This window comes from Falco peregrinus, chromosome 9 (assembly GCF_023634155.1).
Source record: "Falco peregrinus isolate bFalPer1 chromosome 9, bFalPer1.pri, whole genome shotgun sequence".
In the NCBI taxonomy this organism is placed as follows: Eukaryota; Metazoa; Chordata; class Aves; order Falconiformes; family Falconidae; genus Falco; species Falco peregrinus.
The window spans coordinates 20,429,371-20,532,523 of record NC_073729.1 but is presented as its reverse complement, the minus strand read 5'-3'; the positions used below and the strand labels follow the sequence as shown (position 1 = coordinate 20,532,523).

General features: G+C 47.3%; 3 protein-coding genes across 5 annotated transcripts; 2 read left to right on the top strand and 1 right to left on the bottom strand.

Moving 5' to 3' along the window:
* The first annotated feature begins 1,317 nt into the window (after positions 1-1,317).
* Positions 1,318-68,184, top strand: EPS8L2 (EPS8 like 2). 2 transcript variants are annotated; one of them, XM_027795251.2, is made up of 22 exons: positions 1,318-1,666; positions 9,834-10,047; positions 23,618-23,682; positions 24,892-24,947; positions 39,264-39,328; positions 45,306-45,467; positions 46,400-46,549; positions 46,693-46,772; positions 47,190-47,329; positions 49,496-49,575; positions 50,060-50,186; positions 50,546-50,634; positions 53,076-53,150; positions 54,186-54,334; positions 54,517-54,643; positions 55,027-55,142; positions 58,875-58,986; positions 60,061-60,168; positions 61,582-61,723; positions 64,246-64,429; positions 65,330-65,462; positions 65,806-68,184. In XM_027795251.2, exons 3-22 carry the CDS (start codon positions 23,639-23,641, stop codon positions 65,875-65,877), a joined length of 2,211 nt encoding a protein of 736 aa, XP_027651052.1. In that variant the 5' UTR covers positions 1,318-1,666; positions 9,834-10,047; positions 23,618-23,638; the 3' UTR covers positions 65,878-68,184. The 2 variants fall into 2 exon arrangements, with proteins under 2 accessions (XP_027651052.1, XP_013159483.1); XM_013304029.3 differs by lacking the exon at positions 9,834-10,047 and having other exon boundaries at positions 1,319-1,666.
* Positions 68,185-69,629: 1,445 nt separating this feature from the next.
* TALDO1 (transaldolase 1) lies at positions 69,630-77,250 on the top strand. Its single transcript, XM_055813924.1, has 8 exons — positions 69,630-69,821; positions 72,697-72,820; positions 73,259-73,366; positions 74,034-74,165; positions 74,623-74,798; positions 74,966-75,163; positions 76,215-76,360; positions 77,015-77,250. Exons 1-8 carry the CDS (start codon positions 69,725-69,727, stop codon positions 77,045-77,047), a joined length of 1,014 nt encoding a protein of 337 aa, XP_055669899.1. The 5' UTR covers positions 69,630-69,724; the 3' UTR covers positions 77,048-77,250.
* Positions 77,251-89,091: 11,841 nt separating this feature from the next.
* GATD1 (glutamine amidotransferase class 1 domain containing 1) lies at positions 89,092-96,081 on the bottom strand. Of its 2 annotated transcripts, none has more exons than XM_055813925.1 (8): positions 95,976-96,081; positions 95,078-95,154; positions 94,610-94,715; positions 93,981-94,088; positions 93,316-93,410; positions 92,209-92,302; positions 90,295-90,406; positions 89,092-89,770 (listed from the first exon to the last, which is right to left on the bottom strand). In XM_055813925.1, the coding sequence occupies exons 1-8, from the start codon at positions 96,031-96,033 to the stop codon at positions 89,761-89,763; spliced, it is 660 nt and encodes a 219-aa protein (XP_055669900.1). In that variant the 5' UTR covers positions 96,034-96,081; the 3' UTR covers positions 89,092-89,760. The 2 variants fall into 2 exon arrangements, with proteins under 2 accessions (XP_055669900.1, XP_055669901.1); XM_055813926.1 differs by having other exon boundaries at positions 89,092-89,767.
* Positions 96,082-103,153: the final 7,072 nt, after the last annotated feature.

Below are 103,153 nucleotides of genomic sequence, written 5' to 3'. Positions count from 1 at the left end.
CATCTGCAGGGCTGAGCTGGCAGCAGGACCGACCCTGAGCAGAACTTGACCAACCTCTCTACAGTCTCACAGAAGTGGCCTGGACATCTTTTAAAATTTCCCTCTGGCTTTTGAAGAGCAAGAGAGGAGTAACAAGAGATTATGTGACAAAACTGGAGCCTCTAAAGATATCCTTCCCAGAGAGCACAGGAGCAACATTCACCACAAGTCAAGGGCTGAAGCTCAAGTCCGACCTCTCCTACCCCAGCAAGAAGTGGTTCTTGCTTTCTCTGTGCCCCACCTGAGGCCCTGGTAAAAAGGGGACGGTGGTCCCACTCCTGACACCACCGATGACATCACACTCACTCAGACATCTGCAGGGGAGGGCTCACACAACCCTGCCGTGGCACGGGAACGCTCCCTGCAATGGCCAAAAGGGTCATGTGCAGCTTCTCTCCAGCACATGGGCACACATGTGTGAATAACAGGGTCCTGCGTATGGTGGTCACCCCAGCAGAGCCAACAAGGAGCATCTCCTGCTGAAGAGCAAGCCCCACTCAGGCTGCACTGTGCCGATGTCAAAGCCTTCGCCTGCCTTCTCACCCAAGGCCAGTGAGCCCCTCACCCACTCCTATGCCACTGCAACTGCTTCACCTTGGTTCCCCCAAAGGTGGGTTTAACAATTACTTCCCTCTCCCCGCCGTAACCATGGCACAGCTCCACCAAAGCTACCTTACACCTTTGCCTATGCCAGGAGCTGAAGTGTGGGGCAAGACGAGGGGCTTTATGGCCATGTGACACTAAGAAGCAAAGTTCCACGCTGTGGGGTACCCCAAAAGGGGTTCTGCTCCTCACCTCACTGCTTCGGGGACCCGGAGAGAGAGGACGTTTTGCCCTCTCCACCTCACACCACCTTTCCCCGCTGCAGACGTCAGGGCAGGGAAAGCAGGCAGAGGGAAGCTGGAGGAAAACAACCCGCAAGCTAGTGCGGAGCCACGGAGGAGAGCACTGGGCTGCACAAAAGGTGCCTTGTTCCCCCCATGAGGTGCTCAGGCAGCGAGTCCCCTCCCTCACTGGCAATGGAAAACCGAGCTCCAAGCGCTCCTTTGCCACCCCTCGCTGCCTTCAGCCTCCCCCTTGGGTACGAAATGTTCTCAGGCAAAAGAAAACTGAACTTTAACACGTCCCTCTCAGTCAGCACCTCGGCTCAGCTTTGGGTCCCCTTGCTGCAGGAGTGGGCGAGGGCCCCAGGTGCCCCTGGCACCTTGGGGGGACGCAGCCGGCTCGCCAGGGCCACCGGCTCCTAGTTATACAGTAACCTGTTGCTCCGGGTCCCAGCTCCACCTCTCGCTGCCTCCACATCCCTCCCCTCCCCTCTCCTCTGCCAAGAAACCTCTGTCACCTGCTCTCAGACAACCGGGGCGAGCGGCACCAGGACGAAAGGGCAGAGGAAAGCCAGCAGCAAGGGGACCCCCAGGCTGGTGCTTTGGGTGGGCTCTGCCTTGCTCTCGCTTCCACCGTTTGGGCTGGGGCACAGGCTCGCAGGCAAAGCGCTGCGCAGGGAGGCAGAGGGAGCTTGGCTGCCAGGGAATGGCAGCAGGATTGAACTAGGAGGGCACGGCTAACTGGGAGAGGACGCACAGGAGACGAGGGAACTGCGGGAGACGAAAGCGGCTTCTCAGCATTGGTAAGTCCCTAAAACTTCACATCCCCCCCTCCCCCCACCCCAGCACTTATCTACTTCAAAAGTCTGGTTGATTCAGCTGCGGAGGGAGCGTGACTGCAGAGGGGGGTGCGGCTGCGATAACTGTCAGTGTGTAGTTTTAGGTTGCTTTTCTGTTAAAAGGGTGAAAAACCATAATTTTTCCAGCATTACTTTTTCTGCATTTGTTTCCCGTTCTTGCATATCCCCACCGGAACAGACCCAGTAGGTGGCACTTTCTTGGCAGCAAAATATCTGTCTGGCACAGAGCGGGGTTTGTTTTTTGGTGGGTTTTTTGTTGTTGTTGTTGTTCCTAACGAAGTCTGAAATCGGTAGTTTTGAGCAGCTGTTTGTTTGCAAACCTCGGGGTTTCCTCCTTTCAGGATGCATGTGGAGAGAATTTTTGCAGTTCCTCACCGGGCACCTCAGTGAGCTGCTGCTCTTGGTGGGTGAGCTCTGCCTGCCTGTGACCTTGGCAAGATTCATCACCCTACTTCAGAATGGAGGGGAGACTCACTCAAAGCTGCCCCGCTTGCTTGGGTGGCAGCTCTGGTCCCTGTGAGCTTTCGCCAGCATTAACGAACTGGAGCGCAGCTCTCCTGTCCCCTTTCACTTATTTGTTGGGAAATGACAGTGCAAACTCCACCGAGGACAAGGCTCAGGGACAAATGATTTGACTGACATTATTTTTAAATGCTGGAAATAATTGTGAGACAGTAGTAAAATATGGTGATTGCCCTACTGTAATTAGGGCAACGGGGAGTAACGCTTTCATCGCTGGGCTGCTCTGAAATGCTGCATGAAGCGAATGCCATAACAGGGATCAGATCCTTCAGTGGTTGCTTCTCTGGGAGCATCAGCACTGGGCTGCTTTGGTGGGATCTGCCCCTGTGAAGGACTTTTTCTGAGTTAAAAGACATGACAGCAACAGGCTCAGCCTGCAGCTGACACACAACAGCCCGGCTGGCTGAAGCAGAGACCTGAGCGGGGTTTCACCTGCAAATGCCGCATGCGGTAGCACATTCCTGGCTCTGGTCAGTTAAGCGATTGAGTTTTCAGTTTATCAGGAAGAAAAAATAGTTTTTCACCCACAGAAAGGGCAGGCAGCGGTATTGAATCAAGGTGTCCTTTAAAACAGGACTGTGAGAAGGACTTGGGATCCACTGTGGGAACGTGTCGGTAAGTGGCAAAGGTCATTGCTTCGCCCTGTTTAAAACCAAGGCTTTAATTGGTATTTGGGATAACGCTAACAGCTCAGTCCCTGATGCAGTTAGGCCTGGGTCATGCCTGCTGCTGGTTTCCACCACTGAAGTGTTAGGAAGCCAGGCTGGCCAGGGATCTGCTGCTCTTTCAGCTGGATCCCAGCCCTCCAGCATATGCAGGTGGTCCAGTGCAGGATTTGCTTTGCTGTACTCTGCAGGGCAGAGGGAGTCTGTTGTATATAGAGCTTAGAGGGACCGGGGGGCGTTTTGGGCACCTGAGAAAAATTTGAGTGCTGGCATCACTGAAGTGGATGTTGGTGAAGTCCCGGGAAGGAAACAGCTGTGAAAGATGGTGAAGCCCAGCTGCTGTGTGTGCACGCACGCACGCACGACTGTTTGCTTGGTGTGATAGAGCAGTTTGCCAAGACAAGCTTCCAGTCCTTGGCTTTCTGCCCCTCTGCCGGTCAGCACCCAGTGTCAGAGTGGGCAAAGACACCCGGAGAGGTGAACAGCCCAGCCGCTGCACAGCACAAGGAGGAAATTTCTTCTGGGCCACGGGCTCTGTGTCACAGAGGCAGACAGGCTCTCTCCTTCAGTGCCCACCTTTGCTGATGGCAAACAGCTCCCCATCAGTCAGAGCGGCAAAGCCTGGTCCTGAGCCTGGTGAAACGGGTCCTACAGATTGTTGCTTCTGGGGCTTCACCTGCCCAGCTCTCATGGATGCAGGCACCTGGTCTGTACAGACCAGCTTGCCAACTTGGGTGGCAGCTCGCTTGTGTGCGCGCAGGTGAATAGCGGAGAAGACGCTGTCTGCGGTAACATTAACAGTGGCTACCCTTTTGTTGGGCTGTCCTGCTGTGGCTGCCTGCCCAGAGTCAGCCAAGGGCGTGAAGAGCCAGGCACGGGTTGCACAGAGGAACCCAGGCCTGCTAGCTCCGCTTTGGCTGTATGTCCAGAGCAGGAGACACTGCTGGGAGATGGCCTTGGGGCCAAATCTGCCAGATGTTTGTTAGCATCTGACCCTTGACAAGGTGGCTTTGAATGTGCTGGAAAACAGAATGCTTTTCATAGGGTCACAGGATAATTCAGGCTAGAAGTGAAAGAGATTCAGAAGAGAACCTACTGCGCTAAAGGACTCCGGAGGTTTCAGTCCTTGTGGCAGACAAAGAAAGGAGTGAAACAGGGAGAACATACGCGTTGGCTTGCATGGGCTTGAGAAACATCCATATAAAATAGCCTTTGCACCCGGAGTTGAGTGCGTTGGGGATCCTCAGAGTATTATTCCCAGAGGGCTGGATCCTGGGGTGCTATTTTGTCTCCGTCACACACTCTACTTGCGTCCTGTCTTCTGTGCCATGGTCTCCCTGGAAGTGCTAGGTCAGAGCAGGCCTGTGGTTTTGATGAAGACTCAGCAGTCTTCTCCTTGTGTGGGGCTGAAGTCTGGCCTCACATCCACTTTACCTAACAGTGGTCAGCAGCACTGCCCTTAACTCCAGGGCAGATGTTAGTGCACAGCCTTTAGCCTATGAGTTTGATGTGACTGGCAATGAAATAAGCACCCTTTAAAAATCCTCAGGCCTTACAAGCCACCCAAGCAGAAATGCCATGGAAGGTCCACAGACTTCCATAGTGACAGATGGTTTCCCACACTGTGGTAAGGTTTTATCAGCAGCAGGGTGACTGCCTGGATCAGCAGCAGCCATGCAGCACCAGGCAGATCTAGCAACACTTAACTGTGCCAGCACGGCCTCCTGAACCACCTTGCTTTGGCCAAGGTTCAGCAGGTGCCCAGGGAAATACCCACCTGCCTGCCCAAGAGGTATTCAAGCCTCCCACTCGAAGGGAGGGGAAGGATGGTACCTTCAAAAACCCTCCCCACTCACCCAGCCATGTTATAGATGAGTCCTTGCACCATCAGAAATGGTGCCAGGCACTGCACAATGCCTGAGTGACGCAGGAGACGAGATCCAAGGGGGCCCAAGAGGCCCCAGATCACAACAGGACTCCCAGATCTCCACCTGCCCACAAGACCACACAGCTTTTCATCTGTCAGCATTACAGCAGAGAGGCGCGTTCAGGATTTTCATGTAGTGGAGAAGCTGTGAACAGCAACTCCATTTGCAGAGGTTTTGAAATGGCAAGCTCAGGGAATAAGCATGCTGTCACCCATCCCTAAAATATTTAGTTCCCCTGCATCAGATCCTTGCCAAGAGGAGTCCAAGGGCTTCCCGGAGAGAGCTGATCCCACACATTGATGCTGCCCCCCACACACTAGTGATGTTGCGCTGCTCCCACATGAACAAAGCCAACTCTGTGCACAAGGCGAGAGTTCATCCTTTCCCAAGGGAGCGAGAGGCTTCCCTTCTCCTGGGCTGGGGATGGTGCCGCCAGCAAACTTGAAATGCATGATGCCAGGGAGGGCAGGTTAATCAAAAAAGCCCTGGTATTTTTATTTCCTGGTGATCCAGCTATATCAGGAGGAATTGCAATTAAGAAGGGAGGGAAGGGTGTGTAGCTGAGCGCTGGACCGGTTTGGAGATCTTCCCCATTCACCTGCACTGCAATTGCCCAGGAGAGCCCAGCCCTTGTTCCCATTCCCCAAATGCTCCCAAGGGCATGACTGCAACGTGCTCACTGCCACTAAAGTTCTGCTGAGGGAGAAGACCAAAAGCTTCCCAACCCATGGGAAAAGGAAGCCAGAGGTGGGGAGTCACAGGCTCTGCCTGTTCAGCTGCCCTGGAACTGCAACTGAAGTAGCCAGACAAGCTGCTTTGGCTCCAGTTTGTTTTGAAGCACCAAGTGCATCCCAGAGGTGGCTGTCCCTGCAGTCATGGTTGGATCAGGGGGACCCTTGCATCTGCACAAGGCAAGAGGCCAAGGCTGGGCTGCTCTGTGTCAGAGCAGGCGGCAAGGTGCAGCCCCAGCTGACACAGCAGCAAGGGCCTGCTCAGGATGCTCCGTGCCTTTTCATCCATCGCTGCCTACAGAGAAGGGTCACAAATCATCCTCGCTCACAAGCATCTCCCACCAAGATTCTCCTTACCCTGCTGAGATGGGCCAACACATCTCACGTACCAGAAACCCTCATCTCAGGTGCCAGGGGCACATTCCCACATCCAGACCGCAGCTGGGTCTTCACACCCTGAGGCATTAGCCCACCTATTCATCTCTCCTCTCCCACACCCCAAGATGCTGCCCTGGCTTCTCTTAGGCATTTCAGCTGGGATGGAGGAGCTGAGCACCTCCAGGGCAATAGGCATCAAGACCCAGGTCAGAAAGGGGCAGCAGATAACATTTTGCAACAGCCCTGGCTGTCATGATGGGCAGCTGTGGCACAAACAAGCCCTCATGGCTCACAGGCCTCCAGCCCAGGCTTGCCCTAGTTGATGGCAGCTCTTCCGATGGCCAGTAGAGCAGTAACTCTCCACATCTGGTGGGCTGTGGACTTCAAACACCACCTTGGAAAGGGCCAGCTTTCCCTTTTTTGGTTTCCCGTTGGGGTACTGGCCCCAAAAAGCTTTTCATAATTTGAACTTGTTCAAATTTTGTTCTTCATGCTTCCTTCTTCTTTTTCCCCTTCTGCCTTATCAGTCTCAATCTGTCCAGATTTACATCCTACAAAGGTAAAGTGCGGACCATCTGAATGGCAATAAATCAAAGTTCAGCCACCCAGCTGTAATGCTCACCATTGCTGAGTAATTCAAAAAGTGAAATAACTGCTGCTGGTGGGACGGCAATTAAGATCAAGCGCACAGGCACAGTCCAAGTCAACATCACCCTCTCCCGGACTGTTTACATGTAACTTTCCCCTTGCTGAAGATGACCAGAAGCAGGAACTATCTGGGAGCCAAGACAGTCCTAACCTCTTCATGCATTAGAGATATTGGCTGCCAGGAGAACGAGCTGCCACCCAAAACCAGGGGCTCTTCCAGATCGCAGCACCAGCAAACACAAAGCAAAACCCAAACCCTGACCCATCTCACTGCTGTGGACTATGCAAAGTGGCTTGTCCTGGTCTGCCGTTCACTCCTGATTACCGCCAACAGGACTCCTTGGGGGTCCCCCCTCACCCTACCACTGCCGACAGGAGAAGGTTGGCAATAAGGAGGGTGCGAGTAGGTGCTGCCCTTGGTCAAGGCGTTGCTCACAGGGGGTTGGGGCTTAGGCCAGAACTGAACCTTGTGGACACTAAATCCTCCAAGTCAGGTTTGAGGCTTTCACTGGTCACTTTATGGAGAAAGAAGCAGTGACTCTGCCTTTGCTCTGTCTGTGCTGTGGATAAACACAGAGGTGTCCATTTGCCTGAGCCTGAGACACTGCTTTCATCACTAATCCACTTTACAAAAACACTGGAGAGAGGAGAAGCGAGAAAGGTAATTGCACCCATGACATCCCGTAATAAATCACAGGCTGGAGCCTGCTCTTATTCCTGACACTGTTGCCTCTTAATTATAGCTGCGTTCATCTGAGGAGACAGAGTAGGAGAGCCAGGCTTTATGCAGAAGGGAGCACTAATTAAAACCGCTCTGTTCCCTAGAAAGATATTAATGCTTTCCTCTGGGGAAGAAGTGAATGGACTCGTCCCTGGCCATTCCCGCAGGTTAATCTGTAGCACTGACTTCCACACAGCAAGGCAGTTAGTCTTGTTTTCAGTATGGGATGCTCCTGGCATTGCTTCTAGGATGAGATATGGAACTTCCAAAATTCTCTGAAGAAGGAAGAGGAATAACATGTACTCAGGTAGCCTGCAGGTGTGAGCGTTGCTTGCCTGGTGTAAGGTTAGGTGGTAGGGGATGGCTCTTCAGTCAATGTACGCTGACCACAGTAGAGTTTGGCAAATTGTCCCTTGCTGAGACTCCAGCCTTTAATATCTGACCCAGGCAGGACTTCTGTGATGGACAGTGCATCCCAGGCTGCACCCAAGTAAATCCTCTGACTGGAATTAGATAGACTTCAACAGGCTTGAGCCATGCTTAGCTCCACGTGGGAGGACAGTCAGGTCCCTTGGGCTGGCAGGGGAAGGAGTCTGGTACCACCAGGCACATGCGCCAGCATCTCTAGATGATCTCCAGATGGGCTTGGTACCTGACCACGCAGGCAGGTGCACTGCTGATTCACCTCTATTTTTCCAACATCTGCAAACACAAACCCTTCTAAATTGCAGGAGGACAGTAGTACACCCAAGAGATGGAAACAGCAGTTTGCCCCACTTGAAGTCAAAAGGTGTAAGTCAGCATTCTCCAGCTGGCCCTGGGGAGTTTTGATAGCAGAGAACCCAAGCTGGTGAAGGGAGGGTCCAGCCCAGCACCCAGGCACATGCTCACTCCAACCAGGCACTCAAAGCCAGAGCGGGTTGGATGTGAATAACATAGGGAAAACCTTGGGTTGGATTTTCCCCTTGATTTTTGCAACAGAAGAGTCAGGGCAGGAGAGTAAATGTGATATGAAAGGCTCTCAGGGTTAACTGTAGATCCATAGGACTGTCAGGTTCATTGCTGTGAGTTGCTACTCCTTGGAGAAAAAAAAAAAATTGACAAAATTTCACCAGCTGAAAAAAAAAAATTGCCAGAAAAGCTGCAGCTCAGTCAGAGCAGCTGCTGCACTAAACTAGACAGGAGCAGGTTCAACAGGATAAATTGAGAGTAAACGTACGAGAGCTGCTTATTGCTGGCCTTTGCCAGTATGAGCAGGTAACACCCTAGGTGTGGTCAGGCCATCAGCAGTCTGAGCAATCCTCCTGACATGGAAGCGCCCTTTACGCACCGCTCCTCTGCACTGCTGCGTCTGCTCCGAGCTTAAAAATAAAGAAGGAAGGGCTCCACGGATATGTGACTTGTTACGAAACTTCCAATACTCTTCAACTTGGAAGAGAGACAGCTGAGGTGCTGTTTGCCTCGACACCTGCAACACTGCCCGTGGCATGGAGACACAGAATAAGGGAACAGTTGTTTACTGATAACAGGGCTAGGGGGCATCCCATGAAACTGGCAGCTGGCAAGTGCGGCACAAACAAAAGGAGACAGCTGAGCGCACCATGCAGAGCCAAGCTGCAGAGCATCTTGCCACAGGCCATTCAGGATGTCAAAAGTTTATGCGGATTGGCCAAAAGCAGTTGGACAAATTCAGGGATGAAAAAGGGTACCGAGAGTTCTTAAATCCCACTGCTGGAGGCTGGGAAACTTTGCAGAGAGGCTCCCCGTGTACCTGTCCTGTTCTTGTCCTCTCCTCTGGGCATCCACATGTGCTACAGCCATGCATGCACTCCCAGCCTGCCACCCAAGCAGGAACCGAGCACGGGTGATGGGAGAGGTGATGGATCGCCCCATGTCCAGGCAGCTGTCTAGCTCCTCTGAGCCAAAAGGGAGGCTGGAAGGGAGGAGAGACGCTCCAGCCCTAGCAACTGCTCAATTGTAGGAAATGTCGTGCGAGTTTAATCACAGCCTCGGAAGTGAGGACCGAGGGTGGCTGAAAGAAACAAGCTGAGCGGTCAAAGCCCGCCTGCTGTAGTCACATGCAAACTAGACCAGACAGGTCCCCAGAACATCTGCTCCACAGCTGGCACAAGCCCTGAGACACTCCTGCTTTCTGGTCCCTGCCTGCCAAGACCTTACGAGCAAATGGTCAAAGGTTAGAAGGCTCTAAAGCAGTGGAGAAGGCTGTGGGAGAGCGCTGGGCTGTCACCACCCTCGGCAGTCCCTGGTATTTTCCCTAGAGCACAGTGTGTGACGCTGGTTCCAACATGATCGGTCCTTGCCAAGACAAGTGCATGTGGCTGCCAAGATGCTGCTTGCAGGGGCCGTGCTCCGCTCCAGTGCCGCGTGGGTGCCTGGCACACAGGTCCTCTTGTCTCGGAATCCTGTCCCCCAACAACTCAAGCTAAAGGAGGACTTGAAAAGCTCATGACACCCAGTTCAGCAGTAGGCCCACACTAATCTCTTGCTGATATTCAGTCCCACAGGGAAGGACTGAGGAGAACCAGGAACAGCACCTTGTTCCAGCCCAAGTGAGCACCACCAGCCAAGATGCACCATGGCTGCACAGGCTGGAAGAGCATCTCCATGAAAGGTTGGCAATAGCCTCTTGTAGACTGCTGTGGGCAGGAGGGCTGTGACCCGCCACAGCCAGGCCATGAAGAGAAATCAATGGAAGGGCTAAAAATGACAAGTACGTATATTCGTCTACAGTTGAAGAAGAACTGCACAGGGGGGCTGGCTAACAGGGCTGCACCTCTGCTGTCAGGAAAGCTGGTATTTGCTGACACGAAGGATAAATTACTTTGGTTTCTCTGTTCAGCCAGAGGCTTCCTTGTTCCTCTCAAAGCCCTGTGCTCCAGGGCCACCTGCCCCTTCCTTCAAAATGTCCTTCCCAGAATACCCCAGGTTCTACAATGTGCGTGTTTAGGCAAAACCCTGCTTCTGCAAACCTTTCCTTGCTCCAGAGGTGACCCATAAACCTGTAGCTCATGTAAGGATCAAGGTACCCTAAAGACCGCTCAAGCACAGTGAGGAGAGCTACACAGGTTGTGGTAAACACCACCCCTGCTGCCTCCTTTGGCTGCAGGAGAATCCACGTGGCCTGTGTTGGCGTAACCGCATGCCACTCTCCAATAGCCCCAACCCTTGCAAACACAGCTTGTCCACCTGGCATAAAAGGGCTTTCTTCTCCCTCCTCTCCTTTTTGAAGATCACAGGGTGTTTCAGGCCAGAAGGGACCTCAGAAGCTCTCTCATCCAACCCGAAGCATGGTCAGCTCTGAAATCAGTACAGGTTACACAGGGTTTTACTCAGCCTGTTCTTGAAAAATCTCTAAGAACAGAGACGGCACAACTTCTCTGGGCAACCTGCTCCATAGGGCTGATGTTCCCACAGCAGAAAACATCACCTCCATGTCTGTGCACAGCTTTAGTTTTTTGGGACTGGAAATCCCTGGGGCATGCAGAAGCAACTAGTGAAACCTTTCCTCAAGACATTGCAGGAAACTCCTCTCTCCCCTTCCCAGCCTTGCAATCACTCCTGGTTTCTCCCAGCCCAGCCCCCACAGGCTCTCATCCCAGGCCTCTGCTGCAGGAACCAATTATGCTTTTTCCTCCTTGCCCTTGCAGGAGATTAATTTTTTTGTGGCAAGATTGTTAAAACATTTCTGCACTGTTAGATTAGAAACTGCCATTTAAATTCTTTTGATAAAGCCAGCCTCACACATCCTTCTATTCTAAATGAAACAAAGGGAACTTTTTGTTTGTTTGTTTGTTTTTGGAATGCTCTCTCACGGGACCATTCTGGTTACTGTGTAACTGGCTGCTCATGCCGCAAAAAAACCCTCCTGCCAGCCTCATCCACAGAGCTTAGTAGCTTTACTGAAAGCCCAAACATGGGAAATCAACCCAGGTGAGAGATGATGACCCTGTAAAAGCCCAGGGTTCACCTGCAGGCATGCAGGGGTTCCCAGCTGCTTGCACCCCCATGGTGCTCCTTCATGTGCCGGCACAAGGGCTTGTAGGGCTGGGCTGCAGGTCAGATTCTGGAGCTGATCAGGCTGGAAAATAAACCAGCGAGTTAAAAAAAATGCACATGTGGGGGGAGCGAGGTTCAAGCCCCATTGGTTCCTGCTCTAGGTTGGAGTGCTCTGGCATGCAGTTGCTGAGGATGATCAATGAGGTGGTGGCCAGGGACAGCGGGAGGCTGGGAAGTGCTGAAGCTGCTCCTGGAACCAAGACTGTAATTCATCACGGTATGGTGCAAGTTGCTAAGGCAGAGTCAGGACCATTTGCTCATCTTTAGCCCCAGGTTTGGGAGTAAAAATCAAGCAGGAGTTTAAAAGCAGGATCTAGCAGAGTAACGCTGCTGTATCTAGTGGCGTGCCCAAGGGTTAATACAAGGAACACAAGCAGATTTGCTGGTGGAAGGCTCCAAACACTACAGCTCAGTCAAGACCCACACACACGACAGAGAGATGAGTTGCTTAAAAAGAGGTTAGAGCGAGCAGGCAATGAGGGAGCCCAGTTGGATCAGCTGCACTTGTGTCCATCCCCCACGGGAATGCCAGGCACTGACTGCAGCTCTTCCCCTGGCAGACAGTCTGTGGCTCTTTCCAGCTCCGGCTCCTGCACTGCACTTCTCCTGCAGCCGTGGTAGCTCCTCCCCTTGTAGTCATTCATGTGTTCCTCTTTGCAAGGTGGTAAATTTTTCTAGTGCCCTTTCCTTGATGGGAGCAGAGCCCTGCAGAGTCTAAAAGACACAGTGAAGGAGATGCAGGAGACATCTGTCAGACCGGTGAGCTGGAATGTCACCTCTGAGGTGCAGTTTGTATCCTAAGAAAAGAGCAGGGCTCCTGCATAGGGTTTTTGGGAATAACACCTGGTTCTTTTCTCCATTTTCTGTGACTGTGCATCTTGTCTTCTGAATCCAGTACCAAAGCAGGGCTATCCTCAGTTGGGCATGAACATTTGGTTAAATGTTTTGCAACAGTACATGTTTTGCATCAGCAATGAACATTACGGTTCCTATGGGGACTCTGTGGGAACCCAAAAACCTCAGCATTTTGCAGGTAAAACAAATAAATCACTGACAGCAGAAGCACATTTTGATGAACTCGCATTTCTGCCTTTCAGAGATGACTGGAAACTGATAAATCACAATTTTCCATATAGAATCTACCATGACATACATATGAAAATACCAACAGAAAGAAAGAAAAAAAAAAGCTAGATTAGACTGCTACTAAAAACTGCCCAAATGCTGCCACATGGCCATTTTTTCCTTATTCCCACTCTCAGCAGCACAGCCCGCTCCCCTGCGCCAGGTGGTTGATGAATCCTTGTTGATGCCAGCTGCTAGCACCCTGAGACAGGAGCTCAGTGATATACCAGCAGCGAGCTGCAGTCTGCCAGCTTGGGCATTTATTTCTGTTACATGGGCTGGGCCCTGTTCTGGCTGCCTGTGCTCCTGCTGCGGATCCCAGCATGTGAGCCGGCATCTCAGGGCAGCCCAGGATGGGAGGATTGAGGGAACCAGCAGCAGCCCCTGAACAAGACCCCGCTCACCCTCTGTGCTCGCAGCGTTTGGGAGATGTGTCTGTTGCCTGCATCAAAGGAAAGATAACAGGTCAGAGCCCCAGGTGTGTTCCAAGGGGCTGAATACACCTCCCATCCCCTGCCACACCAAAAACTGATCCGAACCCTGCCACGTCTCTGAAAGCCCAGTTGCCACCAGGTCATTGAGCTGGTGAAACTGATGTCCGCTTGTTCTCCTGCAGTGACACTCAGAGCCGAGCTCCCACGTGCCAAGTTTTAGCTCAAATGAATTGTTAGCAAGTAGCCAAAAATACACAGACAGGATATGAGTAGGAAGCACAAAATGGGGTGGGAAGAGATGGCATTGTCGTAATTAGCCTAAGAAAGCTGGAAAAGCCTTAAACATCAAATGTGATTTTCAAGAGATGAATCTCCTCCCTCAAATCTTCTGCCCCACGCTCCCAGCAAAAACCCCAGGGTGAATTTTACAGCAGGAAATGAAAATTATTGATGCATTAGCTTCCCTAAGCCCCAGCTGCTGTAGGCGGACATTTAGGAGTAGGAAGCAGAGTGAATATACTCTGTATTGCTATATATACATATGCCTAATACACTCTCCATATGCCTGTACTCACTGGTATAGACAGAGGGGGATAGGCTGCAGCCGTCTCCCTTTCTTTGGGGAAAGATAGGATGGTGTGACCTTCCTGCGCAGGGAAATAAGTATTTCTTGGTTCAGGATTTACCATTCATGTTCTACATCTTGCTGCAACCCCAGAGACTTCAAGGGGACCATGCTGGAGACAAACTGAAGCTAAACATGGCCCCCAAAGTGGCTCTCAGCCTAATAACAAGCTTTTCTCCAACGGAGAAAAAGCTCTTGGCACACTGACCGTCAGGCGACATGCCTGAATTTCTGCCAGGCAAGTGAATCAGCGTTTCAGGGAGTGACCAAAAATGCCCTTCCTTTAGGAGGTGGTGGTGGAAACGTCCCGCTGATATCAACACCCCTGTCTTGCTCATGAACCAGTCGGCATGGAGGAGTTCATTTACAAACCAAAGTCCTTCCACCCTTCCTGAGGGTCGGTGAGGGAGCAGCCACACCACCCTGTCACCTTTCCTTGAAGCATTTCAGCCCTGTTTGGGCTGGCACTAGCCAGGCAAGTGATGTCCAGGTTTAAGTAACACAGGGCCTCCTGGGGCTAAAGGCTTTTGCTGGGAAGTAATGTGGAAAATGAATTGGCTTCCCAAAATTATCTGTTAGGCTTTACAGGTCTCCTGTAAAAGCAGTAACAAACCAGGACTGCTAAGGCTAGCTTGTAAGCATTGCACAGTATTAATACAAGGTGGGGTCACAGCGTACTTACACATTAAAGCAATCATTTAATGAACAATTAAGGCACTTGAGTGATTAGCTCACCTACCTATACATCCACAGCTGGCAATAAATGACTGACACCCACCGGGAGCTAGCAAGGAGCACCCCGGTATTATCAGTGTGTTGTCAGTGTGGACGTGGCAGCTGACACTGGACCAGATAGTTTTAAAGCTTCTGGAAGAAGCAGTTTTGCTGCAGGTGCTTTGCATAAACACACCACCACCTTTCAAGTATGGATGTGACAGCCCTGAGCAAATCCGCTTTTTTCCCTTGAAGTCCCACCATGAAGAATACCACTTTGCTGTGTCCTCAGCCTTAACATCACTACGTGAAGCAGCAGGGACACAGCAGGAACCCTCACACCTTCTCCACCCCTGGCCACCAGCCCACGTTGCCCCTCTGGTGCCAGCCTTTTGCCAAGTCTCCCAGCTGTTTCACAAATGCCTTTGAGCCTGGAAAAGCTGTAAGAGAAATAAGAGATATTCTCACTATACAGCGAGGTGCACGTGAGGAACAGCTCTGGGGGTCGGCACTTGCAGTCAGGAGACATGAGCACACTGCCAGTTGCGCACAGGATTTGGTGCTTTGGAGGCGATTCAACGCCCTCCTTCAGGCTGGGCTGGAGCAGAACAGGGTAGTGCCTTGGGCCATTATCCGTCCTGCTCTAGAATGACACACACGTGGAGAGTCACTCCCTATTTTTACTGGCCTGATGTCCGAGTCCTGATTGCTACACAGAGAAAACAGAAAGGATCCCATTCATCGACACAGTCACAGCGCCAAACCCTTCCCCCCTTCTAAAAATCACAGCTACACCCCCCTCGCCAGCAGTGATCCAGTGCCTGGAGTCTAGCACAGGCTAGGAAAAGGGGATCTTTTTTTTTTTTTTTTGGGGGGGGGGGGGGGCGGGTGTTGAGGAGTGTTGGATAAAGATGCAAGACAGAGATACCTTCAGCATGACAACAACCAGCACATCTCTTCAGCAAACTTTCTGGGTACCAGGCGCGCTACGCCCACAGGTCCTGCCAGCACCACCGCATGATGGCTGAAGCCCTCCAGCCTTCCCAGGCAGCTCCACAGCCAGCACCAGCCTCCCACAGCTCCCATCTGCTGGGTGCTGCTGGGCACAGGGCAAGGGAACAGGCTTTGCTCAGAGAAGAAGTGGGCACAAATAAAAACAGGACAGAGGAAAAAACTACAAAAATACCCCACAACACTCTTCTTTTCCTGGGAAGCCTAGGGAACACGTCATATTTTTTTCTTTCTGGGGAGTGCAGTGACTCACATTACACTTTCTCCCACTGGGGTAGTTTTGAACTAGGGTCTTTTAGTTTAAACCATTTAACTTTTATACAAAGTACACTTATCTGCCTCCTTCCATCCTTCCAAAAGCATCTATTAATATTTGGCTCATTATTTCTGGGCCTGGTTCTCAAGCTTGCTGAACTGCGGCCCAAGCATAGGTAATGCTCAGCTTGGTACCCCCGGCAGGAAACAGGCTCAGCAGACACACAGCAAGCTCAAACCTGCTCCGTGTTTTTCCTCCACCCAGCTTCTGCGGGATTCCTCCAACAGAGAGGAAAAGTGTAAATTCAGGAGCTGTGACTCAGCACAGGGACTCTGCAAACAAGTCTTTCAGAGGAGGGTAGTGGAGTGAGTTTCCAGTTTTTTCCCAAGATCCAAGATCTTGGAGACTGGCCATTTGTGCATTTTCCCTGGGTATTTATAAAGCAAGGCACTGTCTAGACTTGCTTTTGTATTTCTTGAAAGAAGGTTTTACCTTCTGGCAGGAATACAGAAACTTCTAGTTTGGTTCAACGAGCCTGCAGAGCCTTCCTCTCCCGTGCTGAGAGCCTCTAGTGCTGCCTGGACTCCTCACCTGGACCAAAATTAAGGTCTGTTTGCGTATCACCTACAGACTGGAAAGAGCCATGCACAAGCTGTATGTGTGTGCTTAGCAGGACATGGGGGGGTAACTTCCCACAGTCTCTCTAGGCGGTTTGTGAATCTCCCATCAGGAATTTGTAAGGATGGGCACTTCTGCTCCGTGGTATCAGCTTGTTTCTGGGCATTGCCTCCCAACCTCTAGTGCAATCTAGCAGGGTTGTGTGGTCGCCCAGGGACTGCTCATGCCAAGGCCAGCTGCTGGACAAGCCTGTGGGCGTTCCCCTCTCAGCACTGGGAAGTCCACCTAAACATTTTCTCAGGAAATACTTTTTAAGCACAAATTGTTGCTTCTGAGGAGGCAAGTGAACAAGGCACAGGCTACTTGGGTGTGAACCTCAGCAATGGGTATGAATCTTATCCTGATGCTCTGCAATATCTGGGCACAGCATGGAAGGGCACCACGCATAAGGAGCGGAGACTCAAACAAAAAGTGGTAATCGGGGTCCATCAGACCTGGGAGAGGGGTGGCTGTAGATCTAAGGTGCCTCAGTCTAGAAAAGCTGCTACTGCTTCCCCCATGGAGGCTAAAGAACACTTGGTTCTTCTCTGCTCAGACCTGCGCTGACCTGTTGGGTTGGGTTACATTTATCCAGGTGCTTGTCCCCTGGAGAATCCCCACAATGTGAAAAATCGCATGTACAGAACAGGGAGTGTTTCTTCCAGACACCCAGCACGTTGTACCCGTTGCCTGTGACTAACTGCTGTAACATGGTACGTGCTATGCACACCCTAAAACTACACATGCATTCATGCTCACCTCTTCCACAGGGGCTAGCATCTTCCCAAAGTGACCTGTGATCTCGAGTGCCTCCATCACCACAAAGATAACTTGAAAAGCTGCCATGGGTGGGAGGGAGGAAGGAAAGAAGAGCAGGACTCACCACTTCCCAAAACTTGGGGCACTGTAAAAACATTTCAAACAACACAGACAAGAATGGGGACTCCGAGGGTCACCAGAGAAATACCGGTTCCCCTCTCCAGGAATCCCCAGCGACAGGTTAAATCGATAAAAGAGTCATGAAGTTCTGACTTGGTCCCACTGAACCACCATGATTTGCAAGGCCTGATTTGCAAAGACAGGGTTTGGAAATTCAGATGGGACAAGATCCTTGCTTCCTTGCTTTTATTAAGGAGCAGCAACAACAACAACCTGTTCATTTGTTTGGCTGGCAGCTTCTTTGCTCTGGATTTGGGTTTCCCCTGATGCTTTCTGACTAACCCAAAGATGGTTTTCTTTATGAGTACATGTTCTTGGTAGACATCCTACTGAGCAGGTCTGAATTTCTTTTGGTGAGCCCTGACAGGCATCCTTACTAGCAGGTTCAGAAAAGCAACCAAATCAGGAGAAGGGTGGTTTCATCATCCGGAGGCTGGGCCAGGACACAAGACACCCAGGTTAAGTTCTCAGGTCTGCCACAGGTTTCCAGGGTCCATCTCACAAGCACTTTTAGGGATCTTTAGATTGTGTGAATTTAGCTCTCTTGGTGCCACCTGAGGAGCACTGAGCACCCAGATCCCAGTGCCTCACCAACATCTGAAGGGCGTTCTGTTAGTGGACTGATATGGGATTGTAGTCTTCCTATCTGCCAGGTCCTTCAATACGATGGCAGTGGGCAGGACAGATGACGGGAGTCAGCGGGATGCTCTCAGGGGCTGGGGACGCTGCCTGGAGCACAGACAGCGCAGGGCACTTCTATTGCGGTGCCTGTGCTCCCTTTGCTCGTGTGGGTACAAGCAGACTTAGCTTTGCAGGACAGTCTGTCAAACAGCTTTCACTAGCGTGACATTCCCTTATGAAAACACTCAGCAACCCTAACAGACGGCGCTTTGTTGTCCTGGGAAGTTTAGATAACATCATGTGGTCGCCAGCTAATGTTTCTAACCAATGCTTTATGTTACTCGCCGAGCCTTTTGCTAATTTAGCATTTCTGCCTGACCCATCCAGTTAGCACAGGCTACACACAGAGACAGCAGCACCCTCATAATACCTGCCCCCTCCTATCCCAGGCAGGACCCCCAGGCAGTGTTTCCATTGCATTTATTTCACCAGTGCCCAAGTCCCATAAACTACTTAGTGCAAAGACTTCCCTCACCACGTCCTTAAGCACTTCACACGTGCTCCAGAACAGAGCCACTGTTGACGCAGAAGGCTCAGACACAACTTATACGACCAATGTGATCAAGTTAGTGCCACTTTATTAAAAGACTTACAGCAATTTATACTCTCAGCAAAAGATACACACGCTACGTAGGCTTTGTTATGTAAAAAGTGGTAGGTTAAAACTACTCATTCACACGCTTCCACCTCCCTTATGATTGGTCCCAGTGTGGTACCCACACGCTGCTCCCCCCTTGTGCAGGCATCCTGTTTTTTCTCATCTTTCTGTCCAATTCTCTTATCTCTCTGTGAATACAGAGCCTCCTTATCTCCCCTGGCCTTGCACATGTCCTTCACAACACCTGCAGCTTGTTAGGGCTGCAGCCTGTTATTACAACCAAGTTATTCAGTCTGGATTGCTCATAATATGCCCGTTTTCTTCCAGCCACTCCACAAGCCATTCCCTACCACCACCTTTGGGCTGACTTGATGGGGCATAAGGGACATTGGCATCATTCCAGGTGATCCAGCCTGGTCAAGGAACACTTTAGCCTACAGATATCAAACCTTATGTGACCCCTTTTTGTGACACAGCAGTTAAGCCATCAGTATGGGTACCATGGCTCCAGGTAGGAAAACGTTTCAAATACTAGCTCATGGGCATTTCAAAAGTCCTGTCACACAGGGCACACCAGAAACAAAGACAAGGTCTGCTGGAAATGAGTTAGAGCATGCAAAAAAAACCCATACTCCTAGGTGACTGGGCAGTTTTTAAGGTTTTGAGGTTTTTGCCATATCTTTCTACTGTTGTTCCAGCAAAAGCTGTTGTGTTTTGATCAGCATTTCCCCACTGCTACAATCATATATCATAATGGCCTCTGGCACCAACAAACCTTCCCCAGCATGCTCTACTTGATCACAGTCTTAAGGGTACTCTTAGACCCATGATGAAAAACACTCACATACTGCTATTGTTATTCAAAGTGACAATAATAACAATAGCCCTAAAAAAGACACTAGTATTCCATAATTTCAGGTTGTCCAATCTTCACCCAAAATCCAGAATTTTTCACAATCCCTTTCCATGTGCTACAAAAACAAAAATGTATGACCCACAGCAAACAAGGACAAAGTGTACCTAATAAAAATAATGTAAAGCAATAGCAGTGACCGGCCCAAAGAGAAGAGAGCACTGTTATTCTTTCCCCCCTCCCACTGCACTTCTCCACCCTTGCAACATTGCAGCTCGCTCTTCAAAGAAAGTCAAAACAATGCATGGCCCGCTTCCATTTGATATAAAAGTACCGAAATGTAGCACAGACAACAATGCCAGGCTCCTATCATGACTGTGTGTCTTCAGAAGGATATTTGACCTCCAAGGATAAGATTGTCCAGAAAGTCAGGGAGTAAGATTTCCTTTGTTTTAAAGTACAATAAGACATCACCCACCTCAACAGCCCTGTCCGCTGGCCTCCCTAAGGCACATGAGATCTTCTGGCCTGGGATAGGTCATGGAGCCAGGCTTTAGACAGGCAATTAAGCTTCTCCTGTAAGTCCCCCCAGCCCAAATGTAGTACTGCCATCTGCCCCCACAGCCACTATTTGAGCCCGGCGTAGCTGCTAGAGCCCCTGTCCCATTAAACACTATGCTCATGGCTTAGCCAGCTTGCTTGGTGACCCATGGAGAAACGCTGCCCTGCACCATCAACAGAGCAGGTGATGGTCTCAAAATTGGATTTGATAAGGGTGAGCCAAAGGCAACCCCTGCACAGACACACATCGCAGGCTAAATCTGCCTCTCACTTCCCCTCCTGTGTAAGGAGGAGAAAGCAGCCACACCCTGCAAGGGGGATAAGAGGGAGATCAGGAACCCTCTAATCAGGGACACCTAAGCCACAGCTGAAATGACAGCAAGGAGAAGACAGTGTGTCTGTCAGCGGTTACAGGATGGTGGAAGCTCTTAGGGATGCCCCCATGGGGAGGGGGAAACTTGGGGAAAGCCAGCCACTCGGTTGCAGCCTCATCTCATCTTTCACATCACGTCTTTGGCTCTGCCTGCATTTAGAGGTGAAGTACTCTCAGCCCTTTCTTCACCTTACTCGATTCTAGTTGTCTTTCAATTTAGCAAAATTATAAAGTATCATCATAAAGTCTCCAACTCCTCAGAAATGTTGTCCATCCATCTGTCCCCCCATTTACCAGCTAGGAGTCAATTAATATCAGGCAATTTAAAGTGAATTAAGAGCTCTGGCATGAGGCTCTGTCCTGGTTTAACTTGGCCAGCATCACACCACACCCTCATTTTGATTAACACAAGTCTAAACACAGACATGGCCCTTAATGCAGCAGGGAGAGCCAGGCAAAGGTTAACTAACAAAAATAGCATGAATAAATAAAAAGAAGGGAGCCCAGCAGGATAAGGACCAGCTGACTTGGCAGGCGCACACACATCACTTCCAGTTGCATGTCCTCTTTCAGATACAAGCACCCTGGAAGGGAGGGCAACCTTCCAACGGCACTGGGAAAGGGAGGGAGGACACTGGGGTTTGCTGCATTACAAATGCCGAGACAGACCAAGGATCACTCAATTGGACATGTCAGAAGGAGCAATTTATAATCAGCCCCTTGCTGAAATGTCAGCAGCGCTAATGCATTACAGCTTCTGCTTGGCCAGGCAGAAGACTCTGGAGCATCAGGGTATAAATGAGACTGCAAGTGGCACAAAACCTTTCTGCTGTTTTGTGGGTGGTGGGTGTTCCCACCGCACACTTCAAGCAGCATGTGGGCAAGTCATTCTGACACCTGTGGGGTCCAGTGGTGTTTCCACCAGCCAAGGTACCTGGTAACTTATCCTGCCTTCCTCTAGGGATAAGCCCAGCTTATCCCATCAGTACTTACTTATTAACTACCATGAGATAAAGAATCGGCTCATTTTATGGCTGGACCCGCTTCACCCTCAAAGCTGAGCAGCAACCCCTGCCACTGCCATGGGGTCTGCTCCTCTGGCAGCCACAGAGGGCTTGACCAGATGGGTTCCTCTAAAAGCAGGGCCAGTCTTTTGGGCAGAGTTTGTCTTTTGGACAGAGCTCATGAAGGAGAAACAAAAACCAGGGTGACCTTGGCTGCACCCCTAGTTCCTCCTGTCGTTTCATGGCTGGGGCCTGGGCGCAAGCTTTGAACTCCACAGGCCAAACCGTGTGGCACTTACCTGCTGGAGTAACCTGGATTTCAGTCCATTAAGGACACAGCCCTGGGGCAGCAAGTGAAAGGCAGCCAGAAATATTACATTAATATGCAGAAACATTCCCAACTACAATCACCAGCCATGGGACTAAAGTGATTGGCTGCTATAAAGTAAACAGACCAGAGCTGGGTTTATTAGAACGCATTCCCTCTTCTAGGTATCTTATGCTAATGCACACGGAGATCTGGGAGATAGGAACAGTTTGAGGACTGTAAAAGGAAACCAGCAGACAGCTATTAACAGAGGAAAAATTCACAGGTACCCAAGCTTGGGCACAGGGATGGGTTTTATTACACTCAGGGGGTTGGCAGAACACCAAGTTTCTATTCTAATGTGTATATGAATTTGTATCTGTGCATGTGTGGATGCATGTGCACAGACTTTAGCATCAACTGCCAGAGACGAAAAGGAGAATTTAATATACTAGCTACAAAATGCACTTCACTGTAATTTCTAACAGCATCTCACTGCTGAGGAGTGTTACTGTGACACAAAGCAGGCTGACAGCCATAAGGCTGAGCCCAAAACATGCTGGGGTCCTCCATACAGCCTGTGTGTACACGTGTGGGTGTGTGGCTGCACAATGCTGCAGCAGCATGCAACTGTGCGGTGTGCACACAAGCCGTCTGCTTCACCTGGAGAGCTGGACCTCTGCAAGCCCTCTGACAGACACGCAGTTTTGTTAAGATCTGTGAGAAAACTCTGCATCTGTCCTCACCTCAGGCTGAAACACATTGAGCAAAATACCACAAATGAGTGTTTCAAACACAAGGAATAAAAACGTCAGCAGCTCTGCTGACGATACAACAAGCCCTGCAGCAGAGACAGTCAGCCTCCAGAGGGGAAATCCCAGGTGCCAGGGATGACACTGAAGTGTTCCCTGGAGATTACACACACTTTAGCCTAAACTCAGATAAAAAAAACCTTTGCAAGGTAGTTCCACGGCCTGCCAGGGATGGCTGTCACAGTGGCCCCACAGCACATGCCAAGCACGTTCAAAGGTCCCCTCACAGGAAATCCCACTGAAGACACTAATGAATTTCTTCCTTCTGGCCAACAATGAGTATTTTAAAGCCCTATCTTTGATTTCTGACAACTTTATAATGAGGTGAGCATGTGCTAACCCAGGCAAAGCACAAAAAAGGTGCTGAATGCCTAGCCCCCAGGCAGGTGGCCTGCTGAACTTTTAAAAAGTGAATAAAAAAACATGAAGACTTTGTTTTGGCTTTCTTTCAAGTCATGCACTGGAGCAGATGTTAATACTTTGGATGCCAATACAAAGCATCCCTTGAGGTTCTATTATACCTTGTTTTCCCTTCTTTTTTCCTCCTTGTAGTTCTGCTCTTAGACCAGTGACTGGATCTCCCTCACATCTTCTTTCACATTATTTATAATTTTCATCTGAAAGAGGAGGGGGGAAAAATAAATATCTGTGCACAAAGTCTGCCTGCCTCTCACCAAGCACTCAGCCAAGGCAGTAAACGTTTCTCAATCCTTATGTTGCCAGTGAAGCAGTAATCACAATTATCTCATTTTTCCCTGTGCGGGTAATACCCTGGTAAAGATACTTTACCAGCTGGTATAGAGCTTGAAATTGCCACATAACAAAAGATAATGGTACTGTAGGCCTGCAAAAAGACTCAGGACACTTGACAGTCATAAGCACATGGCCACAGAGATCCATATGTTTGTTAGTGGCCTCTGACAGACCATAAAGGCAAAGGCCACAGCAATGGTAGGCAGGGCTGCTTTGCTAGAAAAAGACATGCTGAAATACCACAAAGCTGGCATGTGCCTGGAAGGGACAGGCAAGAGGAGAGAGGTGGAAATAGGTTTCGGAAAGGCATCCCTGTACGTGTCATCTTCAGCCCAGGTCAGAGCTGTGAGAGGTGAGGAGGAGCAGCAAGGAAACCCTGTTGTGCTCACCTGACTGCTCTCATGTGCCCACACTGCTTGGAGACCCTAAATCAGAGGCAGGAAGGGCAGCACGTACATGGGTAAATCACACAATAGTGTGTTTTCTAATGACTAATCCTATCTTTTCTGCTTTTGCTGCAGTTGCCTGTCCTGCGAAGCGACATGAGTCTCAAGGGATCCCTCAGCAGCAACCCTGGCTCATCAAAGTAAGGATCTCTGTGGCAGGCTTCTCCATCTCACAGCTGGCACCACCACTCCTTCCTACCAGCCAGGGGGATGCTCTTTAGCAGTCCCACTTGCCCCCTAAGTCTCTGGTGTTTGAGTCACCCTTCCTGGGCACCTCACAAGCTGTGGTTACAGCCAGCATCACTGCTTCACCTTGGTAAAGCTGCATTAGGTGGAAAGAGGAGGGGGACACCAGGAGGACCTCCACCTGCAGCTTAAGGGCTGCAGCAGCTTTCTGATGGAGCCAGAGCCACCAGCTCTCTCCCTCCTTCCTGCACGCTCCTGGTCTCTGGGGAGCAGGGTGTAAGTGAATGAGCACCATGAAGCACTGCCTGCCCTCAGGGAGACATGGTGACAAAGCAGAAAGTAGCCACTGGCCACCCACTGGCTCACTGCACCGTGCAGGACAGCCCGACCACAGTGCCTGAAACCCTGAGGTCTGGCTTTGATCCTCCTCTGCCAGGCCTGAGCTGGAGAAAACCCCGTTATCTCCTGGCTGCACACTCCTAGGCACAACCCAGGCATCTGTGGTAGGAGCCCTACAGGGGATGCAACCCATGCTTAGAGACCCGACACCCCAAAACTCAAGTGTTCATACACAGTTATGTCCTTCCACATTTTTACATGGGACACATTCTATATCTGAGCACCTGCCTTCAAGGAGCACATCTCAAAGAGGTCCATTAATAAGACAGCTTAATCTTGGCACTTACACTGCCTCGGGTTCAGGTGGACTTGGGTACAATGTGGAGGGGCCTCCATTTACCTGTACGGCTCCCTGTGATGACCCCCCTTATCACACACTAGGAGCCACTGTCCTTAAAGCAGCCCCTCCGGAAGCGATGTCCTTCCAGGGGACACGGGGTGGGAAGGTAACTGTAGTGGGGACAGGCCTAGATGGGCTCCTCTGTCTCCTGTTTCCAGCTGCTGGGTTTAGTGACACGCGCCAGTGGTGTGGATAACAGCTAGGGTTGCAGAGAGAGCCGCTGGTGCGGTCATACAAGCAAGTGCTTTGCCTGGTACTATGGAGTTGTACCATGTCTGGTGGATGTGATGAGGAGGGCACCGCTGGTCCCTCTCAGGACAGCTGCAGAGCTGCTGTGCTGATTACTGCACAAGCTGCAGTGCAAAAGCAGATGTTAAAAAGATCTGAGAGCCGATTGTTTATTTGTGCCTTCTTTCTTTTACAGTGGCAGCATGGGCAGAGCAGATGGAGCCTCCAAGCTGAGTGCAAAGGACCTGTACGGTAAGTCATGCCCACAAACACATCTAAAGTTTGCTATAGCAAAAGCACCTCTGGAGATCTGAATGTGGCTGTTGGGGTTTTAGGCTGGAACTCAAAGCAGCGTGGATCCAGACCTCCAAATGCAACAGGCTGGCCTTGATGTGGCAGCAAAAATGCACCTCACCTCCGTGCCACCGACTCCCATGCTGGGGACAGCTGTGATTTTGCGAGACAAGCTCTGCAGAACATTGCTTTCCCTCACCCCCACCTGTCACCCAGATCCTCTCCAGTTATGTTAGCAAGATAACCTGATAAAGGGCCTAACAAAAGAAAGACTGTCCTAGCAGGTTAATGATTATCCTCTTGTAACTACACAGTGAACCATGAAAACTCCAGTGCCCTTTGGCTCTTTGCTAGTAGAGGGAATGCTTGTGCACAGCCTGACGCAGCTTGTTTATAAACCACCCCAGCTCCAGTGGAACCACTGAGTCACTGGATGAAGAGCCACAGGGAACATTTAGGTATCAGTAACAGTTATTCCCGATCCTAGCAGCTCTCTTAACACATCCTGGGTGAAGACTTGCCCTGTGGGGCAGGCAGAACAAGCAGAAAGTCATGTGTGAGAAGTCACCTCCCACAGTCACTCCCTGGATGAGATGGGGGTTTGTCTGGGAGACCACTGGGGGCTTTTGGGGAGTCCGAGCCTGCACACTTTCCCACCTGAGAGCTGTCGATTTGCCTGGTTGATGCTTAAATCGAATACGAACAGGCTGCATGCACCCCTCACTGGAGAGCTTATATTCGATCAGAAAACTTCCCTTTACATCTACGAGGTGAAGGTGGTTTATTTGTCCCTGGGAAGCAGCTTTGGTTGCTGAAGGGTTTGGGCTGGAGGTTTATCAGGGTGGAGTGACCCGGAGCAGTGTCCCACAAGTGACTTATCTTGCCTGGGAAGGAGGGGGCTGTACTCAGTGGATGAAGTGTTAAACAAAGTCATTGCTAACTTCAACTAGCTGCAAAGAAGTGCAATATGGGAATAATGGTAGAACAGAAATTTGGTGTTACTGACTGGTGCTGTCTGTGGCCTGGGTGCTGCATGATGGGCAGGTGCCAAGTAGGGGTTTGAACTGTGTCAGTCACCTGTCCCGAGATGAAAGCACACCAGATAAGCCTAGAAAGCAGCAAGAGGGTGAGGCATGGAAATGTTTAGGTGCTGCACCATTTTGCACACAGGACTGCTAGTTCAGACAGGCTCCTCCTACCGCTAACAGCATCACTTCTTTTCCATGCACTGAAAGCTCCTGCAGATCCAGTCAGGGGCAGAAAGATTATAGTTACAAGGTAAATAGAGCACTGTGTAAAAACAAAACCGAGAGCTGACAACTGCGTTGAAATACAGCACATGCGCAGGTTAGCACCCATGGGTGGAGGCAGCCCAGGGCTGTGGATGGCCAGGGTTTCAGGGGGCCGAACTGTGAGCTCAAGGCTGACCTGGTGCCCTGCAAGATGAGCAGGGAGCAGCCCGCAATGACTCCCACAAAAGCTAGTGAAGGGAAAGGCTGACAAACCGCCTCTAACACACACACAGTTTCTCAAGTAAGTAGTTTTCAACATTGAGTTACATCTTTTAAATTTTTTTGCATGGACACACCCTAAAAGCAAATTTCACCAGGGATGGGACCTCTCTGATCAAATTCCAGCAAACCTTAAATGACACTCATAAGTCCATGGGCCAGCTCCTCAAGAGGAGTAATCCAGCTGCCCATGGCTTCCCTGCCACCTCTGAAGCACAGTATGAGGTCTGCAGGCATTTACTGCATAAATCAGCGGCTGTTGGCGGGATCAGCCCAGCACTGCATGAGTATACATCCACAGGGTTTTTGCTTGACAGAACTTGAAAACCACCCTGCTAGTTCAGCACGCCTTTATCAAAGGACACTCAGCAGGTGTTAAAGCAATATTTAAATGTCTGGGTCCCTTTGCACTCAGACCCTCCCTCCCCCAACATTAATTTCTGCTGTGAGCTGGCACATTTGGGGGTGGACAGCAGGCAAGAACTAAAATTCCAGGGAGAATTAAGTTTCATAATGAAACAAATCACATCAGGCCAAGCTGGCCTTGATTATGTGATTATGATGCTGCTAAGGAACGTTCAGAACTTGCAAGACTTTGTATTTCCATTTTCCTCCAGTGTAATCAGGCTGGACCCTCAGCCTGCGTACATAGCCAGGCCTCCATAGAAATCAACTCCCAATTTCGCAGCGCACAGACTCCTGCTGCATTCTAAGCTTGCTGGGTAATGCACACAGGTTCTCCAATGCACACAGATGTCTAAATACTATTCCTAGGTGAACGAGGCCTTGGGTTTAGCTTTCTTAAGATGTTTTTTCTACAGTCAAGTGCCTCTGACCACAAAGAGGTATGGAAGGAAGGAGGGCATGTACCGAACCATCAGCTCAGGTACATAGGCTCTAAATGCTAACCCAGCCTGAGCCTTCACTACTGGCCTAACACGACAGGAGTGCCGACGGCAGGTACAAGACTGCTATCTGCGGGCCAAGGGATCCCCAGTATCCACAGGGACTCACTGGCAGTATTAAAGCCACCTCAGGTGAGAGCCTGGAGAGTGATATGCAAGAGCATCGTGGTGAAGCAGAGCAGCAGCTTCAGGCTGCGGACAGAAAGCCACCTCGAAGAGAAGGGCGGAGGATCTGCTCTGGGGGGTTTCAAGGATGTAGAGTGAAACCCACAGAGGCATCTAGGTCCACACAGGACACAGCCCCCAAAGAAACTGGTGTAAAGCCCTGAGAGATCTTCCCCTGGCTCTGTCCCTACCAGAGTTGGATACACTTTCTAGGTGCTCAGCTGTCCTTAGTGGAGTTTCCTGGCTGTCATGGTAGCAGGACACTCATCCTTTCCTCCCCCCTTAGCAAAACAGCATCACATTTGTTCAGCCCCACATTCTGGAAGATTCTGTGGGCTGCCTGCACAGAGCAAGCCCCAGCTCCGCTGGCAGCAGGGGGAATGGCTGGCACCTATCAAGTTGCCACCTTACTCAATGCACAGCAACCAGCTGAATAAATGTTAATGCATACCATAAATAAATTAAACTGCTTCTCCACTTACTGGCATCTGTTCTGAACCTAGATGAAAGCCTGTCAGGGGGAGACCAGTGTGGCTCCAGCAGAAGCCAAGGGAAGGGCTGGAAGGAAGCATTTCTGCATAGTGCTTCCCACAGCAGGCTTCTGCCACCTCTTTCTGTGGTGCCACCCAGGTGGACCTTCTGCAGGCATTCATCTAAGCTACTTATCAGATAGTGCTGTCTCTCCTGACAGATTAGGTAGGTAGTGTAACCATGACAAGCTACAGAGTTAAGGGCAGTTTAACGATTACAGTGGGTTTTTCATGGGGCTGTAGGAAGAAAGCAGCTCTGCAGCAGCGTTCAGAGCAGCCCATCTCTGTTTAGGTACCATGTCCATCCCTGTGGTGCTCAGACACTTTTCAGCACCCCTGGCCAACCCTTTGGGTGCCTTTGCTTCTCACTTCAAATGCTGGGGCACAGAAGTGCCTGGCAGATCCAAAACCAGGCTGGCCCCCCAGCAGGGCCACAGAGTGGAGAGGTAGGACATGGAGGGGCACCACAGAGATGCAAAATGCTGGCCTGGCAGGAGGCAGCACTCATTCACATCCAAACCTCTGAGACACAGCCGGCTAGCTCCAACCTGCCCACCCCATCCTCAATATACTAATTTCTGAGAAAGACCAAAACTTGTCAGGGTACAGGGCTGGAAAAGGGATTTTGGAGCAAGATAAACTACCTGTAGCACGAGTTAGGCTGGAGAAATGTGGTGCTCAACAGCAGCAGACTGCAAGGCGCTATCACTTGACACTGCACACCCCCCAGGTAACCCAAGACAGGCTTCAGCACTGTAACAGGACACGGGGACTAACACAAAGAGAAAAGCCATTCCCGCCTGCCCAGCGTGGCCCTGGACAGGTATCATCTGCCTGGGGAGCGAGACTCCACTGCTGCCGCCTGCACCCATAAGCCACCAGCAGCTGCTTGGCAGAGCTTGCTGGTCCTGGTGAGGCAGAATACACTGATGGTGAAGGCGCATATTACGTTTAACAGTCACGAACCAACTCCTGGAGGTCTCTGCAGACCTCCCTTGTCTCCCAATGGGGCCCCCAACCACACGGGGAGGTCTCAGAGATGAGACTTGCCAGCCCCCAGCATGGTCCCCAGACTAATTCTTTGCTGCTGGCTCTGCTGCACCCTGGGCCAGCATAGCGTGAAGCACGGCCTCAGGGTTGCTGCTGTGAGATACCCATCACAGATAAGAGTTGTGCCAACTCATAATCACCCCAAAAGCAGAAAGACAGAAACACTGACTCCAGACAATCTTGCTTTCCCTAAAGCCATGTTGTCTGAGGGCTCAACACAAAATGACCAACAAAAGGATCATTATTTGCCATTAATTATCCCTTGCCCAAACCATGAGGTTGTTAATTATTTTAGCTGGAGACCATGTTGCCGTCACACAGTTATCAGTGGGAGCACTGAGGTGCTGTTTCTTCCCCACAACCCTCTAGAAGAGGGTTTGTACATGAATTTAACACACGCTGGTATTGTCTGCAAGACACAACCCTGGCAGGAGTGGTGGCTAGAAACAGAGCTTGCTCAGCTACACGGCTGGGTCAGGAGGACTGTGCACATGTCTAAACCCAAGGGGATCTGGGCAGCATCTGAATGGTGCCACCTACCATCGTGTCCCTCGGATGCAGGTAGAGCCTCTGTGTCTTTTAACAAAAGCTAAAATTAGAAAACACTGGCATTCATTGAGACAATTTCTGAGGTTCAATATCTCGGCAGGAAGGCCAGGTGTTTGGTTTTAGGCATGTCTGACTGTTGAGATGTCAGCCCGTGCCCTGAAGCAGGCCCACGTTGCCATCAGCAAAGCAGTGAGGCTGCAATTCTGGATAAAGCAACTGCAGACCTGACTGACTGAGCGGCCATTCCCTTTAAGGCTATCCTCCCACAGGAGAGAAAGTCAGAGATCCAGCAAAGACCAAAACTCCTTGCTGCAGAGAGGAGGAACTGCTTCCCTCGGACTGCCCTGCAGATTTCCCTTTGGGAAATGATGAGGGACTAAGGGAACTGGTGCTGAGCACATCAGTACTGACCTAACAGGGACTTCCCAGCTCCATCGTTCCCTGGACATACTGCTGCTCCCAAGGGACCTGCTCTGCTTGCCCAAGACCTCCAGAGCACTGGACAGGGCAGATGGACACACAGCTGTGTCCATCCCCAACCAGCTGTACAATCATGGCCAACACATCTCCCCCTTGGGCATTGCTCTCCCCTGCTCCAGCCCTTTGCCAGGGCACACTGAAAGCTGCTTAGAGGGGGGAGCGTCCCTAGATGCATTTGCCCAGTGCACCAGGACAACAACAGGGAACCAACATGCTCCTGCAGCAGGTGGGGGGAAAGGCAGTGCCATTTTCCCATGTGTTGTTGCTGTTTACCTCCCCAGCCCACCACAAGAAAGCCCTGTGCAGTGCTGATTGCAGGTCCAAGTCAGAGCAGTGCCTGATTCCCCATCTCTTCCACTGCCAGCCTTGAAGATATTTTTATTATACTAAAATATTATAATAATATGGTAGCCACTGTTAGAAAACCACAATAGCTACTCTTAATGGAGACCCCAATAGGTCAGTGTATGACATCAAAAGTGTTATGGAGAAACTGGTCAGATTAATTTCTACCGATGGGTGTTTAAGCTTAAAAATATCAAAAATCCCCATGTCCTCCCCCACTGCCCCCTCAGTACCATTTCAGCTTCTTACTTCACATTCCCTCTCCCACCCCAGATTCCAGCTTCAGATTACCCCAGCTCCCCTCTGACACTGCCTTACAGGTGACCCTTTTACTCAAAGCCTCAGACATTTAATACTCCAACTGGAAAGAGGGCTGGAAGAAAAATAGGAAGCCAGCATTCCTGTTGGCTCCCACAGATCGAAACCCAGCGGTGGGTAAGACGGGAAACACACAGGCTCAGCTCAGCCCTGACTGGAGCTACTGGGAGGAGCAGGCTCTGTCCTGGGTGCTTCTGGGCTCAACCCTGGCCGCAGTGCTGCCTTGCAGCCACCCCGACCTGCTGCAGGCAGCCCTCATGTCCGCACCGCGGAGCCTTTGGGCCAGGGGTTAGTGATGGGGAGGCTGCAGGGAGGGACCCCTGATGCTGCAGTGCCTGCTCCGCATCTCCAGCAGCCCTTTTTCTTTGCCACTTCAAGACTGCCGAGCACAAGTTCTCTCCTTGCATGAAGTAACTGCTTAGTGCTTACTCAGAGGAATATTTTCTTAAATGGAAATGGGTTGTTGGATATGCCCAAGTACCTTGGGAACAAAAGCTGTGTTAGTAACAACAAAAAAAGGGGAAACTTTTCATTACGAGTTTTTTTAAAGTAAGGCAAATTCACTGGTTTAATTAAATCAAGGTTCCTCCCATCTTCCTAAATGTATTCTGACATTCAAAAAATGTCATTACCAGCTACAGGAAGTTCAGAAAACAACACTTTGGATTGTTTGGTGGAAAATAATTTGGCATACTTCTTCCAGCTCTGGTTGTAAAGGCTAAAAAGGAATACCTCTACCCATAAGCTTCCCCTGCAACTCCTCAATACCCTGATTATCTTCTGCGGAGAGGCCCCTGTGTGCCTGCCCAGCGGACAGTATGCTACTGTACATACCGCCTCACGATCCTGGGCAGGCCAGACACAAACACGCAGTGTTTCTCGATGTACTCAGTCCTTGCACAACCCAGGAGGTGGGTCAGGTTTTTATTTGCTCTTCTAGAGTGGGTTGTGTCTTCAGCTAATAAAACAGGAATGTGAGCACTTGGGTCTGAGCTAGTGGCAAATATTAAGCATGCCAAGGAGGAATTTGGCCTTGTGACACCTCCTAGCAGCTGCTGACACGCTATCAATAAAGCAGCTCCCTGCTGCCACAGACCATTCATACCTCTGCCTGCCCCCAACCTCAATGAGAGCCTTTTCATTCACTTCAAGAGCTTCCAGATCATGTACCAACATGCCAGCCATGAACGATAGCTGCCCCATGCAAAGATTCCCAGCATCACAGCCACAGATACTAACAAGCTCTGGCCATTCAGAAAATATCATGGTGCTAAAAGGAAAACCAGGGAGCTTGATGCTTCATAAGAAGCTGCAGAGATGCTTCCAAAATGGAGCTGTCCCTGTGCCAGCCAGCCATGGGGACCCCTGAGCAGGGAAGCCTCTGCAGCAGCAGAGGTACAGACCTGCAGATGCCTCCCTGTCAGGAGCTCAGACGCAGCAGGTCTGTGCAGTGCCTGAAACCAGATCCTTGACTAACCCTGCAGAACCTGGAGCATCCTCCCACTCTTTGAGGATGCAGGAACCTGTCAGATTGGCAGAGCTGTGCTACCGCAGATGGGTGGTCAGACTGCCAGATCAGATCTGGCCCCGCACTCAGATCCTGGGAATGGATGCTGTTTCATAAAGCTGCTTTATAATGCAGGCCCGGCAGATTTGCATCATTGCCATTAGCATACAGAGACATTTGCTGCTCTGTTTCTCCTCTGGAGGGCTGTGTCCTGACCTGTTGGTTTGGCACAAAGCTCACACTACAATAGCAGGTTACTATAAACAGCATATGCACTGCTAGATAATATATAGATAACAGAAATTATTGGCAGGCTCCAGAAGGCAACAGCTAGGACTTTCCTTAGGCTGTTCTAATGGACACAGAGGCCAGGGAAGTTGCTAGTGTGACACAGGGAATCAAGGAGAGGCCCTTGATCTGGTACTGCCAATGAAAACAAACCTGATCCCACACATCTTTGGTTCCTTACAGACTGCTTCATGTAGGACTTGTCCATCCTCCACATTTTCTGCTGTGCCTTCTGCTCAGCAATGGCTGAAGACAAATATGAGAAGTGGGGAGGATCAGGGAGGATCCTGTGTGATAAAGCTCACTAATTAAGCAGGGAAGGATGTTCACGGAGGGGAGGCTGAGGCCTTCGCAGCTCTGGTGCAACTGGCTGCATTTGTTACAGCAGCACCTGTTTACACCACAACTGACATTGGCTCTAGCGTACAGCAAGAGCACAGGCGAGTTTTTCTTTAGAGCAGTTTAGAGTGTAACTGGATGGAAAGAGATGGTAGCTTGGGATTGAGCTTTGGGATCCTGGCTGTAACAGCCTGTAACCCTCATGCAGCTCAGCAGAGCACCACAGGCACTCACCCCACCAGCAGCAGAAAAGAAGGGCTCAGATTCCCCCAAAACACCAGGAACACATGCATCATGGTAGTACCAAGGCTGTTCTGCCTATTCTCTTCAGAAAATGCAAAAAGAGCCAAAAAAACCAGCTATAACCCATTAACAATCTGGGGAAAGCAAAGCATGGTGGAAGCACACCCCATTCAGCCTGTTTACCCCATATGCAGAGGCACAAGACTCTTCTGCATGGAGATGTACGGTCATACAGCTGTACCCCAGAACAGTGAGCGACCACAGGTTCTTTTGTCATACGTCTCAGCTACCATCTTTTGGCTGCTTCAGGGTCAGATAAGCCAGACCCCAGAGTTTGTTTCCCTCCTCCCTAGGCTGATATTCTCCTCCTACTAATATTTACAGGCCATTTTGGAAGCTGGCAGCAGAGGCGGGGCTCAAGCCTAGGCACCCCGTTGGGTGTCTTACCGATACAACCACCCTTTCTCCCCTGGTACCACTGGTGCATTGTACTGGGAATGCTCTGCCTCACTGGCTTGGCAGAGGCCATACACAAAGAGAGATAAGCCCACTTCTGCTCTCCTTTGCACTGTTCTACATCCCTAGAGACTTTAGCTAATTATTTCAGCTCTAAGCTGGTCCCAGCGGGCAGTTTCTACGGCTAGCCAATCTCTTGTGCACACGATTGCCAGGCTGAAGGGAGTGTTCACAGCCACATCCTAACTCCCTGCAAAAAAAGGGTGTTGCATGGAAATGGGAAGGCGACTTGGCACAAAAGATGTGGTTTGGCTTCCTGGACCAAGCTGATAACCCCAGCCCTCCAGGATGTACATTGATCCTGCCTTTCCCCCCCCCCCCCCCCCCCTCATTTATTACTTACTTTCATCCCTTCCACTCCTTAACATAAAGCCAAACTGGAAAAATTCCAGCCAAGATTTTGGCGTCATCACTGAGATTTCAGCCCAGCACCTTTCTGAGCCCTCAGATAAAATCCACTTTGCTGCCTCTGCAGTGTCTGAGCTTTTTCCATTTCCTCGTGTGGCCAGTGGTACCAGTGGGAAACATCATTCCCACAGCACTGTTTATCCATAAGACACTGGCAGAAAATAACATACTCCAGAGAACAGCTTTGCCGTTTTCCCCACATCTCTGGGTACCAGGCAAGATTAGCTGGTTAGGAAAGGACTGAACAACTGAACTGAATTCAGTTAAAGAACAATTTACAGGGTTTATTTTTCCCTTGAAAGGGGTGTCTTAAGGCTCAATGGGCCAAATCCTTAGAGGCAAGGGATAAGACAATTTACCAAAGAGGGTGCATGTCCCAGGTGCTATCCACACTCAAGTCATTCAAAACTCTCTGGATCACCCATGCGTTCATACAGCAAGTGCTTGGGCTCAGCCACGACACAACTGTGAATTACCCATCCTTGCTCTTTAGGCCACAGCAGTGGATCACACCAGCTGCCTCCCTCCAGACAAGACAGGAACTCCACACTATGAGGGTTTTTTTCTCTTGCCAGACACCAAAAGCAACAAAGCTGTACTGCTTTCCCTTCTCTTTGTCTCTCTTGGCAGACAGAAGGGAAAGACAGACAGTGGTGGTCACTGTGGGCTCATGCCAGCTTTTATCACCTTTAGATGTTTGCTGTACTCATGCCACAGCCCCAGAGCTCTCCCTGCCCTTTGTAGCGCAGCCCATGTTATATCCAAAGAATCCTCCACCGCTACAGCCTCTAAAGGTCACAGCAGAAGAAAATTCATTTAAATAGAGGTGCAGATTGGTGTCTAAGCTTTGACAGCAACTGCCATCTAATTCATGGAAAAGCATTGCTATATTCCTATAATGCTTATTTATTGTGTGGGGATTATGCACATCCTTCACCTTGTGGGGCCAGGGTATGGGTTGGATAAACCTTATGGTGCTCAGGCCTTCTCCATTGCAAGATGCCATGAAAATGCAAAGTGTCCTAGTATGAGAGGTGTCAGATAAACCAGGAGGAAATTAGCTACTGCTGCTAACAAGCCAGCATTCATTCATACAAAACTCAGCAGGTAGAGGACAGGGCTGTGCAGAAGGGCACTGTGGGAGCCACCCAAGGACAAGCAACCTGCCTTCTGAAGTCTTTTCTGGCCAAGGGAGTTCACCTGTTCAACGTAAAGGCCCACCCTTGATCCATAGAGTCAAATGGCCATAGATCTCCCTGCAGGCTTCGTTCTGTGCATGGCATATTTGGATCAGCCCAGCACCACCAGAGCCAGATTTAAGCTAAGGCAAATAATGATGCATAACTAAGACAAGTAACGATGCATCCACGGAAAGGTCTGTAACCTTTCACCAGATTGCTTTGAAGTAAACAAAACAAAAAATCCTCTTCCTTTTTAAAGCACCCAAGCTTCTTGGGTAGATGTAGCCTAAGACTGATTATTTTGTGATCTGCAGGCTGGATCTCTAACTCTTCCTGTGTTTAAATCAAAACTGTGCACTAGGAAAGGAGATTTCAGTGTTTTGGCACCCTGCTGTCCCCGGAAAGCCTGGCTGCTTTCAAGCCTCATGGTTATATTTGCGGATGCCAGGAGGAAACACAAAAATAAAAGTTTCCATGGGTGTGGGGGCAGGTAGAAGCCAAGGAGACAGAAGGGATTTCAGAAGGAACAAGCAGATATCTTAAAGAAAGGAACAGGAAAGAGAATAAGCAGAAACACCCCTTTCCTCGTCCTGGCCAGCTTCTGGAACGTCACTTGAATGGCATCCTGAGGCAAAATAGAGGCACTTTGTTCTAGTTCTGCAACTCTCAAAGGTACCACAGAAATTCCCCCAGGAGAATCAACAGAGGAAGAGGAGGATACCTTCATTTTCTCCCTGCCCCAGGGCTTGCTTCTGTCTGGAAAAGGCTGCAAATGGCTAAAGCAGCCCTTGCCCTCTAGCTTACCCCCAAGTGCAGGCGATGGGAAGTTGGGCTATGCAGAGCCCTAGGGTTTCAACATGTCCCCAAGATTTCCAAGGGCTTCTCTAAACATTTCCTCAGAGGTACATGCTGAGAATCTCCCCCGACCATGACATGTGCAGCTTCTTTGAGCTTGGGTGATGCAGCAAAGGCATCAGAGGGGACTCCAGAAAGTCTGTAAGCAGCCAGCCACAGCCCTGACCATTGCTACAGCTCCATGGGCAGTTCTCCTACCAGACCAGACAGTCAGCCTGGTTCTCCTACCAGACCAGACAGCCTACAGACCAGTAGGCTGTTCTACCAGAAATACAGACCTATGCTAGCCTCCCTCTGGAAATCCTGTCCCTCTGGTACACCTTCCCTTCCTCAGGGACTGCCAGCTTCTGACACAGCTCTGCATTCTTCTTTCAGGGCTGAAGACATTTGCCTGTCCTAATGTAAAAACCTTCTGTTTCCAGACCAAGCACTTCAGCCCTTTCCATACCCTTTTAAAAAGGAGGGGATGGGATGTCTTAATGTCTGAATTTGTCTCCATCCCACACAGACGCAGTGTTCTCATTTCCATTAGTGTCATCTATTTACACGAGAAATGTTTGGTGAGGAAATTGAGGTTAGTGAGGAAAAAAAAAAAGTTACTCACATCAGACATGAATCCCTGCGGTGTGTGTTGCCGTGTGCCCTATTCCAGACCTTGCCCCACATTTGAAGTAGGGCAGACTGCAATTAAAACACACAGCAAACAGAAAATGCCATTGACCCTTCAATGCGAGCCTAAGGTGGGAGGTGGCTGTGCTGAAATATTAATTTACTCAAGGTCACTCTGGAAGCTAATGGCTGAGCAGGGAGTCTGAGGTCTTTGAGCTATCCTCACTCCATCTCCAAGCCCATGCTGGCGGTGTAAAAGGCACCGGCTCAGAGACCGGCAGTCTCCGTTAACACCTCTGCCAGCGTGCCCACCAAGAAATCATTTCTGCTTGTGAACAGCTGCCACTTTAGGGCTACCAGGAACTGGCTGCAGAGGCCAAGCACACTGCTGTCTTTTCAACCACAGGCACAGAGATACCAGGCATAAAGTCCTTGGGTGTCCTGCCAAGCGGATGGCACACCTCAGTCTTAAAGAGCATTACGGAAGTGTTTAAAAGCACTAGAAATCAGCTTGAAACCAGCTTCTATCAACCCTTGCCAGGCTCCAAATGAAAGTAGCAGCGTCTCTTCTTACGTTCATTGTCTCTGGGCTAACTTTGTATCTTTAACATGCTCCAGCGGCCATAGGCAAGTTTGCTACCAGTGCTCAGCCCTGTGTCTTGGGAGAAGTACCAAGCGGAGCTCAATTTAAAAGCTCTTCTCTGCTAGGTCGGTGCTTGTTCTGGAGAGACACCTGGTGGCAATGCCCGCAGAGCCCGAGCTGAGCTCAGGGACGCACTCATCCTCCTTCCGTGGAAGCCAAGGAGAAATAAAAGCATAACAGAGATGCAAGGGAAAAGATTCATACTACCAAGGTGGGAACCAAGGCAAAAGCACGGCACAAACCTGCACGTCTCCCAAGCCCCAAGCCCAACTCCACCACCCCTGTGCCTGAGCAGCATTTCACAGCCCCAAACCAGGGCAGGTGATGGGAGCAAGAGCACCCAACAGACACTTAGCAAAAAAACTGTGAAAGACCCGAAGTCTAATATACCTGAGAAGTTTGAGCTTGTTCAACCCTAACCAGTTTTTAACTACCCTCCCTGCCAGCACTCTGATTTTAGGACAACCAAAGAAATCCCAAATTCCCATGAGCTGGGAGCTAAATCAAAGTAAGTTGAAACAGGAGCTTTCCAGGGGCTAGATAGGCTGGCTAGAAATCCTATCCCATTCTGGGCAGGAAAAATCTAGGTGTGAAGCTGCATGTGACACGCAGGGGCACGCACACTCATGAGGAAGGATATTTACAGAAATCCTGGCAATTAAAAAAGGAGGCACAGGTCTATAGGATATTTTAATTCCTGTTAACTCTGTGGGAAAGCAGCAGATTCAGGCCAGCTTCTTCCTTTGCACAGGATCTACTGGCAGGAGGTTTAAATAACAGCTATCCAGGTGAGGAGTGAATACAAGGACACCCCCAGGACTAAGCTAAAGCTCCAAACTGGTGCTTTGGGGGTTGCTTTCTGTTCTTGTCACAGCAGGATGCTTTGCTTTCTACATTTACTCCTTGCTAGCGTTCTCCATGCAAGGCTTAAAGGAGGACACACATCAGAGCTGGCAAATTACTCCCCAGCCAACACTCAGGGTGTAGTTCAGTGTTGCACCTTCTCCATCACTATCACCAGCTTCAGGAGCTGCCATCCTTTCCAATCCTGACCCTCATTTCTCATCCCATCACTGCAGTCCACTGACTGCTATGCCCATGCAACTGTTTGCAGGACAAGTTCATGCAAGCAGGCTCAGGGAAAGGGACAGACAGGACGCATGGTCTGAACCAGCGTGGAGCAGCAACAGGAGCCGCAGCAGGCAGCTGCTGGAGATGTCTATTAGCAGGAGTCTCAGTAATTCCTGGTAGCTTTGGATAGCTTAATCCCTACAGTCCTTCCTGTCTTTAACTCCAACCCTTCACCATGGCTTGCCAGGAAACACAAGAAAGCAAACTAAAAGCATCACAGTAGTGCAGAGGGTTTCCTCTGGAGGGCGATTCAAAGGGCTGTTATGTCCAGACTGGGGGTTGTGGTTGGAATTTTTCTTCTTGCCATGTGCACATCACAGTCTTCCGCAGCCTTCTCAAGCCACTCCTCCACTCCTCAGCCCTCTGCCAAGAGCTTCCCTAATCATTTGTTGCTTGAGGCTTTCCTTTACCCTAGGTTTAATTTCCTCCACAAACGACGCTGACCCCAGGAATCAAATTAGCAGCAGTATTAAGAGATACAACTTGAACGTGCACTTTACATATCTGATTTACCAATCCTCATTACAAAAGTTAGTATTAGTAACATGTCTATTATTGCAAATACTCTGAAGATTGAAGACTCTGAACTCAGAGTGTGAGAAAGACTGTAGCACCCCATCATGACAGCTTTAACTCCCAGATCCTGATATAACAGCAAACACCTGCTACAATGAAGGCTTGTTTTCTTCTTTTTTTTGCAGAACAAAGGAAAAAATACTCCAACTCCAATGTCATTATGCACGAGACTTCACAGTACCATGTACAGGTGAGTATGCAATGGAATGTTAAGGGGCTGAAAGGCCAGCATCAGTGATAGATGCAGGTAATGCAACGAGCTTCATTTGTCCTTGACCTTCAACAGGCTAAAAAGGAGCCAGGAGCCTTCTGACAGTAAGCAAGCATCACTCTTCACACCCTGAGAGAGGCAAACATCAAAGCTGCTTGAAACTTCATATTTCTTTTCCACAGTTCCCGGCTCCCCGATGCCTGTAAATCAGGTTGTCTCCTGAGCTTCCCACCCAGCTAGACACACTCACTAGCTCCTGGGCTGTAGGACACACTTTCAGACTTAGCCATCTGCTGTAATTTCCCTCCTTGCGCTGTGGGTCACCGTGGTCCTGCCAGCCTGGACCCAGGGGCTGAGATCACATAAGCCCTCTCAATCACACGTAGCACCCTGCTGAAGCTGGAACCACCTGGGCTTCTCATCAAATTCCTTTGAGCACAAAAGGGTAGGGAAATAAAGAATAAAATAGGTAGGTGGAGCGCAGGGACTCTGAGGAGAGAAACTAAAGGGCTATAAGCGCAACACAATTCCCGAGACAATTCCTCTCCCAAGATTGACCCCCACTCCCTTCTACAAGTCAGAGGTTACAGGCTGGACTGGATCCCTCTCCTTTCTCTCCTCTCACTTATTGCCTGCTCTAAAAATCAACACCAGCTCTCCAGCCATCTTTTACTTCTCTGCTGCTCCTCTCCAACTCCATGTTTTGGAGAGCAGCAGTTGTTCCATTATGGTACAGTATTATTTGAAAATCCAAGCAAGCAGGCTCTGGTATAGCTCACAGACCCTCCTGCAAGGCTACAAACGGCTTTCCATGGAAAAACTCTGAATCATGCTCAAATCCTCTAACAAAGCCAGGTCCAGACTTCCATGGCTTTTCCCACATTACATGACACAGGTCATCCCTGACCACTTATTTCTCCCTCCCTTGGATCCCACACATTTCTTTGAATCGAGGAGTGGAAGAGATACCCACATTACAAAGACTGCTTTGGGATGGGGAGAGAAGCAGAGATCAGTCACTGCTTCTGCATGTCCAGTGCCTTGACCTGTACACTGAAGGCTCAGAAGTTACTGGCTTGTCCCTTTTCCCGTTCTGGGCTACATCCAGGACCAGTGCCTAGGGACATTCTGAGGTCAGCGACTCTGTCCTCTTGCTACGAAGCATGATGTGCTTGGGAGGTCACTGTCTGAGGGGCTTGCTGTAAAGCCAGCACTGATCAGTCATTCAGCCTGATATTTGCTGTCATTACAGCCTGCAGGTAGGAAATTGTTGACAAGAAGGGAGGACAAAAATGATCATTAAAGAATGTGAAGTTGGTTTAATTACATATGGACCTCTTTCCTACTTTAAATTTAAATGGAAAGTGGCATACAAATCCATCATTTATCAAAAATGTATTTCCTTTCCGAATAATCAAAATTCAACCAATTAAAATGTTGAGTAATTGGAGAGAGGAGAATGAGGGTTTTTTTAGTAATCTATAAAAAAAAAGCATTAAAAAGAGAAGGAAAATTCTGTACAAGGAAACAGGAAAGGGAGAAGCTGTTGTCCTCTCTCCCTCCTCTGCATTTGAAGGAGGGTAGTGGGAGCTGTTGTCCCTCTTGTCACCCCATGCTTCAAACCCTTCTCAGTCAGCACATACAGGTTAAAACCAGGGTTTCCATGGCGGTTACAGGAACTCATCTGCCCAAACAAGAGAGACCACATTGACTATCATCTTTCAGCTCCCCCTCAGCTACTGTGTCCTCCCAAGTAATTCAAAACTCTTCAACCATGACAGGCATTAAGCCAAATTCATCTCCCAGTGTCGCAGACATCCACGGGGGGGGGGGGGGGGGGGGCGTTTAAGAAGCCAGGCTGGCCATCCCCGTAATGCGGGACACCAGTGCGGGCCACTGTGGGAGTAGAGGTGCCTGTCTGAGTTCAGCTGGACCATTCATCACTGAAAAGTGGGCAGGGCAAGAAAGGAAAACACTTTACAAAGTTCATATTTAGTAGATGGGGCCCTCTCTTCTCTGGTTTAAAACCCCAGTCCAGCAGAGTGCTTCAAGCACACAGTTAGAAAGGAAAGAGCCTGTTCAGTTGCTTGAAATGAAATTTAGACACTTAAAAATACTTGTTTGGAAAGAGGGCCAGGTTTCCATCAGAGACCAACTTGATGGCCAGCTGCCCCATCGGTAGCCCTGCCAACCATCCCCATTATTGACTCCTGCCAAACAAAGTCACTCATGGAAGCAGAGAAGGGACTTTAAACAGTGACACATACATGAATTCTTCATTAATTATGCCATATGCCACCCATTTGTGAGTCTCTACCTTGAACTCTGACCAAGGCAAAGGGGATTTCAGTGACAGGCAGTGAGATGTGAGGAAACCTCTTCCTAAAGAGACATTTTACACCCTCTGAAGTAATCTATAAGCTGATCAAAGTTTAATAGTGAACGGAGCCATTGCCCATTCTTACAAAAACAACAATATTTGAATATCCATCTGGTTGAAAAGGGTTTTAATAAGATTAAAAAACAGTAGCAAGCTTCTCTCCCTCTCACTCCACTGATATCCAAAGAAAATGGAAAAGAAAAAAAATATTCTAATGAGTCTGAATTAGACAAGTAGATTTCCCCTCCCTGAAAATTAACTTACTTAACAGTAAACAACAGAGGAATTTATGAAGACTGTAAACTTGGCAGTTAAAACACTAGAACTGATAAGAATGCCCGTCATCAGGTATAAACCAATTCTCTTCCCTGCTCGGAAAGCAGAGGGTTTGTCACCTCTGCACAGATAATATTGACTTTGCGAATACCTTTTCGTGCACTATTTCACAATTACAGTAACATACACCTGAGCATGTTTTTCATATCTGATTGCATGGCTAATCTCAGCTTTCAGGTCAAATACCTGCTAGGAGTTTTATTTAGACAGTGCCTCACCCAATACCTTTCCTTTATGAACCCAGGATTGGGTCTCACCCTCTGCAGTGCTCTGCTCTTTCCAATCTTTGTGAATCATCTACCAGCCACCGTAACAACAAACTGGTCACTACAGATCCTATCCACCCCTAATTCCCACCGTCAAACATCAGTATTTAAAGAATCAGCCCTTTCTGGGCTACCAGTGCTTTAAATCTGAGTCTTTCCCCCTGCATTCATCTCATCTGGAGCCAAATGTGACAACAGTTCTTGCCTGTGCTTCAAACATGACCATCCAGGGCTCCATCTCTTGAGTACACACATCTATCTCGGGTCCATCTGGTCTGCTTCAGACCCCAATGTTCACAGCCTCTCCAAGGTCCCTTTGTAACCTATGTCCACTGCAGGACAGCGCTGGTTCCTTCCCCGACACTGCAGCAGAGTCAGCTTCTGCTGCCTCTTAAGTCTGCTTCCCACTTTGCATTTCCCTAGGCTTTTGCAGGTGGAAAGGACTTACTTCCCAATGAACTTATCCTCCTCCCTTGCCCACTGAGGCACGTGCCAGTGGTGGGCACTACCCGTTGGGTTATTTAATCAGCTCATGAGCTTAGACTGCTACTGGGAACAGATTTTCCACCAGCCCTTTCTCCTCGTGTTTTATAGCTCGCTCTTGCTAGTCTTCTGGGACAAAGACCACCTTTTTGTGCTACATGTGGACCCTGACCTCTGATACAGCATCACTATAGCAAAGAGTCAGCACCAGAAAGAAACTGCCTGACCCCTGAAAAGGTTATATCTGATCACTGGGAGAAGGCATAAAGACAAGGGATCAGAGGGAGAAAAGCTAGGCAAAAACTCATCCCTGTAACAGAGACAAAGAGCCGCTCCAAATTTCATATTAGTTTGTGGCTCACTTTAAAACACCCCCCTTTTCTGCAGCTCTTGCTTTGAAACCAGGCTGCAGGATTCGTGCAAAGAGAAGCAGGAGCTGCCACTGCTGCCATCCCCACAAACACTAAACACCCAGCAGGACTGTCCATGGGGTGGCCGCACTGTAGCCCCCAGCCCCACCAAGAACGCACACAATGCCATCTGCTCCAGGTGCGGTACTGGGCTCTCCCTGCCAGAAGGGTCAACGGGCCCCACGGCTCTTCAGCGCACCCACAGCTGATTCAGCAGCAGCCTGTCATGCACCCTAATGCTACCAAGTAGGGGAAGCAGGGTGAGAGGCTCAAGTTGGTGCTGATACCAGAAAACCAGAGACAAAACTCTCTAATACTCATTTTCAAGTGTTACAAAGCGGGCATTCTTGATTTTTGGTGCTGGATGCACAGGAAATAAGTTCTACCCAATGTGCACCCTGACTGTGTTCACTGTTTATATGGCCAATCTATACAGATGAATGACATTTCTGAGAAACCATTAGCATATTCATTACAGTTCCACGAACTACTTATCTACACTCTTACTACCCATGTGTGGCCTAATGGGTCAAGGGTCCTCTGGTGGTCATTTGGGACATCTTCATCCTCTTCCTCTTCTCGTCTTTTCATGACCTTCTCTTCTTCTGGCCCTGTTTCAGCACTCTTGGCTCAGATCTTGGTTTCAGATCAGTTCTTATCTACTTAGTAGCTAAACTACATAATACAGCGTTGTACAACTCATCTGTGCCATGGATGCATAATTGCAACGTTTACAGTTAAGCACACTGGTAAAATTCCTCTGGTATCAGTGGATGGGCCATCGATATTCCAGGGAAGAGAGAAGGAGCTGGGATCTGGCCTGACAAGCCTCCCAGCAGCAGACGCCTGGACTAGCTGCAGCGCAGACACATTGCTCAGGCCCTACAGCCCCAAAAGCCTCCTGCCTTTCTCTCCTGGAAAAAGTTTGTTATTACAGGGAAAAGCTTCAGCTGCTTTCCCAGATGGGCATGTTCTCCTTCCCCTCCCCTCCCCAGCACACAGCAGGGCAGCAAAGGGAACAAGGTAAAACAAGACCATTTCCTTTTCCTTCCCAATTCTTTTTTCCTTTTCCCCTGTTGTCACCTGAACACGTGGCCTGGCTGTGCTGTCACTTGCACAGGGACAACTGCACAGAAACCAGCCTGGCTGCTCTGAGCGGGCAAGGGTCCCCACATCTCCTGCCTGGCCGCCCCCCTCCTGACAGGGAGGCACATTCTCCCCATCCACAGAAAGCAGCACCTGCTCTCGCTGGCTGCTGATCACAGCGGGGAGAAATAAGTTACCTGGATTTCTGGAGCAGCCTTCTTTCACCCAGTGCTGGGGGAGGCACATGCACCATTTGGATTTGATGTGCTTCTGCAGCTGCCACCCTGCCCTGCCAGCGTTCCCCTTGCGCCAAGCCCCAGGAGCAATCCAAAGCCTGCAGCTGCAGCTCGATTACACAAACTCTTTGTACATAGAGGTGCCAAGTGCAAAGCTTGGATCACCACACACTTCAGGACACCAAGCAGGGATGGGAAAACACACGAGTGCAGCCATGTCTGGGATGTTCCCACCTTACCTGAGCTGCTCCCAGCCCAAGTGCACACCAAGGCAGCACAAGAGGACATGGCAGCATGGAAGCCAGGCTGGCAGTGGGAAGAGCCCTGGGTGGGTTTACAGGACAGGTGGAAGGAGAGAGGCAGGAAAACCAGGGTAATCTAGCAAAGCCACAGCGCAGGACAGAGGCAAGCAGCAAAAAAAAAGAAAAGCCAGGGGACTAAATCATGTGTACAAAACATTTGCACCACTGGACAATGGCCAGAGCTGCTAAAATTGACACATGATGAGATAAATATGCAAGTGGTGAAACTTGTTATGAAAAGTCTTGCGGCATTACAAAACCCTGATCTTTCACCGCTGTGGCCAGGCTGGTACTAACAACTAGAATGCACGCCTTCTGCAGCACTTTCACATCTGTGCTCCAAAGAACAGGCAAACAGCAGTTCAAGCCTTTAGAGCAGGTTTCACCACTGATTTATGGTACAGACACTATCAAAGGTTTTTTACCTGTTTTTCACTCCTTCCCCCCCCCACTTCAGCATTTGGCCACCTTCATTATGGATAAGAGCGAGTCCATTGTGACTGTGGATGACGCTATCCGAAAACTCATCTTGCTCAACTCCAAAGAGAAGATCTGGACACAGGAGATGCTGCTGCAAGTGAACGACAAGTCCATCCGCCTCCTGGACTGCGAGTCGCAGGTACCCAGAGCTCTGCGAGAGCTACCCCCAGGCTGCTGCATGGGGTGTGGTGCGCACCCTTCCCATCCTGCCTGGGAGGGCCATTTCTGAGGAACACAAGGGCGAATCACTACCAAAATCCACTCCCAGGTGTGTGGCAGCTGGCTGACTCTAATGCAAAGGGCAGGTAGGTGTGAGATGATTTATTCACAGCTCCAGAGCACAGCTACTCTTTCACTATGTGAAAGATACCTTGAGCTGTGCTCCAGGCCAATCCCATCAATGTGGGAGAGATGCAGACTTACAGGTCCACAAAGATCCATGTAAAGCATAAGCAGAGAGGCAAGGACATACTACTCGCAGTAAAGTAGCATACTACTCACAATAAAGTAGCACACAAGATATCTGCCCAAGAACAGTGCCCCATTTTGACGGGTGATCTATGTACATGCACAGAGGGCACCTAATCCAAGGGGAAAGAGCAGCCAGACAGTGGGAGAGGGATGGTGCTGCCCCAATTTGAACAATAAGAAACTAAACAACATTAGCCCAAGGTCATCCAAGGAAACAGTGGGAGGGTGAGCCCCTCACAGGAAGCATCATCCCTCCCAGTGCTCTGCTGGGATGCACAACAAGCATACTAGTACAGGGAGAGCACAGCATGATGGTAAGCAACAAAGCTCCTATTATTGAAGTCTCATGCTGGGCCCAGAGGAAAACAAGAGCTCACCTCTGCCACGCACCTCTCTCCTCTTCCGCAGTCCCAAGCCACTGCCCCTCTGCAAACCTGGACACATGTCTCTGAAGAGCCCAGCAAACCGCCACTGTGCTGTGAAGCACAAGCTCTGCCAGGTCTCACTCCTCAAACAGGGATCCCAGAGGTCCACGCACAGGACCATTCCCCACTGGTTCCAAGCTCCCCATTGCCTGACCCCTTCCTCTTTCTCTTCCAGGAGGAGCTGGAAGACTTCCCTCTGCCGACAGTCCAGCACTGCCAAACAGTGCTGAATCAGATGCGCTATTCCTCCATCCTCCTTCTGGTGTGTCAGGATTCAGAGCAGCACAAACCTGACATCCACTTCTTCAACTGTGACGAGGTGGAGGTAAGCAGAGCCCTCCTTGCTGGTGTGAAACAGAGAACAAAATATGCTCCTAGCTGTCTGCCAGCCCCTCCTTCCTTTGCCCACTGGAGCCCTCAATCCTTTCCAAAGCAAAGCCTTAAAAACATCCCCGTTTTATCTTTAAGGCGGAGATGGTTCACGAGGATATAGAAAGTGCCCTGGCAGACCACAAGCACGGGAAGAAGATACGGCCACAGACACTCAAGTATGTACACCGCACGATACAGCTGGGAGTTAAAAACAAAGCAAAACACACACAAAAAAAGAAAGTCCCATTTACAATGGTACTGGAGAGGGGCTTTTTACAAGGGCATGTAGTGATAGAAAAAGGGTGAATGGCTTTAAGCTGAAAGAGGGTAGATTTAGAGTGGGCATAAGGAAGAAATTTTTTACTGTGAGAGTGGTGAGACACTGGTACAGGTTGCCCAGAGCAGCTGTGGCTGCCCCATCTCTGGAAGTGTTCAAGGCCAGGTTGGACGGGGCTTGGAGCAACCTGGTCTGGTGAAGTAGATGATCTTTAAAAGTCCCTTCCAACCCAAACCATTCTATGATTCACACACCAGCCTCTCAGAAACAGGACCAGCAGCCACTGATAGGGTTGTTCTGCTTGTTTCCCTTGCAGAGCAAACCAAGAAAAGATCAGGCAGAGACAATCCATCCTCCCACCGCCACAAGGGCCAGCTCCCATCCCAATCCAGCACGACACACGAGGCTCAGCGATGAACAGGAACCGGGTGGCACCCCCTTCCCAGCACGATCCAGGTACTGGGAGCACTCAGCAAGTCTGTCCTGGGGACGGAGGACTCATTAGCCCAGATAGTCAACCCTCCTGAAATGGTCTGTGGTCATTTCAGGCCCTGTGTTGCTGAACTGCAGGGAAGCTCAGTGTTTTTTCACCACATTATAATGCAACACAGACACATACCAAAGGCACAACATATTGTTGCCTATCTGGCTGTGCTTTATAAATGCCTAAGAATTGGGCCGCAGCAAACATCTGTACCCACTGGGCTAGCAGTTGGCATCCTCTGTTCAGCAACAGCTCAATAATTCAAAGCTCCTAGAAACAACTTGTAATAAACACCTGTATTTTGGGATACTGAAATTCCCAAAACAGGTGAAAGCCCCTCATAAAACTGAGCCATCACATGACATTCAGAGCAGGCATCAGTGATCTTAAAACATACAGACAAGACAGACCTGGTCAGAAAGCCAAATTCCTGGCTCTGATGACTTCACAGCAGCCAAGATTTCACCCTCAGAAATCAAGTGGTTTGCATGAATTCTCCTAGAGATGAGTGTAGAAATGCAGATGCGAACTCAGCGCTCTCATGCGCGGATTTACAATCTTACTCCAAAACCATCCTGACTTCATCCTGTTTGAGCCAGCTTGAAAAAACTTGTATTTACCTTTGGAGAAAGTGGTAACAGAAATAAGCTCCCCATAACAGAAATAAACTCTCCAACAAAAGCTCAATCTGATTAAAATGACGAGCAAAGTGTAAGCCTTTTTTATCACTGCCTATTGTACCACCTTCTCTTCGGATTAATTTCTAGGTTAAAGGAAAACGTGTAATCAGGATACTATGAGAAACTCCAAACACTGGCTGAGGATAGAAAATACTCGTTTCCCCAGGATGGGATCTGAAGCCAAAGAGCGGTTCTGGCCTCCTGAATGGAGAGCCTATTTCAAGTCCAGTTTTGCGTAATGAAAATAAGATCTATATTTCAGAGCTGGACCGTGTATAAACATCCATATGCTGATGCAACAGCAGTTTTTAATAAAATGGCCACCCTTAACTCTGCCCTTCCCAGGACACAGCATAAAGCTTTAAGCCCATTGCTTACATCAACAGAGTTGGGCATTTACTCAGGCAGGATTTCTGGATCTGAGAACACAGAGCCTGGCACGAAAGCAGGTGACAGGAGAAAGCCTTGAATGATGCCTGTTTGCCGAGATTGCTTCTCCTTCGAAACACGCCTTATTGCTTTTCTACAAAACCTGTCAAAACTAATCACCTCATCTTAACACCTAAAGATGACGTACATTTTCACGGTCCTTTGCCAAAACTGCCTCCCTAGTTCTTCCACTTTATAAGCCTGCTGTCCAAGCACCTGCTCTACTGGCCCTTCCAAACTCCATTTCATGTTATTCTTTTCGCAAGAGGCCTCCTGAGCAATTGTTCACACCAGAACATCACCCCCTCACCAAGCACCTGTCTTCTGGAAGCAGGGAGGTGTCTGTGTTTTTTATTGCAGAAGGATTTTTTTGAACACCAATTTAAAACACTTGAAAGACTGCACACGAGTTTGTACAAAAATGCCGATTTATACACAGGCCTGCCTAAGCATCAGTCATGCAGAATTCCTGGCACACTGCTTTCTAGCGAGGGACAGTTGTATTCACTTCTAGGTCTTAGTTCTTCTTTCTCAACTACCATTTAGTTAAACTGGCATCTCTGGGAGAAGGAAGGCTCCTGAGGAGAGCTGGAGGTTAGAAGAGAGTGGGAGTTAATCTAATGGCACTTTGTATACACGCAGAGTGCTCTGCAGAGCACTTGGTGGCTCTTCAGCTCCTCTGCGGGACTAAGGCAGCACAGATGCATCAAAGGCAAAGGAGTCAGTGACTCACAGCAGCTGGAGACTGGGGCTTGCAGGTCTCTGCCTGTAGCTGGCAGCTCCTCACAATTTATTCATTGCTTATATTTGAAAACACGCAGCGTATCAACACAGAGGGTTGGCGGGCAAGTTCTGTGACCCTAGGAAATTTAATTGGCAACTTTGAGTACCTCCTGCTCTTTATGATCTCCTTAGGTGCTCTCATAACCCAGAATAAAACACCAAGCTAGGATTTACCATCCTGCATTTAATGGAGCCTATTTTCACCCCGATAGTAAATGTATTTTTTGCTCCCTCCCTTGTTTGCAGACTATGAACGACGAAGCTCCAGCTCTCATGACCATGAAGAGTCCCGAGCCATCTTAGCACAGAAGATTGAAAAAGAAACGGTTGGTAATATGAACAGCGCACAGGCAATAGACAGAAAGAGAGAAAAGAAGCAAGGGGCTCCTCCATGAGCAGACATTTTATGCATAGTCATCATTAACCTGATAACTGCTGTGCATAAAGATAAGATGAACAAAAGCAGAGTCCATCATGGGTCAGTTATGATGTCCTTTGACCTGAAGTAGCTCTGCTGATTTCAGAAGGTCTGCTCCTCCCCAGCCCACAGCCCAGTCTTGGAGTTACTTTCCAGACGTCCATTAGCAGGGGTCACTTGTCACATTGAGAAGTACAGCACACAGCCAGGCACAGCTTTGTGTTTGGAAAGTGATGAATTCAGCTTAATTTCATGCCTGGATTCCCCATTCCTGTGCATTCTTCCAGGAACTGGAACAGGCAAAAAGCAGCACGCTCTGCGATCCCGGCTTCCCAGCTGCGTGCAGTTTGGGCTCGCTTTTACCTTGGTTTGTTGCATTTCTGTCCTCACAGCAAATCCTGAACTGCACTCTGGATGACATTGAAGTGTTTGTCGCCAGGCTTCAGAAGGCTGCAGAGGCATTCAGACAGCTCAACCAAAGGAAGAAAGGGAAGAAGAACAAGAAGAAAGGGCCAGCAGGTACAGTGCAGCAGCTAGAACAAATGGGGAAGGCAGGGGCACGGGTGAAGGTTGCGGGGAGAGCTCAGTTTGCATCCTAGCCAGGCCAGACTGATGCAGCAGCATGGCTATGGGCCCAACAGCAGCTACACCAGCTTGGAAGGTGCTGCTGGTCTGTGGGGACCTCTTGTAGAGCACACGGAACCTAGTGAAGCCTCCCACACAGGGAAAGACTTCTGGCTTCTCTTGAACCCTTGATTTCTAGTAGTTCTAGTCTCAGCACCCATTATTGCCGTGCCTTCCATGTGCCAGCAAGATGAAAATTTCCTGAAAAGGGATGCTCTAATTAAAGTGTTTTTCTCTCCACCTTCTCATGAAAGAGGGCATGCTGACCCTTCGAGCAAGACCCCCAAGCGAGGCCGAGTTCATCGACTGCTTCCAGAAAACCAAACTGGCTTTTAACCTCTTGGTAAGACACAGAGGGTATTTTCATCCCATGCAGTGAATAAGGCTTTTCCGCACATCTCACAGCAGCACGCATTCAAAGTGAAATTTGAACTGTCAAGGGACAAAGATGTGAATTCCAGATTCTTCAGAATCCAGAACAAACACTGCCTTTTGTCTCAAGCAGTGACAAGGCTTTTCCCCATTGTCACAGCAATAAGCATTCAAAGTGAAATCTGAACCGAAAACACTTATCAAGGAGAAAAAGTATGAATTCCAGATTCTTCAGAATCCGGAACAAACATTGTGTCAGGCTTGTGCAGGTTTCTTGGGCCAAGCTGTTAATCTGAAACTAGAAGCACAGCATCCAGGACGGGACTGAGCAGCCAAGGGCCTTGCCTGGATCTCTTTTCAGATACAGTGCTGACTTAAAGCATTTGCAAAGTTCTGAGCTTAGGGAGCCAAGATGTGCCATGCCCACCTTGCCGACAGCCATGGAAAGGCTTACATATAGATATCCCCACTCTAGACACTCACTTCTGCTTGTGGCCTTTAAAAATCTGGGTAGTTTTGTGACAGCTTTAGTCCTTGCTACTCTTACAAGCATAAAACAGAGGACTATAAATATTAAGGAAAAAGAGAGTCTTTTCTACTTTAAATTGTTCTATCCAATTCTGTCTACAGAGCAGCTGTAAAGCTGCCTCAGCCAGAGGCCTGGGAAGTCTCTGGTTAACAATAAGTGATATCCCCCACTGCCCTGAGATTCCTGGCTCCTGCTCTCTTTCTCCTCTGGAAGAGTCACTCTGTTAAGAAAGGGACGAAAAGTAGGAGCATGAAGATGTTCCCAGTGCTGCTACTTCCACTTAGTGAAGTATGTGAGACCAGGAGGGTAACAAGCCAGAAGGAAATTCTGTCAGTTCTGACCAAACTTGCCCAGTTGAACACAGCCTAATATCTTTCCTGAGAAGTAATTAGTCAGAAAATCACAGAGATTGTAAACAACCTTAATGCAGGACAGCAAGCTCCAGCCTTTTCTTTTAGAAGCAAATACACATAATTTTTGCCTGCTCAGGACCAGAACCAAGTCTTGGAGGTGGCAGCTCTGGCCAGCAATCACTGGTCTTGCACAAACCAATCCAGTGCCCCACTAAGACCATGCCACACATCCACAGTGGGATGTCAGCTTCCCTGAAGCAGCAGCTGAGGATTCTCCAAGCATAAAGAAATCCCAGCCAGGCTGTCACATCCCAGCCCTGACTGCTGACACAGCTGAGATAAATACACCAGAGTCGGCGTGGTCAGCCAAACCCTTAGCACAGCACAGGTCTGTGATGGAGGCGAGTGTCCTTCCCTGGACGCTGCCAATTATGCAACAAAGCCACAAGCGCCCATCTGTGCAAATGCTCTGGCCCCCAAGCTCTGCACTGCTGCTGCCTCTCTGTCAGCAGTGCGGGAGCCAACACGTAAAAAAATCATTCACATGGCCAAGCTCTCCCTGCCTGGACTTTGCTGCCTGCCTATCCACAATCTCACAAAGAGCAACTGATCTCCTGGCAAGAGGCCATGGGCAAGTAAGAAGGAGAGTGGGGAATCAGTGGCAGAGCACTGCCACGTCTGCCCTAACACTGCTGTCACAGGCCACGTGGCTGCAAAGTCCTTGTGAAGTGCCATTTCATTTAGTCACCTTGTCACCATCATTATTTCACACTTTCCGCTCCACATTAACGTTTAATCACCAGCATTTAAAATGCTTTGCATTTGGGTAGGGAGGAGGAAGTCCGTTTTCCATTGCAGCAATGCCAGTAGCACAGGACACTAAAAGAGCTGAAAGGAAGCACACACTGAAGTGGTTTCTCACCACAGCTTAGCTGATTGCTCTTAATGAAACGCAGTTCTTACAGTAAAGTAATCCCAAGTGTTCACCCCTCCAGTCCACCCGTCTACCCCAAATACGAAGCATTTAAGCAGCCAGGGCAGCTCTAGGTGCTGCAACCAAGACCTTGGTGGAGATTTTTCCTTGTCAGCAGTTTGCCAAGGGACCCCCCCAAAACACTTGCTCTGTCATTTTCATTCACGGGAACTAGCGGGATTTTCAGCTTTGCAAGAGTCAGAAGTAATAGGCCCGGCCCTTCCTCACCAAGACTTGCAAAATAAGCCAAAGTTTCCTGCTTCTGCTCAAAACAGCTCCACAGGGTCTGATTTTAACAGAGTAGGTACTCCACCCCTCCTGAAATTCAACACCCTTAGAAATGGACACAAAATAAGAATGACCTAAAACTGAATGATTCCTACTCCCCACTCACTCACTCTTCTTCCCTGATTTCAGGTTCACTGTTGAAAGTTTCCGTACTTTTTAGGTTGTTATTAACTATAGCATGCATTAGTCAGCAACGATCCCCCTGTGTGACAGAAAGGGGAAATAAAAAATCAGGTTAGGGTTACACTGGGTTTCCTTTCTCTTTTCAGGCCAAACTGAGAAAGCACATCCAGAACCCCAGCGCTTCAGAGTTGGTGCATTTCTTATTTGGGCCGCTGGAACTGGTAAATATTATTCACAGGTTTCACTGTGAACTCACTTTTTATTTCAAATGTTGATTTCACACTTAGAGGTGGCTAGATTATGCAGAAGAATTAGAAGACTGCTCACAACTGGCTAAAGCTTTCTCAGTAAAGTGTAGAAGCAACAATGCCAGTGTTTCTAGCCTCTGATCTGATTTTCAGCTTGAAGTAAATGCAAACCCCTTTAATAAAGGCCTACTGTGAAGAAAAGCACAAGCAGCTATGGCTCCCCTTCAGGATCTGCCTGACCTCATCTCCAGGCAAACATGGTTCAATATTTGCACTGAAAATAGGAAACAGAAATCCTCACTTGAAAAAGAAGCCAGGAGGGACACAGAAATACCAAGTGATTTTCCATTTTTTAAAGTGCCAGCTTGCAATGTATCCTGTCTCTTAACAACGGCTAATTTTTAGATCAGATCTTGCTTTGGCCCCAATAGAAAAATTCTTGTGTTCCTCTGAACTGTCCAGTCTTCTTCAAAGATTTAGGTTGATATTTCTTGAGACAACTGAGCTGATCTAAGGATTAGCTGCTGCCAACAGGAGTCAGGCCATCCCCTGGCATGAAGGCTTGCCTTCTGGCTTTCATTTTATACCATGGAGAACTCACTCAGGAACTATTTGCCTTATCTATTTGTTTCTTCTTAATAAAATCTGCCAATCAAGTACTATCAGTGCAGTGCAAGGATAATAAGCGGATGCTGAGGGACACAGCATCCCTTTTAGATGGCATCAAACCATTAATTTAGTTCATCTGTGTTGTGAAACTTCACCCTTACACGTGAAGGCATAGAGGAGAACTTTGGAATTGCAAGTCTAACATGAATTAGCCTGGTTTTAGAGGTACGCACCATGGAGGGTACATTGGCTTCCTTTGGAGCGGGCAGGCACAGAGACTTCAAAGGATCAGAGCCACTGATTTTCCTGTCCTTGATTTCTGTTCCTTTGTGCACGTGCCGATTTGATATTTTGAACATTTCCTACAAAATCCCTCATATTTGTGTATGCACATTCCAGATCGTCAGTAGCTGTGGTGGCCCTGAGCTTGCCAGGTCCGTTGTCAGCCCACTTCTTTCTAAAGACGCCACAGATTTCCTCAGAGGACACCTGACACCAAAAGAAATAAATCTCTGGGACTCCCTGGGAGAGACATGGACCCGATCCAGGTGAGGACAGAGCTGCCATCTCACCAAGTTCTCCAAGCTCTTGAAAAAGACAGAGGGGATGCTTGATTTTATAGTCATGTCAAAGTGTCAAGGATGCCCTGCTGTGCCTGCTTCTCCCTGATGTGCTTTCAGAAACAGATTCCTTGTAAATCTCACTACATATTCCCTGCTTCATGTCCTAGAGCTGAATGGCCTCGAGAAGCAAATATCCCCACCTACATCCCCAAATTCCGCAATGGCTGGGAACCACCCGTGGAAATCTTCCGTGGAGCTCCCTGGGAGATAGATATTGGGCACTTGCAAGAAGAGGTTAGTCCTGTGCCCCCAGTCATCCTCTCTTCCCTCTTCCTCCCCCTTTTTCAGAGTGAGAAATAGATCTGTGGGGTTTGCGATGGTGTATAACAAGTAGTCGACTCAAAACTCAGTTGGATCTGGTCACTCCAGTTAAATACAGAAAGAAAATTATGCCAGAAAAAGGCAGCAGTAACCAGCCCCACCTCCTGAACAACAGGAAGTAGGATACTACACTGTAACTGAGCCCCATGGACAGAAGTTTGCCTGAAGAACCTTTCTTTGGTGTGCACCTCATTGTGACCAAAAGCTTCCGTGATTCATCTACTACTATCACTGTCCTTTTCTCTGATAGAGTTTCCCCTTTTCTGGTAAGGCTGACTCCATTTTTGCCTTTCCAGCTATCATCAGCCAATGGATATCCTTACCGTAACTCCTCACTCAAGCGTGGCCAGACCACTGACCAGACACAAGCTGTGGATGCATTTAAACAGAACGTAACTCAGCATGTAAGTAGGTAAGGTATCAGCGCCACCCTGGACAACGGTGCCTTGGCTCCCACCATGTAACCTCATAAACACACACTGCAACAGATTATGACACCAGGATGTCTTGACGCCCTGGTAGGTAACTCTCTGACATTATTAATTCAGAGTTGTTAACAAGATCAAGAGAACTCAAAGATCAGACGAGTGATTATTCTTGTAAATGCTGTCTGCCTTTTAATCATCAACAGGTCTACAAGGAAAGAGGTTGGTTACATGCATTTTCCATCACAAGAGTCAAAAATATTGACTGACTATCAAATAGTAGGTCTCATTTCCTAGCATCAGCCCAAAGCAGTATTAAAGATCATGTGCCAAAGACACTGCACTGCACTTTTGTTCTCTATATATTTAGAGAAGTTAGTATCTCTCCGCTCATCCTAAAGCCACAGCAGCTTGCACAGAAAGAACATGCTTATAGGAGGAATCTGTACCAAGGCATGAGCCCACACAAGCTTTCCACTACTGAAAACGCAGCGCTGACCTCAGTGGCACTGCATGGAAAACGTTCTAACCAAGGAGGTACCCTTTTGCTTCACCAGAGGCAGCAGCTCCTCCTTTTGCTCTTAGACACAACCAAAAGGAAAAAAATATATCAGAGGCTAAATAAAACAAGAATGTGCTTCCAGTCTTGCCCATCTCTCCATCAGGAAACTGACAGGGCATTGACTTCAGACAGCTCTTCTGAACGAGATAAATCCAGAAAATAGGGAAAAATCCTCCCCTTTCTTCAGAAGCCTTGGAAAGTTTAGTTCCCAACCGGAACCAACCAGGCCAGCCCATTGCCTCAGGCTTTTTTCCAAGGGAAAGATGGCTCTTCCACAATTTAAGCAAACACGCTGCCCTGCCACCAGTATTCTATCACCAGTTACTCATGGTATAAGATCCTTATGAAAGTACTTTTGACTCAAAGTTTAGAGGCTTTTCATCTGCCTGCTTGTTTACATGAACTTACACCTTTGAAATTTTCACAACATCTCTGAGTTTCAACAAACTCTTCCCAAATTACAAATGCCATACTCTGCTTCGCAGTGATTTGGCATGAAGTTATCAACTTCAAACCTTTAAAGAATGGAAGTCCAGAGCCAGCAAAGCACTTAACCCTGCACTCCTCTGTAGCTAGCTCAACACTGTGAAAAAAAAATCTTCAAGCCAGACTGTTTTTTCATGGGTTTATGTTCTAATCTAAAAGATGTATAAGCTCCACTACTACTACAAAAAAAAGTTCAAATTCACAGCAAAACACCTTAAATCCAATTATATTAGCAAATTAACTCATTCACCCCATCAAAGGTCCCAGTGGGACCATAAAACAGTACAGATTCAGTGCTGAGTAGGGAAAGAATTATGATCGTCTTCTCCAGCTCCCTTTTTCTCAGTGAGGTTATGAAAAATAAGAACCTAGTTTACACAACAGCATTTAAGTCTGTCTTTAGAGACTGGTAGACAATGCACCCAAGGAAAATTTTCATCTGCTAGTCTCAGCACAGGCAAACTACAAACACTAGTATCAAGTCCTGGAATATAAATTAACAGCGTGCCTTTTTACCAAGGTGACCCTTTCCCTAAGACACCACCCCACCTAACTACAGTACGGGCTCATGGAAAAGTAGATGAGAATCTCTTTTGTCCTGGGATAGGTGTCATAACTTTTTACCTACCTTTCAGAATATCAACAGCAACTTTTCCTTACGGATAACATTTAAGAAAAAAACACCCCAAAAGTTAACAGCATCGAAGCAGATGCTGAAAATTGAGAAGGTGCTCAGACACCATCTTCAGTCCAGAGCAGACCTCAGCCAAGTCTGCCCAGATCACAGTCCTAGGACAAACATATTTGTTGCCATACTCATGCTTTTTTTCAGAGTAGTTTGAACTAGTTTCCTAACCAAGAGACCCTATATTAGCAAAAATACCCATGCATCAGTATTGTTATTTACACCAGGGCTCTTGGCTGCACAGAAGTGTCATGAAAGCCCCAAACGGTATTACCATAATTGGCAAAGGTCAGTTGTGTAAAATCTAGGTCCATGCAAAGTACACATTAGCCTCAGCCCCCCCCCAGCTTCTCTCCTCATGACTCCTTTACCTTCTGGAATGCTACAGAAGAAGTAATTTCTACCTAACTTGAGCCTTCCTCCCCCTCCCTGCCTGCAGGGCACTGCTGGGTAAGGCCACCACTCCCTTTCTTGACTGGTGGATTCAATCTGTCAGAAAGTCTGCTCCAAGCTCTCCCCCACTGCAGACTTACAACTTATATATTGCACATGGCTGTAACTAGACCAAGAGTTGGCCCAAATCAAGCAAGCTAAAGGCAATAGTACAGCCGCAGGCATAATATCAAACCACTGAACCAGCAGTTTCAACCTTTTTCAGACCACCAAAGGTTATCTAACAAAGACAGTAAAATGAACTGAAACTAAGCCTAACAGCCTTGCTTTTCAAAGGCAGGTTTTACAGATGCTTCAGAAGCATTCCACAAAGAGCTGAGTTGCCACAGATCAGAGATTTAAAATCACTGATGAAACCCAAGAGCTTGGCAATAGAAAACATCAGGCTAAAACCCATAGTTGCTAGCAGTGCTGGAAGTACTAGGTTCACCAGGTTACACAGAACTTGACAAAAACTGGAGAACCTGACCCCCTAGTAAATACAGCACCCAGGAGTCTTCTGCATCAGGCAGCTGTGCAGGTTGCAAGTCACAAGCAGAAAGTGCGTTAAAATAGTTCCTACCTGCCCTTATGCAACAAGGCAAGACAATTTTTCCACATCACAAACATTTTTGGAATTAAAAAATAACGCTACACCCATTTTAACTAGAGAAAAAAAAGATGAGAGCTGAAAAATTTTCCTAAGCCAGGCAAAAAACCCTATAAAAAAAAAACCAACATTTCCATTTGGGTCAAAGAGAATCTTTCATTCCACTTTCTCACCATTTTCCTTTTTTGACAATCTACCATATTTATTTTGTCACTCTCTCCAAACAAAAAGGCAGTTCAACATTGAAAGCTGTATATTCTTGCTTCAGAACTTCCCAAGCAAAATATTTTAACACATTCCTCTTCCCCCCAAATTAAGTCTTAGAATACATTCAAACTCACTTTTCCTGGGAACCTGCAAATTCTGCTTCAGTAGCTCAGCGTTGCCTGATGAAATGACCACAGAATTTCCAGACAGTTCTACCTCCACTCGTTTTCAATACCCTTTCTCCCAGCCCTGATGCCTGCTGCTCCCTGCCCTGGCATATGGGGCAGCTGTTTTCATTTATCAGAACAGGAGGGCTTCACTGTTATTTTTCACAGGAGGTGCAATCAGAGCATTTTGTTTGTGCTTTGTCAGTCTCCCTAACCCTTGCAAAGCACCACCTGACAGGGGAGGAAGCCTTTTTCTTCTATCCTGAAAGCAGCAGCCTCACAGGTCCCCAAAAAGGCCACTAACCAAACAGCAGGACAGCTTTTTTGGTTTGTTTCCAAACGCGGGATGTTTTGCGAAAATAAGGGGTGAAAATCTTCCACAAAATAGAGGAGCAAAGGGGCACTGCCCGCGGCACCCCCCCCCACCAGGCTAACACGAGCACAGCTGGCTCTCTACCTTCTACCTGCACCGGCACACAGCCATCAGCACTCCCCTTTCGCCAGTGAACCTGTATTGGCCAAGTTATTAGATGGGCCTCCATTAAAACTCTGATTTTTTTTCTCCTGCAGGAATTTTGAGGCACAGGGAATGGCTCTGCCGAAGAGATATGCCAAAATCCGCTATGATTTCACTGCACGAAATGCCAACGAACTCTCAGTGCTTAAGGATGAAATCCTGGAGGTATGTGAACATGCTTGGAAGGAAAAAGGTGTCTCCTCCTCTTGCCAGGAGCAGGAGAGGGATCTGGAGACACTGGCAAGTGCCAACTCATTTTTGCTCAGTGTCTTCTGAGCAGTAACACAAAGCTTTGCTCAAACCTAAAGCTTTATGTCTGAGCTGGAGCAGGCTGACTGTATACATTGGATCATTTGCTCAGCTGAAACACATCAGTCATATCTTAACTAGCAATGAGGAGGAAGGAAAACAAGTTACTGTAGCACACTGCTGACCAACTTCCTGGGACCAGGTTCATTATTACCACTCCCCCCTGCCCCAAGGAATTATTTTCTATGAAAACATCCTTTTTCATAACCTTTCTCTTACTGCAACATTATTGGCAGCTAGAGAATGTAGGACACAGTCTGCACACGAACTGTGACAGATCTATGACTCAAGAAAAAGACTTCTGTTCAAAGCATAGCTAGAATGAGGAATATGTGTGAGTCCTGCCAACAAAGATGATCCATTCTAGGAAGCTTACTTTGAAAAAAAAAAATTTAAAAAAAAAATCATGGTTCTGGATAAAAACAAGCCTTCTGAAAGAAGCAGGGGGCAGGAACAACAGGAGATACAGGCAACCTTCTTGCTGTATCATGGTGATGATGTGATTATGTTATGTGTTGTGACATATGATCAAGTTCCATGATAACACTCCAGCATCTCTGGCAGGAGTCACTCTTGATTTATTTTTTTAATGCAAAAAGACAACACACAAACTCAGTCACTGGGGAAAAATAAATAAATAATGGAGAAACAGGCAAATTAAGTTGTAATTATGAGTTCTTCAGCACCCCAGATCTGTTTTCCCCCAGAGATGCTCTCCTGTTCACCATTAGGGCAAGTTCTGATGCTTTTCAGGAAAGGCTTTGGCCCTAAACTGCAAATGAGCACAACAGATCTGTGTGCCAGCTCCTGGTCTTGGTGATGTTATTCTGACAACTTTATGTTACTGTGTGGTTTACTCCCACTACATGTCATTTATGGATGCCAGAAATTTGATGTTCTCACTAGCAAATTTATTTTTCCCCCTGTCAGGTGTTGGAAGATAATAAGCAGTGGTGGAAGTTGCTCAACCGGAGTGGGCAGGCTGGTTATGTCCCTTATAATATCCTGGATGTAGTGAAACTGGAAGAGCTCGAACAGGTCTGTAGTCAGATGATATTTAACTGGCAGCCAGCTGCAGGGCATAATCAGCTTCTGACAATGATCTTGTCATTAGACCTCCCTGGAATTCTTAGGATGCTGTGCACAAGTCAGGATGAACCCTCACAAGCAGACAAACCAGGATCCTGGAGCTTCCTCAGTCTCCTATGATAAAACGCCCACATTTTGCCATCATTACCTTCCCCCTCCCCAAACAAGACCTATAGGCCCATGCTTTCCTCCCGCTCTAAGATGCTGAGCATGCCAACTGCTGCCAGTGGTGCCTGGCTGGCAGGGTTGTGGGACAGGCACAGTGCTATAAGCAGCAGCCTGCTATGAAGCAATACCCTCACTCAAAAGGACACCCACCCTGAGCCTAGCACCGGGACCTGCCATCCCAATAGAAAAGGTCTTGCAATGAGGTGTCACCAAAGAAGCACTGGCTGCAGTGTCTTGAAAGAGTTCCACCTTTTGCTAGTGCCTTCCCCCGCCCAAACCCACATACTTCTTCTCAGCCTATGGTTTACCACCTCCTCTGTTGCAAAACTCTGCTGCTTTCAGGGCTGTGCTGTGAACAGGATGAAAGAGCTAATGCAGCCATAAAAGCAAATTTTGCTAAAAAAGCAAAAATCCTGAGATTTTTGTTGGGGATTAAATTAAAGACAGACAGTTCCCTCATCCAGTTCAGCAGCAGGAACAAGTGACTGGAGTGGAAGCAGATGGAAATAACATCAAAGTGAGTATTAAGCGAATATTGCTCTTAAGCACCACCTTGCATTTGTGTGTGGAATTTCTTCCCCGCTTTGGTATTTCACAGCTTGGGAAAAGCATAAGGTGCCCCAGCAGGCCTCTGGATAAAAGCCCTGTTAGTTTAATCAAAATGTCAAAAAACTCTTTTCAGACTGCTCCAGGCAGTTGGCAGTGGTCCCACTTTACATCCAGTTACTAGAGCTGCAGTGCTTTAGCTTCAAAACAGATTTCTGTTTGTTTCCTCTTAATAAAAAATCCTTTTGTTTCCCTTGCTCTCCATCTCCAAGGAGGCCCTACAAGCAGTAAATTCTGCATAGCAAAAGGCTAAAGGGCCGAGTCATGCATGTCATCCACAGCAGTAGTAAGCAAGCATAAAACACCATGCCTCGCTGTGTGACGTTCTCCAGGGGTGTAAATGCCTTCACGCAGTCTTTGGCCTTTGGTTTGCGTTCTGTTCATTCCATGAAACCCCAGAAATTAACTTCTTCCACGCAACTCCACCTGAGATCTCACCAGCCTCAGCTGAGCGGCCCCAGATCAGCACAGGGAGAATGTGGCAATTTGTCCCTCAGTTTGCTCTTGTGGGTGGAAGGCAAAAAGTTTAAGAAAATGAAAAATGGCAAAAAAATTCTTATACTTTTTTTTTTCTTTCTTATCATCTAGTCTAACCAGAGGTACAAAGGAGACCCAAGCCCCAGAGGATACGGACCATCCAGCCCAACTCACAAGCTACCTGCCAGCTACGCTGGGGATAAATGGGGAAGTGAAATGTTATCGCGGAACTCTCCCCAGGACGCCAAAGAACGTATGTGTCCCACACCGCACTCCCAGCACCCAGGCACCTTTTAGCCACACATAGTAGCCTCAGCCAGACAGAGAGCATGGCACCATGGCTTTGCATTTCAGGTCTTAACTGAGAAGTTTCTGCGAGCATGTGCTTTTGCTCACTCTCTGTCCTGGTGGTTTTCTTTCTTATAAGCAATAGATCAGCAGTGGTTTTGGAAGAGATTCCAGGTAGTACAACAGCCAACAGAGCAGCTGTAAGGAGCTCACTGACTCACGTCACAAGCTCTGAGGCAGCCTGGGACAAGCAGGGCAAAAAGGTGATCACCTTAACCCTCCTTCCAGCTTGACCTTCCTCCTCCTTCTCCTAAGGAGAGAGTTTTCTTTCCCTGCCAAAATGTCTGAGTGTCTCAGCAACCACACATATTCAGGTCAATCCCTTCCTCCTGCTTCCTTTGCTCTTTGCCTCCTGCCACACAATGTGGTGCCCACCTGACCCGTTCCTTCACGTGGTTTCAGAGAAATCCCACCCAGCAGATCTGCCAAATACAAGATTCACATCACTCCCTCGCCCTGCACATGCTATGTGGTGTCATAGAGCATGAGGAAGGCCAGGAGCCCTGCTCACCTCACCCCCTTATTACACGCTGCATACACCCACAGCAAGCTGTCCCCCCGAGGCCACAACCGGGGCTCATCCCCTGTCCAGCCACCATGGACTCCTGCAAGCAGAAGCCCTTTGGGGATGATGGAAATCCCCATAACATGAGCATCATGGACACATACCTATTAATAACACTGAGTTATTCTCCACAGTCTTCAGGAGATTCATGGAAAAAGTGATACTAGATGATGTCTCAGTGGAGTTTTATGAGTGTGCTGCTCCCACCCACTTCATGCCTCCTGCCACTTTATTTAGCTGCACAGCAAAAGCTGGAGCTCTGAGGACTTGGATCAGCAAGTTACTTATTAGAAGTAACAAGGAACGCTGAGAAGTAGAGGGAGCAGAGCTACAGCTCAAAACCAAGATTCTAATTGTAGGTGCTCACAGAACTGGCCTTCTAATCAGGTGACAGCAAAGAGGCAATGAGAAGAAAACAAATGGCAACACAAGAGCACAGAAAAATGGGAACCTCATTCTCAAAAACAGATAATCAGGCCCTGCTGTCTCACATGGCCTCAGGGGTTTTTCCCCTCCCTGCTGTTAAATTTGCTGGGCAATTTCCTTATTTCAATAGTCTGAAGAGAACTAAGTAACTCAAAAACAGGAAGATGACAAACTAAAGCACAAACACAACAGCAACATCAGGCATCAGGGAAAAGTGACCCTGTCCCTTGTCACCACTTGACAGCATCGGTGGGAGCAAAGTCACTGTCAGATCAAGTTTTACACCCTTGAAAAAACTTCTGCTAGTCTGTGTTGCAGGGGTTTATGTCTTTTGAATGAGGTGTGATGAACAGAATAGGTTAGCAACATAAGAAACAAGATTGGTCTCAATATAAATTTGTATATAAAACAGGTGAAAATACAGGTTCTTACCAGCACCTCCTACAGACACCAGTCATGCAAAATGACCATGTTCTTATCAAAATGTTCTCCTGTTATTTTGCCAAATATGACACCCTTTTCCCCCAACAAGTACTTTTGACTAGGAATTTTCTAACAGATAGATTGGTAGTCTAGTTCCAGTTGGCTAAAAGCAAACACCTCCACAGACAGGAGTTCTCTCCCACACCAGACCAATCTCTACGCAGTCAAACACGAACTGGGGGATATGTGCTTGTTAAATGAGACAGCCCAGAGTCTGCTGGTGTATACCGTGACAGAGAATACACTTCCCTTTAGAAATTATACAGCCATATCAATGCTGGTCAATGTCAGAACCACAGATTTCATTTCTCCCAGGAACAGCAGCAGTTGTTCCAAGACTCCCCAGTTAGGCTAACAGACATTGCTGAGATAACAAGGTCAAAATCTCAGACACACAGTGCTTATACCAAACCGTGCCTTTTTCTGGGGGACAGTCATGCTGCACAAAACCCTTAAGCAGCTTTTTAGATTCAGTGATTGCTGAATGGACAATGAGCATTTAGCTGTTACTTTGTGATTCCTCCCCTCCAACATTCTGGATAAAAACTGCAGATATCTAGGTTTCTCCCAAAGAGAAAGTGAGGTTTCAAAAGCTGACAGAAGTTGAGAGTATTGGCTTGGGAGGGAAGGGTAGATTCCCACAGTCTGCTCCAGCAGTCTGCCACCTCCAAAACTGTGGTGGTCTCCCTTTACGCATTTGTTCCAGATGGAAGTTTGAAGGTCAAAACGTCATTGTTCAATCTATTGCTCTAACAAAGCACTTCAGCTTGTTCTCTACAACTAAAATACAAAAGTAAGCACTTCCCTTTGGTGTATTTACAGAGTTAATAAAAATGCTGAGCCACATTCTGATCTTCCTCACAATTTCCCTGCAAACACACTAATTTAATAGGATTTGTGACTGAAGACTTGATCTCATTCCCTGTTCTCTACCTTGTGCCTTGTTTCCCCAGAACTTATTCATCAAATGGATGAGCTGAATGATGAGCTGCTAAAGAAGATCACAAACAATAAAATTCAGCCCCCCCAGAGGAATTTCAAAGTGGAAAAGCCTCAGCAAGTTTTTGTGCCCCTCACCTTTGAATCCAGCACTGAAGAAGTCAAAGCTTGGCTGGAGGCAAAGTCATTCAGCAAAGAGTAAGACCTACTTTACTACCTTATGAAATGCTGATCCTTCATTTAAAAAGGAGTGGGGGAGGCAGCTTGCAACATTTCCACCGGATTGCGAGTCACTTGTATTTATTTAGAGAGCCTGTGTTGCAAATTAGATTTTAATCATGTTAAACCCAGGCTGTGTAACCAGTACATGCAGAGCCCAAACTTACTCCCTTTCTTTCCTATACACTATCAAACAAACCTTGTCTTACTGTGCAGCAAGAGACCTAACAAGTAGCTGCAAATAAAGGAATGGTCTTTCTTATTGACACAACTCACAGCCAAGCACCACACAATATCCTACCGCTGGTGCTTGTCTGGCATCAGTAAGCCAGCAGAGTGCTGAACTTAAAGAGAAAAATAACTAATTAACTAACTAAACCTGTGTCCTGAAGTGCAAATTCCAGATGACTGCCTGTCTCTGGAGAGGCTGTCCTAAAGTATCTCTGAGGAAGACCCAGAGCCTCAGCTGGGACTAGCAAATCTTCCTGGCCACCAGGGAAGGACCAAAAACCTGCTTGTGGTCCAGAGTAACAAATGCCAACTTACACTCTGCACAGCAGGCCGAGAGGAGCTCCAGGATTGCTTCCCCAATGCGATGCAACTGGAGTGAAATCACTGCAATATCCATGGGGCTGGGTACACAGCGGGTGCCAGGGTGATGCTTGCTTCACCTGCTCCTCACAGCTTGCTGTCATCCCCGCAGAGAGCTTGGGTCCCCCAACAGCTGCCACCTTGGCACAGCCCCAGGGCCTTGCATGTGATACGGCCCTGGTGCAAGGGCTGCACATCAGCTGCTTACAGCCCTTTGATCTCTGACTCCTCTCCTTTGGCAAAAGGCCACATGTAGCACAATTATCATCTCACTTTTTGTCTTCCCAGGACAGTGGAACATCTTGGCATCCTTACTGGAGCTCAGCTCTTCTCCCTCAACAGAGAGGAGCTGAAGAAAGTGTGTGGTGATGAGGGAAACAGAGTATACAGTAAAATCACAGTGGAGAAAAACCAACTGGAGGTAAGCAGCTTTCTGGACAATTCCTACCTGAATGGGTACCTGTACTGGCAGTGTCAGATAGCCCATTAAACAGCCATTTTAACAAATACAATTTTTAAGAAGCCAAATAAACAAAACCCACACAACTAATAACACACACCTAAAAATGCAGAAAAGCCTTTTAAGTAAAAAAGCCCCAGATCTGTAAGGCAGGTCACCCTTTCCCCGCTAATGAATCTGCCTTCTTACTGGTAACCACTTAGCCCTTTGAGACTAGCTCTACTCTCACAGCATTAGTTAAAATCAATAATTTAACTACAGCTTGAAGTTAAAATTCAAATTTCCTGTTTTCTTTCCCTTCTAGAAAAACAGAGGGGAGTCAGAGCTCCAAGAAATCATGAAGCGTCGCCAGGAAAGGATTGATTCCGCTAATTAAAATCTATCTGCTTTATTTCAGCTATTAGTCATAGTAGTGCAGAAAAAGGGAATGAAAGCAATGATCTTCAGTCCAGACAAGAGACAGCAGTGCTCTACTTAGCGGTGTAATTGCCATCAAAGTGACAATTTCTTGAACACTGTTGATAAGGGTAGACAATAAGACCATGCCCCATTGGGAAAGGTGTTTTAATATTGCATGAAGTATTTTTTTTATTATAACTATATATTTTATACTGAAATTTTATGTGCATGTGATCAGAGCAGATCAGAATTCACACATGTCTGAACGTACAACAAGGGTTTGATTCAAGCAAAAAAGACCCTGCAAAGCTTTTCACATAGGGCGTACCTGCTCCCACCTGCCTCGCCAGCACAGCTTGGGAAAAGAGGTCATAGCACACAGCACAGAACAAGCCAGCCTGAATGTTTATAGAGTCTGGACCACAGAAAAAAGTATTTTCTCCACTGTTTTATTTCCTGCTCTGTGGCAGATATCCCCTGCAGCCCACTAGCAAAGGCTCTGTGGCAATTCACTGTCCTCCTTCTGTCACCCCATGCTCCCTTGATGGACAAGGCTAGAATCGCAACACACAGGACCTAAGATTGGCTGCTTCCTTGCATACATGTACAGTTAGTGCTATCTTTGAACAGTGGACACAGGCTTTCATTGCATAACAAGCAGGATCTGAATGACAACTGAAGTGATGTGAATCTGCAAATAGGTGAGTTCAGCCTTATCATCCCTGCTTAGCAGAGGCTCTGGCTCCAGGCAGTGCAGCCCTTTACCTTGGCACTGATCCTGCATCGGGAAGTTGCAGTATTGCCAAACCCAGGCCTCAAACAAGGAGGAGATAAGCCCCTACCATTTGCTCCCAAGCAAGTCACACCCAAATCACTCCCCAGGTTGTTCACCACTCATCCCCACCTTCACGTCTTCATTGCAAAGAGTAATCTGAAATCTTTCCTAAACATCTAAGAAACAAAAATGCACTTGGAAAGGCTCTTTTAATACAGAATAAATGGCCACAAGAAAAAAAAAACAATCTAATTTAGTAGAAGCTATTGTTCTTCACTTCCTGTTTTTCTTACTAACACTACGTGCATATGTATACAACCTATCTACTGAAAAAATCCCTCATTCTTACAATCTATAAATAGGGATGAGGAAAAAAAATCCCTTTCCCTAGAGACATAAGTGATTATGCATCAGTAACTTACTCAAAGTTTTAAAAGATCAACCAAGCATATAGTGAGGTGCCTGTCCACAGCAAGTTTGGCAGACACTGGATTTGTATCTGTATATTACTTACAGACCAACTTGATAGGAATGCAGTAAAGCAAATTCATCTAGAGGAACTGCTCACAGACTTGAAAAGCTTTGTCTTTCTCCCCCACTCACACACCTTAACTTCGGTTGAATGGGAATTCAGGCCCCGACTCCACAAAGACTTACACATGTGCTTTCCTTTACATGCTGTGAATGGTCCCACCTCCTTTAAGGGTTAAGCACTGTGCCTATGTCTTTGCACAATTTGGGTCTGTCTTTGCACATTTAATTAAAAAAGCTGTACAGCTGTAAAGCAGTGGCTGGGGAGCACACGTCTAAATCTGAGACTACTGATGCACCTCTCAGTTTTGGCTTTGCTCTTCCAAAAACGTTTAGAATGGATGATATATTTTCTTAATCTGGAAAAAGGACATTGTCAGCACCAGCAGAAGTAGGGTGCAGGCAAGGAACTTACAGGGGAGGGTCACATTTTAGTCACAACCCTGCAGGCTTGCCATAGCGGCTGGAATTTGAAAGGGCACTCACCTTGTCAGGGAGGAATGATGAGGACAGTCCTCCTGAGAAGCCCTGGCTCTGGATTAGAGTGGAGATAGGAAGCAGGTGTGAACACTGGCAAACCGTTGGTGTCAGAAGCACAGGAGGTGAAATAATTTCTAAACTGAAAATAAAAAAAACCCAGTGAGCTAGGAAACACACCATCATTTTTGTCTTTGGGTATAAAGGAAAGCAATCACACAGAAATATAGTTGCCTGGGATTATAATAGAAGAGTACACAACAGTTCTGTAAAGCCAGGAGCCAAGGGAGTGTTTCATAACATAACTACATCAGAAGACCTTATTGCAGAAGTCACTTTTTAAGATTTCCATATAACTAAGCTGTGCATCTGTTTTATTTGTATTGCCTGCAGATAACGCTATAATGTACTGTACATTAATGTGATTGAACAAAGGATAAAATGATATAACCATGCACTGTATAAGACTTATTAAAATAGTTAAGTTATAACTCTATCCCTGTCTCTTTCACTTGGATATAAATTAAAGTAACAGGACACAAAACCAGTTGTTAAGGGCTGGCTTTTCGTAACAACTTGTTACTGTGAGTCAAAGATACACAGCAGAGTATCTGAAACCACGTTGCCTTTTGTTTCCCGGGGGGGGGGGGGGGGGCGAAGGGGAACGACAGCCATTCAAAAGGAAGGGTGTTACAGCCTTGATAATCACTGGGATGTAAAAACAGGGGCAGATGAAAATCCCACATATGACAGCAATCAAACACCACGAAAGCTACCATCTGGATCCAAAACATCCCCCTTCTTGTCTTGTTGAAGAACAAATTTCTCTTACCTCTGGAACATGCAACGGAGACAACATACCAGCGTTTACACACAAAGATACTGCCCAAGACTACGTTTTGCACCGGCAAGCTGAAAACATCCAAGTTTGGTCAATGCCAGCTAATGCTGGGCTGAGAACAAAGAGAAAGGATGGAGGATACGAGGCAGGCTCTCTGTCACTGCTTGGCAAAGGACTCTGGAAGCAGCGAGAACATGTTTCCTACATAGTCACACAATTCAAACAGGACTTAAACCTAATGCCTCTTTCCGTTATCCACTCTGAGCTGGACAAAGCACGAAGCATATTCTTGTTCATCGGGAAGGGAAAATACTGTGGCATGACTGAAACATGTCAAAACAAGGGGAAGAGCATGATCCAAACAGCCTCTGTTTAAAGGCCAAGTGGCAGTTTCTGCAACACTTGCAGCCAAGTTCCGTTGCCCAAGCACAACGATGTTAACAGGATCACCTTCTCCAGATGAAGTTTAGGCAAACGAAGAAGAGCCATATGTGCCCAAGGCAGCATGCCTCACAGGGCCAGGTGCCTCCCTCTGGCACGGCTGCACAGGCTGGAGCCCTGGCAAAGGCACCAAAGCCTTGCTACAACAGTGAGGGAGGAACCACACCACTCAGCTCCCGCAGAGGGCTAACGCAGGGGCAGCAGGGCTGCGAGTTTCCTCAGGGCCGCTAAGCGGGGCGAAGGCCTCACCCTCAGCGACCCTCCCGCCGCCATCTCCTGTCACTGGCAGGGCTCCGTCCCGCCGAGGCCCCGCGGGCCCAAGGGGACGGACGCCTGAAGGGCGGCTTAGGCGCCATACCCGGCCGCGAGGAGGCCCTAGGGAGCTCCTGGGGCCAGGAGGCGACAGGCGGGCCCCTTCAGCCCACCGGGAGCGCAGCCCGCCGCTCTGAGGAAAATGGCGCACAGCGGCCGCCGCATTCCCGGTCGCCAGGGTGACCCTCTCCTCAGCCGCCAAATCACCCAATAAGAAACTTTCTCCCGCCCCCCCGCCCTATCCGAGCTCCTCCCGGCCGCGTCCGTCTTGCCTCCGCAATTTTTACTGGCTCGCTGTCTCCCTCCGGGATGAGATTGGCGGGCGGCGCGGCGCGCCCCACCCCGCGGTGTCGGGAGCGAGCGAGCGGCGGGTGCGCGCGCAGGCCGGCTCCCCTCCGGGCACGCAGGGTCCCGTATAGGCGGCGTGAGCCCCCATCCCCGCCCATTATGTCGGTGTCTCCCGTAAAGCGGCAGAAGATGGAGTCGGTGCTGGACCAGCTCAAGCACCACACCACCGTGGTGGCCGACACCGGGGACTTCAACGGTGAGAGGCTGGGGCGGGGGGGGTATCACCGCATCCCCCTCCGCGGAGAGTGGGCGCGCCCGGCCGAAGGGGCGAGCGCCTGAGACGGAGCGAACCACCGTGGCGGCGGGGGGGAGGTGGCGGTGCCGGTGCGTTGCGCAAGGCCGGTGTTGCGGGAAGGGCCGCCCTGCTCGGGGGGCTGCGGCTGCTGGGACCCGCTGTCAGTAACCCCGTGGGTCCGAGAGACCCGCCGCAGACCTGGGGGGCCGAGCCGGGCCGTGTGGCTCAGCCACCAGCCCCTCCGGTAATTATTTTATCTTTTTTTTTTTTTTTCCCCCCCCATTTTGACCTGGAGCGTCCACAAACCCCGGTGCTTAGCTCCGCGCGCTGTCACTGAAGTGCCAGGCTGACAAGCAAAGCTCTGGGGTGTTAACACGATGCCCCCCGCAATAACCACCGTACATTTGGGGTTTTGTCTTGAAATGACAGAAGCAAAGAGAATAACACGAGAGTGGTTTTGCTCGCCTTAGGTCAGGAGCATGAGCAGGCTCCCCTTGGCGAGGGGGCTGCCGTTCGTGACAGACCCGCTTGCTCCGAAGCGGCGCTGCCTGGGCACGCAGCCTCCTCTGAACGTCCCGCCCGAACGTTTCGGGGTGGTGTAGAGCAACGCTTGAATCCTGTTCTGCCATCACCCTGGCCTGCGGTAATCTGCCTGCTGCTTACTAATCCTATAGGTGAGGAATAAACAGTCCTAAGTGGCAACTGTCAAACGTCTGCCATTGGTAAATTTAAGATTAAGAGCGCACGAGGGTCGCGAGGGCTCGGACACGTGCCACGTGTGGCTGTGCTTACGGAGTCGTGCTAGCTCGAGGGAATGTACAGCTGCTGGTCGGTTTGGATCGCTTGATTCCGAGCGTCAGGCTGCGTGAAACCTCACGGAGAAACCATGGCTCACCTTTACGAGTCAGTCCGGCAGGAGAGACAGCCGCGGTGCCGCAGCAGCCGGAGCACCGATGCAGTTTCATCAAACATTGCATCCAGAGAGCTGTTAACACAAAGTGATTAGGTAACTTCAGCCTTGCTGGATCTGCGTGCCTTCAAGTTGTGCTGCTTGAAAACTAGCAACAAACCTGGCTTAAAGCCCAGTCTGTGCTGAAATTGCATCAATTTAAAACATTATATTGTCTACCCTGGTTTCAAAAAAGCATAATGGAAAAAAAAAAATAATAATCCTTGTGATGGCCAAGGGGGGTGTGTGTGGGTGGCAGTAAGGAGGTTGGGTGCTGCCTGCCAGAAAGTTTTGACAAGCTCCTTGAAACAGTTTTGCTGTTTGACTTCTGGCTGCCTGTTGTTGGCCTGTGAGTCTCTTACAATCCAAACAAGACTAGTCAGCACCTCCCTCCCTGTTCAAGTTAAACACAGATGCTTGTGAAGGTGCAGTTGTGGCTAACACCAGCTTTGTGCCTCGATAAACACGCGGGTCGGGTGCCGTGAGGAAGGGGTGCTGGTTTCAGTGGGTTTTGAAGCAAGTACCTGCCATAGCTAGTGGTGGCCTCTTTAGTACCTGAACTAGTTTTGCTTTTTCACTAAGCTGGACCAGTATATGCTTAGGCTTCAGCCTGGCTTTCTTCGTGCTCACAATGAGGGAAGGAGGCACGATGGTCACAGATTCCCTGTGGAAAGCTGGTGCCACCCAGCTAAAACACAGGCTGCTGACTGCTCCCTGACAGGGTGACAGACTTAACGAGGTTCCTCTATGCATGTTGCCAGACATCCGTAAGTCTCCAAATGCTGCAAGGCTGGAAAGAAGTAATAAACTGTCAAAATACACTTCTCTAAAATTGTGCGTATGCTTCAGAACCAAGTTTCATTGGTGTACTGCTTTATTTAAAGCAGTATCCATGTGAATTGAAGCATGTTTTGAGGGACCTGTTTGTATGGAGTAGACTTGCTCCAGGATAATGACATTGCCTAGGAGGGAGCTATGGAAAAACAATAGTTTCTCTGTGACTGGAAAAAAAAAAAAAAGTTGCACTCTCAAACTTGGGCTTTTATCGCTGTGCAGAAAAGCTGAGGAAAATGGGCTAGTAATAAATTTTACTGGTTTTCACATTTAGCTGTGTTAATATGGGAATGGCCTGCAGAGGCTCTGGCCCATTTGCTGAGTCAGGCTCTGCGTGCCCGGCAGCTCTGCTGTGCTTATGGCCAGAGAGGGCATGGCCACAGTCTACCCCGTAAACAGCCAGTGTCCCCTCAAACAGGCATAGCCCAGGGCTTACGATAACCCAAAGGGTCACATAATCCCCTGTAAGGAAGGAAACAAGCCTGATAGTACAAGGAAATTACAAGAACAGATACTAAGAAATGGTCTGCAACTATCTGCGAAAGTTTTAAGAGGCAGTAAGAAAAGCTGCTAGAGCCTAACAGATTGTTCTTCTCCTGTTCTGGTCCTAACGGCTGTAGACAAACAAAGCCCCACATGCCTGACCGCTAGGAGGGAAGAAAGATCCCCTCGGCTTTACTTCCTCCCTGTGATTCCTGGAACTCGGCTGTGCTGGTGAATAGGATCTGGACAGATGGGAGAAGTTACAAATTAGTAGTACTTCTCTTCATCTGTCATCTCTGCAAGTCTGTTTCTTTTGGGCAGTGTCTACAGCAGCGAGTAAACTTTGCCGTATCTTAGCACTGCAGCTCTGCTAACCTTGTTCTGGTACTTCGGGCACAAGCCAGCTTTCAGGCAGCGGTATTTAAACATCGTTGTGCACTAGTCTGCTCCATCACAAACACTACTATCTATCCTGCATAAGTGTTTACATTGTCACATATTTAAGCACAATCCTTTTAATTGCTGAGGCTTGCTCTGGTTGTTTTAAACAGGCTATTTTTATTTCCCTAGCAATTGATGAGTACAAGCCCCTGGATGCCACCACAAACCCATCTCTGATACTAGCTGCTGCTCAGATGCCAGTTTACCAGGAACTTGTGGATGATGCTGTTGCCTATGGGAAAAAACTTGGCGGGTAAGTAGAGATTTTTTTAATCTCAATACATGTATATTTAAGATGCCTTATTTATACAAATAGCATTCAGTACTACTAGCAATGTACTGGGATTTACCCCTCACATATTCATGGGTGTATCTGCTACCCCAAAAAGCCTCAACCCTTAAGGAAAAAATTCTTAGGCTCAGTTCAGATGTGCTTTGAAGAAGCGCATCTCCATTCACCATTTCACACATAGCCCCCTAGGACTGCTCAGGAAAACACTCTTGAGTTGACAGCATCATAGGAAACAGCATCCAACGGCAGAACATAAACATGGAGCAGAGCAGAGGTGGCTACTTGAACTCTGGAATTTAGTTTTGAATGGGCTGTGAAATTTGATCTTCAAATCCATGGCAAGATGTGAATGCAGGATTCCCCCCACCCCGAAATGATTTTGCTGTTTCTGGTTTTCAGGTCAGAAGAGGAGCAGATCAAAAACGCTTGTGACAAACTTTTTGTATTATTTGGAGCTGAAATATTGAAGAGGATACCTGGCCGTGTGTCCACAGAAGTAGATGCAAGGTTGGCTCTTTTTCTTCTGGGTTACCCTGGATATATATGTACATACAAAAAGAGACATGATGTGAGTTGGAGAAAGATGTTCTTGACTGGACAGCTCACTGTTACAAGATAGCAAGAGTTTATATTGTTAATATTTAATTAAAGCATGGATTTCCCTTAGCTTGATTATAACTCTGTGAGAAAACTTTATGAAAACAAGTAATGCTGAGATTGGATTTTTGTAATCTTCCTGTTGTTTCTGAAGCAAGGTAAACCTCATGCTTCCAGCGTACTTAATTTTGCTCATTCTTTTCTGTGTGATAATGTATTCTCGATGTACCAAGAGATCTGTTTTAACAGTTTATTTGAAGACTTGTGTAGGACTTGCCTTGTTAACCTGCTCATTGCCAATTCACTTCTAATGCTTAGCTTCTGCATTTGTTATAGAAAACTTTATAACGTTCCTCAAGGAAAGCTATCTTGAGCTCTGGATCCCCTGAATCCAAGAGCAGCAGTGCTGTCATACACCTGCTTAATGGGCTCACAATCCAGGCAGCATCTCTGAGAACAAAAACCTGCTTTTGGTGTATAAATGCTGATAAGATAAGATAGTGTTTTTCAATGGGATTTGGTGGGGAGAGCATTTAAAAAAAAAAAAGTTTTAAGCAGTCCTGTTCTTGTTTCAAAGGTTGTCCTTTGATAAGGAAGGAATGATTCAAAGGGCCAGGCGTCTCATTGACCTTTATAAGGAAGCAGGAATTGGTAAGGATCGTATTCTCATAAAGCTGTCTTCAACGTGGGAAGGAATCCAGGCTGGCAAGTAAGTATTTCTGTACCTGGTATGCTGATTCATGGTATCAGGTCACAGGCACCTGATAAATGCATTGGGCACTTAAAATATTAACAATTGTTTTGAAAGCACTGCAGCAGGAAATCTGTTACTAGGGCTACAGCTAGCAAGCAAGGTGCTCTGCTACAGCTCTCTGTTGAAATAGGAAAAGTTTGTTCATACAAGGGCTGGGCTGGGCTGGGACACAAACAGTTTCCTGAAATATCATGCTAAGCTGTCTGCATTTGGTTCAAGGAACAGTATTAAGTAAAGCAGAGTCTGGCAGTGCAAAACGTTTTCTGTTAGCTTCAAACTTTAAAGCTTATAAACTCTACTACATGCCTAATTTAACTCAAGAAATTCATTAGTTTTAACTTACCGGCTTGTTACTAGGCTATAAATTCGGTAGGTGAGCAAACCGCTGTTTTAAGCCAGCCTGTGTCTGCAGGGTTCTGGAAGCAGAATATGGGATTCACTGCAACATGACCTTGCTGTTCTCCTTTGCTCAGGCCGTTGCCTGTGCTGAAGCTGGAGTTACTCTGATTTCCCCATTCGTAGGACGTATCCTGGATTGGTATGTTGCAAATGGAGATAAGAAAACCTATGAGCCTTCAGAGGATCCAGGTGAACTTTCCTTTTAACATATTGTTAAAAATAAATAGCTATTTATTCAAACTGCAGTTTACTCATATAAATCCTCTCATGAAAAAATGTTGGGTTTGAGCTTGTTCTAAATAGTCATTTGTACTGCAAATGAATTATTCTGAAAGCTGCTGATTTCTCCTTTTTAGGAGTGAAGAGTGTCACTAAGATCTATAACTACTACAAAAAGTTTGGCTACAAAACTATTGTGATGGGTGCTTCGTTTCGAAATACGGGAGAAATAAAAGCACTCACAGGCTGTGACTATCTCACTATTTCACCCAAGCTTTTGGCAGAGCTCAGCAAAGAGTATGTCAAGCTAACCCCCACACTCAGTGTAAAAGAGGGTAAGTCCACTTCTATGTAACATGGGCTTGCTCAGTCTCTTTTTATACTTGGAACGCTCAGAGTACGTGGTTCCACTCAGCTCTGTGATGCCTGCTTTCATTCTGCTCTAAGGGTGGGTCTTCACCCCTTGCTGATGGAAATACTGTAGCCTCATTACAACAGTATTGCTACAGTCGCTTCTTTAGGGGCTTGGGTCCCACCGAGCATGCTGACTGGGTTATGATGGGTTCTGAGGGTGCTTAAATATTGTGCACCCTCTCCTGAGGGGGCAGGGAGAGCAGAAAGAAGCTTCTACTTCATATGCTTGGGATGAAATTTTACTGAATATTAGCAAAGATGCTAAACCTGGTTTAATCTTATGTTAATGCTGCATCAGTGATACAATTAGCTCTAGACATGCCAGAAAGTGTGTTTTCCCTCTAGAAACCCCAGAAGACTAAGTGATTTGATCTAGCGATACTGCACCACGATGGCTTCACGTTCCCATTGCACTACTCTTCCTTTTCTGTAGCCTTATTAAAATGCTGCTTTACAACTCTGCAAATGAGACTTGTGCACAGCTGTAGTCACGGGTTGCTGCTTACAGGGTGCTAGCTGACTTGAAGGCATGTTATCAATTGAGCTTTTGTTACAGACTTGCCAAATATTCAAAGACCTAATTGTTCAGCACATTTGCTTAAAACATCTCCCTGTGGTAGGACTGTTTCAGGCTTATTATAAAGAACTATGTAAGTACCGTACCATGTAGAAACAGATACAAGATAATGGCATACACAAATGTTGTATTCTCAGAGAAACTGATTATTTAGGCTACCGTCCCCCACTTCCGTCCCTTCCCCCCAAAAAACAACCAACCAAAAAAACCCACCCTGATCAGGAGCATTTTCAATCTTGCATCCCAGAGTGTGCCCCTTAGTAAGTCATGTTGAAAGTGGTGTTTGAAATTTTTCAACAGCTGGAGATGGTCAGAATCTTGAGACTTTTAGGAAGCCTGTGGTATTAGACAGTATGGTAATACGGTTTGTCTCTGTTTCAATTCCCCTTGCACAGCTCAGGCATGTGAGCTTGAGAAGATCCACCTGGATGAGAAGGCATTCCGCTGGCACCATAACGAAGACCAGATGGCTGTGGAGAAATTATCTGATGGGATCAGAAGATTTGCTGCAGATGCCATGAAGCTGGAGAGGATGTTAAAGGTAGGTGTTGTATCATGCTGCCTCCTGCCACCTCTCTTGTTCCCGAGTACTGCAGCTAACCCACAGTGCCTTGTGGTATGGCTAAGGATTAGAAACCTGTCAGCAAGTCTGATCAGGTTTTTGTACAGGCAGAACATGTTGTGTATGACAGGCAGCTAGAAAACTGGCCACCTAAATTAAATGAACTCGGTCAACTTCACTGCATCTCAAGAAAGAATTCATGCCAGATGTGTATGGCCACACCTGCTGTTTGAGGCTCAAGGCAGTGTTTAGACTGGCACCTAATCAAGATAACACTGTCAAAGTGAGAAGTCTAATTCTAAACTTGTTAGCTGTCAGCAGTGGTACAGGACACATAAATAATCTTCAGATAGCGAGCTGGAAGTAAATCATGTTTGTACTTGGCAGTAGGAGGCATCAAGAACACATAGACCGAGTATAGCCAGGCCACATGAAAGTCTGCTGTCAGTTTATGGAGAATCTTTCAAATGCGATTAATAAACTGTGTGTTTTGGGGGGAAGAAATACACACCGACTCTGCCATATCTAGGCACTTGTTCTTGTTGACTGACAATTACTTAACAGCAACTGAAGCGTGCATTGCTAAAGCACAGTTCCCAAACTCTTACTCAGCTGCTGTTTCTTTCTTTCTAGGAGCGAATGTTCAGTGCTGAAAATGGAAAGTAGAAAAATCAGAAATTTCCTGAGTGGTCAAGGCTGAATGAGTGGACCATCTGAGTTTAAATGGATGTACAAATGTCTTACCTGTAAAAGTCTCATGCTATATATAGATAGATTTGTGTATCATGCTTTTTTATCAATTTGCAAAGGGACAAATAGAATTTCCGATTTTTGTGGCACTTTTGTCAATACATGCAAATTAACACAGACTTCCGTTGTAATGTGTTCATTTCACTGCTGGAGACACCTGATAATTGATTTTTAAATTTTTTAATTAACTTCCTATTTAAGTTACAGTCCCAACACATTAAGCAAGCAGTTTAGTCACAGTAAAACAGCATGAAAGGCAAAAGACCCAGGTTTCAAAAGCCCTCCTTGGTACAAAACCTGCAGGTGCTCTTACAAAACACACACACATATTTTTATAGGAATATATATATAAACACACAGACACACACTAAACCAACTAAGCTCCAGTCCCTTCCTTTCCTCTTTCTGCAGCCAAGGCGGCAGCAGTAGTGACTTATGAGTTGGCAAACCTGGTGAATGTCATCAGAATTAGTATTTCAAGGCTTTTTAAGGGGGGGGAAGGGAAGCTGTGTCATAAGAAATGTTTCTGGTTTTTGTTAAATATCAATACCACTTGTGTAAGAGCCCAAAGCAAGGTAACGGGAAGAACGTGGAACTGATTGAAGCTGAAAATGCCACTGCATTACAACAGGGGCATAAGCCTCATTCAAAGACTACGTTTTCAAAATCTTAAGTCTCTCAAGCAGTTAATAAATCACTTGACAGTTGGTAACCTAAGCTGACAGAGTGAACATGTGGATACAACTCAATTGTATATTGTCTTTGGAGGAGTTACTGCTTTTCTTTATGTAATAGTAATGGGATTACTGCCAATTCTACCCCACAAATGAGGGGGTTTTGTGTTTTGAGGTTTTTGTGGGTTTGAGGGTATTTTTAAGTTCTATCACCTCCTTTCTTCACTTTCCTTAAGCTGCTGATTTTGTGAGAGAGGAACAAACAGCTATGTGGCAGCTTTCCTTGGGAATGACCTAATCCTAATACAGCACTTACCAATTACAGGGTTTTCCATTAAGCTGGGATGCTTGTGATTACATTTCATGCTGTATTTCACAAAGACTAATTAAATACATCTTATTAGTTTATGTAGGTCCAGTTCCATCAAGGGTAGACAAGAACAAGGAACAGGACAAGAGAAAAAGTACCCAGGTTGTGCCAGAGGCAGTTTAGATTGGATATTAGGAAAAATTTCTTCATCGAAAGGATTATTAAGCATTGGAATGGGCTGCCCAAGGAAGTGGTGGAGTCACCATCCCTGGAGGTGTTTAAAAGACATGTTGATGCAGTGCTTAGGGACATGGTTCAGTGATGATGCACTTGGCAGTGCTGGGTTAACAGTTGGATTTGATGATCTTAAAGGTCTTTTCCAACCTAAATGATGCTGAGAGGTTCCTGTTTATATGTGGACACAATTAACTGTTTCCTGATCAAGTTGCCTGAACTTAACCTGTTTAAAAAAAGGAAAAAAGGCAGCACTGAGGCTACAATACCTATACACACATTCTATATCCAGCTTGAATAATATAAGAAAAACTAGCCAAGGGACCAGTCAATCATTGACATCAGTGACGCAGCAGCACTGGTGTCAGGACATTGCTGTAACAACCTGGGAGCTGTGGTTTCAGCCAAAGTGACAGCTGGCTGAACGCTCACAAACCAGATGCAGGTCTGAGAACAGAACCCGTCGGCCATCTCTGCGCGGTGCTGCGCTCCTGCCTGTGCCCTGGACCTGCCCCACACGGGCCAGGAATAGTGCCAACCCACCAGAGGGAGCTGAGGCCATCTCAGGACTCATCCAAGCCCCTCTGCTCTGCAGGTGTAGGTCAGAGTGAGAAGCAGGCCACGGCAGAAAGCAAGCTGTCCGGAGGAAGGTGACCTTTCTCCCTTTCGAAGGTCAAGCAAGTATTAAAAGCTTTACCCTGCCCCCACCTCCCTATCCTGTGCCACCGGCCATCTGACCTACCAGGGCACTGTGATTTAAATCCCTGTAGTCATGACTGACCCTTGCCAGAAGGTCTGTATCCTGCTGAAAAGGAAACCGAACCCCAAGTACAGCAGAGGCACCCAGTACAAGTCTGTAAGCTCCCCGCTTTGGCTTTAGCTTTCCCAGCATCTGCTTTCTGCTCCAGGTTACAAGAGGAGAGCTGTAGCTCCTTCACAGACCACAATTTCCCAAACAGGCAAGTTTGGCTCCAGCCGGTACCAGTTACAGAAGTATGAAGTCACTGCTCCCTCAGGCAAGAGAACGAGGCTTTCAGCTAGTCCAGAAGTCACTTCCCTGGCATAGCGAAGCTGCACAGCACCACTGTGAGACTGACAGCTCCAGGGATGCCAGACCGGTGAGACCCATGGCAAACCGGCACAACCAGCGCTGCCTTCTGAAAGGTAATGCAGTTCCTGAGGAGGCACTTGCAACACATTTTCTGAAAACTGCTACTACAATAATCACAAGAGATGACAGGGTAGGATGTGGATCCTTAGCCAGACAGAAATATTTCCCCGCCCCACAGCAACAACCCTGCTTAATCTAGCAAACTGAACGTTAAACACAACATCACTGATGAAGAGCTCGAGTATTTCCCATATTATGAAGAGGAAGATCTGGGGCTATAGAAGCAGCAAATACAACACTGCTGTCAAGAGAGGGCTGTGTGGTTGTTGCTGGTCTCCCTGAAAAACTGATCTTTCTTCCTCACACTCACTGGCAGGCGATAAGCCTCTCTACAGGCTATAACTTCACCTGATAGCTGGATGATTTGCTGCCTGCCACAGCTTGTCGTACACCGAGACAAGCCTGTCCTAATGCCTGACCTCTTAGCAAAGGAATTAGGAGGTATTTTAGGCTGCTACTGCATTCTTACAGACAGAAGTGTTCAGGCACAATTACACTGCAGGGAAGCTGCACAAAGCCCAGTTACCCCAGTTAGCCCTGGCCCCACTGGTCAGTCTTCATACCAACTTCATTCTAGATGCGACACAGAAGGACTGTCTTGCCTAAGGAAGGTCTTTCTGACAAACTGCTGCCCTTTCACTTTCCCCAAAGCCTGTTTGCTCTGGAGCTTTCTCAATCAGAAAAATTGTTGGTTTCTTTCTAATATTATCTCCTAGTTATCCCTAAAATACTGACAGATCAAAGCTGGTCACTTGGGGAATGAGAATCCCAGTAAAAGCTTCCTGCTCTGGATTCCCATGTCGCAAGCCCTGCTGAGCTGGTAACACCACGCAGCTCCGTGAGCAACCAGCTTTGTGCCGTGCAGGGTGGGAATTCAGAATCTGGAGGCTTGCTGTGAAGCTGAGCTATCAGAAGCTTTGAGCCTCTGCAAGAAATACCCCTTCTTCCTCCCTGCACCCTCACACCACCAGCACAGCCACCAGAGCGGTCATCTCACATAGCCGGGACACAGCTGGCCAGGGCCAGTAACACCACAACAAACAGAACTCTGAAGCATTCCAAAAGTTGCTCAATCAAATTCTGCAGTGAAAGGGTACAAAGAGGCAGGAAAAGGTGGCTCAATAGCAGTCAGACCTCACCCGCTTACCTACAGACACATGGTCCCCTCAAGACCAGAGGGGGCAGGAGATGAACAAGTTACACTTCCCTGTCACAGCGTCCCTTACCTGCTCTGCGAGCAGCTCCAGTTTCCCTCTTCAGCACTGGGGCTTCTTCCCCTCAGCACAGGCTGGGTGCTGTGCGGTGACTGGTGCAGGTGGCCAAGTCACAAAGTCCGCATCCATTCTGAAATGGAGCAAAACCCCAAAACCTACATAAATCTTCAGCCTATGTGTCTGTCCAGTCACACAAAGCACCTTTACCCCACAACTCTTCCTCAGTTTCATCCCTCTTTAGGAGGTAAAGAGGTCTCCCTCCCAGGATCCTGTCCGAGCCCAGCTTACAAACTCCTTTTAGTGGCTTCCCAGATCCCCAGACCTCCTCAGATTTATCAGGAGCAGATGTCTGTTGTCTCCCAGAAAGGTTTTCAGCTATCACAGCCACAAGGACAAGCTTCGACTCAGCAAGTAGGGACAAACAGAATGTGTGTGTGTGTATAAATCCTGAAGAACCAATACATACACTTTAAAAATTTATTTAAAAGCGTCCTTCCACTTAATTAAACACACCCAGAGCCATAACACCTCCCAGCAGCCACAAAGAGTAAACCTTTCCAGCCTCCTGGGAGGGAAATTCTCCCTTTATGACCTGCTCTACACCCTCAGCATGAGACAGGCTTCACCTGGGCTTCCCCAGCCCCATGGCAGAAAAGCCAGCACGGGGCTGCCACCAGCCCCTTCCCACAGGGCAAACTCCTGCACTGTGCTTCCTCCTGGTGCTTGTCATCTAAGTGCCAGAGCCTAGGCACCTAGGCTGCGAAGTGCTACAAACCACACCTACACATAAGGTTGTAGTTGGCCCTCTTCAAGGAGGCACCACGCTCCAAACAAAGCAGGAATTACTTCGGGTTGTGCTGAGCAAGGCCAGGTCTGATTTGGGGGAGCGGGCAGCCCCTCTGCAGGCAGAGTGCAAACACACCCCGCACAGCTGCTGGTGTACCAGGCTGGGAAAGGGTGTTCTTTCTATCTTCCATCCTCAAATTCCAAGAGAAAACAGTACTGTATCTTCCCATACATGTGCACCTTGCCTACGCAGCAGGATCCCTGAAGTTTCTGTGCAAGCAGCACCTGCCATCAGAGATCCTGGCACATATCAGAGTCCTGGAGTATTCCTGCAAGAGAAAAAACATTCATTAAACATTAGAGCCTCCAGCAACAGCAGGCTGTATTCAAAGCTCAGCAAGTGAACTAAATGAACATTTTGAACTCTTATTTTCATTGCAATCCTCAGGCAGCGAAGTAAGTAGCAGAACTATTAAGAAAACAAACCCCCTGGAGAAAGCAAACATTGTTTAACAGACTGCCCAGACAGTTTAGCTTGAGAGCACAGAATACAGCTGGCAAATATATGATTTCTGGTTTGTTCACAGAATCAAGAAAAACCACACACAAAACATGCACGTCAGCAAAGAAACAAACTCAGGACTTAAAAGCAGGATAGTTGGATGTAAAAAAGCTGAAATACTTTTTATTTGGGGTGAAATGCAACATTTTGCCTCCTGGCTTTTTCTGCAGGTATGTTTCAAAAAGAAAATGTGAAATAACCCATTTCAGAGAATTGGCTTCTTGGCTAAAAAGCATTTGTCATATTCAGTACAAAGCTGTGGAAAATGTGTTCAACACAAAAGTGCAATTTGTAGCAAATTAATTTAAAAAACCCAGAAGATAAATAATCCCAAGCTTAGGTCTGGTCTCCCTGCGGCACATTTTATTATTCATTCCTTTAGGGTACGTGCCAAGAGCCTCATGGTAAGGGCTCCTGACACACAAGACATAAAACCCCACAGTCCTTGAACGGCAGAGACGCCCAGCTGTAGGCACCCACTGCTCCAGCAGTCCGTTCGGGCTGTCCCTGGCCAGGAACTGGCCAGGCTCGGGGTCTCCTGCTCTCATCCCAAGGCCAAACAGGGCTCTGCGACAAGGCTGAGCCCCACAAACCGCTGCTCCAGCCCACAGCACGGTTCAAGGCACTGGGGATTAAAATCAAAGCACGTGGCTCACAGTTTCAAACCTACCGTGCAGTCTGAATAGACCTATATACATTATTTAGTACGAGGTAACATAGGGAATAGCATATGATAACTGTTAGAATAGGATTAGAATACAATTAGTAGTTCAAGTTTATACAAGTAAGCATGCACTGGCAGCTCAGATCAACTTAGTTTACGTGGAAGCAGAAGGATCAAGAAGTTTTGGAGGGACGAGCCAGGTAAAGCAGCCAGTCCAAGGGCAAAAGGCATGAAGAACTGCTGAGCTCTGATTTTTACCTGGTGACATGATTCTACCCAATTATTTCATATGGATTTTACTACTTTTACACCAGAAAATAACAGAACAGGTGATGCTGAGGAAGGACAATATTTAAGGAAATCACGCAGGGCAGCATTAGCACACGATGTTTTAGGATATGACAAAGGACTGAGGCTTTCATGGCGAAGTTTCTAACTCTGCTGCTCTCATCCTCCTAAGAAAAGAAGGAGCATGGGAGAGCCAACCCTCTGGTCACAGATTACTGGGAAGCCACAGGAATAGCTTGTTGTTTCCAGCACAGCTCAGTGTAATATGCATTTTATGTGCTAATAATGTGTTAATATGCATTTTGTGCTATTGTAGCCCTGAGTGGCATCCAAGGATTTTCCTCTCTTCCAGCTGTAGCCCACCTGCCTGGCACAGGTACAAGAAGCAGCCCTTCCTCCGGAATTCACAAGAAAAAAGGAATAACTTGGTGTTTGGGGACGGAGTTTGCTGGTGGCTGAGGAGGAATGCGAAGGTCTGTGTGGAGCAGTACCACCACCACGTGGGGAGGCTGCAGCATCCCACAGCACCTCTTCCTTTTCAAGATTCGCAGAGCGGCAATTAACTGATGAGCACAAATGCAAAGTTAACCACCCTCCCTTGTGGTGGCAGCTCTCGAATTTGAACATCCAGGTCTATGCAAACACGCAAAGCTTGGGGAAGGTGGGTGCTGGAAAAGCTTTTCCTTCCTCTCTCAGCTCCCTCTTGCATCCCATCACACGATGCACCAGGGGAGCCTGGCTGCTGCTCCCTGTGGATGCTCAGCACCTCCTGTATTCTCGAAACAAGGGTGCAAGAGCAGAGGTACAGGAGAGCAGAGCTGTTAGGAAAACAGCCGCTAGGGTCCACAAAGCTGACAGCAAGTACATCAGTTTTATTTTCAGCCTCCCAGCATAGAATTTCACTTTAAAATTAGCCCCTGGAGATGCATTTATAAGGCTATCAAATACAGCCATCAAAGGCTATTACAGACTACATTAAACAAGCCCGACAGTATCTGATAGGTACCACGTTAAATGTTAAAGCTAATCAGGATTAAAAATTCATTTCCATTTATTCTGGTACTTGTTTTGATGCACTGGCATTACAGAGGAGAGAGCACTGCCACAGTGTTACTGGCTGCCAAGTCCCAGTGGGATGTCTGGGAGTCTTCCCAGGCTGTCTCTGATACCACCTCTGAATTCTGAGGATCTAAGATACCTCCACTGATGGCAGCTACAGTATCAAGCTTTAGGAAAGGCATGGTAACACAGAGGGCTCACAATCAAAGCCCAAGCTGTTGCTGATTTGGTCTTTCCTCATCACCTTTCACCCTGTAAACATTAGGTTAGTTAAACTAGAAAGATGACATTCCCATTATTGTTATAGCCACAACTTAAATTGAATTAAGGTGTAAGAAGTGTTAAAGTTGAGATCACACTCACAAGCCAGTCTGGGGGCTCACTCCAAATGTTACACCAGTTTGCAAATGTTTTGTTTGAGCATCCCTTTTCACAACTTCTGCATAAAACTGCCAGTAAAGGCTCCTATTACCTTAAAGATGTTCTGTACCTTTCCTTTATTCCTTGCAGGGACCAGCTACACAGCTTTAACAAGGGCCGTGCTGGGATGCATAGTGATACATGCTGTTGTCTCATTGGTGAAGAAATCCTTGTGGGGATGCAATACAGGAATGTTTTTTTACAGCTGTGAGCCAACTGCTGTAAAGATTATCCTAAAGATAGCATTTAAGGATAACTCATCTGAGAAAGCCCCTTATCCATTTGGATTCATCCCACAAACTGTTTCTGCTCCATATATTGCAGAAGCACTCTGATGCTTCTAGCAGATACTTCAATGTCTGCCCCTAAGAACAGAGGAAAATATAGAACACACTCCCACGCGTTAAGCCCTGGCAAGATGTCTCACACTGTGTGTGTGGTTCCCTAAATAAAAAAAAAAATTTAAAAAAATCAGCAGCTAGATATTACCGGGAACAGACAGATTTCTAAGGGAATAAGCCTGGCTGATAACATCCCTAAGGCAAAAGCACCAAGCACTCCAGAGCACAACACAATCAGGATTTGCGTGGGTTGAAAATCTCCAGAATTACAATTTGTTTGAGAAGCAGTTTCTGGCTGGCACAAAAGAGCCTGTCATGTGGTTCAAATGCCAGAATCCTCTATAAACAACTGGTCACAAAGACAGCGAAACACCAAGCATTTGCAAGCCCTGCCAAAAGCTCGTCCTCCCTGCAGCATTCAAATTGCTACACTCAATCCAGCTAAGGGGGGAAAGCCGTCACGCTGCAGAACACGGGCTAAATGAGCACGGCAAGAGCTGGCATGTTTTCAGGACTCCTGATAACTGCCTCTAGCTGATTGCTCATCAGTTATACATGATTTCTAACCCACATCACTAGATTGGTCATAAACATGTATCTTTACATGCAAATTAATTTTTAGCTTAAGATTAGTATGCATGGTCACGGAGCAGAGACAACACTAACTGTACCACAAGCTAAGACACTGACAAAGGTCAACAGGCACAAGGCAAGAAGAAGCAACATCTCACCTATGCTAATGCCCCTGCAAAAACCCAGCTGCTGAGATTTGTCAGTGTCTTGTTAAGCATGACTGGGTAAGAATAGTAATTAAAACTGGACCACTGAGCAGTTTGAACATGCTGTATTCTTACAACCAGGGAGAGGAGAACCCATGCCATTTTAAGGCATGATATTATGTGCTGCAAGACAAACTCAGGATAAATATCACTGTTCGGATGCCTGGGATGTGATGCTGCACTGGCCTGCTTCTCAGTTTCACCAGGAAGAAAGCATAGCCCACAAGGTACAGGAAACAAACCAAGGTATTCAAACTCCTCACACAGGAAGCTTAAAATGCAAGACTTATCCAAAAATCAGTCTTCTTTCCATAATGTCACTTCAGAATTTTAGTTGATGTAAATACCTTTTAAGCAAAAAATAAATTAAAAGAAACTACCAAGTGTTAGATCTTTAGAACAATTAACAGGGAACTAAATACCTAAGCAATACCTCAAGCTATAGACATGCTGCAGCCTTTGAAGCCTGTACTTCAACCCTGCTGGTTTTAGTTTCAAAGTAAACAGGAGTTACAGAAATAGGCTGATGTGTTGTTGAAAGCTTCTGTACAGTCAAGTGGTTTACTGCCACATTGAAAGCTTTTCCAAAATGAAAACCTAGATGAAAACTTACAAAGAGGTCATCAACACTATGTATCATTCCTGACTATTAATCTGTACACATGTGGTAAAGGAAAGTAAAATAACAAGCAAAAATGATGGAATACTGCCTTTGTTTTAACCCACTGACATAACACCCCCCAAAAGAACAGAGTAAAACTGTCTTGAGTATATCTGGCATGACATGAAACAGCTTCACATGCTTTCTATTTTAATCTTTTCCCACAGTCTTAGAATAATTTTTTCCGGTCCTTAGCTAAAGTTGGTCATACTGTATGAGAACTTAGAAGAGCCATCGCAAGTGCTCACAGCTTGTCGGCACAGTGTTTAAAGGTGACTGAATGCTAGCCCACCATCCACACGAGAGAGGGGGCTGTTTTACCAGTCGTTTTGCTTTGCTGCTAGCAGTGACGCCACATCCACGCAGCCAGCATCCTCCTCGTCACCCGCACCAGCGCTGTAGGCACAGACACTTGCAAACACCACCTCTGCAGCCACTTCCCGCTGGACCCTGCCATTCTTCCTCTATTCTGCCAGAGCAGCTTCAGCACTGGAGACAGTTTAGATTACTGAGGAGACAGAAATGGATGTGTGATGTGAAAGAAAGGTGCTCACAGCAACTCTTTATCTGCTCCCCTATGGGAAGAATAAGAAAATGTTAGAAAAAACTAAAAGGCAGAGTACTTCCCAACATTGGCACACAGCGGTTCCAACAGGCCTGGGCTGCCACAAAAAAAAAGGACAAACAGTGCAATAGGGAACTGATCAAAGCCTATAGCGCTCTGAATACTGTTTGTTCACCTGGCAGCTTATCAACAAGCCTGGGCAGAACTTTACAATTAAGGAATGAAAACAGGACATGGGGTAGACAGCAATATTCTATTTTTACAGGCAGGCAACGTCAAAATCACTAGACCTTTCAAAGTCAAATGGAAGCAGCCTCAATGGTAAAACAGACTAATAGCCTCTCAGACTCCCACTTCAGAAACTGAGCAACAGGCCCTGAGCCAAAGTTGACCTCTAGACAAACCTGCCAACCAAACATTAAGTATATATTTAGTATCCAATCATTAGCAAACCATGCATGATCCTTAGCGAAAGATGTAGCTTAGATAAAGAGTAATCCTGAGCGAAGCTATCTGTGGTGCATCCTTCCTTGCTTAGAGGCAGGTGGACCAGGCAACGAAACCAGATGTTCAGCCTTGTTTGGAAACCAGTGGTTATAATCCAGTAGATAAGGGAGCTTTCTTTGGTTCCTCCTTGAGCCCCGGCCAGGCTTTGGTGGGATCTGAGAGGAGGGTGAAACCAGTTGTTTCTGCATTTACAAGTAGGTGAGCTTGTTTATTCAATACAGTATAAAAGCTGGACCCTCTTGCAGTGACTTGGGAGACCTCCCCTACAAGGGGACACCCTGCATAGACTCCCCAGTTGCTAGGACAGGCTCTCCACATCCTCACTGCAGCAGGGGTGGATCTGGATGATGGTAATGTAGTAGGGCAACGGGTGATCTCTTTCTTACTCACTACAGCCAGCCCTGAGTAGTAATGATTAGGTGCATTGCCTTGCTTATCTGTTTTATTGCTTGAAATCAGGGTACTTTATGCTAATCCTTCTGTATGCACATACTGCCTTATTTTCTGCATTAATTTGAAACAAACAGTAATACAAGATTATTTTCTGTACTGGTGTCTGTGTGCTATCCACTGACCCCGTAGAACAGCTTTGCAGCTGCAGTCAGGTGTGGCAAAGCTCTCTCAACTCAGAAGCCACATAAAGTTGCACCCACCTCCTCCAGGTCCCCTATTACCTGCCTCCAGGCCCACCAAGTTCCCTGCTCAAGCCATCAGTGGAATCCAGGGCATGAAGTTTCACCTCCTCCATCTAAATAAAGCTTTTGGTGGCAGATTATCTCCTTGCTGTAGGTGCACAGCATTCAACGCAGAACTACCCCAATTCTAAATATGATTGCAGTACAAATACAAAAACTTTTCACATCACTTCAGCAGACAGCCCACTAGAAATCCAGACAAAGTACACCCCAATGGTGACAGAGGTCAACAAATCCCTACAGCAACTTGCCAGGAATCAGAATTTAAGTTATCAAAAAGCTCTTTGATAGTTTAATTTCTATCAATGCCTAATGTTAATTTCAAATTCTAACTTTAATTTCTATTAAAACAAAAAAAATCTGTGAACTGGGCTCCAAAATACAACCGCAGAAGACCCAACAAATCTCACAGCAGATTACCTTTTAAAAATTACAAAGAAGTCTTGAGACAGAACTGAAAAAACTGAATTTCTACAGAAAAGACATAAAATTACCCTGCTTGATGACTAGTTCTAACCAATGTGTCGTATTATCCCATTAAGAAAGAAAAGCAACCACAAAGGTTCTTTCCCTCACAGAACACTGCAGAAATGCTGCCCTCTGTTCCAAGAGGGAAGGAAAAATGTTAGTCTGCCTACTTTCCCATAGGTTTTAGTATGCTAGAGCTTGCAATAATGAAAAATATTCTTGGTCTGATTATTCCTTTCCATGTTCAACTTCAAGCCACATCTGCTGCTCAAAAGGAAAGAGAAGGGCAGATTTCATCTTACAGCTGGTTCCTCAGATAACATGATCCACACTAGCTGCCTACATTTTTTACTTCCTTTGTTCATAAAATTCCAGCACAAAGCAACTGCAACATACTTGCCAGAGAAGTATTTCAAACATTTCAAAGAGAACAAAAAATTATAACATAAGCACCACAAAGGAGAACAGATAACCAGTGAGAAGACCATTTAAAAACAGCTGACCAAACTCTTTAAACAGAAGTCCGATAATGTGAACAGGCAAGGACGAAAACAAGGGCACATTTGCCAACGGTATCACCAGCAAGCTGCCTTCAGACAACTGGCTCTGCTTTATTCAGTGTTTAGCTAAGCATTTTCCATCCTATTCCAAGTATATCCAAGTGTCCCAGACACATTCAGAGTTCAGACAGTAACTTTGTGACCTACCAAATGAGAATACATCTGACATTGCAATTCCATGAAGCTTTAGGTGTAGATTTTGATATTTTGAACACAAACACCAGATGGCTCACAGAGCTCCAAGTGCTTGCTCTTTGGGGCAGAGTTACTAACAATCAGCATAACTGTCAACCTAGAGCAAGGTCTTCAGCTTCAGCAATTTGTATCCACAGCACCAACTGTTCCGTTTGTTGGGTTTGGGTGTTTCTTTTTTAAAGGACAGTTCCCCACATCTGTAAATCAAGGGTCCAGAAAGAAGCAGTGAAAAGAGATGTAGCAACAAAAATGCAAGGTGGTTTCATAGTCACTTCTCAAGTGTGATGCACTTCTACGTTTTCTTCACAACCTTCATCCATTCTATGTATGCAAAACCTGACATTGCTACTCCACTGTCACAGTAACTTCATAGTCCGGGGCAGAAAGTTAGAGGGATGTTTTATCCAGTTACCAGACAAGAAAATCCTTAGCCTGCTGGCTCTTCATCCATCCTGTTTGGAAAGACACCTCCTTCTTCATTTCCTGCTGAATGAAATACATCCAAACATGACACCTGTTAGTCCACAGCCAGGAAAGGACTTCTAACACACATTCATCTGAACAAAAGAATTTTTTTAATGGTTATTTCTAAGTGTTCCTTCTAGATGACAAGACAAAAGACAGTCAGACAGCCAAGCCCTTACCAAAGAACTTCAATCCACTCCTTCCCAGAATCCCCAAACACAGCTGAGTAAATGCTAACTTGCCAAAGCACAAAGAAAAAGACACAAGAGATGTTTCTCTCAACAGGAATGCGTAGTGAAGCCTATTCTGCATTTCACTTTATCAGTCCCGATAAGACAGCTAGGCATCTCCCAACCAATTTACCTTTTATTAATATCACAAATGCTTTTTACCAAGAGACATAACTGATTGAACAGCTAGATCAAACAAAGATGACATGTGCTTCAGCAGTTAACTAAAGGGAAAAAAAAGTCCATTGGGGGACAATATTCCTGAAACTAAAAGATGCTCACCACTGTCTGTTCCTATCTCCCACATTGCCTCACCTGACATTGCAAAGAATAAGAAGATTCTGGACGGCAGGAAGAGTGGAATTTTCATTCTGTCCTGTCACCAGGTGTCTGTCCAGCACAACATGTACAGCATCTGGAATGCTGGCTAAATACAGGAGAAAAAGCAAAAGCATTGTGTTAGTGGACACCACTTCAGTGTCAATATCACAACCCTGATAAAACTAAAACAAAAATTAACTATTTTGACCATACAGGTTTGCTGGGTAACTTGACATGCTGATCTGTAACAACCATGACAGGGACAATCTTGAGCCCCTAATCCTGAAACAATTTCACTGCAAAATCCTTCTCCGAAAGGCCAGCAGGGCCAGTCTCATCGTTCAGTTAACACTAGGTGGGTAACATGCACACATCAAGAGATTGTCATAATAAAACCCTCAAAGTATATATTTTAAAATTGTAGTCACCCTGTGATACAATGTAAGCTCTTCTCATGTAGGATATCAAAGTTGTAATCACCATACTACAAAGAACCTGCAGAAAAATACTTATTTTCTCTCCTATAATATCCTGACATGTTAATATCTACCAGGAATTGTTCAGTACTCCAACTAGCATTTTTAAGTTACCTCATTTCAGATAGAGCCATTAGTTTTTCAGTAATGAACAACTCTTATTTTCTTTCCCTTCTCACAGCCACTGACTGCCTAAATACAGGCCAAGCGCCTTCAAACCACACATGCTTTTTTCCTCTTCTTGCTGGACTCATTATGCAGAAGGTGGCGGCAGCAGCCCATGTGAAAAGCATCAAGATGCCATTTAAACACAGAAACAGGCAGTCAGCAGCATGGGTGGAAGAGAATGAAGCAAAGAATATACAGCAGTTTGATAAGACAGTGGTGTTTCTTCTTAGTGAAAAACAGAAGAATGGCATTAGGAGCCTGGTTCTGTTTCCTATCCAGGCCATGTGCATAGTTAATCTCTAATCTAGCCACTTTAATTGAATCAATTCAATAGGTGGAACTATTCTGCTGAAGGATGACTTAAATACCACAGGCATCTCATTATTCTCTTTAAGGATTCTAAAAAAAATTACCTAACAAAACAGGAGACTGAACAACAGCTGCAACTGAAGAATAGGGCCATTTACAGCTCATTATTTAATTCTCCCTGTAGCTCTTCAGTACTGCAGGAACGCAGCATGTAAAGGAAAATGACACTTTTCCCTGCACATCCAATTGAGGAAAAAGTGACATTTCTGTGCTTGAATGGATTTAATTTCTCTTACAGGACTGAACTTCAGATTTTGCTGTTCAAAGTCAAACTTTTACATTTTGACTAATAATAATTAATGAAATTAGTAACAAAGCAAGAAAATACTAAAAAAACAGATCTAGCTAGAGTAAAATAGTTCTGCTAAAAGACAACTAATCAGAGCAACCAAAACGCTATGCAGCCTAGCGCCTCCAGCTTTAATTAATGAAGCATTTGCTTGAATAGAAGGCAACCCCAAAATCAAGAACTTAACCTCTCCCAGCAGCGGACATGCTCTCTGCCACACAGGAAGGCAGCAGCTGCAACACCTCCGTACAGACACAGGCTGCGCATCTGCAGAGCAACAGCAGCTCCCCTGCTCACACCCTTCCCTGCAGCACAAGTTCTTTGTTCATAGCAGGACAAGCAACGTCACGTTTACCTTGGGGTGTAAGGGCATGTGTGGACAACCACGGAGATCAGTGCACGGTACTGTACTGCCCTACTTCTCCACACACAGTATTTTGTGGCATTTATTATTAAAACACTCACTATTTATATTCCTAAAGTGGGAATGCAAGATGAGATAGCCTGTCAGAGTCCTGTTCAGCTGTGTAAAACTGGCACATACACATTCATTTCCAGAATGCAGCCACGAAACATGAAGACCTGGACAACAGAAGAGTGACATACCACTAAATGTAGCTCCAGAGTCTTTCACAAAATCTTCCACAATAATGGATAAACTGGCAAAATTAGGCTGCCTCACTAGTTCATACACAGAGGGCTGAAAAAGATCAAAAGGAAGTAAGTCTGTCTTGCTTTTTACAGAATGACACCCAGCAATTTCTGCATAGCAACTAGACACTGAACAGTATGCATGCAATTAACTTCAAAAAGCGCAGACCTGTTTGGATGCCGGACACAAACATTTGGACACAAGTGCCATGCCACTTGCAGAGTCCAAACAACAGTACTCTGTTTTCTAAATGAATATGGGAATCGGCTTAAATGCCGAGAAAAATAAGAAGTACTTAGTTCAGTTTTTATATGCACAGGAGGAAACAGAATTTTATGGTTTCCATAGTAACTGTAGCTAGGTCACATCATGCCTTATTTTAAATATTTTGTCATGGACTGTAGTGCCAAATACAAGCACATCAGGACACTGACAGTTTTTGGGAGTCCCATAAACTTAATTTCTTAACTTTGCATGTAAATTTTCAACCCTGTAAGTTGTACTATAGAGGTTTGCATCACCTCAGCACACAGGTGCAGCTGCCATATAAGTAGTCTGTGAGGAGAGATATAACTGTACAGTAAATACAATATCAACAATATCTAGCTACATTTTTTTTTATTACAAGCCAGTGTGTACAAACTGCCTTTTCCCCCCTAGAGCTTCCTCTACCTTTGAAAATAAAACAGCACCTTGAGAAATATAACCTACCTCCAGCATTCATGAAGCAAAAAAAAATAAAATTCTTAAGAGCCCTCAACTATGAATTCAAAAAGCTGCAGCAGACATTTCCAGCATTTTAAAGTTTACTGAACAATCAGCAGGCAAACACTTTCCACATGACAGTGAAGTGCAACAATCCCTCCACACGCTCACTGCTGTTTCCCTTTGCTAATGATAACTTTCCACATCATGCACATAAACCAAGGGTACCAAACTGATGATTTATATTTGTAGGAGCTTCTAGGATAAGACCAAATCTACCAGCACCTGAAATCACGGGCCTCCCACACAGCAAAAGCGCCCCCAAACAGCAAAAGTCACCCGAAAGTTCAACCTACCCCTGTCAGGCTGTATCCCTGAAATACCCAGGATTTATCCTCATTGGTGGCACAACACAAAGCTGCAACTCCATGTCCAATCGCACAGATCGGCTCTAGAGAAATACCAAAGCATATTTGTGAGGATCTTCAAATAGCCAAAACCTAGATGAGTTAATGAGATTCTTCAACATTACAGCATGTTGCCTTCCTGTAATAAAATTATACTGCACCATTTATAGCCTCTTAGGCTCCTGCACACTACAGTAAGAATTATGCTGGTCTTGCAGAGTCACTAGCTATTAACTCCAAGTCCAGAGACAGCAGCAATCAGAAAAACACATACTCAAACGGTAAGTGAGAAGCACACACAAGTCTTGATTAACTACAGCCTTAATGATGATCCTGGTACACTTCACATTTGGCTCTAGACCTTGAATCCCATCGACTTGGAGACGGCTATTTCTGTGTCACTGTAAGGCAGAAAACCCCCTTCTGACACAAGCATTGAAAAGCTACTGATAAGGTTACTCTTCGAGAGAAGATACATTTCTCTAAAGCAGCTCCTTCCAGTTCTGAATGCTCTTCAGCTACGGCAACATTTTAAAGTCATTGGAAGGCAACACTGTTAAGTGAACAGTACAGTAGTACTATTTTATTTAACAATATTTAACAATTTCACCTACTGTTCTCAGTGCTGAAGTGCTGCAATATCTTAGCCAGGTACCCGCTGTTTGCAAGGTCAGTCATAGCCCCAGGACAGTTTGGAATCAGCAGCGCGTGGTACCTAGCGCCTAGTAAGAAGGAAAGGATAAACCAATTGTAATACCAGTAACAAACAAAAGCCTGACCATAAATCCATTTCAGATTTGACATAGTTGAGACAATACCACACAGGTCAAAAACTGTATAAACCAAATGAACTAAAGAAACTAACAGATCTATACAGAGTCCAGAAAAAGGTCCTTTTTAGGACAAAGAACACACCTTTGATACACCATTCTTACCCAGGCAAAACTTGAAACTGTTATGTCTGCTAGCCTCTACTTTAGCAAAGTATTTATTTTTACAAAATAACACTACAGAGTGTGTTTATATACACAGAAACAGACTATATATATTGTGTATGTATACATAGGAGGAAACTACCAATCCAAGATAAATAAGAAAGTAACAACTGTAGCTGGTAGGGCTTCCTCTTAAAACACTTGTTTTACATCTTTTCTGTGTCATTCTTCCCTAAGGGCCTAACATTAAGCAGCATCTGTTTCCCCGATAAATGAAGATGACATACTAGCCAACAACAATCCCTTACCATCAATCGACTCCAACTTGGCAGGGTTTGCGTACGATTTCATACGAAAGTCCTGTACCCAGCGCATGTTGCTCTCGTTCACATCCACAAAATCAATTGATTTCCCCTAGGGGAAGCATGGTTCAAAGGCTGTCGTTAGGATCACTGAAAAAACATCCACTACATTTCTTGAAGCATAACCATGTGGGATTTCGAGATACTTCAGTTCTCACAAATCTGAAGCTCTCCGTTTTTCCCACTGAAGCCATCCTTCTAATAGCACTCCCTCTGCTCTTCGTGGGTAACAGATACTGGACGAAGAAGTTCAAAACCACACTATAGGAAGCATGCATTCACTTCAATATTAAGACAACAAAATTAAGTCCTTTAATTTGTAAGGCCAATAAGACACCTCTCCGAATAGTATAATTCTCTCTTGTCACTTGAAATATCAATTGGTTTCAGACTGAAATCACAGAAATCACTTACCCCTGGAGTTGCGACTTGCAGATTAAAAGCCGAGCTAGTCAGCGTAAAGCAGTGAAGGAACGACTGGGCTGACACGCCTGAAAAACAGAGTCCAACAACTTAAGGAAACAATTACGTTTTAATCCCAGCCACACTATGTAGTCTTACCTAGCAAAGTACACGAGCTTGGTTTTTTGATCATCTTAAAAGCTCTCAGTAATTCCAGACTTATTTTAAGATGGAAGAAATGCACCGCCACCATTATAGGTGAACAACGTATTGAGAAACACATGACAAGTATGCCGTTTGCTCCGGCTGGGGGGTTAAACAGGCAGGAGTGAAGGAAATTTGGCTTCGCCCAGGTACATGTGCAAGGGCAGCTCTGGTGCAGGCACATGCCAAGGGGAAACCAGCCCGCATCCAACGGCACAGCCGCGTGCAGAGGAACACACAGACACGTGTGCACTGCAGGTGGGCATCTACAGAAAGCGAGCACATCTGTGCACCACACAGCTGCACAAGCAGGAGCAGCGCGTGTGCACGGCCGCGCAGAGCAAGGCTGAGCAGCCAGCCTGCACGTGGGACTGCACAGCTGAGCCGCACGCCTGCACACGCACACACTGCCGAGCCGCGGTCACTCTTGCGCACGCACCGCACACCTGAGCCGCACGCACACCGCGGCTGCACACACACACCGCTGTGCAAGCGGCGCCGCGGGCTGCGGTGCGGGCACACGCGTGGCAGGACGGTGCCGCGCTCGGTGCCGCCGACGCACGGCGCAGCCCAGGCCACGGGGCGCCACCGGCCCGGCCCAGGGCGCAGCGGGCCCGCACACAGGGCCGGGCCGCACCCCGGGGCACCGCGGGCCGCGGGAGCGGAGCCGGCCGGCCCGGGGCTCCCCCCGCCCCGAGAGTCTCACCCGCGGCGGCGGCGCTGGCGACGATGAGGCAGGTGGGCTTGGCCAGCCGGTCCGACATGGCGCGGGGCGCGGCGGGGCGCGGCGGCGGCGGAGGGGGGCGGCGCCTCATGGGCCGCGCCTGCGCGGGGGGGCGGGGGCGGCCGGGGGGCGGGAACCGCTGCGGGGCGGCGGGGATAGCCCGTAGCGCCGCGGTGCCTTTTGAAGCCGTCGGGAGCTGCATGGTGGATCCTGCGGGTCACCCGGTGGCACGCCCCACCTGCCTTCCCCTCCGCTACCGTGCAACGGTTTGGTTTTGGTTTTTTTATTTTGTTTTTTTTTTGCATGGGAATTGCAAACTAAATAAAGCCATCCCAGCATCTCAAGCTGTCCGTCTCATGCTTCATATCTGGTCCAGGTTGTATCCCCTGTGCGTGCTCTTAAGTTTTGAAGGGGCCTTTATTCTGCAAGAAAAATGTTCAATTTTTTGCAGCTCTCGCTGCTTTTGGCTCCGTGGCTCACCGGAGGAAAAGTAACTTTTCTAAACCTTCTTCAGCTTATGAATCTGCGTTTTGCATCTCTGTGTTAATAGGTTTATCTCTTGATGGTTGCTACTGTATTAGAAAGAGACAGTGACAGTATAAAGCCATAGATACAAAACAAAGACAGTACAATTCTACCATTCTTTTTGTTTGTTTATTTGAAAATAAATGTATTCCAGCCTGGATTCCTAAAGGAAATGTATCTTATACCATCAGGCTGGCTGCTTGTCCATCTCCTCAATCATCTATCTCTATTTTTTTTTTTTTTTTCCTCTCCAAAAGTGTTCTGAAACTGTAGGCTGGTTCACTGTGGAGGTAACCTGGATGTTCCTCTCTTTGCTCCAGCTTAGCTACCAGAAAATAATTTAAAAAAGAAAAAACCCGAAGCCTATCTTTCACTGTCCAGTTCAGCTACTATGCGGGGACTTAGTGCCACTCCAGCAGCCTAAGCCTTTACGGCATGGAGCATCGCATTTACACTCTTTACACCTGCTTGTGAAGCCAGTGCTTTTTTCCTAAATCCAAGAGCAGAATGGAAACCACTGTCTCAAATCCTACTCCATCAGTCTTCTCACCCTCCCTAGACTGCCCAAAATACAAAGCATCAGAGGACTTGACAATGATTTAAGGTGAAGACGTAGAAAAAAATGTGAGAGTGCCCTGGTTGCTGGGAGATTAAATGGTACAAGTGATGTCTTAATACTTGATCTTCCATTGCTCAGTAGGTGGCAATGCCTCAGTTTTACCAGAACACCGCTTTGCAAATGGTCTTCTGTTGAATTCTTCTCCAGCAAGCGCCATATGTGCTTTGCAGCCCCTCTCGGCTTAATTCGGCAGGTTAACAAGCATGAGTAGTAACTATCACTGTGTCAGGATCACAAAGACAATATAAATTATTTGCTGCTTTGCGCAGACTGGTTTTTTTTTGATAGAGCCTGGACGTTATGGTTAAGTGAAGTCAGCTGAGTGCTTCCTCTTCAAACCTGGTCTGGTAAAATCTAACTGCTGTGTTTCTCATTTAAAGCACACATCTTATTTAAAGTGTGTTTAAAGCTGATGTCTCACGTAAGGCGTCCTTTCCTGTGGCTAGATGATGGCTGGAGTGGAAGGCAGCAGGGGAAAGCAATGTGTAGTTTAAGATAATTGTGAACATAGCCTCTGGATTTTATACTTTTTAAATTCCTATAAATATGTGGAGGGGAAGAAGTAGATGAAACACATAATGGATCGGTGGAGGATACCCAAACCAGTGTTTGAAAGCACCGGGCTGATGCTAGCTTTGCTCCCTATGTTGGGACCACAACTGCACCGATGTGTCTGTGCTGCTGCCTGCCCTGGCAGTGAGAAGAGGCACGTTTTTGGTTTGAAGGAGACACAAGCGGAAGATTCTCCAGCTCATTCCCCCTCTCCACCGAGCAAGCAGCACTGTTCTGTCTCAGGCTGAGGAGGACAGTTTGTGCAGGTGCCTCCGCTGATTCCAAATCACCAGGAAACCTTCCAAGCTGCAGCATCGCCCGCCGTGCCAGCCCCGCCGCAGCTGCACACCCTCTTCTCTTAAGAAGAGATGAGCCAGGGTCTCTGTGGATGAGGGTATGTTTGCCCTTCCTAGGAACTGAAGAGCCTCAGCTCCCTTGAAGCAGGGCTGTCACCGCCTGGGTACCACAGCGGAGACGGCTGTCGCTGCTCATCCATACCCCACTACCCCAATGTATGTGCTATTTTACACACCCTAACTGGGGGCAGTGGGGAGGACCGGTCACCCACCCACCCCAGCTGCTCAGATTCAGGCTCAGAAAAAAAGAATTTATTTGCTGTCCTGCTCTTATGAATATTAAGCTAAAACTTGCATCCTCAGCTGTGTTTCTGCAGCAAAAATCTCATATAATGAATGCTTTTGCAACTAAAGGCTGCCCCTTTTTTCCTGGCCCGAAGGAGTTCACAATACTTATCTTCCCAGTTCTTCACAGATTCAGGTCCAAAAGCCTGCAGACTCCTGCAGAGCCCCTGTTTGGAGCTGGTGTAATGTGACAGCAACTATTCACAGTGACATGTACTGCCAAAACCTCCTCCCCGGCTAGCACAGATGTGCTGGGACCACTGCGGATATCAGCCAGGTGCTCAGGGGGCTGTGTTACTTGTGAGGACAGGTGCTCCCAGGCCAACTTAAACCCAAAACCAAGCAAATGGGCACACACCTTGATTTGGCTGGGGAGAGGTCAGAGCAAACCATGCAGCAAAGCCTGCAGACCAGCCTGCAGGACAGGGGATTATTGGGATCACAAAGATTTCCTCAGTGGCTCTGGGCAAGTCTTTACACTTCAGTTCCTATGCGGGAGTGACAATAATCATCCTTTGCCTGCTTCCCTTGGGCAGGCTGGGGTTTATCTGGGGGGGGGGGGGGGGGGGGGGGGAGCTTTTCTTACAGTTCTTCCTGGGGTCGCTAACCCTAGCAAATGTTGAGCCTGTAGGAAACATGGGCATGAGTAACGAGTGAGAGGGAAGAACAGCCATTTTCACTCACACCCCCACATACACAAAGATGCTCACATGATGAATTATACAATATATCTATGTGTGTATTTATATCTCTGTATATAGTTTATTTCTCACAATCCTGGTAAGAGTTACAGGTGTACTGGGAATCATTTACAGTTTCACAGCATATGGAGTGGCCATACAGCTTCTGATGTGAGTAACATACAGTGTGTAGAGAGCACACGTTTTCAACCCATCCACCCACCACTCATACAATGGGTTTTCAAAGCTAATACTAGATTCAGCTACGTAGAAAGCCTGGAAAATGTTAGGGTACAGCGTTGGGTGTCGTACAACACTGTCAGTCACAATGGGACAAGCTAAACTACTTTAATTTTCAATCTAGTATTTCTAGTCTACCTGCATTATTGCATTTATACGCTTTTTTTTTTTTTAAGTCAAAGTAAATAGAATACTATATGGGAAAGGAAAAATTCTTGACTATTTTAGGATTTGAGCTGCAGCCCATACAAAGTGTCCATAGAAGCATAGACAAGATTATAAATTCAACAAGGTATAAATTAGCTGTATAGCTTTGTGTGTAGGTAGGTGTCCATTTCCCTCCAGGAAATGTGTCTAGCAGCATATTGTTTCTGAAAGCAAAAAAAACCCAAACCTGTATGTTGAACACAGGTAAATATGTGTCACAAGCAGGTCTGTTTGTACAGGGAAGAAATCAAGGTGTCACTCTGAAAATTACTACCATTTGGAAAACACATTCAGGCGCTCACTCAAAGCCCACAGATGTCGTTGGAAAGATGCCTGTGGCTTCCAGGGTAGCAGCAGGCATTTCCCTGCTACCAGTGTGTCAGCTTTCCATCTGACTCCTGAGGGCTTTGGATCAGTCCCTGGAAAAGTAACAGAATCCAAGCAAACCAAAAGAAAAATAAATAATAATCCCCTGTAATCTGACCTTCGAGTTCCCTTTCTACAACTGTAGTTTCTCCAAAATTTGTAAACAACCTGCACCTACCACTAGAAGAGAGTTGGTTTTCACTGGGGAGTTGAGATTGCACCTTTTCAAGATTTCAGTTTAAATGGTCCTAACCAGTGACTTGGGAAAAGGCACCAGGCTTAAGAAGGGCTGCTCAAAACTTTGTAAAGCCAAATTATTAACTTGTTGGTTTGTTTGGTAGTTGGTTTTTGGTTTTGTTTTGGTTTTTTAACAGGACAAATTGTATGGCACCCTTGTTCTTATCAAATCACCCCAGAAACTTGACTGCTTGAAGCTGCTGTGGCAAAACCAGGGATACAATGCAGGTCTTTACTGTTGCCAAGATGATTAAAATTCCTCTCTTCCTGGCAGGAGTTTTGGTACTGTATTCATGGGGGCTTTGCAGTATGAGAAAATAAAAAATAAAGAAATCATCTGTGAATTTCAATCTGGAAGCAACTGAAAGAGAAACAGGAGCAAGAGTAACATGTTGGTCCAAATCCCACTTAACCCAAATCCTGTTTTTCAGGGGGAAAAAATAATCTATTTGATTTGAAGAGTATAGCATCAAAGAGCACAAGTCCCCAAGTACTGCACGTCAGAGCATCTGAGTGTAGCACACACTGTCCAAAGCAGCGAGCAGAGCCAGAGCACAGGGTAGAGCCACACTCGCACCTTTGGAAAGCCAACAACTGCGATCTGTCACACAACTTGCAGGCTTTGGGTATCAACTTATTAGCACGGTTAGTTGAATGAGCTCTGAATTTTCAAGGCCCAGCAGTCTTGCGTTACTGTATCAAATGGTAACACCTGAGCAGCCCATTCAAATGGTAAAAATCCTTGCAGCCTTCTGTCTCCTCAATCCTGCAGCACACCCCTGGCATGTGAGCTGATTCTCCAAGGCCAGCAAAAATACAGGTCACTGACTTGAGCTGAGAGCCAGCTCTGGAGTGCTTGGGAACCTCTCTGCCTGTATTTTTTGTGGTCCAGTAACTGGAAGACTGAAGAAGTACTGGCATCAGCCAAGCGTAGGGTATGCTCGTGCTGTGTCAGCATTTCTCGAGCAGCCAGAATACCTCACAGCTGGCTATCAGGCAGGCTTCAGTCCCGAGCAGAGCTTGTGGCCATGCAGTGACACTGGCACGGAAGAGGAAGGACAAGGAAAAGGGACCTTCCAGCTGTGGTTCTCTTATCTGCTGAGCTTCTATAACAGACAAGAGCACTTGGCATCTTCAGACTGAGACCCTCAAGCCTTAGTGGTTTGGGCAGATGAAAACTGGTACATTCCCTGCTGTGCCGCACAGCCTGCACTCCTCTTAGGTGCTCGATAGCCAAAGGATGCCTGTCTCTTTTGGGTAGAGGTACCCAAACCCTGCCCCAGCCTTGGGGCAGGGGTTCTGCCTCACTGTGGAGAGACCACATCTGCAGAGCTGTCTGGGAAGAAAGTAGAAAAAGGAAAGAGAATACAGTGCAGTAGCCAAAGAAGCAGTAAAAGACAAGCAATAAATTGGATCTCCAAAAACTGATGGAGCCGCACAGTTTGTAGCAGTTGAAGATCTGGCATGAGCAGCCAGCCTAGGAATTTGGGCATTAACAAAGAAAGCAGGTCACAGGGCTGGACTGATGATCTAAAAGAGAAGAGGAAAAATTCATCATAAACCCCCTTTGCTCAACAGATTAAATTCCTCAGAGCCACTCAAAGTAACAGGATCTGAGCTAAGCACAGCAAGACACAATAGAAGACACAGAAAAATGGTGTCGGATAGACCCAGCCACGTCCAGCTGAACAGCACGTGGGCATGTTCCAAGCCAATGTCTCAGTTAAATTGTAGTGCCTCCAGTAGCACCTTGCATCATCACCTCGGCTGCTTAATTCAAGATAATCTAGCTCAAGGAGATCAACTTTCTGTATAGCTACCTTCAGTTTGATGAACCTAGATCAAGTACCTTCTCATTTTTGCCATGTATTCACTGCGACAGCTAAGACATCTTATTCTGTGCTCTCTGTCCTTAATGCCACTTAAAAAATAACTTCCCATTAATGATAAATTAATATTTCAAATGGATAAACTTCAGAAGAGAACTAATCTCCAATTGAATGAGGACAGGAGAGATTTAAAAAGAAAAATAGGGCAGAAAAAGTCACTGCAGAAGTGTTTAGGGGTAGATGACGGGCTGATAAGAGAGCAGTAATATTTAATCCACAGTACTAGGCAGAGGCTGCTCTCATCACACTCTCCTGGCTTCTTCGTAACCCACAGAGCAAAATGCTGAAGTATGGGGGTGGTACTTCAGCCCTGGCCCAGGGGATTGCTGCACAGGCTTCATTGCCTCCTGCAGCAGAGCTGTCAATCGAGCGCCACTCATAAGACCTGAAATGTGCAGGCAGCCCAGGCTGGATCTTCAGCATCGGTGGATTCCTCCCTGAAGGAGTAAGAGACCAAATACCTCTGGTGTAAAGCAACAGGAAATATCCTAATTCCAGCCTTCTGCACTGAGAATGTAATTAACTTAGAACTGGCTTTGATCTGGATAATAAAAATTCTGTATCTATTCAAGAAGAGAGGTGCCTAATCTGTAAAGAACTGCAGTCAGTTTATGAAAAAGATTATATGATGCAGTTGCCTACCCCTGTGGTGGGCAGCTCTTCCTGGCTTGGGAGATTTCTCCCAGCTTCATGGTGAAGGGAATGATACTGCAGTAAGATGCTACACAGCTTGGGAAGGGAACCAGCATCCCTGCTCTAGCATGAAGTCACAGACTAAGAGGATCAAAGTGCAGGTCGGTTGGATTTTCAGTCCTTTTCAAAGCAAAGCATGTGAAAGCCCTTCAAAATGCCCAAATCATAAACTTGCAGCTTCCCTTAATCGTACAAAGTTGGTTGTAGAAAACTTCAGATCTTTTTCTTGCTTCACTAACACTTTAAAATTGAACAGAGCCACAAAAGATCATTTGGAAAAGTCAGTTAGCAAAGGTTAATTTGCATGGCATTAGAGTTGGTCATTTTTGCTTTTGTCCAAGAAAAAAAGAAAGAAGTGGGTAGAGTATAAAAATTAATGTGCCCTTACCAAAACTGTTAAGACAATGAAATTGTGCTTTTTTTCTCTGCATTTCTCTGTACTGTTTCTTGTACCCTCTCAGAAGCACTGACTTGAAGCTTTGTGTAGAGCTGATTGACATTCCAAGAATTT

Coding starts and splice junctions, on each gene's coding strand:
- EPS8L2 (XM_027795251.2), top strand. CDS start 23,639: ATGAGTCTCAAGGGATCCCTCAGCAGCAACCCTGGCTCATCAAA. Junction 60,169..61,581: donor AACTGGAAGAGCTCGAACAG/GTCTGTAGTCAG, acceptor CTTATCATCTAG/TCTAACCAGAGGTACAAAGG. Junction 61,724..64,245: donor TCCCCAGGACGCCAAAGAAC/GTATGTGTCCCA, acceptor TTGTTTCCCCAG/AACTTATTCATCAAATGGAT.
- TALDO1 (XM_055813924.1), top strand. CDS start 69,725: ATGTCGGTGTCTCCCGTAAAGCGGCAGAAGATGGAGTCGGTGCTGGAC. Junction 73,367..74,033: donor TCCACAGAAGTAGATGCAAG/GTTGGCTCTTTT, acceptor CTTGTTTCAAAG/GTTGTCCTTTGATAAGGAAG. Junction 74,799..74,965: donor TGAGCCTTCAGAGGATCCAG/GTGAACTTTCCT, acceptor TCTCCTTTTTAG/GAGTGAAGAGTGTCACTAAG.
- GATD1 (XM_055813925.1), bottom strand. CDS start 96,033: ATGTCGGACCGGCTGGCCAAGCCCACCTGCCTCATCGTCGCCAGCGCC. Junction 94,089..94,609: donor CAAGTTGGAGTCGATTGATG/GTAAGGGATTGT, acceptor CCTTCTTACTAG/GCGCTAGGTACCACGCGCTG. Junction 90,407..92,208: donor CTCTGGAGCTACATTTAGTG/GTATGTCACTCT, acceptor TCCTGTATTTAG/CCAGCATTCCAGATGCTGTA.